Consider the following 111,228-nt stretch of genomic DNA (forward strand, 5'->3'; position numbering starts at 1 on the left):
GATACCAAGGCTACTAAGGAGATGGCAAAAACTTTGGCAGCTGAAGCTTATTCTTCTGCCGAGAAGATTAAAAAGTTAGAGTCTGAGCCCATCGCTTTGAAGGGGTCCAATAGCTTTGCAGCTTGAGATTGGCTGTTACATACCTCAGATTCCAGATCTTGAGTGTGCCATTTCTTAGCTTCGCTAAGCTGCTTACGCAAAGGATAAAGAGTTAATCGCTACTTATAATTAAGTGATCCATTTCAAGAAAATCGTCGATAGGCTTGAACCTTAAATGTTGGAACTCCAAGATGTAATGAAGATTAATGAAAGTCTGAAGAATGACGTGGATGAGTTGCAGTGTGTCCGTGTTGGTCTGCTTGAGGAGAACGAACAGCTTAAGAGCTCGAGGTTGGGCTTAAGGCTTCGCTTGTTCAGAGTTAGGTCGATTTCTACAAGATGGGTTATGTAGATCATCTCTTTGGGAGGCCATCTAACTTTGAGTTTGTTGGGAAATACTTTGAAACCTTCTCTATTTCTCTAGAAGACTTGCTTGCCTTTACTTTTGAGGCTTCCATTGGTGAAGTAGTCGAAGAAGTTGGTGCCCAAGCTAGGGCAGCTGGGGGTGAAACATTAGATTAGGCCTGGCAAACAGGTGTGTCTGTTGTGTTCGTGTAACACCCGTTATCTTAACGAGTCGTATCGTGTCACACCCGTTATCTTAACGGATCCTTAACATGTCAAGTCACTTCATTTAAGTACTACATCTACACTTGAAAATAAGAGCCTAATAAACAAACATTCATACACTACTAGTCTATTACAAAATATTAAATGTGCAAGGATATGCAAAATGAAAGAGTTTTTGTTTTCAAGGTTGTGAAGCCTTTCTCAAAAGTTTAAACCTTGTCAATGGAACTCAAAGCTTGCATGTTATTCCTTTTACAAAATCCTCAATTTTCATCAATCATCATGACATAAGATTTTGTAGTATCCACTAATGTAAATATTTTAAATTGAAGATCAAATTCATTCATTGTATTCATATAGGGTCAAGGAGTGTAGCTGTAAAAAAATCATCAAAATCGGAGTTAAAATAACCGTTAAATCGTAATTTTTTGTTGATAACCGTCGAAAAGTTTTGTCATGTTACTTGATCTCTAAATGTTTGTTTTTTGTGATTTTTGGCATATGCGAACTTGAAGCATATACAAACAAGTTTGACGGTTGGATCGTTGAAATTAGTTTCATAGAATGCATATCCCATCAAAACGATAGATTCACTAACACTTAGAGTTTATTTATACTTTCATTAAGTATAACATAAGATTTTATGGTATCTACTAGTGTAAATATTTTAAATTGAAGATCGAATTCGTTCATTGAATTCATATAGGGTCAAGGAGTGTATATGTAAAAAAAATCATCAAAATTGGAGTTAAAATAACCGTTAAATCATGATTTTTCATTGATAACCGTCGAAAAATTTTGTCCCGTTACTTGATCTCTGAATGTTTGTTTTTTGCAATTTTTGGCATATGCGATCTCGAAGTATATATAAACATGTTTGATGGTTTGATCGTTGAAACTAGTTTCGTAGAATGCATACCCCATCAAAACAATAGATTCACTATCACTTAAGAGTTTATTCATACTTTCATTAAGTATAACATAGCATTTTATGGTATCCACTAGTATAAATATTTTAAATTGAAGATCAAGTTCATTCATTGTATTCATATAGGGTCAAGGAGTGTAGCTGTAAAAAAATCATCAAAATCGGAGTTAAAATAATCGTTAAATCGTGATTTTTCGTTGATAACCGTCGAAAAGTTTTGTACCATTACTTGATCTTTGAATGTTTTTTTTTTGCGATTTATAGCGCATGCGATCTCGAAGCATATACAAACAAGTTTGACGGTTGGATCATTGAAATTAGTTTCGTGAAATACGTATCCCATCAAAACAATATATTCGCTAACATTTAAGAGTTTATTCATATTTTCATTAAGTATAACATAAGATTTTGTGGTATCCACTAGTGTAAATATTTTAAATTGAAGATCATGTTCATTCATTGTATTCATATAGGGTCAATGAGCGTAGCTGTAAAAAATCATCAAAATTGGAGTTAAAACAATCGTTAAATCATGATTTTTCATTGATAAACTTCGAAATTTTTTGTCCTGTTACTTGATCTCTGAATGTTTGTTTTTTGCAATTTTTGGTGTATGTGATCTCGAAGTATATACAAACATGTTTGATAGTTGGATCGTTGAAACTAGTTTCGTAGAATGCGTATCCCATCAAAACAATAAATTCACTAACACTTAAGTGTTTATTCATACTTTCATTAAGTATAACATATAATTTTGTGGTATCCACTAGTGTAAATATTTTAAATTGAAGATCGAGTTCATTCATTGTATTCGTATAAGGTCAAGGAGTGTGGTTGTAAAAAATCATCAAAATCGAAGTTAAAATAACCGTTAAATCGTGATTTTTCAGAGTTAAAATAACCGTTAACCTTTAACCAAACTAGCCCGTTATCTTAACAGGTGCTGATCGGGTTACCCGATAACAACCAGATTCGTTATCGTGTCGACCCGAACACCTGTTAATTTCGTGTCGTGTCATGTCGGGTTATCGGGTCGTGTCAGGAATTGTCAAGCCTACACTAGATGATGTTGTTGTTAATAGCATTGCGGTTGCTGAAGGTGTGTTGATCGAGTAGTCGTGGGATGTCCAAGCTGCTGAAGAGTAGTCTTCTAAGTAGCCTTTAGGATTTTCTTTGTTTTCCTTGTTGCTTTTTGCTTTGCTTGAACTCCTTCGGCCCTTGCTATTTGTTTATCAATTTTGCTAGAAAATTTAATAAACTTGCTTCCTTCGCTTTTCTTCATCTTCACTTCTTTTGTTTACACCCAACCTTTGATTTTTGGGTCAGCGACAAGCGTGCTGCTTTTCTATAAGCAGACAAGCTCGCATAGCCTATGCAGCCATAGGTGTTGGTGTAAAACTTTTGCAAAGTTATTAGCCATTGGGTCGGCAGTTGGACGCCTTACTTACAGAAGCAGACGAGTCCGCGTGACCACTTGGCTGTTAACCTTGGGTTTCTTCAATCCTTTGAGTTGTGTGGCTTGCATCACAACATATGAAAGATTTTTGGGTTATGAAATCCGCTAACCTTTCGTATCAAAAGTACGTGGTTGTATGGAATTTCGTAAACAAAGGTCCGAGAGAACTCCTTGCTTTTTATGTAACCAATTATGTGGGTTGCGTAACAAGTATCATAACATTTTAGGAATTAGTGTAGATCTAAATGATCATTCAGCGCTTGGCAGAGGTGAAGCTTATTGACTGCGTAGCATGCCGGTAGTGGATAAAGCTTCGTATATGCACACTAACTTGTTTAACCTTTCACAAAAATGTGCGGTTGTATAAGTTTAGCGCGGCTTACTGCTTGAAGGGTAAGATGTAGGCAGTCTTTTGAAAACCGTAGGCTACCTTAGTGCACTCGGTAGCAGTTTTAGGGTTCCAGGGTAGCCGTCCATAGGGTGTACTGCGTAATGTGCCTCATCCGTCTATGAGGCATGGTTTCCCACGAATTAGGCCAAGAGACCCAAAATCCTTCAGTTAGCTAATCCTTGAGAAAGTCCATTGTGGCTACTTCTAGGAATCTCGACGCAAACCATCGTGCACCTAGTTATACCAGGGCAGCCAAACTCATCCACATCTGGATATTTGGAGTGTAAAGTTTATCCTTCCGCATTGGAGAGCAAACTTATGTGGGTGTCGGAGAATTTTTTTACCCTCTCACACTAGATAACAATTAGTTTATCCTCTCACACTAGAGAGCAGACCCAGATGGGTGTCGAGGGATTGGTTTACCCTCTCATACTAAAGAGGATGGTTGGTCCCCAAGGGGGTGCAATTTTTGCGATAAGTCCCTAAAAAGGATACGGTCTTCTTTTGAAGTGCAGGAGTGATAAGTTGTTGTAAGCATGTAGCCGAGCCAAGTTGTAGATTACTTCTGAATTCCTCATTGAAAAATGAGTGAAATGAATGAAAACTTAGCTGTAAGGTAGAGATTGCATAACAACTGGATAGTCCTTGGCTTGCAAGGTGGTGCTCGTTGAGCTGCTTGAGTCTTCGGGCTTTGATGTAGTAGGAGGTCATGCATGGTACTTCCTTAGATTGTAGGCGTTCCATCATTTTGTGGCTTTCTCTACGGGCAGTGATGAAGGCTTTTCTTAGGACTAGATCTCCAGGCTGGAATTGCCGAATCTTTGCTTTTCTGTTGTAGCTAGAGATGAGCTGCTGCTGGTAGGCTGCGATGCGGGTGATGACCTTCTCGCGTTTCTCCTTTGCCAGATCTAGATATGTGGCAATCTCATTTCCATTCTACTCGATGCTTGACGGTAGAGTGCCAATATTTGGCACGATGACATTGGGATGAATGATTGCTTATTAACCAAATACTAAAGAGAAAAGAGTCTCACCGGTTACTCATCGTTTGGTTGTGTGATATGCCCATAAATATCTGGGAAGTTCGTCTGGTCATTTTCCCTTTTTGTCGGAGAAGGATTTCTTAAGGCAATCGCAAATGGTCTTGTTGGATGCTTCAGCCTGCCCATTACCTTGGAGATACCTTAACATGGATATGTTCTGCTTGATGCCATATTTATGGAAGAACTTCGCCAAATCTTTGTCTACGAATTGCGGGCCGTTGTCTATGATGATGGATTGATGGATGCCATATCGGCAATGATGTTCCTCCATATGAAACGTGCACCCAAAAATAAGAATCATCATTGAGACTAGAAGCCACATTCTTTGCTTTTGAGTTCGACTTGGTTTCGTTACCTTCTTTCTTTTCTCTCTTTGCCTTCTTCTTTTCCTCATCTTCATTGAACCATTGCTCCAACAAAATGAAATATCGAGGCCTTTCCCTTATGCAATCTTTTCCACCCCCTTGTAGTAGTCTACAATGTGAAGCAGTTCGATCATCCTTTTGTAATTCGTTCCAGCAAATAGAGTTAAAAATCAAATGGGTGTAAAAATAAATCCACATATTGAATTGGGTTTATAGGGTATATTAGGTAGTAAATGGGGGTTTAAAAAGATATTAATAGTTTAGTTAAAAATCAAATGAGTGCAAAGAGTAAATTAGGTGTAGAAATAGGTTATATGAGTTTAAATAAAATTTCCCTCTTGGAAATGATAAATTCTCGAGTCGCGTGTTCTCAATTCTCGTTGTGTGATGTATAACCCCCAACGTTATTGGGCCGCTTCAAAAATAAAGCCCACAGACAATTGGGCTAATTTCGCTTTGTTAGTCCGGTCCATCACACAACGTTACTTTTAAATCCCGGGGTTTTGCACAAAACAAAACCTCGTCAATTTTCCCTCACTTTCACGGCAACCAAGCAGCCACCGCAAAGATGGTGAAGAAGACGGAGAGGAAAGTGTACGTCTCCGGCAAGCCAAAGCACTCTCTTGACGCGAACCGTTCCGATGCCAAGGCCAAGAACAAGGATGCGCGTACCGGCGCCACCGTCCGCCGCCTCAAGATGTACAACACCAGGCCCAAGCGTAACAGCAAGTGAAAGGTCCTGAGGAACGAGTTCCGGTGAGCTTCCTAACACTCGTATCCACCCTGGTCTCCCCTGGTTCGATATATACATACACATGAATACACTGTATACGTATAATTACACCGTATACGTATGCGTATGTATTGGAATATGTCCATTTTGTAGTCTAGATAAGGACGTAGTGTAAAAGATTAAAACTTTGCAGCAATTCAATGAATTTTGTCCGTTTCGCTTGTAATTGATTATCGAAGAAGCTGGTGAATTTGTTTTGTTAATGAACAGATTTGATTGTTTATTGAATTTTTAGAGAATACTCGGATTTCAACTCAGCAGGAGCTTGACATTTTCCCCGAGGAGCACAGTAGGACGGTTTCGAGTAACTACAATGTTATTTTAAGGGGGAAGCATTTACCATTGTCCCTCGTGAATGACCATCAGAAGGTATGCTGCTTTTGTAAACTCTAGAATTTTATCTGTTTATCGCTTTCAGAAGGCATGCAGCATGCTGGTTTTATGGGTGTGAGTAGAATCACTTTTTACTTATATCTCGACTGATTGTCTTTTGTTTCATTTCTTTTTTGTGTGCACCTTCACACGGTTGCTTAAGGTCAAATATGATCTGTTAAGTCAGTTGTGTTTTAGATATTTCTTCCCTTTGACTTGTTTAAGTCGTAATCATTTTATAGGTGCAATGGTACCCATATGCTCATGATTTTGATTCAATCAATGGAGGATTTTTAGTTGCATTTTTCCTAAATTGGCATTCCGTACTTCATTAAAAAGAGACGAAGAAGATAGCATGTGTTTATTTTTTGGCTGATGGCATAGTTAGTTGTTGTATTCTGACCTATATTCATGATTTAATCTCTGAAGCAAACCAGAGTTCATCTTCTAGAGAGAGAGACATTTTCTGATGTATTTGGACGTAAGACAAAGAGGAAACGCCCAAAGCTCCTTGCAGCAGATTATGAGTCTTTAGCCAAGAAGGCTGATGGTTCTCAGGGTAATTATTTCTTTCTATAGATTTTATATGCTCTTGACCAGTTGCAATAACCATTTCGTTCTATTGCTTGATTATTTGGTTAGTATTTTTGTTTACGCTTTACTCTGGAGCATTTGCAAGCAAAAAATGCTAGTTAATGTTATGCATTTTCTTTGTGTCTGGTATGGTATGTGTTAGTATTAAAATTTTGGTCGTTTTTGTATTTCCACTTTTAAATTGTTCTGCATCTAATCTTGTTCACAACTCTGTAGATGTGTTTCAGGAGAAGCATGCTGATGACAGTGTTGTAGAAGGTAGTGAAGTGGATGGATTTAGGGACCTGGCTAGGCATACAATGTTTGAGAAGGCCAAAGTAAACGTATTTGGGGTGAGCTCTACAAAGTGATAGACTCTTCTGATGTGGTTGTCCAGGTTGGTATTTCTCTTTTTCATTGATTTGGAGAGTAAAACTATTTTCATACATGTATTTATGCTGACAAAGTTAATTTCAGTTCTTGGATATTAGTTGAATTCATATTATTCATTACATGTACCGTCTGCTAACCTTTATGCCTTTAGGAATTCATATTATTCATTACATGTACCGTCTGCTAACCATTTTAGACGTGTTATGTGAGTTTTGAAGATCATAAAGTGTGTTATTATCCCCTTAGGAATTTGTCTTTTGCCAATGTTGGTCCCTCGGCTTTGTGAAGCTGTGGTTTTGAGCATATGAACCAATGGAACAGACCAAATCCAGCAGGGAAATTGCGTTCTTTAGAGCACTTCCACCGGAAGCAAAAGAGGCCAGCACTCGGTGGAAAAAACAGGCTGGGACTCAGCCAATCCACTCTAGCCCATGGAATAGACTGGCACCCAGCCCAAGCTAGTCTCCAGGCCAGCCTAAAATGGACTGACTAAGGGACCGGCCTAAAATGGACTGACCAAGAGATCTGGTAACGTGTCTACTAAGTTTTTTGGCTGGTGTGCTTCTAGGGCGGTGAACCCGACTTGATGACTGCAGCAAAGATGGTCCTCCACGACTGGCAGAGGGGTAAATTAGTTTTTGTTTCTGAAAACCATGAGTATTATGTAATTTAGTTATGTAAATTAGTTTCAAATTGAGTACCAAACGACCTTTAATAATCTCGACATAATTTCAAGTTGAGTACCAAACGACCCTTAATAATCACCCGACATAGTTTCAAGTTTGAGTACCAAATGACCTTTAATAATCCCGACACAGCGAAGCGAAAGCGATTTTCAATCAATCTATTATTGGTCACTCTCCCATGTAGGGCTCGTGCAAGGCCATATATCTAAGGCTGAAACACATGGTGTGTTGCGACCAAAACCGCCATAACAGTTACTTGTCATTGTAATGGTAGGCTCCCTTTAGGGTTGCAATTGGGAAATTCCGGTTCTTATTTATTTTTGGTATCAATGGGGAATGATGGTTTCAATTTAGGACATGTTCTAAAACTTTAGGAAGAGCAGTACGAACTCAACTAATCGGTTGGCGTTGAGGATGCCGGCCATTGGCCGCGGCCGTCGTCTTTAAGTAATAGATAAATCTCTTGCCAAATCTCCATCCCTACCAATGCGGAGGCTGATGGGAAGAAAGAAACTTCATGGAAGCCACGAAATTTAAAGTCAAAACATGGTTTTATGTGGTGTACGTATGTATATATCAGTTTGGTAGGTGGTATGTCATGTGAGTGAGAGTGAACGTACTTTTCTTTTTCCTTGGTTTATTTCTGTTGACATACATATCCACAAGATTTGGATAATCATGCGTACGACTAATGTCTTGGTTCGGTATCGCACCACAGTGGATCACGTTATTCCTTTGGTACTGCGCGCACAAGCACAAAAGACTCCTCCATCAATTACGTGGTGTGTGAGAGCTTCCTAAATCAAACAGCTCAACGGAATATCTTTGACTGAAGCATTTATCAGTGCTAGTTTGGACCTAGGGCCAAGAACGAAGCCATCTATATGGCATATCAGCGTATTGGTCACTTCTCAAATTAATCTGGCATTCTTGTTTGAAAAATTAGAAGTACGTACTTGATTGAATTAGAATAATGCGACAATAACGTTCTAGTTGTAGTTGAATTCTTCTCCTAAGACGGAATCCTCATGGGACGGTTTTGAGCGTCATAGTATCAAGATGAATATTGATATAATACCTTCTTATTTTGTTAGTGTTACCAATTTAATCATGTTTAACTATGTTCTAGAACATATTACTAATTCAAGCTGCTAATTATTGGGTGCTATTATATCCTTGTATTTGATAGCAAATAGGTAAGTTAATACGTTGGGCCAAGTGGCAACAGCTGGTAACAATGCAAATCAAGTTCAAAGTGCATTTACTCTCTCTAGTCCACCCACCCTAACAAACAAACGCGTTTTTCAGAACGAACCAATTTGAAATTCATAATTTTCGTTAGTTGGAACTTGGAACTGTGAGAAAATTGACTTCATAAAAAAAATATCAGTAGAACGTGACCTAATAATCATTTAAACTTTATGAAACATAAAACACTCAAAACTTCAATGTGATAGTATCTCAAATCAATTACATATGTCACATATGATTTATGTTATGTAACAATGCAAATTAAGTTGGGATACTCACAAAGTATTATCTCATCCCGTTGCATAAAAGTTCTCTTTTATTGGTTTATATGTTGGGAAAGTTACTAAGTTAGAATTTGGTTTATTTTTTTTAGTATTTAACGTACTAGGTTTTATAGCATAATAAAGATTATGAAAGCTTTCCTGTTAGAGCATTTCCAAGAAAAGTTTTAAATTTTAAATTTTTGTTTTTTGTTTTTTTTTTTTTTTAACAAACGATATTATTTACACTAAAATGGTGATTTTAGTCTCACAATAAGCTAGCAATAATACTTTCAGAGTTTAATTTTAGCTACTCAATTTAACATTCATTTCCAATAATACTTTCTATTTTAACAAATTTTAAGTATTTTATTATTATAATTCAAACTCAACCCACTCATTTTTTGAAATCATCTTATCTCTCTCTTCCTTTTCTCCATAGTTTACCGGTCCACCATTGAGTTTTATTAATTTTTTAACATTTAACATATGAACAATGACTCTATAAAGTTAAAGAGCAACTATTCATTGGACTTCACATTACTACCATATAAAGTCCTTTATGGAGTCTCTTGGAGATGAATGTTTTAGATTTTTCTCTTTTAAATAGAATTTAGCAGTTTTACAACTTCTCTTTTTTTTTTTTTTTTTTTGAAAGACTACAACTTCTCTTGGACATGCTTCTTAGGATTTTTGGTTCCTTTTGTATTTGTTTAGAATTAGGTCTTTATAAATAGACATTATAAATTAATATAGGAATGAAGGTTTTGCAAGATACATTTTTTCGTGTGTATGTAGTCGTCTTGTCAATTTATAATCTTGTTTTTAAATTCTCATATATAGGATAAGAATCAAAATTTGTAATCAGCTTTTTCTTGTCTTCTTTTCGTTTGTTAAAATTATGATACATACCAGAACTTGCTGCATGCCAAAGAAGAGATTTTCCAAGATACGTACGTACTCTGTAGTGCCCATACTTTGAGAGCTTAATCGTTAGATTTTTGTTTAAAACACTCGTACTCTGGAGTTTCCTATAATCTATGGTCAAACAAAAGCAATATTCTCCTAGTTTTCTACTGTAGAGTAGGTCACTGCGTCTGCATGGCCCTCGGAGGCTCGTAGTTTCGTAGTGGTTTGGGTTCCTTTAAAAAGTGTCGCGCATATTCTATGTCAAAGCAAAAGTTTGATGACTCATGATTCATGCATCCGTGCATGCATGCATATATTAGGGAAGAAAAGACCATCGACAGATTGTTTTGGCGGAGTCAAATCCCAAACACGACTTTGACTCGATTGTTTGACTTGGGCGCCAATCCCTCCTTGATGGTGGGGACGTCGGAAAAATGAATGAAATTACACAATCAGTCGCCGTCATCATCTGCTTTCCACTTGATTTTGTCAAAAGGAGCAGTGCTATTTTATGCACTAGGGTGACAATATCAAAATCAGCTTTGTTAAATATCACCGACAACTATGAAATATTACAACCTTAGTCAGATGTAATAAGGAGGCTTTGTATATAGGACCTCCCTCGTTCCATAGTCAGCTTAGTTCCATTGAAAGTTCATAAATTGTCCATTTACGGTTAAATATAGAAAAATGTTAAGGAGATTAATTTTTATGTTATGTTGCTATACCATATGATGTGACAAATGATGTGTACATGTCACATTAATTTATCAATTTATTTCATTAGATGTTGCTACATGAAATGATATCTCAATGTGGTATAAAATAATAAAATAAAATAAAAACTAATGAAAATAACTTGAAAACTTTGAGTTTTAACGAAAATGACAAAATAAAGGGTAAAGTAAATAGTACCATAATTGATTTTTTAGTGTAAAAATGTGGTTTTTCGTTAAAGTGAACAGTACCAGGAGTTTTTCGTTAAAGTTCCCTAATAAAAAAAGTCTCTACATTAATCCTAAATGTATGATTTTAGCCAAAATGGTTCCTAAAGTTGTCATAAATCCTCACTTCGGTCTTTGAAATTTAAAATCAATAGAAGTGGTCTATAAGATTGTCCACCATTAATCATTCTAGTCCTCTATGAAAAATCTTCGTTAAATTAAAAAATCACCAATAACGAATTTAAAAAAAAATAATAGTGCACGAAAACCAAGAGTCTGAAATTTATTAAATAAACATAGATGGTGATTTTTAGGAAACTACTAGTAAATTTTACCCGCACGTTGTTGCGGAAGCGAAAATATAACTATAGACTATATTTTTAACATATAAATAACCAAAGACTAAGATAAATATTAAGTAGAAAATGGAGCAAATATTTTTATAAAGCTGTCTAAGTTTATGTAACTTACAGAAAAGACATTGTGAAATGCCTTGTCATTCATATACAAAAATGGCTAGTCTAGTATTCCTCATTGACAGTTACTTGAACATAGAATATCCCATAAGAGCACATTTTCCTTGAAGCAGTCACTGCATATAAAACAATTTGGATCATCAGGAAAAAAAAAAAAAAAAAAAAAAAAAAGGTTACAACTGAAACAAAATTTTAATACAGTTGTAATTAATTAGCAGTAATACTTTACATGAATGAATTGGACAGACGATGGCAAACTATGATATCAATAAATGAAAAAAAAAAATTCAAGAGCCATCATTTATATACAGGAATAATAAAAATCCATTTGCATTAGCTCTGGATCAAGATCAACTCAAGGCTACAAAAATTTAAACCCAAGATTCAGATCGCATTATTCAACCCCAAAAGCCAAATAGTACATTTAACCGACTTAACACAATGGATGGCATAAATCAAATCTAGGAAATCATACTCAACCTGCATTGCAGAAAGGAACATTGTAGCTTATATACATTCTCAATGTCCTCAGCAAGTCCTCTCTCCAATGGCTCAGCAATCTACAAAAGGTTTTTAGAAGATTATAATTTAAAAACTGAATCACATAAAATTTTTGAAATTAGGTTGCTTCTTACCATAGTTATTTTATTCTTCTTATTGGATGTTTCAGCAAAGCATTTTATTGACAAAGGCTACACTGCTTCACAAAATGAAACAACAGGATCAACCTACAAACAAAAGCATATCCATCAAGAAAAGAAGAAAATAAAATTTTACATGCTTAAGGGGTGGAAAATTACTTTAAAAAGAAACAACGTGAAGAGAGGATGAGGATTGGGAGCAAACAATTACCTTGACTTCTACTTCCAAATAAAGCTCTCTTAGGTCCTTCATTATTCTGACATAGCCTATAACACATTAATTTATGTTAAAAAAACCTAAAAATTAAGCACCAAATGTTTCACTTCAAATTCCATAAAAATCAAACCTCAGAAACAAAAAGTTATTGGGCTTTCTCTTGTGAGGAGTTCAAAACTCACAATTCTGCAAGATGGGCATCGGCCGTAGATTCGATTGGTCTAGGATTTCACATTCGTTTTCTGCCCTTTGCAAAAATCACAGAGCAGCCACCTTCTCCCATTGCAATCCTCGCAGAGAATCGCCATGTCAGCCTTGGAAAAAACTGGAATCAAAGCAAAAACATGTAAAAGGGCGGTGCCATACCTGTGGAGCTCGAGCACGGAAAGGCTCTGGTTCCATGCAAAACAACAGAAAAAACGTTTACAGATCTAGCTTTACAAAGATGCACAACCAGTTGAAAAACGGATACTGGAAACAAAATCTCCAAACAAACGAAAACCAAATTTACTCAGGAATCCTATAGTAGCAAGGTCTAGTTCTCTGGTCATCAGCAGAAATCGCCATGCAGGAAAATCGAGCATCTGAACACATAAACAAAACAGTCAAAATTAAAAATAAAAAAAAAACCAAAAACCAAAATTTAAACATAAGTTGTATTTGCGGAGCAAAAGCCACCCAAAAACAAATACCCGAGCACTCGAGCTGAGTTTTGAAAGAGAAGTCGAGCTAGAATCCTAGAAGCCGTCGCCGGCCAATTGAATCATCAGAGATAAGGCAACGATGAGTGGGTATTTTAGATAGAGAATCAAGCGACTTGATATTTCGATATGCCGTTGGAGATTGGAACGATCTGGATGAATTTTGGTTTCGGGATTCTAAGGTTGGATGAACGCAGGGTTTTTTTTTCATTTCAGGAGAGATGAAGCAAATGAAAGCAATTGGAAGCCACTGGAAGCAAATAGAAATCCTGACACTACGGGCCAAATGATCCCGATGACCAACACGTGGAACTAACACGCAGCAGCAGATAAAAGTGGAAGAAGCTGGAACCTTAGAAAACACAACACGCACGCACGGACGGAAAGAAAAATGAGAGATGGGCAAAATGGCCAATTCACCATTCAACCCCACTAAAGCTGAAAAAACATGAAGAGAAAGAGGGGCAAAACCGGTGGAGCACTGTTAATGAACAGTAATTTCCACCGGGTTTTAGTATATAGATAATACATATATATATATATATATATATTTCTACCACTCTGCATTTATTATCTCTGTTTTGAGGAATGGGCCTTCGTTACTACCACCAGGCAATGGCAACGGCATCCCCCTTTTCCTCTGCCTCTCTCTCAAATGGAAAGGAATGATCAACACGTGGTATAATGTAAACCAAAAGCACCCAGAAAAGGCTTTAAATACTGGACTCGAGAGTGATAGGAGGAAAAAGCACGGATAATGGACAGGTAGATATAAGAAACAGTGAGAGAGAAATAAAATAATAACATGCATAAAAAGGAAAACCCACTTTCAAAGAGAGCTGCAACAGCTAGTGAGGGAGTTTTTGAGAAAAACAATTATATATATAATAAACAAAACAATCATCAATTGTTTTACCCCATGGATAAACACATTGGTTTTTGGACAAAAAAATGATAAACAAATAGACTTGCAGGACAAAACAAATGATTATAGTTGTCAGTAGTTAAATCCAACCACATAGTTTGTGGCGCAAAAAAGGAAAAAAATTATAAAAATAATTGTTCTAGGGAAAAAATGATTAAAAAATGTGTTTGGGTTTTGAAAAGCAAAGAACCGCAGATGATGGAGAACGGCACCAGAAAGCGCAAAGGGCAAAATGGCCAACTCACTGCACAATTCCAGAAAAGGGCAAAAAATTGCTCAGCAAGTGAGGGACAAAACCGGATGGGCACTGTTAATGAACAGTGCCAATCTGCTGAGCTTTAGTATATATAGAATGTCCTCTTGGCATCTTGAGTTGTTTTCTTCTCAATTTTTTGAGTTGTTTCCTACAAAATTACATTACACTACCACGTCCTCTTGGCATCTTGTCACAACTCAAAAAATTGAGAAGAAAACAAATGAAATGATTCCTCTCCTACATTAACAGTCTACTAATTGTAATCTGTGGAACATATCCTTGCACATCTGTCATGATTCATGACACTCTCTTTGATAAACTATTTTATTTTAATTAATCTGTATTGTTTAACATAGATGGGGAAATAAATATTGCGTTCAGATTCATTGCTAATCTCGATTATGTCTATAATGCATGTGATTTACCTGTTGGAACCTTGGGAAATTAAATAAAATATATACGTAAATTCCTTTCATTTTCCTTCTTATATTCTTTATTTTTTTTATATTTTATATTCAACTTGCCAAATTCATTGGCTATGAGCTTAATTTTGGGAAATTAAATCTTTTTAATTAAAGTTGTCCCAATATGATATCAAGTTATGAACCACTCGCTATCTGTAAAGTGCAAAAGCTATCACACAGAACAAAAATAATTGTGGATGTTTAAGCATCACTATCTTAATTAACGAGCACCAGATGGTACACACTATACACGAAAAAAAGGGCAGATGGACTTTAATTAATCGGACCAATCTCAAATAATTATATGATTAGTTCTTAAATAATCGCTTGATCTCTATATATAAAGTCAACATTAAAGTGAAGAGTGTTCTTGGGATCACAAGCTTCACTAAAAGAAGTGGACAAAAATGTCTTCAAAACAAAAAAGTTCAAAAACAATCCAAAATAATGCAAGGGTATTTTCGTCATATAAACAATATTTTTTTTTTAATAATTAATTATTTTTGTACATTTTTTATTATATAAATACATTTAAAACGTGTAAGTCCATCATAACATACCGTGGTTCAAAAAATGCCTTCTGCACGCATAATTAATTCTTTTTGTATAGTTTTTCTTTAATATAAAAACATTTAAAATGTGTAAGTCTATCGTAGAACGTTGTGGTTCAAAAAATGTCTTTTGCACGCACATAAACGTGTGCATGAAGGCTAGTTACTTAGAACATCTTCGACAATACTAGTCAAATTTTTGTTATGTAGCTAGCCAAATGACCTTAATGTTAATTTGGCTACCCGCCACTTTCAACAATAGTAGCTATTTTAGCTTAAGTTAAAATATTTTAATATATATATATATATATGTTTTTTTTTAACTTAACAACCTAAGTTGCCACCTAGTACTACGATTTAGTATTATTTCTCTTCATTTGGAAGTGAGAGGTTTTAGGTTCAAATCTTGTGAATGGCAAATTCGATACTAAATTAGGTTACCCATTGTATAGCTTAACCAAATTTCCCTCTCTTTAATATAAGAATATCAATGTACTAAAAAAAAAAAAACAACCTCAAGTCCTTTTTCTTCTCTTAAAGCCGACAAACAATGCAATTTATAGTTTTTTAATGTCTACCGAAAATTTAACTTTCTCTCTCATTCTGACTAAATTTTGGTAATTACTGTACAAAATGTTAAGCTAGCTAGACATTTAGCCAGCCTGTTGGAGGTTTCTTTTTTGCTTTTTTTATTTATTAAAGTAGCCATAAAGCTTCCTTTAGCTAGGTTGTTGATGATACTCTCTGGTTACACCATTTTAGATCTTTCTCATGTAGTTTCCTTCCACATTATCACATCTCCAAACATTATTGTAAAGCGATTTTGACATTTAGAATACATATTTTCTGGCTTTTAAATTGAATAAATTAGAAAAATGAAGAGATCAAAATAAGGTGAGAAGTAAATTAGAAAAATTAAGAGATCAAAATAAGTTGAGGGGTGCAGAAAGAAAGAACGAAAGTGGTAAAATTAGTATATTACTACAAATATCATTTTGCCCTTGCTTATCAAAAGATCAAAAATTTCCTCCCCCATTCTAGAAGAAGTTGAGAGTTCAAAATAGCTAGGAAAAATGGAAAAAATCAAGAAAGCATTTATTTACAAAAATAAAGAAAGTGCACAATTTTCTTTCTCGCTACGTAACATTGAAGTGAAGTGGGTGGTCTGAAAAATTACCAATTAAATATTGCGGAAAATTAATACAATTAAATTTGACATAAAAGTCATGTTACTAAATAGTGCATAACATTGTAGGCGGACCCAACTCACCCCACTTAAATACAATCGGCGGGCGTGGCAAAAGAGCTTCTAGTAGTAGCAGCAGCTGTCAACAAAAGCAAAATCTGCCAACAGTGGTTAGAAAACTACATCGCAGTCAACCTAACCACATGAAATACCATTTCAGTCCTCCTCGATACTTAACATTACAAATAATATGGACATGTAACATCAGTTAATGACACAATTGCCAGGGACAAAGATGTCAATACACAAAACACTTTTTCCAACTTTAAATGTTTTTGGTCCACAAAAGGACAAGAGAAAGAAAGAAACACACAAGAGAGTGGGGAGTGAGATCTCTTCTGGTGAAGGTCCAGGCATTTTTTGTTTTTGATTCAGACTAGGTGTTGTTGCCCATCAAAAAGTACAAAAAAAAACCCAAAAAAGAAGAAAAAGCAGGAAGTTATTTCTTTTCGCCATTTTTGATCCCACGTTTTTGTATCTTTTTTTTTTAACCCAAGAACACTCATATTTCCACAAGGAAACCACCGAGAAAAAGGGATTACATTTTGGGTTTTGCAACTTTCAATCAGCAGTGAGTTTTGGGTTTTGTATGATCCCTTGAATCTGCCCTGTTTTGGGTGTTGAATGAGATCCAGGCTGAATGTGGTAAGAAAAAAGTTGTCTTCTTTTGGGCCCACTGATCCTGAATATTTACCAGGAAGGATAAAGGCCAGAAGGGTTGGAGGAAGTTGCGTTCTTGGTCACAACTCACAAGAGTTTACAGAGAGTTGGTAATTTGCAGGAAAAAGGAAGGAAAGATTGTTCCTTTTTTGGTGCATTTTCTGGGTTTTTCTCTTTTGGTGGGTGGAAAATGAGATTGCAAGTTGAAGAGTAAAACTAGCAACAAAGAGGTACTTGGAATGGACTGAGAAGCAACCAGTTGGCTATTCTCAGGTTTACTTAATCAGTTCATCTTGTATTGATTATTCAAGTTGGTATTTTCTCCATTTCTGGAAAATTGAAAGGTTTTTTTACCGATCCTTTTCGTAGTTTTTACAGTTTATGTTCACATTTGTGATTCTGGCAGTGAATTTTTGTGGTTAAATGTTAGAAATGCAGAGAACCCATGTTTTGTATTTTCCTTGTGAACGTCATTGGTGCGGTTAGAGATCAAAAGCATTGGGAATTTCTGTTCATAGTATGTACGATGATGTGGTTGGAGTAGTTTTTGGTGTGCTATTGTTTGTAATCTTGGTTCGAAATAGTTACATTTCTGGGTGCATTCGAAATAGTTTACATAGTGTTTGATTCGAAGAATAATTCAGAATGGCGGAAGACCAACAAGAAATGCGATCGTTGGCCTTGACTCCAACATGGTCTGTTGCTACTGTGTTGACAATATTTGTGGCTGTTTCTTTGCTTGTCGAGCGCGGAATCCATAGGTTAAGCTATGTAAGTGATACTCTACCAGTTTTCAAGAACTTCGTTTCTCTTTATTGTTTCTTAAGCTATTGGATATTTGAGTGGAATTAGGAAGCTTAGTTGACATAAAATTTTCTATTCTGTCTTGATTTACGAATCAAACTTAAAACGCATGAAATGTTGTACTTGAGAGTTCGTATTTTGAACAGCATTTACATATAATTGTTTTGTGTGTGTGTGTGTGTGTGTGTGTGTGTGTGTGTGTGTGTATGTTCTGTTGGTTTCAGTGGTTGCGGAAAACTAATCGTAAGCCCTTACTTGAAGCTGTGGAGAAAATGAAAGAAGGTATATGACCTAAACACAGTTTCAACCTCCTCAATGATCTGAGAAATTCTTTTTGATGTGTTTCTGGCTAGACATGTAACAAAATAACTTCATATCACACTTCTCACTTATAAACTTTCATGTCTTGTCCTGCTGCCTCCAGAGTTGATGTTACTTGGGTTTATCTCTCTCCTTTTGACGGCTACCTCAAGCATGATAGCCAATATTTGCATTCCATCAAAGTTCTACAATAGCAGTTTTTCTCCATGCTCTAGGTCTGAGATTACTGAAGAAACTGAAAATAAACGTAAGCTGTTGATGTTTAGTGTTCTGCCTCACTCATTCAGAAGAGTGTTAAATGAGCTGAATCGTAATTCCTGCAAAGAGGTGCGTTACTTATCCGTGTATAACAGTTAACTAAAGTTCTGTTCTAAATTTCTAATTACATTTTTTTTTCATCTACGAGTTCTTTTTTCTGGTGTACCATATTCACTTGGTTCTTGGAAATTGTTGAATATGATTGAAATGCTGAAGGAAATTAGTTTGGACTTCTTCCTGTCTTATTTTCCACAAACTAGAATTTATGCCTTACTGGACAATCTTGGTTAAAATGGAAATTCGTTTGTTTGAACAGGGTTATGAGCCATTTGTTTCATATCAAGGCCTTGAGCAGTTGCATCGCTTCATCTTTGTCATGGCAATAACACATATATCCTACAGCTGCTTAACGATGTTGCTGGCAATAGTGAAGGTTAGAATTTTCTTCGTTGTTCTAATACTTCTTCTTCTTTTCCACCCAGACCATATTAGGTACAGTAGTGAAACCTCAAACCTGCCATTACCGTTAAACTGTTTTTCTTCTGGATAGTGGATACTGTAGTTACTACCGATAAGCTATCTAAAGTAGACTGCATATTTTTTGGTGGCCAATCTATGAAATTAAGTAAACATAGAAGGTGAAAGTGTCTAGTTCCCCTTGGAACTTTTTTACTGATAAAATCAGCAATAAGAAGTTTGGTGTCAGTATTCTTTAAATTGATGTCTCTCTATCAGTTATGACTACTATTACCTTGAGAAAAGGCTCGCATTCTTTGTTCTTTGTGGTTAGCCTTTTATTTAACAGCAACGCTAAGCACAAACTGAGACGTGAATCTAGAGTGTCATATCTCAGGCATTGTGTTTATCTATATTATGTACTGATATGGACATCTACATCAACATTTTGCATACCTTCTCTTAAATATCTATCTGGTTTAAGGGGATTTTATCGGTCTTCAGTTGTTACTTCTCTCTGGTGCACTAATGTGTTATATGCATGATGACTTGATGATAGTGGGTATTTACTGAAACTCAAGATGAGAATATAACATTGAAATACTATTTTTGTCATGGATTACTGTTAATGTGACCAGATTCACAGCTGGAGAGCATGGGAGGAGGAGGCTCACATGGACCGACATGATTCATTGACTGGTAAGCTGTGACATTGCGTTAGTAGAATTATATACAGATCAGCTTATTGGTCCCCTTATTGAGAGAGAGAGAGAGAGAGAGAGTACGAGACTGAGTGTTTGGGTGCTTGAACTTTTATGAACCCTGTGGAGTAGATTTTCAAATTCCCTATGAGATGACTGGAGATATACTCTGTAGCAGAGATCACACGGCAGATGACAATGCGAAGGCAGTCTAGCTTTGTAAATCCATCAACTCCTGTTGTCAGGAATAACATTTTTATCTGGGTGGTAGGTGCAACTCTCTTTTCTTACTTAAATACATAGGTACCTCTATTTTTTTTTTTATGTTTTACATTCTTAATTTCTTATTGATGAATCCTTTTAATGTTTGAAAGCATAACAAGCCCACATTGAGTTTCCCTGAAATTGCTATATTTTTGTGCCCAAAACCAAGAGAAAAAAAATGAAATCCGATGGCTGCTTTCTTCCTTTTATATGATTATCATTTAGGTTTCTTTGTGTTCAAGGTATTTGAAAGCAGCTGCTTTAATTCAAGGTTTTTTAATAGTTGAATGTTTTGCTGTACAGAGATGTTTCTTTCGGCAATTTGGGAATTCAGTGGTTCGTGCTGACTATTTAACACTCCGCAAGGGCTTCATCACGGTATCTAGTATTCTCATTCACCAGAATTGTATAATGAGTCTTCGACATTTTTTTTTTCTTTTATTTGTATTTTGTTCAGTATAATATTTGCTGTTAGCCCTTAATGATATGGTTGGTTTTCACTATATGCCTTCAAACTTACTGCTAATATGAACTTGCATTGCTATGCCTAGTAACTGAGCTTCTGCATGTTTTATAACAATTAACAAATAATGATACGACGAACTCATAACGTTAACTGAATAAACAACTTTTAAAATGTTCTTTTTTGAGGGATTCAACTGTGTTTATTTTTATATCAAATGCATGACATGTGCCAGGACCCATGGTGTCTAGAAGATTCTAACATCGGCGATCTTTTATTTTTTCGGTAGAAATTGTTTGTATGTTGTATGTAGAATATTGTAAAATTGGTTACTCTTTGCTGTTTTTTCTTATTATATGTATGCTTAGGTAATCTAATACCATTAGTATCTTTCTGCTTGCCTGTTAATATGTTGGGGATGCCGATATTAACTACTGTTAACTGAATTTTTACTCTTCCTTTCTCTCACTCATGCCAGAATCACAACCTTTCACCAAAGTATGATTTTCACAGCTATATGATTCGGTCTATGGAAGAGGAATTCCAAAGGATCGTTGGTGTGAGGTAAGTTTTAAGTTTCTTCTGTAATGAATGATTGTTAGCATGACTGCAACTATTTATTGTTAGTATTGTTCAAATGCGGTGGTGTTGTTTCTCTCGTAACTTGTAAGTTAATACTATGGAATTTGTGAAATTATATTTTGTTGCGCAAATATTTGAGGAAATTCCTTATCCAGTGTTGACATATGTCATGGTGTTGTCTCTCTTGTAGCTTAATGGTATTTCCATACATGCTCCAAGGGCTGGTCTGGTGTTTGAACCAGACCACGTGCCTTCATTTTTGAACAGAAAGAAAACAAAAAAAGTTTCCGAGACTGTTAATTCAAATGGCAGTCGTTGATTTTTCATACCAACTGCTAATTTTAGAAGCCCAAAACTCCTAGAAAAAGGTTGTAGTGATATAGTTCAAGGCGCTTCTTTCCTTCTCATTTGTCACAGAGTGTTGAATAAATCAGTTAGAAGAATCTTTGACACCTGAGGTTGTGAGAATAAATGTTGTTGACAGCATATTTGCACGTGTTCTCCGTTCTGATTGCCACTTTGTTATGGAAAACTGTAGTTGTGTATGATCTCAATACTTCCAAACAATCCATCAGCCTTCATTGTACAGTTGCAATGCGTTATAAATCTTATTGGGTTTGGAGTTGGATAACTGTGTGCCTGGTCAGGTGCAACAAGAGGAGAATGGTAACAACAATAATAACAAGAAGTGTTCAAGTCAAACTTTTACCTAATTCAAATTCTGCTGATCACTAACATCTGTTATTGGATGTTATTACTGCTTACGGTTTGGATAGTTGAATTCCACAGAGAACATCTAAATGCTTTTTCTCAAATCTTTTGCAGTGCCACACTCTGGGGATTTGTTGTTGCCTTCATGCTGTTTAATGTAAAAGGTATGCGTGCAATGGAATATGAAATGCAGGGAATTAGTAGTTCTAAGCATGAATATGCTACAAAACAGTGTTTATTTAATTTTTTTAATTTGGATATTCGCTCTCTAGAGGACTTATCTGTATTCACCTTCAGTAATAATTGTAGCTTGCGTGTTTCGTTATTTTGTTACTTTGTTACTCTAACTGCCAGTTGGGGGATCATAAACTTATAGTGATGATCGGTCTTGAAAGCTAAAAAATGTGGCTGTTTTCTGTGACCTATGACAGGGTCTAATCTTTATTTCTGGATTGCAATCATTCCAATTACGGTAAGTACAAAGTTTACTCATCTCCTTTTCAGTTTTGGGTTGTCACCTATATGCTAAAATTGATGATCTCTAAGAAGCTACCAAAAATTTGAATCGGAAAACAGACGTTTGTAGAAGCACACATCACCTCTTCCTTTTAATCAGTTATGAACTATGGGGGAGGGAATTTGAACTTGGGACCTATCAACTGGCCATTGACCACGAAAGAACACATCACACCTTGAGATATTATATCCACATGGTGGGGCTATAACAGTAGTGAATTTCCTGACAATAAACCTGTTTCTCAAATATGTTAGTTGTGTGCTTCTCGTGTAATGTGATTTTTATTGTAAGTTCCTAACTTCCTATGCAGCTAGTTCTTCTTGTGGGAATGAAGCTGCAGCATATTATTGCAACCCTAGCATTGGAGAATGCTGGTATAACTGGATCCCATGGAGGAGCAAAGCTGAGGCCTCGGGATGATCTTTTCTGGTTCAAGAAGCCCGAACTTTTGTTGACCTTGATCCATTTTTGTTTATTCCAGGTTTACAATGGTTATCGCGATGCCTTGCGTTTCTTTTATTATTGTATCATTACGTTCTTTGGCGACTTGTACTCACAAATCACAATTATAAAACTAATGGACATGTGTTTTTTTTTTTTTTTCCTCTGTTCCGTCTGTTCTCATTTTGCAGAATGCATTTGAATTGGCTTCATTCTTTTGGTTTTGGGTAATTCCTTTTCCATGACTAAATTTGTACTCACCGTGGAGTGTTGCAAGTTGAAAACAACTTGTTCGGTTGTTTACGGCCACTAAATTTCTTGGTTATTTGATTACAGTGGCAATTTGGGTATAATTCTTGCTTTATCCGAAGGCATTGGCTCGTGTATATAAGGCTGATTTTAGGGTATGCAACCGATTTGATTGGTTATGTCAACCTACCATATAATGTATGTTGTCAATCACTGGTCGTTTATTAATGTAATTATTTTATAGGTTTGCCGGGCAGTTCCTGTGCAGCTACAGCACCTTGCCACTGTATGCCTTGGTTACTCAGGTACAGCCAGATATACATACATTATGCATATATGCCATCGACTGAAACTCTGACTTATGTATTTGTATTTTACGTTTATTTTCAGATGGGAACGAATTATAAGGCTGCAATAATCCCACAACGGATAAGAGAAACAATTCATGGATGGGGAAAGGCAGCTAGGAGGAAAAGAAGGCTAGGCATATACACCGATGATTCAACCATACGCACAGAAACAAGCACAGTAGCATCACTTGAGGAAGATGATCATCAAATGATCGATTACCCTGCGGATGATGCTAATACGCATAATGGAATTGAGTTGCAACCGGTTTTTTGTTCTGTGTCCAGTACTTGCCCAGTTGGTAACCAAACCTCAAGTAGGCCAGGTACACCCCTTCTTCGACCATCGGCTTCTGTTTCTTCTCAATCAGTTACATTGACTATTCAAACAGAAGGTATTCCAAGATCCGCTTCAATGCCAGCTAGAAGGGAATGAAGCGTTGATCAACAAAGATGGTAACGAAAAAATCGCATGACTAAGAATCTGGGATCCGATTGAATAAGAAAGTATTAGAAAAGGAAATTGTGCAGATTTTGCTTCCCTCCATATGCAGTACGAAAAATACTTGAGGTCATACAATACTCGCAGGATGTAACAATGCATGACACGATATTGCAGTAGTTAGAATGTAAACATTTGATGTGATAGCTACATATATGAAATCAGTATATATCACTGACTAATGATCAATGATGTGAGCTAGTTGTTTAATTAGGCAGTAATATTTTTACAAAAATTAGGGGTGTGTTCAAAGAATCAAATGTAACTTGACAATGAGGCTTCTTACTGGTGTTATCAAGGTGATGGATGTACCATCGGGGCTAGTTTTTGCCCGGTTTGATCAAATATCCTTGTCTTATACGCGTCGTCTGTGATTGTATGTTGTAAATTCAATCAAGCAAAACATGATAGAGTGAGCAGAGATTTCATTAGAATAGTATGTGTATGGTCCCTTTTGAGTATCTTATTTTCTTAAGCTTTTATTTTACGGACTTCATAAAGTTATCAAGTTATGAAGCTTTGCAGCATTTGCTGTGTAGGATGATGATTCTGGTGGCATTGGTCCTCCTTGTCCACCCTGGCCTGCTCCGTGGACGAGGCCATAACTGTGGCAGATATGGTACCAATCGAGTGAGCTATCCGGGCGGCCACAGCCCGGTGCACTCGGGAAACTAGATGCTTCGCAAACTTGGTTCCAATCAATTGAGCGATCCGGGTCTGGCTCACCTGCGTAACTACAACCGCAACCCGGGAGAGGAACTTAAAAGCCCCCACCGCAATTGCTTCCATAACCAGACCCTATGTCGATGCCAAAACTGGACCCTACCCCGCTATCAGCGCTGTGTCCGTACCCAGGTCTTCCTCTCCATGGACCGTGTTCAGTCTCATATCCACCATGCCCAGTTCCAATACCAACTCCTCTACCTTCTCCATATCCACCATCTGTGGAACTTCAGCCAATGCCAATACCATTGCCTCTTCCACTACCTTCACCAATGCCTTTTCCATACCCAACACCTTTGCCAGAGCCTCTGCCAACACCATAACCCTCTCCAATCCCTTCACCATCACTGCCATCACCAATGCCTTTGCCCGTAGCCCTCTCTGAATCCTTTCCCATCGCTGCCTTTGCCAATGCCTTTGCCGTAGCCCTCTCTGAATCCTTTCCTATCGCCGCCTTCACCAATGCCTTTGCCATAGCCCTCTCCAAACCCTTTGCTATCACTGCCTACACCGCTGCTAGAGCCTCTGCCAACACCCTAGCCCTCTCCAAATCCTTCGCCATCACTGCCTTCACCAATTCCAATGCCAATGCCTTGGCCCATGGGCTTTTCCATTCTCATTCTCATTTCATGCCCACTTGGGTTCTCAACTTTGAGGACCCTATGGGCATTGCTCAAGCAGAGCAAGCAGACAAGTGCCATCAACACAATGCTGCAGGAAGCCATCTTTTTCCTTTTGTTTGCTTTGCTTTGCATGGTTATATGGTTACATATATATAGCGAGCTTGGGCTCTGCATGAAAAAGTGCTTGTAAAAGATGGAAACTAGAAAAGCACCAAAAGCGCTTCTCCGAGGATCACCAGTTGTTTTAGAACTTTGTGGAGTCATGAAGCTTTTGTGAGCAGAGTGTTACCACAACGGAACTTGTTTTTAGCTTCCCTGCTGGGCCACTTCATTTCATTGATCACATCATCACACAATAGAACTAGAACTGACGAACATGCATCGGGTGTGTTTTTTCGATTTTGGTGAATTTTTTTGCACGACCGATGGTTGAGCGAGGATTTATACAATGATCGGTTCAGATCACGGGTTTGAAGTGGCTAAAACAAATGAATAACCCCATATTAATAGTTTGGACAAATAAACACTACCAAATAAGCATTTAAGGATGCTACTTCAGTTGCCTACAAAGAAGCGGGCTGATCTTGATTGTTGATGCATTTTGAGCCGGCATGCCAGGATCAGCCCTGCACACACGACTGACCATGCAAAGCAAAAATAGCAAAGAAAATTTGACATCAAAGTGGATTGTTTTGAACAAAGGACTAGTCGAGCAGTTTTGGGATGAAACTAATGAGAGGGAATGAAAACGTTGCTAACGTGTTTGAATGCATCGCAAAAGAAATGTCAGACTGGACACCAGTCACCAAAACATCGTCATTCTCGAACATAGATTCCTGTGCAGAGAACAGTCTCTGCAACCACTTATACATTATCATCCTCCAAAAGCCAGAATCGGGAAATTCTGGTCAGCGGACAACATTTTACTTAAATCCTCACAATGGCCAAAATGACAAAGATGCGAACTCGGGAAATCTGGAAAGCTCTAAGCTAGTCATTGCCTATAATTTATCAACAGTCAAACAACCTCACCACTGCCTGATTCTGCCTCCATGGCTTTTAACTCTTCAGCCAGCGCTCGTTCCCTGTTCTTTAGTTGTCTGTCCACAGCAACCATATATAGGCCTAAAAAGAAGTAACAATCCTCGTCAGAAAAATAAGGAGGTTCCAAGAAATTGGAACAAAGACAAATGTACAGAACAGACAATTACATGAAACGCGGTGTTATCCAGAGTACTAGTTGGGGGTTTTACCAGTTTGAAACCCTGATCAGTTTAGACGATACTTTACCTAATTTATTTCTCATCCAATCCAATTGAGGAAAGAAAACAATTAAATTGGTTAACTGGTTGGTTTGGCTTGAATTTTGAATTTTTGAACACCCCTATAATTGAGTTATGCGCGGCATAAATACTATTCGTGTGGCAGATTGTAAACCAAAAGTATTGTCAAACTAAAAGTAGAACAGACATTTTCGTTATGAAGACTTGGAAATCAAGTATGCTATTTGAATCAAGAATCAAAATATGGAAGAGTCGAGAGCTCATACTGACAGCACTGCCGATTGCACACGCCCAGAGAATCCTCATGGACCATCGATCCCCGATAACTCCTCTGCCTGCCATACCTTGCTGCCAAACCCAATTACATTGCTTTAGCATTAACAAATACTGGATACCCAAAAACCTCATTGCTGATCAGATAATCTAGTACAAGAACTGGAAATGCAAAATTTCGGCGTTGGCATCGAATTTCAACATTATCAAACGATTTGAAGCTCAGTAACTGAAGAGGCAACAAGCTTAGCAACTATTGCTTACAAAAAACTAATATGCTTGATCCATCGCGATAGACTACGAAAGCTGTTATGGACCAGACAGCAGCTGATCCAAGCCTATAACAAGTGGTTACAATTCAGGTAATCCCAACCCAATCAGTAAAACCACATAATTCAGCTTATATTTCGATCAAAAAAAAAAAATTCTCTAAGTTATCTCAGAAGTATGTTGCTCTCTATGTGTTTGTAGAAATGCATAGCAGAGATGTATAATTCACCAAAAACAAAGCAAATATCAATAAATTGTAATTGGGAAAGAAACCCATTACGCGTTAGGCATAGCATGGCAGAAGCAAATAAAAAATTAGCATCAAAATTTCAACCATAAAATTATAAGCATCGAAATGCCGACCAAATAAAAAAAGAAACAGAGAAATGGAATCTTACTAGTTTGACAGAGAGAGAGCGAGGGAGTAAGCGAGCGTTTAGTGACGGAGATGGAGGAGGGAGCGGCGGAGGGAAGGAGAGAAATGAGAGAATCTTCACTGGTAAGAACAAAATGCCTGCCTCTTCAGAAACGTTGCCGCATGCTCTTTCTGCCTTCTCCAATTTTCATTATTTTTCTTCCATAAGCAAGTGGCAAGTAGGGCTTTTACTTTGATAACAACCAAGGTGGAGTTTTGTTTTTACAGGAAGCCCATCTGAACTTGCAGCCCAAGAACTAAGAATCTAAAACAAACCCAAGTGTGTATTTTTAATATATTTATTTCTTTGTTCATAAGGACGATTTTCAAATAACAAGTGAGAAATTTAACGGTTTAATTATGAACTTTGTATGGTAAAAATACATAAATACGTACATATATACGTACAAAGTTCTATATAATTTAATAAGGAACCCTCTTTATGTCCTCCATTCAAATTATTGATTTGAAAATACGATTATGCTTAGGACTATGGTTGAGAATGAGTTCCACAATGATAGGAGAATAGACTTTGTATGAGCTTAAAATTAAATTGAGCTATTGTTCATATTATCAATTAGGTTTAAGGAAAACTAATGAAAAGAACTTGAAAATTTTGAGTTTTAATGATAAAGACAAAATAAAGGGTAAAGTGAATAGTACTAGGTTTGACTTTTTAGTGTAATAATGTGATTTTTCGTTAGAGTGAAGAGTATCGTGAACTTTTCGTTAAAATTCCCTTGGTTTTATAATGAAACTGTAACTTTTTTATTTTTTATTTTTTATAATATTAGAGATTCAGAGCAGAGAATGTTGTCTTCATACACACTCAATTTGTGAACAAGTCGTGAGCTTTATGAATTAGGAGTTCCTTTGCGTGAATGAAATAAACGGCATGCAATGACTGCGGGAGGTCAAAGACAGATCGAGTTCTCAACGTCAAGGCTATCTTGCCATTTGCATCTGAAACGTTTTTGCTTGCATTTGGTGTAGAGATTCCAACCATGGGATACAAGTACTCCGGTCAGAATTTCACTTTGATTTTGGCAGCTTTGAAGTTTGAACGTTTCCTCTTTGATTGAATGGTGCTGGTTTTCATCATGTGTATCCTTAAACTGCTCATATTAAGTTTGAATTTCTTTAATTGGAGGTCACTGATCAGAGCGAATAATTATAATGCCTATTACAACATAAGTAGATTGGTTGTGTTAAATTAAATGATGTGCAATGTCAAATGATCGAATTGTGGATGCAAATTTCCGCCTTTTTCTTTTTGGACAAAATTGCACCTACAAAACAATCAACACCTTAGGTCAAGGCCAAGAGCCTCGCGCCCACAATGAATTGGAAGGGGGGGCTTTAGCCGAAGAACCTCCAATGCCACATTTAGAATTTAGAGAGAAAAATGTTTGGAGAGTTTTTGGGAGTTTTGCAAGAGTGTGGAACTAGTCTTTCAAAGAAAATGGAGTCCTATTTATAGAGCATGGTTGACCCTTGGATGTTTTTTGGGGTGTAATGGTGATTAATGGATTAATTTAATTAGCCTAATTAATTTAAGTTATATGGAAGGTTTTAAAGGTTATGAAATGATTTCCTTGTAGACGATATGGAGTAAAGATGGATGAGATAAATTTGAACTTGTTACCTATTTTGGGCACTCTTGACTCGGTTGATGTATAATTCTCTACTGCTTCCGTGTAGGAAACCCAATGTGTCTCGAGGGTAATTTTGTCCTTTTTACCTAAAAATCCACGTGTCGCCTTTTGATTATTTTTGGCTCCACAAATGCCCCCACACCTGCTGGCCTGCTTGTAGGAAAGAGCAGCAGGTGTAGAGATCTTCTTGCTGTAGGACTGCTTCCTATTTTGATGTAGATTCCCTTTTTAATATGAAATTAGATCCTTCTAGGAAAGAGAAATAAATTTCTCTCAAAGCATATTTAAGTCCACCTTAAGTGGATTGTTAAATTAACTTTGGAGAGCGATTTATTCTACCCTACAAGAGAAAGAAAGCTTAGAGGATATTTGTTCCCCTTCCTCTAGCAATCTTCTACATCTTGCCCGTGCAAAAGATTGTCTTTTGTTGTTTGCTTCGTCTTTGTACCGCACCGATGTAAAAAATTTAATTTTCCTTGTCTTCTTCTTGGATAGTGCTGTCGCGGTGCAGCCGTCGGGGTGGTGCTGCACGTCGACTGGCAGGGGTCAAGAGTCGGCTTGGCATGGGCCAAGGAGGTGGTGTGGCAAGGGCCATTGCTTGTGCTGCTCGGCTTGATTGAAGCCAAAGATTGGCTCAGTATGGGCTGAGGAAATGGCGTGGTATAGGCTACAGTTTAGGCTGCCTGTCGGAAATGAGGAAACTGCGATTTCTCAGCTGCCACAAATAGAGCAGTCAAGGATGGAACTGCCAAGATCGAAGCTCCTGAAGATGAAGTGTTGGATGAGCGAATTGTTGAGTGCAAAAAGTGGCTGCTACCCCCTGACCATTTTGCTTCCTGCTCGATCTTCAAGCATTCGATCCTTTGAGCCATGTGACTTTCTCGCACTGGAGAGCTTACCCAGACGGGTGTCGGAGAATTAGTTTACCCTATCGCACTGGAGAGCAATTTGTTTACCCTCTCGCACTGGAGAGCAATTAGTTTATCCTCTTGCACTAGAGAGCAGACTCATATGGGTGTCGGGGAATTAGTTTACCCTCTCTCACTAGAGAACAATTAGTTTATCCTCTCGCACTGGAGAGCAGACCCATGTGGGTGTCAGGGAATTGGTTTACCCTTTCGCACTGGAGATCAATTAGTTTATCCTCTCGCGCTGGAGAGCAAACCCATATGGGTGTCGGGAAATTGGTTTACCCTTTCACATTGGAGAGCAATTAGTTTATCCTCTCGCGCTGGAGAGTAGACCCTTTTGGGTGTCGGGGAATTGGTTTACCCTCTCGCATTTGAGAGCTATTAGTTTATCCTCTCGTGTTGGAGAGCAGACTCATATGGGTGTTGGGGAATTGGTTTACCCTCTTGCACTGAAGAGCAATTAGTTTATCTTTTCGCACTGAAGAACAATTAGTTTATCTTTTCGCGCTGGAGAGCATGTAAATCATTGTCGTGAGTGCAACTGAGGAAATATGGACTGATGGGACAACCGAAATAATCCTTAGCCTGCCTCTGGTTCTTGGTAGTTGGGCTAGTGTGTCCTTCTGGTACTCGTCTGCCCCCGGCGTGCCATTAGGCTGAGCTGCTACATTTGTCGGAACAGAAGTAGTCTTTACATCCATCAATTTATATGGGGTAGCCCTGTCTGCTCGATCTTGTCATTGAAAGATGACTTTCTAATGTTGGTTATGTCTTATCGGAATGCCTTGTCAATAGCTTCATTGCTGGGGAAATTGCGCAATCGCTTAGTCAGGAGCATTTCTACTTCTTCTTGAATTTGCCTTTGTTGGGAGTGGTAAAGCTCTCGGCTGCCCCAGTCTTGACCTGCTGGTCCAGGCTGCTCTTCTATGTGCTCGGCTCGTCTATGCCGCGGCAGCAATGCATGAGGTGGATTCCTAGCAGGCGAGAGATTTTGTAGGCTGCTGGTTGAACTTAGGCCGGATTGAGTGACTGCTTCTCTCCGCCCATCATGCTGCCTACTCCGATGTGATATGGAGGATGCTCCTTGCGGGCCTAGCTGCGAATGAACATTTCACTTAGAAGGCTGCTCATGTTGATTATCGAAGTGTGGCCCTAACCGTGAATGTATGCTCGTCTGTGGGCCTAGTCGAGAGTGCGCGCTCCTCCACGCACTAAGACAGGAGTATACGCTATCTTGGGGGCCCAATTGGGAGTGTACTCTGCCCAAACGCTCGATTTGTGGCAGGTCGAGTGGCTGCTTGTCGAGATGCTGCTGGAGAGGTTCTTTGTTTGCCCTTGTCCTTCTTTGGGGCACCTCGTTTGGAACACATTGCATCTTCGTGCGTTGCAAGAGCTGGTTCACCAAGGTCGTCTGCTGTGCTAGGGCGCTTATTAACTCTATGACTTGTCGAGACAAGTGTTGTTCACCATTTGGATTGGAAGAGTTTAGAAGGAATGTTTCTCCTTGAGCGGCGGAAGTGTGGTAGACTCTGGGCGCGAGATTTGAGCTGGGAAATGTCAAATCCGCAGAAAAATATAGTGAAAATGCTCTTGGTTTGATCATCAGTCCGGAAATTTGGAGCCGAGATGATTGAACTAGTCTTGGACCGATTTGGGATGCTTGGAAGCCCACGGGAGCAGACTGGGCTACGGGAGCAGGTTGGGCCACAGGAGTAGGCTGCTCGGTGGGAGCAAGTTGGACCACTGGAGTAGGCTGGGCTACGAGAGCAGACTGCTCAGCGGGAGCAGGCTGGGCCACGAGAGTAGGCTGCTCGGTAGGAGCAGGTTGGGCCACGGGAGTGGGCTGCTCGGCGTGTGGCACACGTGGGTGCGAGGCTAGAGTTTGGAGTGACATGGCTTGGGTCATGACCTTAGTGCCATAAGCCTTGGATGGCACATCTTGGGCTTGCTTTGGTGGCACGGCTCGGGCTGTGGTAGTGGTGCCATGGACCTTGCAGCGGTTGACCACCGCGGTGGTTCCCATGGTGGAACCTTATAGTGGTGTTGCCGCTCCCCCTATGATCACATTTAGTCTCGTGGATCACCGCGGCGCCATTTCTTTTATATTAGAATTTTCACTCATAGAGTTTTCTAAATTTCTAGCCATTGTATTTCTCGTTTTCGTTTTATCAAGGAATCTTTGCAAATAAAAAATTCTAATAATAAGAATGTACGAAAAATACAAGTGGACTAGAAAATAGAGAAAAAACCTTTTAATGTGAGAGTCTTCTACGAGTGTGAATTTCAACTCTCAATGAAAGCACCAAGTTGTGGATGCAAATTTCTGCCTTCTTCTTCTTGGACAAAATTGCACTTACAAAACAATTAACACCTTAGGTCAAGCCCAAGAGCCTCATGCGCCTACGATGAAAGGGGGGGTTTTGGCCGAAGAACCTCCGATGCCAAAGTTAGAATTTAGAGAGAAAAGTGTTTGAAGAGTTTTTGGGAGTTTTGCAAGAGTGTGGAACTAGTCTTTCAAAGAAAATGGAGTCCTATTTATAGAGCATGGTTGGCCCTTGGATGTTTTTTGGGGTGTAATGATGATTAATTTGGTGATTAATGGATTAATTTAATTAGCCTAATTAATTTAATTTATATGGAAGGTTTTAAAGGTTATGGAATGATTTCTTTGTAGAGGATATGAAGTAAAGATGGATGAGATAAATTTGAACTTGTTACTTATTTTGGGCACTCTTGACTCGGTTGATGGATGATTCTCCACTGCTCGTATGTAGGAAATCCGGTGTGTCTCGAGGGTAATTTTGTCCTCTTTACCTAAAATCCACGTGTTGCCTCTTGATTATTCTTGACTCCACACGAATCATTCTTGACTTATGCATCAATCGACTATCTAGAACATGCACCGCATCGATCGACTATCTTCAACGTCGTGTAATTATGCCATGGTTTACATCAACGTCGTGATCACTTGATTTTCTCAAATGCTTTCATAAAAACGTCACCTCGTATGTATTGTGTCGTCACAATTTTCTTTAGTCATGCTTTAAGTCTTCAATTGGAACACAAACACAAACATCCGGCGGCCGGCAACATGTTTGATTTGTCAAAAGCTCACAGGCCAAATTTATATATATATATATATATATATATATATATATATATATATATGACATGGATCCTCTCCGGATCCATACATCCTAATTTTAGGGATCCACCAATCTGGACTATTGAAATTTGATCCAACGGCTCACTTTAAAAGTTATAATAACTTTAGCCGTTGAATCAAATTTTAATGACCCGGATTAGTAGATCCTTAGGATTAGGATGCATGGATCCGGAGAGGATCCATGTCCATATATACACACCCATTAATTTTCCCTCTCAGTTGCAACCGGAAAGCCCTCCTTCCTCTCTGTCTCTCTCTCTCTCTAACACAAATTAATGGAAGTATCAGTGGCTGTTGGTGTCGTTTTGGTTGGTATAATAGTAATTACATGGGCATGGAGGGTGGTGAACTGGTTGTGGCTGAGGCCAAAGAAGCTAATACGATATCTGAGGCAGCAAGGCCTTGCCGGAAACTTATACAGGTTTATGTCCGGAGACATGAAAGAAATCTCCATGACGACAGAACAAGCTTATTCTAAACCCATGAGCCTCTCCCATGACATAGCCCCACGAGTCATCCCTTTCCATCACCGATTAGTAAACACTTACGGTATGTTAAGTATATTATTTTTTCACGTTTACTTGGATACAAGAAATAAGAATTGAATCATTCTGATTTTTCACTTTCTTGCGTCAATTAACACATAGAATCCGAAAAAGTGTTATCACTTTGAAATCTTTAACAATACTAGTTCTCATTTTCATTCTTTTTTTTTTTTTCCTCTCATTTCAAGTTAGTATATATGTCAGTAATTCATACTTTCTTATGTGTTCTACTAAATTATAAATGTTATCTAGATTTGCAATTCAGATTCTTTGACAACATAAATGTGATAAGACACTTTCAACGACTTATAAATAAGAGTGACACTCAAGTCTTTAGAGTCGTTGAGAAAGTCTCAAGTTAAAACTCATGAGCCGATGAATAGATACAATTTATAAAAATATATATATGGTTAAAAATTTGATATGAAATTTACAATGATAGTTCATCTATATATATAAAGTGAGCACCCTAAAATGGTGAAACATTCAAAATACCATAAATTCCCCTTTAAGAATTTTGTAAATTACAATTGAACCAAAAGAAGCTAAAGTATTTAACCATATTTTTATTTTGAATGCATTTAATATTTAAAATTATAGAAAGAAAAAAAAAACAAAAACTAAACCTGCCACGTTAGTGGGTGGTTTCATGTCTTTAATTTATTTTTTTTTATAAATAATTTTTTGAAAATATGTAAATTAATTATTTAAATATAAAAATATAAAAAAGCCAATTGCTAAACACGTATGCGTGTGACAAGAGGTTAGTAAAATTTGAATTAACAATCTATTCCAACAAAATAAAAACCGGCGCTGCTAAATCAAACTAATCAAACCTCTATGAGTAGTAAGTGCACTGTTACTAAACAAGCTGTGCACTTAGACATATATGTCTGGTTATGGTATGATACGTAAAAATAATTTGACTATAACTATGTTGAGCCTTTATTTTCTTTGAAAACCAAAAATGCAGGTAACAATTCTTTTGTTTGGATGGGCACCATCCCAAGGGTGATCATCACTAATCCAGAAGATTTGAAATACATCTTAACAAAAATGGAGGAGTTTCCGCGGCCAGAACCAAACCCACTTGTCAAGTTACTAGCAACAGGCAGTGGCGGATTCAGGATTTTAAACTCGGGGGGTCCCATTTATAAAGGTCAAAAAAATTATAGACAAAAATAACATTGAAAATTTAAATATAATACATTTCATTCAAAAATCATATGCAAAACAATATTACAAATTATAAAATCATAATTCAAGTGTCCATTACGAGGTTTTATAAATTACTAGGGAGTACCTAAGTTATTGATTATCTAATATGAAGCACTAAATTTAAAGGGGTGTGCTATTCATACACCCTTTTTTGCTTCTCACACACCCTTTGTTTATTTCTGTCATTTGATCTTCTTTAATTTAGTCGATCCGACGGCCGCAAATTAAGAGGGTGTGTGGATAGCACACCCCAATTTAAAATACCGGTCAAATAAAACTCTCCCCAAACTCCCACTATTTTTCTAACCAAACACACCATTTTTCTCTTTTACTAGCATCCAAACATCCACCTTCTCTCTCACTAAGAACAAAGCTGCCATACCTCCACCAACCGCCTCCCTCCCCATTCTCCCGAAGCCATGGTAGCTCCACCACCAAATTTCACCAACCCATGACAGATCATATCCATCTTACTAACCTTATGAAGGAAATTTCACCCATAAGAAAAATTACTACACTACTACAATATATGCTATCACCGGCGGAGGACAAACCGACGAGAAATCAAATTTCTGTCGAAAATTTGGCACAAATTCGACATTAAACAATGTAATGTTGCTTTTCAATAGCGACACTATTGCTAGCGTCGCGAAAGGGCTTCAGTGTCGCTTTTTGAGCTTAATCCGCCACTACATAGTGTCGCTTTAAAGCGACACTAACCTTAACGTCGGTTTAAAGCGACGCATACTTACACGTGCATCAGCTATTTAATTATAAAGTATGCAGTCTACTGTCGCTTTAAAGCGACATTATATTAAAATTAAATAAATAAAATATTTCTTAAACCGACGTTAGATAACAATTAAATAAATAAAATATAAAATCTAGTAACGGTCTTAACCGACACTATATTTGTTAATAATAATAAAAATAGATGGACAACTGCATGCAATTTCAATTAATCAATTAATTCCAACTAAAGTAAATTATATAATCAAAATTATAAATTTTAAGATCTAAATAAATAACAAAAACAATAATGCCAAACTGTACATCTAACATTTCACATAAAATCCAAAAAGTCGTCCGTCGTAACAAACATTAAATCCGACATTACAAACATAACATAAAAAAACAAAAAGATAGACCAATTATACTGTCGTATTTAACCGACAAGAAAAAGAACCAATTAAACTACCCAACCGAATCTGCGCCTGAACGTCGTCCAGATCCTTCTGCTTGAGATCCTCCTCCTTGAGATCCTCCATCTGATCCAAAAATCCTCGACAAGTCCACATCAAATCCAACACCTGCAAGCATTCCAGAAAACCCCCCAACTGGAACTTCAGGAAAAGATCCACTAGGAGCAGCCATCTCAGGTCGATATACTGGCACTTGACAAAGTGGCTGCTGCATGTATGGCATGGGCGGCTGCTGCATGTATGGCATGGGCGGCTGCCGCATGTATGACATGGGCGGCGCAGGCATCGGATACACAGGATATGGAGGTTGCTGATTATGGCCAGCATACGGATATGCAGGGGGAGGCTGACTTTGGCCCGACTGTTGAGGAGGTTGACTGTGGCCTGATTGTTGGGTTCCCGGGCTATACGGTGGTTGTGGCTGAAATCTTTGAAAAAACCATGCAAACAACTGATTTTGCTTGTTCTCTAGGTCCGAAATCCGTTTATTATTATTTTCGTCCCTCAATTTCAACTCATTATTTTGAGTCATCAGCAACGCCATTGAACTCTTAGATGATCTCCTGGAGGAAATTGATGTAGAAGATGAAGAAGATGCATAAGACACCATATCAGGAGTCACACCATGATCGTATCCTCTGACTCTATTATACCTCTCAGGACCCATAGTATCAACATAAACTTGGGTCCTAAGATCTTCATTATCGTCTTGGCCCGACTCAATCAATGTTTGCAGGTTGCTCTCCATTGTTGACTTGCATTACAATTTTTAAAAACAAAAATTCAATCGTAAAACAGAAATATAAGCTATAGATAATAAATACTAATAAAATCAAATACTAACACGAAAAAATCAATTACCCCTGTATGCTCCGATGTTTCATCAATCCATGTTTTATCTTTTCGTGTATGACATTCACGAAAAAAGGTTACAGGATCTGCTTCTTTCCCATGGTTCTTCCGCTTTATCAAAAATAAAATTTCACACAAACAAATTAAGCAAACCTCATACTAAAAATAAATATAATTATTTAAAATTAATCATCTCTTCAAAATGTACAATCCATACATATTCTTCCCGCACTCTTGCAAAGGATTTTGTACCAGTAGTATGGTTCATTGATTTTAATCCCCGATTAATCTTATTTTTTTACAGCAACCTCCTGAAAAAAAACAAACGAAAAAAAAAAAGATTATATTAGGCAACTTTAAAGTTATAACGAAATAAATCGTGTAAGGTTTACCTTTGTTTTGTCTCTATTCCAATATGCCAACAAATCATCCCACTGGGCAGGAATCACATCAGGAGGAGGCTCGCTGCGCACCTCTTCTGGTCTTTTAGTATAATACTTTTTTTTTAACTTATTTCTAAACTCTTTGTGCGCATGCTCTGCAATCTTAAGCGTCATATGACGGATCAAAGGCATTTTTACTATATCTGCATCTTCAAAAAAAATATTTCCCTACATACATAAAAACAAAAAACAAAAAAAATCACGCTAGTCAAATATTAATACAATCATTGACCTATTATTCTATTTTCAACTAAAAATAAAAACATCTATATATACCTTTATTCTATTCCAGAAAGCTTCCTTATCTTCTTCCGTTAATGGTTGGACAAATACATCATTAAGAAAATCATGCATGCCAATCACCTCATCTCCTGTTTCTTCTTCTCCAATTCCCACATTTTGCTCTCCAATGTTTTGCTCGCCATGATGTCCCCAACAAGCGTTTTTATAATCTTTATCCATATCATACAATATGAGATGTTCAACAATGGTGTTCCTAACAAAAGTATATCGATTACAACATCTTTTGCAAGGACATCTAAACTTATTAGGACCAATACCATTTGCAACTGCTTGATCCAAAAACAAATTAATTCGAGTTGTATACGCTTCAAAATTGCGGGGTATTGTCAACCAACTCTTGTCCATATTTTACCACTTTACGAAGGTAAAATATTACGTTGACACTAAGATGCCTACAATCTTTCAATCCCTATCATGTAGGCATAACTATCAAAATTTTCAATTTCTATCTTTCACCCCTCGAATTCTATCACGATTGCAATCTTTTAATTTTCAACACCTATTATAGTAAAAACAAATTAAAATAACAACAAAAAGTTATCAAAATTATGCTCATCTAATCCATTCTAATAAATAACAACCAAAAGTTATCAAACTTATCAAAATAACAACAAATTCAAATAACAATTAGAGTGCAAAAAAAATTAATTAATATATTCTTATATTCCTAAATATTATAAGTTTAGGTTATATTCTTATATGAAGGGTTATATTCTTATATGAAAGGATATTCTTATATTATAAGTTTAGGTTATATTCTTATGAAGGGTTATATTCTTATATTCTTATATTCCTAAATATTATAAGTTTAGGTTATATTCTTATGAAGGGTTATATTCTTATATTCCTAAATATTATAAGTATAGGTTATATTCTTATTAGAGTGCAAAAAAAAAAAAAAAAAATTAACATAATATATTCTTATATTACTCAATATTATAAGTTTATGTTATATTTAATATTGTTAATTTAACATAAATGCTTATAAATATTATTCATTCCATTTTCTCATAACAATTCAAATTATGTTCATCTAATCCATTCTAGTAAATAACAGCAAAAAATTATCAAAATAACAACAAATTAAAATAACAATTAGAGTGACAAAATTAATTAATTCGACTAAATTTTTATTAATTTAACAAAAATAGTAGAATTTTATCTAAGTGCTTAAATTATAATTTTTAAATTAATAAACTTGTGTATTATACAATTTAAAAATTAAAGAAGTTAGTGATACATACCTGATTTGTTGAAGAATTTCGACGTCAACAATTCTTTATGTACTCAACCAACTCAAATAAATTTCCTACAAAAATAAATTGTAACTAAAAATTAAACATAAGAGGAGAAAATAAAATTATTATAAGCAAGAAAAACTTACTGTTGTGAAGAGGAACAAATGAAGTTTGAAAACCAAAGGAGAAAGCTGAAAGAGAGAGAACACGAGAGACTTTGTAAAAATTGGAAGAACGAACAAGAGTGCAAGAGAAGAAAAAGAAACACGGGGGAGAGGATATAAAGACCATCAATGTGTCGCTTACAAGCGACACTGGTTTTCAAAATATATGTCGCTCAAAACCGACGCAGGATTTAAAATATTAAAAACAATAATTAGTGTCGCCTAGAAGCGACACCCATAGTTTATGTCACTTAAAAGCGACACTGTTTTATTTAAAGCGACGCCAGTACTTAAAAATATTAAAATATATGTCGGTTATAAGCGACACTAAATTTTTACGTCGGTTTAAAAGCGACAGAGAAATTTTATGGCGCTTATAAGCGACAGTAAATACGACGTCATCTTCAATGAGTGTCGCAAATCTCTTTTTCGCCACTATATAATATTAAACCGACGCAACAACTGACACTATTAGGTCCTTTTGTAGTAGTGCTAAGATGGTTGAAATAATTTGGGAAAGTTTGGGCTTATGTACTGCCCCTGCCAGACGACAGAGAAAGGTTGGAGGAGAAGTGCGTGGCACCGACGGATGAGACCATGGCAGAAGCAAGGAGGAGAGAGGCAGGAAGGGTCCCTATTTCTTTCTTCTCCATGCGTGGTCATCTTCTCCGAGAAGAAGACAGCCACTGCAACCTACACAGACCTCATGCTCGAGTACGAGGGATCCCCGGAAAATTTATAGCAACGATTTAGAATTGCCAACGGGTCCTGGGACCTCTCTGGTCCCTATGTGGATCCGTCCTTGGCAACAGGTATTGCACTCTATGAAGGTGAGAAATGGGCAAAACACCGAAGAATTATCAACCCAGTATTCCATTTAGAGAAGCTGAAGGTATTATATGCACACTCTTGCCAATATTCATTAAAAAATTCTTGTAAAACCTAATTTAATTAGCATTGCGTATTATGTTGCCTATATAATTAATGTTGATATAATTTCTGTTTTCTTTCTTATTTTTCATTGTTTTCAATAGCGTATGTTACCGGCATTTTACGAAAGTTGTAGTGAGATGATTGTGGAATGGGAGAGCTTGGTGTTGAAACAGAGTTCATGTGAGTTGGATGTTTGGCCTTATTTTCAAAATTTGACAGCCGATGTGATTTCTCGAACAGCATTCGGAAGTAGCTATAAAGAAGGAAGAAAAATATTTAAACTTTTGAAAGAGCAAGTACAACTTGTAACAAAAGTTGTGCAGAGTGTTTACATTCCAAGATGGAGGTAGATTATTTTCTCTTTCACTCTTCAGGTTGTAAATATATATCATCCTGCCAAATAATAGGCTAGCAACTAGTTAGTCCAGTTATTTATAATTAAATTATGTTCATTAACCACAGTAAAGATCGCACTCATTCAACAAACGAAAGCATATTATGAAAAACATTTTTGTGACAATTTTACAAAGTTTTGAAGGAAAACCTGAAGAAGAAAACCAAGTGCTTCAAGGCAACCAAAACCATTCTATCAGTGCATGCTAAAATTATAATTTTTCGTGTTTAAAGGAAGCTCATCTTTCAATACAACAACAGTGGGGTTGGGGACGGGTATCAAACTCGTTATTCATGTAAACATATATAAGACTTCCTACTTGAAAGTACATAATAATACCACTAAATCATAGTGCTAATAGACGGGAAGCTCAACTTGATTTTGAAGAAAATGGAGGGCTCGTAAAAGCACGTAATCTTCATATTACAAACATGCACGGACAAAAAAACACATTAATGAATGAAAACAAGCGTACATTGTCTTCTTCATATATCTTCACAGAACGATTGGAATAATTAAGGTTTTGTGCATGCAGGTTTCTACCAACCAAGACGAACAAGAAGATGAAAGGAATTGACAGAGAGATAAGAGCGTTACTTATGGGTATTATAAACAAAAGAGAAGAGGCGATTAAGGCAGGTAAAGCCACAAAAGATGACCTGTTGGGTGTGCTTATGGAATCCAACTTGAAGGAAATCAGGGAACATGGCAACAACAAAAAAGTTGGAATGAGTATGCATGATGTGATCGAGAAGTGCAAGCTGTTTTACTTTGCAGGGCAGGAGACCACTTCAGGGTTGCTAGTTTGGACAATGGTTTTGCTAGGTCAATATCAAGACTAGCAAGATCATGCAAGAGAAGAGGTTTTAGAGGTCTTTGGAAGCAACAAGCCAGATTTTGATGGGCTAATACACCTAAAAGTTGTAAGTGTTTTCCATTGAGAAAAACATTTGAGGGATTACTTGTACTAAGTTATTGTGAAGAGTGCAAAACAGTTGAGTTAAAAGATGACATGGGTTTAAGAAACGAACTGATGATCACACATCTTCTTTTAGCTGAATTGTCCTTGACTCACAATCTACATGACAAAAAATAGTCCCCATACAAGTTCGGATTTCTATATATCAATCTATTGTTTGGGTTTTTCTACAGTAACACAGTGTATAGAAATGCACCGGTGTTTAAATGGCTAAAATTGGATTGTCAAAACCCAGCCATGCAAATCCAACCGTCCAATGCACAAAATTATCCCGTACACTGGTGTAATCTATCGTTTACCCTATGCTATAAATTTAAAACTTAACTTGGTTGTATATCTAATGCATGCTTTCCCAGGTGACCATGATTCTGCATGATGTTCTTCGATTATACCCAGCACTTTCTCTGATGACTCGAATCACTAGCAAGAAAACACAACTTGCAAACTATTCTTTACCAGCTGGAGTGGAAGTTGCCTTACCCACACTCCTAGTTCACCTTGACAAACAATTGTGGGGTGATGATGCACAGGAGTTTAAGCCGGAGAGGTTTTCAGAAGGCGTTTTGAAGGCAACAAAGAACAAATTTACGTACTTCCCTTTTGGAGGCTGTCCACGGATTTGTATCAGGCAAAACTTTGCAATGGTGGAAGCAAAAGTGGCCTTATCGTTGATTCTACAACACTTTACATTTGAGCTTTCTCCCTTCTATGCTCATGCTCCTTCTTCACATCTAACCATTCAGCCACAGTTTGGTGCTCATATCATTTTACACAAACGTTGATTACTTCTGTGTCAGAAGTTCTCTCTAATTGTTGAATATATAGTGTGTAGTAGCTAGGAGAAGGATGAAATATAATTTGATGCAACGTACGTATGATATGTTATCTTTGAGAAAAAATTTGAGCAAAGGGGAACCGCATATATATATGCCTTGTGGATATAGTGAAGTCCGCACTTAAAGAGGTAGACAAGGATCCTCAGGGTTTTCTACAATCTGTACTGCAGAAATTAGTTTTCAGAGTTTGTAATGCTTTTAGAAATAAATGGAGGAAGAAGAAAATGATATGAATTGGTTATTTGGAGTACAAATCTTCCCCATATATAGAGGGAAAGATGACTTTCCGAATTGGTTAGTCATTCAAATATGCATGTATCTCTTAATTCAAACCTCTACTTCACTCAAATCAACATTGGGAAACAAGTGAAGATGAATATTCCAATCTTCCATGGAGGCTGTATTTTCCCTCTCGGATTCCTCTAACACTTGAATATATACAGGACGTAGAACAGAAAAATTCAGGGACTAGGTGCACGTACTCGGAGGCTGGATTAGAAATAGCACCTCATAAAGGATTGAAAGAATGATGTTATCAATTGAAATGTTCACCACTGTAAAGAAAATAGTGGCCACCAACCGAGACCCCAGCAAACCTGCACGAACATATGAGCAGGTTAACGACGGAATGTATTTGACTATTGTGCTATGGTTCTTGTATGTCAGTCTGGGAATATATAAAAGGAACATATACATAGCATTTGTGTTTTGCAACAGCAAAATTGAAAACTCGTTTAGTAATTACTTTTTTATTTTTAATTTTCAGTTTTTGTTTTTAAATTATTTGAACAATTGAAAAATCATTTAATAATTACTTTCAAAATTTTTTTTTTTTACCTTAATTTTCTAACTTTTGGTTTTCTTCCGTTTTTAATTATTTAGCTACCAAACAAATTTTCAAATTTTTAGATTTCAAAAAACTGAAAACAAATGATTATCAAATATTCTTTTAAACCAAGTATAAAGGCTTTATAGGTTAGCCCAGCCGAAATATGTTTTACACCTCATAATATTGAATCTTATTCATGGGAGATACGTGAAGAAGAAAAGGACGTAGACCTTTTTCTATCTTTCTGTAACCTTATGAAGAGGACGAAGACCTTTATTTATCTTTCTGGAACCTTAAGTAAAGTAGTACTGTTTTGTTCTTATGTGACTTCTTTTACATAGGAAACTTGGTGGATGGGCTTTAAATGTCATCCTAGAGTTTAGCTATTCTTTCTTGAAAAAACAAAAAAGTTCAGCCATTTCATTTTGGATGAAGAAGCTGGTAGAGGAGTGGATGGCATCTAGTAGAAGAGATCAAAGTTTTACGGAATAGTTTTCGAGGTTTTGGTTGTCAATGGCAGCCGAGAGCGGCGAACAAGGCGGCACACTCACCTGCTCAATTCGCGCTTAGTTGTAACGAGCTCAGGACTTGGATTGAAGATGCTCCTCCATGGCTATTGGCTAGAGCCAAATTTGGAAGATGATTTGGAAGACAGAAGTGCATAATTTTCAAGAATAGCAGGCGGCAAGCTTTTCGTGGTGGTGGTTCATTTCTAATGAAGAATGGCCATCCAAATGAGAGGTGCATGATTGTTTGTTTACCATTGTTGTTTCTTTCCTTGTCTCTCTCATTCAAGTTGTATAATTGGCTCTGTTATGAAATGAAATCATTCGTTATTGATAAAAAAAAAGTTCAACTATTCTATCAAACTAGACTTAATAAATCTGATTAGTGAGAAATGTGATAAAATTGAAAGAAATTCCTCTGAAACTTTAGGACAAAAATCCAACAAAATTTGGTTTTCAAATTTTGTTTGTACTCTGTCCCTACCTTACATAATACAATCATTAAACTTAAACATGTTATAATATAAGTAAATTAGTTAAACAACGTGACAGTGATGTGATATTTCACTGAACATTGATTACTCATATACATTGCAAATCTAATGGCACGTTTACGTAAAGATAATCGGAATCAAAACGCAGAATTGAAATCTGATTACGAGAGACTCTAGTGTGTATCAAATATTGAGAAATAAAAAAGTTGGTGAGACCTATGCGAATTTTGAAATCCAACTCCAAAATGTGGAGAAATTGAATTCCCTACATTTAGGTGGGAATTGAATTTCAAGTTGTTGGGGAAATTGGAATGAATTTTTCCTTCCTATCATACCCTCACTTATTTCTAAAATTTCAAGATTGCCCTTCGCATGAACCCGACACGACCAACTGTTGCCCAGTTTAATATAAAATTAAACAATAACAACAACCAGTGTTCTAAAACGCGGTCTAGGAGGTGCCTAGGAGCTAGGCGGATGTGCTCCGCCGCTATTAACTCGAAATCGTTCACTAAATTGGCAAGGACATTAAGCGGTGTAAGGCGGCTGCCTGGGTGGGCTAGGAGGGCTCGGTGGACGCTAGGCGGTCTGGGTGGCTTGGAAAAGAAACTTCTGTCGCGAGACTCACAACCTTCTTGTCTCCCCGAGTCTCGCCATCTGCCTCTTTATTTGCTAGAAAAGAAGTCGAATATGGTGAGAGAGAGAGAGAGAGAGAGAGGTAGATGAGATTTGTGCAATTGCAGGGATGGGTGATGGCGACGGGTTGTAGAAGGTTTGCAGAGATGGGTGCGGCGGCAAGTTGTAGAAGATGAGTGTAATTGCAAAGAGCTACGAGTTAGGATTTTAAGCAATTTGCAACTTTTTGCTTTAGCTAGCACCTTTAAACAGTCAGTGAAGGATTAATTAAAAAATGAATGTAGGGCCAACGTTTTATTTTATTGAGAGGCCCAAGAATATGGGCTTACAAAATCATACAATTTTTGAACTTTACATGTATCCTCATATTTAACATATATACCTATATATATTCTTTATTTTTTGAAAATAACATAGTATCAATGTTTATTTATATATATTATGTCGTAAATTTGATTAATTTATATGTGATTTGAATTGTGAACTTATTGTACATGTGTCATCCTATGATACTCCTCATTATTATTATATGGCATATATGCTTAATGTGTGTTAAATTTTGAACTTGATGGATACTCCTTTTGCATTTTATCATTCTTTTATTATATTTTCTATGAATTTGATACAAATATAAATTTTTGTAATTGTCAATATGCATTTATTTACAAGATATACAAGAAATTTATCTAAATCCGCCTAGGCGCCCGCCTAGACCTTGCCTATGCGCCCGCCTAGACCTTGCCTATCCGCCTAGGCGCTATGCACTAACCCTCCGCCCGACTAGCGCCTAGAGTTTTTTAGAACCTTGACAATAACAATAATTAACAGAAAATACAATAATTAAATTTCAGTGTGTTTTATATTTGGTTAATAGAGGTATTTAACAAGTTTTCTATTAAGTAGTATATAAATTTAACCAAAAAATTAGAATATAGAATCATTTAATCAAATAAGGGCAGTTTAGTAATTATATTAATTCACATTCCCAAGTGCATTACTAAATCATTTATGTAGAATCTATACTAATTCTATTCCGATTTCATAAGATTTTAATAAACAACTTCATCAAAAATTTAATTTTGACGCCTCTTTTTTTGATTTCATATGGTCTTATTTCAACTCCTTATCAATTTAACTTTTTTTCATTTGATTACAAGTTAATAACAAGTCTAACGAGTCATAATACATCTACCGTGGTTCTCAACTGTTTGCTAATGCGTGAATCATGATGCATCTAGAATTGGCACGGCTTCGACGTCGTAATCTGAGTTGTGTTTGCCATGTGGCCTTGCTTTCATAAAAAACCATCACCTACTTTAGCTTTAAGTCCCTAAGTCCTAACTTACCCCTATGAGAAAGGCTTTCTTAAAAAGTAGAACTTTTTCTAAATTTTCTGTCGCATTATATTTTAACATAATATTTTATAATATTGACAAAAAAATAAAATGAGATGGCAGTGGAGAATGTATGAAGAATTCATTATGAGAAAATCTCTTTAGCATTTCTCTACCTAAAATACGTGTAGTTTAATTCGTGTGTTGAATGTGATTTAGATAAGGTCCTGATTTAAGGATGAAGATTCTCTCCGGATCTTTTTTGTGAAAATTATAGGAATCTTAACATCCTATTTATTCATAGTACATTATGCACTTCGTTATGTATTGTTTGTGTTTAATTTTAAATAAAAAATTTCAATATAATTTCTGACCGTATGATATACAATGAACGGATGAAATATAAAGATCTCTAGAATCCTTACAAAAAGAATCCGGTTAAGATCTAAATCCATAATTTAATTGAAGTCCTCATTACCTGCCCCCCACAAATACAGATATCTGGCAGCAGCTGGTTTGATTGATAAGGACAAACAAAATTGAGGACTCCACACATATGAGAAAATTTTCATTGTAACGAGAACACGGATGGTATACCATGTGTTTTTATGTAAGTGATAGGAAATTTTATTTTTTAAGTTATTAACCTTTTAACACACATATCCTACCATTTGTATAATGATACATGGTGTACCACCTCATGTGCCAATCACACTAAAAAATTTGTTCACACATATATTATTAAAATTATAGAGACCGTAATTAATTAATATTATCTCAATTTAGTCACTTGTTGAATTAAATAAGGGTTATCAAAGGTTTGATCCCCACCCCCCCCCCACACCCAATTCTATCAGGTGACAATATATATATATATATATAATGAAAAAACGAAACAAAAGAATCTTCCATTCAATTATTGAAAAGATTTAACTTTATGAGGTGTACTATCATATATATATATATATATATAATTAAAAAAAAGAAAGAAAAGAATCTACCATTCAATTATTGCAAAGATTTAATTTTATGAGATGTACTATCATATATATATAAAATTAAAAAAAGAAAGAAAAGAATCTACCATTCAATTATTGCAAAGATTTAATTTTATGAGATGTACTATCATATATATATAAAATTAAAAAAAGAAAGAAAAGAATCTTCCATTCAATTATTGCAAATATTTAACTTTATGAGGTGTGCTATCATATATATATATATATATATATATATATATAAATAATTAAAAAAAGAAAGAAAAGAATCTTCCATTCAATTATTGCAAATATTTAACTTTATGAGGTGTACTATCATATATATATATATATATATATATATATAATGGATGTACATGATGCAAGTTATCAAAAGCAGATATAATGGATGTACATGATGCAAGTTATCAAAAGCAGATATCCTTCTTTCTGTCGAAACCCATCCTCGCATCTTTTTCTCTCCGTAAACACACAAATTAATGGAAGTATCAGTGTCTAACATTGGTGTTGTTTTGGTGGGCATAATTGTAACTGCATGGGCATGGAGGGTGGTCAACTGGTTATGGCTGAGGCCAAAGAAGCTAGAAAGATATCTGAGGCAGCAAGGCCTTGCCGGAAACTCATACAGGTTTTTGGTAGGAGACTTGAAAGAAAGAACCATGATGCTAAAACAAGTATATTCTAAACCGATGAACCTCTCTCATGACATAGCCCCACGAGTCCTCCCTTTTGAGTACCGCTCGGTGAACACTTACGGTACGATTACTATATTTTTATTTTTATTCTTCGTATATAGTTCGGAAATAAGTGTTATCTGAAAATTTGTCGTCCAGATTCACAATTTACCAATATAAGGGTGATAAGACAGTGTCAGTGATGTAGTGGTACACAGTTTGGTAATGAAGGTCTCGTGGTAAAAACTTATCGACCCTCGTATAGTTGCAATTTATCAAACTGGTGATTTACAACATGCCAACAAGAGATCACTAATAAATTAACCTCCATGAGTAGTACCTAGTTTGAGAAGTGGAAATAATTTGATTTTAATTTGAAGTTTTAGTTTTTAAAAACCTTAAAAAAAATGCAGGTAAGAATTCTTTTATTTGGGCGGGACCAGTACCAAGGGTGAACATTGCTAATCCAGAAGATTTGAAAGACATCCTAACAAAAATTGAGGATTTTCCAAAGTTGAAATCAAATCCATATATCAAGTTGCTAGTATCAGGTACTGCACACCATCAAGGTGAGAAATGGAGAAGACACCGAAGAATTATCAATCCAGCATTCCATTTAGACAAGTTAAAGGTATTTACAATATTCATACAAAGTTTGTGGAAATTTTACGCTATCTAATAAGCTTAGAATTTATGTGCGTACGTAAATATATATTTATCAGATTATAAAGAGATGATTAGCTACGCAATTAGTAAATATGATTTAAATTGCAGCATGCATTCGCAAATGTTTAGTTGTGTTTAAGAATAAACCATATCCATGTCCAAAATACGCATATGCAAAATATATTTGCTAAGGAAATATATTTTTATTAGGAAAACCTCGACGGTACGATGAAAATTTTATTGAGCCAGAAAAAAAAAAAAGTTACACATAATCAGGGAAAGGGAAGACGTAAACCTTACCTCTTATAATATAAGAAGAAAGTGAAAAATACAAAAAAAAAAAAAAAAAAAAAAAAAAAAAAAAAGAAAAGAAAAAAAAAAGGGACATAAAAAAGGAAACAAAAATAAGTGATTAGTTTTTTGGATGTGTATTACGTGCGTTGTCTATATAACTAATTAATGTTGACAATTTTTGGTTTTTCTTCTTTTTTTTTGGTTGTTTTCTACAGGGCATGCTACCAGCATTTTACCTAAGTTCTAGTGAGATGATTAAAGAATGGGAGAGCTTGGTGTTGAAAGAAGGTTCATGTGAGTTGGATGTCCGGCCTTGTCTTGAAAATTTGACAGCCGATATGATTTCTCGATCAGCATTTGGAAGTAGCTATAAAGAAGGAAGAAAAATATTTCAACTTTTGAGAGAGCAAGCACAACTTGTAACAAAAGTTATACAAAATGTTTACATTCCGGGATGGAGGTAAAATTATAATTCTTTTAGTCTTCAACTGGTAAATAGCAAGATCATTCAGCCAAATAGGTTAGAAACTAGCTAAATCAATTTTATACAATTAAATTTGGTTCATTAACCGTATGAAAGATCATACTCATTTAAGTAGTAGTATTTAAAGCTTGTTATACAAAGCTTTTTTTGTGTGACATTCATAAGTAGACACCAATACTAATATTTCAGCTGTAAAATCCCATGAGGAACTCTGTTTTTTATATTATAGCTTTTGTTGCAACCATTCAACACATCACAACTGAAACACTGTAGAGTTATCCGGAAGTGATCCACCGATTAATACGAAGAAAATTTCAGTAGTGAATTAGTACTGAACATAAAAAAAGACGCTCGGTACACTTCTATAGACACTCTTCACAACTAGCTCTTCTTATCCAAACTTGAAAGCTTCACATTTTCCAACTAGCTCCAAACGTTTACATCGTCAATCCCATACAATCCAATCTCAAAACTTATGAATATGGATTAGCTACAAATATTTAAATAGTTAGTTCTTGCATAAAACTTGTATCATTGAATGAGACATCGCTTTGTAGTCAGACCCCTTGTTTTCTTCATATCACCATTGGAACTAATAATGATATTTTTTTTTTGCAGGTTTGTACCGACCAAGATGAACAAGAAGATGAAAGGAATTGATAAAGAGATAAGAGGGCTACTCATGGGTATTATAAACAAAAGAGAAGAGGGGATTAGGGCAGGTGAAGCCACAAAAGATGACTTGTTGGGTAACCTCATGGAGTCCAACTTGAAGGAAATCCAGGAACATGGGAATGACAAAACAGTTGGAATGAGCATGGATGACGTGATCGAGGAGTGCAAGTTGTTTTACTTTGCAGGGCAGGAGACGACCTCATTGTTGCTTGTTTGGACAATGGTTTTACTAGGTCAAAACCAGATTTGGCAAGATCGTGCAAGAGAAGAGGTTTTGCAGGTCTTTGGAAGCAACAAGCCAGACTTTGATGGGATAATTCATCTAAAAGTTGTAAGTGTTTGCTATCGATAAATTGAGAATACGTACCTTATAGGAGTTCATTTTTATCTGCATTGCATCAAGAAAAACTTGAGATATCACTCCTGCTACGTGACAATGTTAAATGTTGAGTGTAAAATAGTTTAGTTAAAAGATGACATATGTTTAAGAAGTGAAATTAAGGATCAAATTAATTTAATCACATGTCATCCTTAACTAGATTGCTTCAATTCCACTGAACAATGCTATAGGTAAAAAAAAAATAGTGACCATAGAAGTTCAAAATTTGAATATATCACTGTTGTTTGCTTAACCCTAGATATTAATTAACCTTTTTAGACCTAACTAATGCTATATGTACTACATTTATTAACTATAGTTGTTTAGGTAGCTCTGTAATAGACGTGAACCCATCTGTGTATGTGGAATCCACCTATAAAATTGCGTAGAGAAGTAGTCGTGAGTCGTGACTCTCAGAAGATTGCTTAGTGTATTTGCTTCCTTACACTTTTGGACTTGTTTTCATCTCTTTTTTTGGCATAAATGCAGAATTTAAATTGGTTGTATATGTACTGCATGCTCCCCAGGTGACCATGATTTTGCATGAAGTCCTGCGATTATACCCATCACCTCTTCTTGTTCGAACCACTAGCAAGACAACAGAATTCCGAAACTTTTCATTACCAGCTGGAGTCGAAGTTGCCTTACCAATGCTACTAATTCACCATGACAGAGAACTTTGGGGTGATGATGCACAGGAGTTTAAACCGGAGAGGTTTTCAGAAGGCGTTGCGAAGACAACAAAGAACAAATTTATGTACTTCCCCTTCTCAGGTGGTCCGCGGGTTTGCATCGGACAAAACTTTGCTACGGTGGAAGCAAAACTGGCCATATCGTTGATTTTACAGCACTTTACATTTGAGCTTTCGCCATCCTATGCTCATGCTCCTTCTGCAAAAATAAACCTTCACCCACAGTTTGGTGCACATATCATTTTACACAAACGCTGATTACTTATGAGCTAGAAGTTGTCACTGAATTGTTGGATATATAACGTTTAGTGGCTAGGAGAAGGGTGAAATATTATTTACTTCAAGTACGAATGATATGTGTCATCTTGCAGACAATTTTTTCTCCGCTATTGGTATGCAAAGAGGAACTGCAAATATGCCTTATGGATTCAACAAAGTTCAAACTTACCCTGTGATTCAACAATGTCATACACAACGAAGATGTGTAGAAATGAGTTGTACAGTTTGTAATGTTTTTAAATGGAGGAAGAAGAGAATGTTATCAAGTGGTTATTTCAAACCGAAATCTTCCCAATGTATGGAGGGAAAGGTGACTTTCTGAATTGGTTAAGTAATCACTCAAATGTGGATGTATATCATGCTTCAGACCTCTTCTTCGCTCTAATTTCGATAATTTCTTTCAAATGTATCGCAAAGCATCCACGAATATTCTACAGAGGCACCCTTTTTACCCTCTCGGATTCGCCTAACACTAGGAACGCATACAGGCAGAACAAAAATTCAAGGATACTGGGAGGCTGGAGTATAACACCCCTTAAAAGGATTCTCAAATTCCATCATCAAGCAAAGATTTAGGATATAAAATTATACATCTAAGCTATTTGATTGGGCTCCTTGGGTGACTCTGCATCTCGTTTTGGTCATATATAGAGTTTCGATCAGAAGTGGCGGAACATACTGTGCTGTCACTTGGTGTTCTTCGGAATCCTAGCAGAATGAAGGAATGATGGTATCGATTGACATCTCCACCGCTGCAAAGAAAAGAGTGGCAACCACATGACCGAGAATTTCCCACCTTGTCCGAAATCCCCTAGTGAGAAAAAATTGTCACATTAGCCTAAAGCCCACCAATAGTTAGAAGAATTGAAAGATAGAAGCCTCTTAAAAACTTAACTCAGAGAAATAAATTTGAATGAAGCATGCAGAGGTAACCTAAACATGACTGACTAAGAGAACAAATTTTGGTTAATAGTTCCAAAAGAGGCAGTTGTAAGGCCGAAATAGGACCCTACCCCGCTATCAGCGCTGTGTCCGTACCCAGGTCTTCCTCTCCATGGACCGTGTTCAGTCTCATATCCACCATGCCCAGTTCCAATACCAACTCCTCTACCTTCTCCATATCCACCATCTGTGGAACTTCGGCCAATGCCAATACCAGTGCCTCTTCCACTACCTTCACCAATGCCTTTTCCATACCCAACACCTTTGCCAGAGCCTCTGCCAACACCATAACCCTCTCCAATCCCTTCACCATCACTGCCATCACCAATGCCTTTGCCCGTAGCCCTCTCTGAATCCTTTCCCATCGCTGCCTTCACCAATACCTTCGCCATAGCCCTCTCCAATCCATTTGCCATCACCAATGCCCTTGCCGTAGCCCTCTCTGAATCCTTTCCTATCGCCGCCTTCACCAATGCCTTTGCCATAGCCCTCTCCAAACCCTTTGCTATCACTGCCTACACCGCTGCTAGAGCCTCTGCCAACACCCTAGCCCTCTCCAAATCCTTCGCCATCACTGCCTTCACCAATTCCAATGCCAATGCCTTGGCCCATGGGCTTTTCCATTCTCATTCTCATTTCATGCCCACTTGGGTTCTCAACTTTGAGGACCCTACGGGCATTGCTCAAGTAGAGCAAGCAGACAAGTGCCATCAACGCAATGCTGCAGGAAGCCATCTTTTTCCTTTTGTTTGTTTTGCTTTGCATGGTTATATGGCTACATATATATAGCGAGCGTGGGCTCTGCAGGAAAAAGTGCTTGTAAAAGATGGAAACTAGAAAAGCACCAAAAGCGCTTTTCCGAGGATTGCCAGTTGTTTTAGAACTCTGTGGAGTCATGAAGCTTTTGTGAGCAGAGTATTACCACAACGGAACTTGTTTTCAGCTTCCCTGCCGGGCCACCTCATTTCATTGATCACATCATCACACAATAGAACTAGAACTAACGAACATGCATCGGGTGTGTTTTTTCGATTTTGGTGAATTTTTTTGCACGACCGATGGTTGAGTGAGGATTTAAACAATGATCGGTTCAGATCACGGGTTTGAAGTGGCTAAAACAAATTAATAACCCCATATTAATAGTCTGGACAAATAAACACTACCAAATAGGCATTTAAGGATGCTACTTCAGTTGCCTACAAAGAAGCGGACTGATCTTGATTGTTGATGCATTTTGAGCCGGCATGCCAGGATCAGCTCTGCGCACATGACTGACAATGCAAAGCAAAAATAGAAAAGAAAATTTGACATCAAAGTGGATTGTTTTGAATAAAGGACTATTCGAGCAGTTTTGGGATGAAACTAACGAGAGGGAATCAAAACGTTGCTAACGTGTTTGAATGCATCGCAAAAGAAATGTCAGAGACTGGACACCAGTCACCAAAACATCGTCATTCTCGAACATAGATTCCTGTGCAGAGAACAGTCTCTGCAACCACTTATACATTATCATCCTCCAAAAACCAGAATCGGGAAATTCTGGTCAGCGGACAACATTTTACTTAAATCCTCACAATAGTCATTGCCTATAATTTATCAACAGTCAAACAACCTCACCACTGCCTGATTCTGCCTCCATGGCTTTTAACTCTTCAGCCAGCGCTCGTTCCCTGTTCTTTAGTTGTCTGTCCACAGCAACCATATATAGGCCTAAAAAGAAGTAACAATCCTCGTCAGAAAAATAAGGAGGTTCCAAGAAATTGGAACAAAGACAAATGTACAGAACAGACAATTACATGAAACGCGGTGTTATCCAGAGTACTAGTTGGGGGTTTTACAAGTTTGAAACCCTGATCAGTTTAGACGATACTTTACCTAATATATTTCTCATCCAATCCAATTGAGGAAAGAAAACAATTAAATTGGTTAACCGGTTGGTTTGGCTTGAATTTTGAATTTTTGAACACCCCTATAATTGTGTTATGCGGGGCATAAATACTATTCGTGTGGCAGATTGTAAACCAAAAGTATTGTCAAACTAAAAGTAGAACAGACATTTTCGTTATGAAGACTTGGAAATCAAGAACAGACATTTTCGTTATGAAGACTTGGAAATCAAGTATGCTATTTGAATCAAGAATCAAAATATGGAAATCAAGTATGCTATTTGAATCAAGAATCCTCATGGACCATCGATCCCCGATAACTCCTCTGCCTGCCATACCTTGCTGCCAAACCCAATTACATTGCTTTAGCATTAACAAATACTGGATACCCAAAAACCTCATTGCTGATCAGATAATCTAGTACAAGAACTGGAAATGCAAAATTTCGGCGTTGGCATCGAATTTCAACATTATCAAAAGATTTGAAGCTCAGTAACTGAAGAGGCAACAAGCTTAGCAACTATTCCTCACAAAAACTAATATGCTTGATCCATCGCGATAGACTACGAAAGCTGTTATGGACCAGACAGCAGCTGATCCAAGCCTATAACAAGTGGTCACAATTCAGCTGATCCCAACCCAATCAGTAAAAACACATAATTCAGCTTATATTTCGATCAAAAAACAAAAAAATTCTCTAAGTTATCTCAGAAGTATGTTGCTCTCTGTGTTTGTAGAAATGCGTAGCAGAGATGTATAATTCACCAAACACATAGCAGATATCAATAAATTGCAATTGGGAAAGAAACCCATTACGCGTTAGGCATAGCATGTCAGAAACAAGTAAAAAATTAGCATAAAAATTTCAAACATAAAATTATAAGCATCGAAATGCAGACCAAATAAAAAAAGAAACGTAGAAATGGAATCTTACTAGTTTGACAGAGAGAGAGAGAGAGCGAGGGAGAAAGCAAGCGTTTGTGACGGAGATGGAGGAGGGAGCGGCGGAGGGAAGGAGAGAAATGAGAGAATCTTCACTGGTAAGAACAAAATGCCTGCCTCTTCAGAAACGTTGCCGCATGCTCTTTCTGCTTTCTCCAATTTTCATTGTTTTTCTTCAGTAAGCAAGCGCAAAGCAGGGCCTTTGCCTTGATAACAACCCAAAGTTCTGTTTTTACAGGAAGCCCATCTGAACTTGCAGCCCAATAACTAAGAATCTAAAACAACCCAAGTGTGTATTTCTAATATATTTATTTCTTTGTTTTTAAGAACGATCTTCAAATAAAAAGTAAGAAATTTTAACGGTTTAATTATGAAATTTGTATGATGGAAATACATATATACATGCATATGTATGTATGTATGTATGTACGTAGTTCTATATAATTAAGGAATCCCTTTATGTCCTCCATGCAAATTATTGATCGGAAGATACGATGATGTTCATGACTACGAATATAATTGAGCTACTCTTCATATTATCATTTAGTTTTATAGTGAAACCTTAACTTTTTTTATCGTATTAGAGATTCAGAGCAGCGAATGTTATCTTCACTCGCCCTCAATTTGTGAACAAGTCGTGAACTTTATGAATTAGGAGTTCCTTTGCGTGAATGAAATAGACGGCATGCACTGACCGTGGGAGGTCAAAGACAGAGTTCTCAACATCAAGTCTATCTTGTCATTTGCATCTGAAACGTTTTTGCTTGCATTTGGTGTAGAGATTCCAACCATGGGATACAAGGACTCGGGTCAGAATTTCACTTTGATTTTGGCTGCTTTGAAGTTTGAACGTTTCATCTTTTGATTGAATGGTGCTGGTTTTCATCATGTGGATCCTTAAACTGCTGATATTAAGTTTGAATTTCTTTAATTGAGGTCATTGAACAGAGTGAATAATTACAACATAAGTAGATTGGATGCGTTAAATTAAATGATGTGCAATGTCAAATGATTGAATCATTCTTGACTAATGCATCAATCGACTATCTAGAACATACACTGCATCGATCGACTATCTTCAACGTCGTGTAATTATGCTATGATTTACATCAACGTCGTGATCACTTGATTTTCTCAAATGCTTTCATAAAAACGTCACCTCTTATGTCTTGTGTCGTCACAATTTTCTTTAGTCATGCTTTAAGTCTTCAATTGGAACACAAACACAAACATCCGGCGGCCGGCAACATGTTTGATTTGTCAAAAGATCACAGGCCAATTTTTCTTTTTTGTATATATATATATATATACAAGACATGGATCATCTCCGGATCCATGCATCCTAATCCTAGGGATCCACCAATCCAGACCATTGAAATTTGATCCAATGACTCACTTTAAAAGTTATAATAACTTTAGCCGTTGAATCAAATTTTAATCGTCCGGATTGGTGGATCCCTAAAATTAGGATGCATGAATCCGGAGAGGATCCATGTCCATATATACACACCCATTAATTTTCCCTCTCAGTTGCAACCTGAAAGCCCTCCTTCCTCTCTGTCTCTGTCTCTAACACAAATTAATGGAAGTATCAGTGGCTGTTGGTGTCGTTTTGGTTGGCATAATAGTAATTACATGGGCATGGAGGGTGGTGAACTGGTTGTGGCTGAGGCCAAAGAAGCTAGAACGATATCTGAGGCAGCAAGGCCTTGCCGGAAACTTATACAGGTTTATGTCCGGAGACATGAAAGAAATCTCCATGACGACAGAACAAGCTTATTCTAAAGCCATGAGCCTCTCCCATGACATAGCCCCACGAGTCATCCCTTTCCATCACCGATTAGTGAACACTTACGGTATGTTAAGTATATTATTTTTTCACGTTTACTTGGATATAAGAAATAAGAATTGAATCATTCTGATTTTTCACTTTCTTGCATCAATTAACACTTAGAATCCAAAAAAGCGTTATCATTTTGAAATCTTTAACAATACTAGTTCTCATTTTCTTTTTCTTTTTTTTCCTCTCATTTCAAGTCAGTAAATATGTCAGTAATTCTTACTTTCTTATGTGTTCTACCAAATTACAAATGTTATCTAGATTTGCAATTCAGATTCTCTAACAACATAAATGTGATAAGATACTGACTCATAAATAAGAGTGACACTCAAGTCTTCAGAGTCGTTGAGAAAGTCTCAAGTTAAAACTCATGAGCCGATGAATAGATGAAATTTATAAAAATATATATATGTGGTTAAAAATTTGATATGAAATTTACAATGATAGTTCATCTATATCTATATCTATATATATATAATCTATACCTATATATATATATATATATATATATATATATAAAGTGAGCACCCTAAAATGATGAAACGTTCAAAATACCATAAATTGCCCTTTAAGAATTTCATAAATTACAATTGAACCAAAATAAGCTAAAGTATTTAAACATATTTTTATTTTGAATGCATTTAATATTTAAAATTATAGAAAGAAAAAAAAAAACAAAAACAAAACCTCCCACGTTAGCTGGTGGTTTCATGTCTTGAATTCATTTTTTTTTTTTTTAAAAAAAAATAATTTTTAAAAAATATGTAAAGTAATTATTATAAAAAAAAAAAAATATAAAAAGGCCAATACACGCGTAAGAGGCTAGTAAAATTTGAATTAACAATCTATTCCAACAAAATAAAAACCGGCGCTGCTAAATCAAACTAATCAAACCTCTATAGTAGTAAGTGCACTGTTACTAAACAAGCTGTGCACTTACACATATATGTCTGGTTATGGTATGATACGTAAAAATAATTTGACTATAACTATGTTGAACCTTTATTTTCTTTGAAAACCAAAAATGTAGGTAAGAATTCTTTTGTTTGGATGGGCACCATCCCAAGGGTGATCATCACTAATCCAGAAGATTTGAAATACATCTTAAACAAAAATGGAGGAGTTTCCGCAGCCAGAACCAAACCCACTTGTCAAGTTACTAGCAACAGGTATTGCATTCTATGAAGGTGAGAAATGGGCAAAACACCGAAGAATTATCAACCCGGTATTCCATTTAGAGAAGCTGAAGGTATCATGCACACTCTTGCCAATATTCATTCAAAATTTCTTGTAAAACCTAATTTAATTAGCATTGCGTATTATGTTGCCTATATAATTAATGTTGATATAATTTCTGTTTTCTTTCTTATTTTTCCTTGTTTTCTATAGCGTATGTTACCGGCATTTTACGAAAGTTGTAGTGAGATGATTATGGAATGGGAGAGCTTGGTGTTGAAACAGAGTTCATGTGAGTTGGATGTTTGGCCTTATTTTCAAAATTTGACAGCCGATGTGATTTCTCGAACAGCATTCGGAAGTAGCTATAAGGAAGGAAGAAAAATATTTCAACTTTTGAAAGAGCAATTACAACTTGTAACAAAAGTTATGCAGAGTGTTTACATTCCAGGATGGAGGTAGATTATATTCTCTTTCACTCTTCAAGTTGTAAATATATATCATCCTGCCAAATAATAGGCTAGCAACTAGTTAGTCCAGTTATTTATAATTAAATTATGTTCATTAACCACAATAAAGATCGCACCCATTCAACAAACGAATGCATATTACGAAAAACATTTTTGTGACAATTTTACAAAGTTTTAAAGGAAAACCTGAAGAAGAAAACCAAGTGCTTCAAGGCAACCAAAACCATTCTATCAATGCATGCTAAAATTATAACTTTTCGTGTTTAAGGGAAGCTCATCTTTCAATACAACAACAGTGGGGTTGGGGATGGGTATCAAACTCGTCATTTATGTGAACATATATAAGACTTCCTACTTGAAAGTACATAATAATACCACTAAATCATAGTGCTAATAGACGGGAACCTCAACTTGATTTCGAAGAAAATGGAAGGTTCGTAAAAGCACGTAATCTTCATATTACAAACATGCAAGGACAAAAAAAACACATTAATGCATGAAAACAAGCGCACAAATTGTCTTCTTAATATATCTTCACAGAACGATTTGAATAATTAAGGTTTTGTGCATGCAGGTTTCTACCAACCAAGACGAACAAGAAGATGAAAGGAATTGACAGAGAGATAAGAGCGTTACTTATGGGTATTATAAACAAAAGAGAAGAGGCGATTAAGGCAGATAAAGCCACAAAAGATGACTTGTTGGGTGTGCTTATGGAATCCAACGTGAAGGAAACCAGGGAACATGGCAACAACAAAAAAGTTGGAATGAGTATGCATGATGTGATCGAGGAGTGCAAGCTGTTTTACTTTGCAGGGCAGGAAACCACTTCAGGGTTGCTAGTTTGGACAATGGTTTTGCTAGGTCAATATCAGGACTGGCAAGATCATGCAAGAGAAGAGGTTATAGAGGTCTTTGGAAGCAACAAGCCAGACTTTGATGGGCTAATACACCTAAAAGTTGTAAGTGTTTTCCATTGAGAAAAACATTTGAGAGATTGCTTTTACTAAGTGATTGTGACGAGTGCAAAACAGTTGAGTTAAAAGATGACGTGGGTTTAAGAAATGAACTGATGATCACACATCTTCTTTTAGCTGAATTGTCTTTGACTCACAAGCTACATAACAAAAAATAGTCTCCATACAAGTTCGGTTTTCTATATATCAATCTATTGTTTGGGTTTTTCTACAGTAACACAGTGTACAGAAATGCACCGGTGTTTAAATGGCTAAAATTGGATTGACAAAACCCAGCCATGCAAATCCAACCGTCCAATGCACAAAATTATCCCGTACACTGGTGTAATCTATTGTTTACCCTATGCTATAAATTTAAAACTTAACTTGGTTGTATATCTAATGCATGCTTTCCCAGGTGACCATGATTCTGCATGAAGTTCTTCGATTATACCCAGCACTTTCCCTGATGACTCGAATCACTAGCAAGAAAACACAACTTGCAAACTATTCTTTACCAGCTGGAGTGGAAGTTGCCTTACCCACACTCCTAGTTCACCATGACAAACAATTGTGGGGTGATGATGCACAGGAGTTTAAGCCGGAGAGGTTTTCGGAAGGCGTTTTGAAGGCAACAAAGAACAAATTTACGTACTTCCCCTTTGGAGGCGGTCCGCGGATTTGTATCGGGCAAAATTTTGCAATGGTGGAAGCAAAAGTGGCCTTATCGTTGATTCTACAACAGTTTACATTTGAGCTTTCTCCCTCCTATGCTCATGCTCCTTCTTCACATCTAACCATTCGGCCACAGTTTGGTGCTCATATCATTTTACACAAACGTTGATTACTTCTGTGTCAGAAGTTCTCTCTAAATTGTTTATCAAATATTGAGAAATAAAAAAATTGGTGAGACCTACGTGAATTTTGAAATCCAACTCCAAAATGTGGAGAAATTGAATTCCCTACATTTAGGTGGGAATTGAATTTCGAGTTGTTGGGGAAATTGGAATGAATTTTTCCTTCCTATCACACCCTCACTTATTTCTAAAATTTCAAGATTGCCCTTCGCATGAACCCGACACGACCAATTGTTGCCCATTTTAATATAAAATTAAACAATAACAATAACCAGTGTTCTCAAACGCGGTCTAGGAGGCGCCTAGGCGCTAGGCGGCGGTGCTCTGCCGCGATTAACTCAAAATCATTCACTAAATCAGCAAGGACATTAAGCGGTGTAAGGTGGTCGCCTAGGCAGGCTTGGCAGGCGCTGGGCGGCCTGGAAAAGAAACTACTATCGCGAGACTCATAACCTTCTTGTCTCCTTGAGTCTCGCCGTCTGCCTCTCTATTTGCTAGAAAAGAAGTTGAATATGGTGAGAGAGAGAGAGAGAGAGAGATGGAGAGAGGGAGAGAGGGAGAGGTAGATGAGATTTGTGCAATTGCAAGGATGGGTGATGGCGACGGGTTGTAAAAGGTTTGCAGAGATGGGTGCGGCGGCAAGTTGTAGAAGATGAGTGTAATTGCAAAGAGCTGCGAGTTAGGGTTTTAATAAATTTGTAACTTTTTGCTTTAGCTAGCACCTTTAAACAGTCGTGAAGGATTAATTAAAAAATGAATGCAGGGCCAACGTTTTATTTTATTGAGAGGCCCAAGAATATGGGCTTACAAAAGTATCCTCATATTTAACATATATACATATATATTCTTTATTTTTTAAAATAACATAGTATCAATGTTTATTTATATATATTATGTCATAAATTTGATTAATTTATGTGTGGCTTGAATTGTGAACTTGTTGTACATGTGTCATCCTATAATACTCCTCACTATTGTTATATGGCATATATGCTTAATGTGTTTTAAATTTTGGACTTGTTGGATACTCTTTTTACATTTTATCATTCTTTTATTATCTTATCTATAGATTTGATACAAATATAATTTTTTGTAAGTGACAATATGCATTTATTTATAAGATATACAAAAAATTTACCTAAATCAGCCTCGCCTGCCTAGACCCCGCCTATCCGCCTAGGCACTAGGCGCCAGCCCTCCACCCAACTAACGTCTAGTGTTTTTTAGAACCTTGACAATAACAATGATTAACAGAAAATACAATAATTAAATTTCAGTGTGTTTTATATTTGGTTAATAGATGTATTTAACAAGCTTTCTATTAAGTAGTATATAAATTTAACCAAAAAAAATTAGCATATATAATCATTTAATCAAATAAGGACAGTTTAGTAATTATATTAATTCACATTCCCAAATGCATTACTAAACCATTTACGTGGAATCTATACTAATTATATTCCAATTTCATAAGGTCTTAATAAACAACTTCGTCAAAAATTTAATTTTGACGCCCCTTTATTTGATTTCATAAGGTCTTATTTCAACTCCTTATCGATTTAACATTTTTTCATTTGATTACCAAATAATAACGAGGCCAACGAGTCATAATACATCTATTGTGGTTCTCGACTGTTTGCCAATGCATGAATCATGATGCATCTAGAACTTGCACGACGTCAGCGTCGTAATCTGAGTTGTGTCTGCCATGTGGCCATGCCTTCATAAAAAACCATCACCTACTCTAGCTTTAAGTCCCTAAGTCCTAACTTTACCCCTAAGAGAAAGACTTTTTTTAAAAGTAGAACTTTTTCTAAATTTTCTGCCGCATTATATTTTAACATAGTATTTTATAATATTAACAAAAAAAAATAAAGTAAGATGGCAGTAGAGAATATATGAACGTTCATTACGAGAAAATCTTTTTAACATTTCTCTACCTAAAATACATGTAGTTTAATTTGTGTGTTGAATGTGATTTAGATAATGTCATGATTTAAGGATGAAGATTCTTTCCGGATCTTTTTTGTGAAAATTATAGGAATCTTAACATCCTATTTATTCATAGTACATTATGCGTTTCGTTATGTGCTGTTTGTACTTAATTTTAATTAAAAAAATTTAAAATAATTTATAACCGTACGATGTACAATGAACGAATAAAATATGAAGATCTCTAAAATTCTTACAAAAATGATCCAGTTAAGATACAAATCCATAATTTAATTGAAGTCATCATTACGTGCACCCACACAAATATAGATATCTGGCAGCAGCTGGTTTGATTGATAAGGACAAGCAAAATTGAGGACTCCACACATATACTATTAAAAGTTACAGAGAGTGTAATTAACTGATATTATCTCAAGTTATGAAAAGCAGATATCCTTCTTTCTGTCGAGAAACCCATCCTCGCATCTTTTTCTCTCCGTAAATACACAAATTAATGGAAGTATCAGTGTCTAACATTGGTGTTGTTTTGGTGGGCATAATTGTAACTGCATGGGCATGGAGGGTGGTCAACTGGTTATGGCTGAGGCCAAAGAAGCTAGAAAGATATCTGAGGCAGCAAGGCCTTGCCGGAAACTCATACAGGTTTTTGGTAGGAGACTTGACAGAAAGAACCATGATGCTAAAACAAGCATATTCTGAACCGATGAACCTCTCTCATGATATAGCCCCACGAGTCCTCCCTTTTGAGTACCACTCGGTGAACACTTACGGTACGTTTACTATATTTTTATTTTTATTCTTCGTATATAGTTCGGGAATGAGTGTTATCTGAAAATTTGTCGTCCAGATTCACAATTTACCAATATAAGGGGTAAGACAGTGTCAGTGATGTAGTGGTACAAAGTTTGGTAATGAAGGTCTCGTGGTAAAAACTCATCGACCCTCGTATAGTTGCAATTTGTCAAACTGGTGATTTACAACATGCCAACAAGAGATCACTAATAAACTAACCTCCACGAGTAGTGCCTAGTTTGAGAAGTGGAAATAATTTGATTTTAATTTGAAGTTTTAGTTTTAAAAAAACCTAAAACAAATGCAGGTAAGAATTCTTTTATTTGGGCGGGACCAGTACCAAGGGTGAACATTGCTAATCCAGAAGATTTGAAAGACATCCTAACAAAAATTGAGGATTTTCCAAAGTTGAAATCAAATCCGTATGTCAAGTTGCTAGTAACAGGTACTGCACACTATCAAGGTGAGAAATGGAGAAGACACCGAAGAATTATCAATCCAGCATTCCATTTAGACAAGTTAAAGGTATTTACAATATTCATACAAAGTTTGTGGAAATTTTACGCTATCTAATTAGTTTAGTATTTATGTGCGTACGTAATATATATTTATCAGATTATAAAGAGGTCATTAGCTACGCAATTAGTAAATATGATTTAAATTGCAGCATGGATTCGCAAATGTTTAGTTGTGTTTAAGAATAAACCATATCCATGTCCAAAATACGCATATGCAAAATATATTTGCTAAGGAAATATGTTTTTATTAGGAAAACGTCAACGGTATGATGAAAATTTTATTGAGCCAGAAAAAAAGAAGTTAAACATAATTAGGGGAGACGTAAACCTTACCTCTTATAATATAAGAAGAAAGTGAAATATACAAAAAGAAAAAAGGGACATAAAAAGGAAACAAAAATAAGTGATTAGTTTTTTAGATGTGTATTACGTGCGTTGGCTATATAACTAATTAATGTTGACAATTTTTGGTTTTTCTTCTTATTTTTTGGTTGTTTTCTATAGGGCATGCTACCAGCATTTTACCTAAGTTCTAATGAGATGATTAAGGAATGGGAGAGCTTGGTGTTGAAAGCAGGTTCATGTGAGTTGGATGTCCAGCCTTGTCTTGAAAATTTGACAGCCGATATGATTTCTCGATCAGCATTTGGAAGTAGCTATAAAGAAGGAAGAAAAATATTTCAACTTTTGAGAGAGCAAGTACAACTTGTATCAAAAGTTATACAAAATGTTTACATTCCGGGATGGAGGTAAAATTATAATTTCTTTTAGTCTTCAACTGGTAAATAGCAAGATCATTCAACCAAATAGGTTAGAAACTAGCTAAATCAATTTTACACAATTAAATTTGGTTCATTAACCATATGAAAGATCATACTCATTTAAGTAGTAGTATTAAAAGCTTGTTATACAAAGCTTTTTTTGTGTGATATTCCTAAGTAGACACCAATATTAATATTTCAGCTATAAAATCCCATGAGGAACTCTGTTTTTTATATTATAGCTTTTGTTGCAACTATTCAACACATCACAATTGAAACACTGTAGAGTTATCCGGTAGTGATCCACCTATTAATATGAAGAAAATTTCGGTAGTGAATTAATACTGAACATAAAAAAAGACGCTCGGTACACTTCTACCTGACACTCTTTACGACTAGCTCTTCTTATCCAAAGTTGAAAGCTTCACATTTTCCAACCAACTCCAAACGTTACATCGTCAATCCCATACAATCCAATCTCAAAACTTATGAATATGGATTAGCTACAAATATTTAAATAGTTAGATCTTGCATAAAACTTGTATCACTGAATGAGACATAGCTTTGTAGTCAGACCCCTTGTTTTCTTCATATCATCATTGGAACTAATAATGATATTTTTTTTTTTTTTTTTTTTTGCAGGTTTGTACCAACCAAGATGAACAAGAAGATGAAAGGAATTGACAAAGAGATAGGAGGGCTACTCATGGGTATTATAAACAAAAGAGAAGAGGGGATTAGGGCAGGTGAAGCCACAAAAGATGACTTGTTGGGTATCCTCATGGAGTCCAACTTGAAGGAAATCAAGGAACATGGGAATAACAAAAGAGTTGGAATGAGCACGGATGATGTGATCGAGGAGTGCAAGTTGTTTTACTTTGCAGGGCAGGAGACCACCTCATTGTTGCTAGTTTGGACAATGGTTTTACTAGGTCAAAACCAGATTTGGCAAGATCGTGCAAGAGAAGAGGTTTTGCAGGTCTTTGGAAGCAACAAGCCAGACTTTGATGGGATAATTCATCTAAAAGTTGTAAGTGTTTGCTATCGATAAATTGAGAATACGTGCCTTATAGGAGTTCATTTTTATCTGCAATGCATCGAGCAAAACTTGAGATATTGTTCCTGCTTCGTAACAAAGTTGAATGTTGAGTGTAAAATAGTTTAGTTAAAAATGACATATGTTTAAGAAGTGAAATTAAGGATCAAATTAATTTAATCAGATGTCATCCTTAACTAGATTGCTTCCACTGAACAATGCTATAGGTAACAAAAATAGTGCCCATAAAAGTTCAAAATTTGAATATATCACTGTTGTTTGCTTAACCCTAGATATTAATTAGCCTTTTTAGACCTAACTAATGCTATATGTAGTACATTTATTAACTATAGTTGTTTACATAGCTCTGTAATAGACGTGGACCCATTTGTGTATGTGGAATCCACCTATAAAATTGCTTAGAGAAGTAGTCAGCAATGCGAGACGTGACTCCTAGAAGTTTGCTTAGTGTATATGCTTCTTTACACTTTTGGACGTGTTTTCATCTCTTTTTTTGGCATAAATGCAGAAGTTAAATTGGTTGTATATGTACTACATGCTCCCCAGGTGACCATGATTTTGCATGAAGTCCTGCGATTATACCCAGCACCTCTTCTTGTTCGAACCACTAACAAGAAAACAGAATTCCGAAACTTCTCATTACCAGCTGGAGTCGAAGTTGCCTTACCAATGCTACTAATTCACCATGACAGAGAACTTTGGGGTGATGATGCACAGGAGTTTAAACCGGAGAGGTTTTCAGAAGGCGTTGCGAAGACAACAAAGAACAAACTTACGTACTTCCCCTTCTCAGGTGGTCCGCGGGTTTGCATCGGACAAAACTTTGCTATGGTGGAAGCAAAACTTGCCATATCGTTGATTTTACAGCACTTTACATTTGAGCTTTCGCCATCCTATGCTCATGCTCCTTCTGCAAAATTAATGCTTCACCCACAGTTTGGTGCACATATCATTTTACACAAACGCTGATTACTTCTGAGCTAGAAGTTGTCACTGAATTGTTGGATATATAACGTTTAGTGGCTAGGAGAAGTGTGAAATATTATTTACTTCAAGTTCGAATGATATGTGTCATCTTGCCGACAATTTTTACTCCGCTATTGGTATGCAAAGAGGAACTGTAAATATGCCTTGTGGATTCAACAAAGTTCAAACTTACCCTGTGATTCAACACTGTCATACACAATGAAGATGTGTAGAAATGAGTTGTACAGGTTGTAATGTTTTTAAATGGAGGAAGAAGAGAATGTTATCAAGTGGTTATTTCAAGCCAAAATCTTCCCAATGTATGGAGGGAAAGGTGACTTTCTGAATTGGTTAAGTAATCACTCAAATGTGGATGTATATCTTGGTTCAGACCTCTTCATCGCTCTAATTTCGATAATTTCTTCCAAATGTATCGCAAAGGATCCACAAATATTCTACAGAGGCACCCTTTTTGCCCTCTCGGATTCGCCTAACACTAGGAACGCATACAGGTAGAACAAAAATTCAAGGATACTGGGAGGCTGGAGCATAGCACCTGTTAAAAGCATTCTCAAATTCCATCATCAAGCAAAGATTTAGGAAATAAAATTATACATCTAAGCTATTTGATTGGGGTCCTTGGGTGACTCTCTGCATCTTGTTTTAGTCATATATAGAGTTTTGATCAGAAGTGGCAGAGCATACCGTGCTGTCACTTGGTGTTCTTCGGAATCCTGGCAGAATGAAGGAATGATGGTATCGATTGACATCTCCAACGCTGCAAAGAAAAGAGCGGCAACCACATGACCGAGAATTTCCCACCTTGTCCGAAATCCCCTAGTGAGAAAAAATTGTCACATTAGCCTAAAACCCACCAATAGTTAGAAGAAGTGAAAGATGGAAGCCTCTTAAAAACTTAACTCAGAGAAATAAATTTGAATGAAGCATGCAGACGTAACCTAAATATGACTGACTAAGAGAACAAATTTTGGTGAACAGTTCCAAAGGAGGCAGTTGTAAGGCCGAAATAGGATACTGATCGAAACAGTTCCAAACATATTTATTTTACCTGCTACATTCCAAGTGTCTAAGTCAATAATGGGACTTGAGTACACATGCATATGTTCTATTTACAAGCAGTACCTTGTTCGTTTTCTGCTTCTGTCACTCCTCGCTGCAGCTTTCTCGACGATAATGCATAAAGGTTCAAATAAGAAGAGAGCATGTGCACTGAATGTCTAGGAGGTAAAAGGTACCCCATTCACTGAAATTCTTACCGGTAACACATCAGAGTAGGTCGCGTGAAGAAATCCATCTTCTTCCTTATTTTCCTCGTCAATTGCAGACATCAGGGCATCTGTAACAGCAGTGGATGAGTTAGGCTTATTGTTCCTGAAGTAGACGAGAGAGATAAAAAGTCGAATTGTAGCTCTGCCAACAAGTTGGAGGAGGGAGGGGTAGGCTTGTTAAAATAGACGTAGAATTCGTCATTGTGCCCGATCTTGGTTATAACAAATTTGTATTCCCTCTCCTTTTGGAACAAATAATTCCTCTCCTTTTGACATGTCATGCTTTTGACCTTAATTTCCTCCGATTAAGCATGCGTCTCTTGGGTTCAAACCTCTTAATCATGAACGATAGTGTTTGAATGAACTCATCCTTATATGCATTTGGACTGTCGACTGGTTACTGCGGTAGCCAACCCGGTCATCAGCAGAGTCTGCAATCCGTTGCTCTATAAGCAAATCGACGGTCACCTATTAGGGTCCGACCTGTCAGTCTGTGTACTTCACTCAACATGAATTATAGCAGTCGTCTGAAGATAAGACACTGCACATACTCTACTTGTTCTCACGGCAACAAAAGCATTCATGTCCGTGAGAATGCAGGCTAGTAATTTACCAGATACAAAAGTTGGCATGCTGAGCGATTTCTTAGAGAACTTCATAGCATTGCACATACTCTAATTTCAATCATTTCTTTCAAATGTGTCGCATTCGCATACACGAATATTTTCCAATCTTTTATAGAGGCACCCTTTTTTTCCTTTCGGTTTTGCCTAACACTCGAATATATACAGCTAGAACTCAAAAATTCAAGGACTAGGATAAATACTGGGGGGCTGGATTATAGCACCTTACAAAAGGATTCTCAAATTTCATCATCAAGCAAAGATTGAGAAAGTAAAATTATACATCTAAGCTGTTTGATTGGGGTCCTTGGGTGAGTCTCTGCATCTCGTTTTGGTCGTTTAGAGTTTCGATCAGAAGTGGCGGAGCATATTGGGCAGTCCCTTGGTGCTCTTCAGAATCCTGGCAGAATGAAAGAATGATGGTATCGATTGACATCTCCACCACTGCAAAGAAAAGAGTGGCAACCACATAACCAAGACCCCAGCAAACCTGCACAAACATATAAGAGAAGATTAATGACAGAACATATTCTACCCGACCATTGTGCTCTGGTTCGTCAATGGAAAATATACTATGGGCAACATAAGGAAAACTTCATTGATGAAAGAGGTTTGTTCATCCACTTTCCTGCCCTAGCTGTATTTCTTTTCATCAGATAATGGAAAATCGTCACAAAAACACGCCATCTTAGATCATAAACATACCAAGACAGGAAACAGTGGAGAAGTGATCTTGTTGTGGGCAGATTTGTATTTGTGGGTATCCAACATCAGGAAAGCAAAGAGGGCTGTTGAGAGGCTGACACATAATTTTCCAAGGAATAGGATAACATCTCCAATTACATTCACCCTCCCTATCCGAAGAATGTTACTAAGGATCAAATCTGTTGCGATTGCAGAAGCGTTGCAGAAGCTTTTACCTGTTATCGCAATCTGCAAAGTACAAGCACATTTTTAATAAATCAGTCAGGTATAAAAAAATTCAGCAACCGGGTCTGAGACCCAGAATAAATAATGCAATAAGCACATAAAAAGAGGAAGAACACGACTATATTGTCATGTTTGGCACTCATGTAGTACTGTGGCCTGTGGGTCACAAAAAAGTGAGCATACTCCGTAGTTTCATGTGCCTTTTCTCACTTTAATCTTTCAAGCTTCTCATAGTTTTTATTTCATACTTTTACCCACTCTGACTACGTGTAGCCAGGTCCCATAGTCATGTTACACAACGCACGAGTTTCAAAAGAGGCATATAACTCACACTACAATCCTGACATTGCATACAGGAAACATGTTTAAGACATGAGAATACTATTGGAGATGCATTATTTAATCTTGAAAAATATTATTTTCAAAATTACTGGTTGAGACATTCGCAATCTCGTCAAGCCAACAAATAAGCTCCTCTTATGCATTTTCCATACAAGGATGAATGAATATGAACAAACACATGAGCAATTGTGCTGGATACTAGTTATGTCAAATTACCATAATGTAGGCATTGCGATTGACTGATCTGATTGTCCACTCAATACACATCAGGCAAAATCTAGAAGTATGGTACACCGCCTTTCTGAACCAGTTATTGGGTGTGGTTCCACCAACTTTTATTCTGCGACGAATTGACTCAAGCATAAAGCGGATTGATTCCACAAATGACACAATCAGGGAGCCGAGAGCAACCGACCCAAGGTTATAGCGCGCAAGCCTTCTCATGGAGGCAAAGACTGGAAGAAATGGAATTTCCGGCTGCATTGAAGAAAATGATGAGAAATTGAAGAAAAAAACTGACACACAATGAAATAAAATTGAACTGGTCCTCATAAAGAAAATCTCAGGCAACTCGATTTGGAGTTACTAAAGACAAGGTCCACAATATTCAGACTCCAGTAGCTATTACGTATGTTTGGGGTGACAGTTCCCGAAGATAAATTCAAATGTATAGACACATGCAGAATATTACTAAGGAACCTTATGTTTTAAGAAGTATGAATATTACTAAACTATTTGATGCTATAATATCAACCTAGCATTCAACTCCAAGTATCATGTTTATATACCTATATTGTTCATTCTTTCAATCCAAATAACAAAGATGAAATCCAGACTTATAAAAGAGGCCTACAAGCAAACTTTGAGGTAAACATCTATGCATACAGCTTAGTCACTTACTGAAGTTTCACCACGAGCCCAATAATAAGAGGCAACAGAACCCGCAATAACTGTGGAAGAGCATGCTATAAAAAACTGGGTAGCCCAATATCCCCCAAATAGGTGGAAAAGGATGGAAACTCCAATATGAGGAGTGTAATGAATGCTATAGCCACAACAATGATCACAGTTGACTCGTTTTGATACAAGATCATAAGCACAGCAGTTCAAATTGCAGTCATTCTGGACTACCTGCCCGGAACTTAACAGATGGAAAGCAGCTGAAAACCAGAACATGTAGAAAATTGCAAGGATGATATATGGAATGACTGGAAATATAATGAGCGCCTGAGCTTCTCCTATGACCTTTGCAGCAACCTGCATACAGTTTAACGTATAGAGCCATTAAAGTTAAAAGTAAAAACTTCTGATGAAGAAGACTATTCGGTATTACGTTAAATCAAGCTATGAGTGCTGGTATTCCCAGATGTGGAAGGTGCACATGTTGGATGTGCTCCTGGAAACAACAACAAAGCCTTGTCCCACTAAGTGGGATCGGCTGTATCAATCCTAGAACATGGCTCAACAGAACCTCTGATGCATAAATAATACATAATTACTTCACAGTCTTAAACTAATCAGCATTCTTCCACAAATTAAAAAAGTCTATTTTTGTAATAGTGGGTAACATGGCTCAACAGAACCTCTAATGCATATTAGCTACACTCAGTCCTGCTCTATACAAGTTCCTGACCATCGTAAATTTTCTTTACTTGACAACTTGAATCAGTAAGACATCAAAGGATAAATATGGATTTGTGGAACAATCCATAAGATCTTTCTTTGTACTTCCAGTTTTAGTATATTTCATGCAACTCCAAATGTGGACTTGTAGCACAATCCAAAAGAAAAATCTTATGCCTAAACAATCTCTAAATACATAGAGGTCGCTTGTCCATTATTCATTGTATACTCTCTCTCATTCTGTACGTTTTTTCTTAACCAAAAATTCAGAGGGAAACAATATCCTAGCCTAAATCAAAGGCTAATACCTAAAACCTACATCAACATTTTACTTTGCATATATTACCTACAACTTCTTGGAGAGTATTTATTTCTCAAAGCAGAGAAACTGTAACAATTTGAAATCAAACGGTCCCGACAACTTAAAGTATCATCAACTTTTACCATTTATTGTTCTTACAATTTCAAATGATTAAATTGGACATGACTTGCCTTAAGAACAGATGTTGCCATAAGGATGCGGCGAACTATGGCAATTGATGTAAGAACAGCAACAACCATAATAAAGGTCATAATAATAGCAACAACACGGAGATGATGTAACTCCTGAAATATTGAAACCATTGAGTTAGTTGAAGATACATACAGACAGCTTCCAAGTTTAGGAGTGCTCGGTTAAAGAAGGTACACACCCTTCCAGTTATGCGGATGTATGGATCGTGCTCACCAATGATTGGGGAGATGCCATCATTTCCTATCCATCCAGCTAAAACCAAACAAGAAAAATAAATTCAGCACTGCATTCTGTTGCATATTATCCACTCTACAAGCATAAAACTCAAGTAAAGCAATAGAAAACTAGAATATGTGAAACAATATGCTTGAGTCTAAAATAAGTATCGGTGTTCACAATGAAACAAAAGTATCCAACAAGAATGCTGAAACAAAAAGATGCATTTGTATTAGATCTTGGGAAATCTCGGAAATGACTTTTTAGATACTACATTTGGAGAACAGAGTTATTAACATTGACAAAACACAGTCCTAGACATTCTTTCCCATGTTCACTTCAAAATCTGCTTGCTGACCATAGCTATACTAATTTTTCCTTTCCCTCTTCTCCTCTTCCACTCTCCCTTTCTCGTATATAAGAACCGTCAAAATTTGTAACAAACTAACAACAGGAATATTGATAGCTAATGATGAATAAGATCCAACTGGAAGAAGGGATGAGGAATGCAGGACTAAAGGTCATTGCAACTTTAAAACCTAAAGCATGGTTTACCAAACAAGAGGATAACGCACAGTAAGAGATAGCTCTCAACCTTTCAAGTAATAGAACATTGTGACTGCTATCATGAGAATATTAAGGAGGCCGACTGTAATCCAAGGCATTGCAGCAACAAAGTGACGAATAAGAAGCAGCCAAATCACAGACAGAAAAAGTGGCAATATTCCTCCACAAACAATCAGCACTGGCCATGCCTTTCCAATATCAGCCATGTATCTCTGTAAACAATGAACTTTTAGAGCTGTTGAATATGAAAACAGTATATGTACTACTAACAAAAGGATGCACCTAGGTACTGTCAATGAGGATAGCTCTTTCGAGATAAATATCAACAATAGCACTAATAGCCAAATTTACTAAATTAACTATGTAAATGAAAACGCAACATGGTGAATCAAAAACTAGTTTTAGCCACTAATTATGTTCTTTGTTAAATTATTATGCCAATTGCAAACAAAGTCAAATGCAGAAAACTTTATACATTTTCACAGAATTTAGGAACTATCCTCATTATAAAAAAGTAAAAGTAGAAAACAAACGCTGCTCGACCTTAAAGACAGATGCCCGAGAATTGATGGCCTTGTGAATAGATTTGTCTATAATAATGTCCTCATTGATATTCACTCCACCCATTTGCTGCCAATGCCTCAAAGATACGTTGGACGGACGAGCAATAAATTGGCAGGTCCAATAAACTGTGAAAGAAACAGTTTGCAGTAATGTTACACTGAAAGAACAAAAGATACATGCAATGAAAGCATAAAGGGACTACAGTTCTTCACCATATGTCAAAAGTTTTCTCCCACTGATAAACACATGTACACAACAAACATGACATATGCAACAGAAAATATTTGTGCAGGAACACAATAAATAAATATAATATATGATACAGTTTACTGGTCCCTAACAAAAGTGAGTTCATTTACCATTTACACTGGGAAATATGACTGGGTAGCAAGGACCCTGAAGTTGAAGAGAGGTGTTTCTCATTTCTGGTGTAAGAAACTCATAATAATCATAATTCCTGTCGATCCAATCACCCATTTTGAGACGGATATCTCCATCAGGATAATCACACACCCAACTTAATGAATCTTCAGATGGGGTAGGGCAATCCATTAAGCATATACTCCGAGCATTGGCCAACTTGAATTGATTGTCTTTTAAACCACTTAGGTAAACCTGGTTAGGATTTAACCAATATTTGAGTTCCAGTTCACGAAGATCAGGTTTTGCATGCTTGTCACCACAAACATTTCCTTTGTAGTCCAGTCCATAAGTGAGCCTGATCAACCACAACACTATTAATGAAAATGACAAAACAAAGTAAAGATAATTCAACTATGTGGAAGAAATGTAACCGCAGAGTAGCAAAATGGAGCAAGCATACAGAATTGATAAAATGTAGCGAAATGTACACAAAACTAGTGCACAAAACTGAACGAAATCCAAAAGGACTGCAGACCAACCCAAGTAAAATGCAGTAATGGTTATCTAAACATAAAGAAGGAAACCTGCCAGAAGAAAATGTACCAAAACTAAAATAGCATTTCGACTTTCGAAAAAAGGAATGGCATCTAGTTTCTGTACTAACAAATCACATATACACAAAATCATTGTTTCATTTCAGCTTCTTACCTTAATTTCTCCAGCAGCAAAACTTCAATTGAAAAGAGAAAACAGAGGGAAATTGAAAACCCAACAAAGATACTATTACTAAAAACACACCCAATTGAGAAGAATACCAATGTTGCTAAAAACTCACAACCACCAAACCGCGTCATATGTTTTAAGGTAGCTCCTTGGTGCTTAAAAAAAAAAAAGACAATTGGGGACCAAATCCAAATAAATAAAGCAATTTCTGGTCTCATTTATTCCAACAGAGAAGTAACAGTGTGTAAATGGAGAAAACCCCAACAAAATAAACACCCATTTTGCAGTATCCCGTATTTCTGAGCTAAAAAGGAACCAATTTGAGAGCCAATGATTCTTACCTTAAAAATCACAAAAAGAAGAAAAATTTTGCCAAAAAATGAAAAGGGCATGGCTAAGTTTCTTACCTTAAAGGGTTTCCTTGGTTGAATCCAAAGCTGGAGTTAACAATCATGGCAACCCAGAAGGCTATAAAGATTACGAGGAAGACAAGGTCCCTGCATTTCCTGTTGTGCCTAATGATTGAACCCATTTGGGCACTCCCATCACTTGGTGGGTACCTCCCTATCACTGCCCCCATAGGACCCCTCATTTCTCTCAGTGAATACCACACTCGCAGACACAGAGATTGTTTCTCTCTCTGTCAATCTTCTTCAACAACGAGAGAGAGAGAGAAAGATGAAAAGACAGCAGGAGGAGGGGGAGTGTAGGTTGGACTAGGAGTGTGTGAAAGGACCTGAGGGTTTTCTAGATGTGGAATCCTTGTTTAAAGAAGTCCTCTCTCTTTCAGACTTCAAGACAAAGATATCACTAAACCGGGTTGATCATTCGTTACCTATGTTCCTGTCAAGTGGCTCGGCTTGCACCCTTATACTATGGCTCATTGGCTACTAAATTACTATTGTCTTTTTCTTTTCTTCTATTTAGACATATCAAATGAGAGGTAATGAAATTTAGAATTTCGATGCAGAAGTGAATGCTGTAAATAAATAAGTTTGTAGTGTGATAATAATAAGTTTTTATTTTATTATATATGGTTTTATTGTAGTAAAATATAATTTGGAAAAATAATTTTCACACATTTTTTTTCTCTTGCACACCTATATTTATTTATTTTTGCTGATTCTCTTTTGATTAATTTAATCTAATGGTTAGAAATAAATTAGGGTGTGTACATGAAAATAAAAAAGTGTGTGGAAATTACTTCTTTAATTTTCTTATATTTTGTGTATATTACAGAAAGAATTTAATGAAGACAATATTCTCTGACTGTTCATATGTGAAATTAGACTCATCAGGTTAGGTTATTGTTTTTTTTTTTTTGTAATATGTCAATTGTCTTCTATATAAGGAAAACTTCATTGATCCAGAAAACAAAAAAGCAAAACAAGAAAAGAAATTGTTATTAGCATTCCAAAAATCTCATTATACACTCCTCACAAGTGTATTTTTTTTCTTCTAATTATATAAAATTTAGAATGTTAAATGAGATTTTTAAAGTACTAATAACAATTATCATAAAAAAAATTGCATAATAAATTAGTGTGTGAAAGGACCAAATGAGCCATTAAAAGTAAAGCAGCTCAGAGTCCTAGCCGCTGCACAAAACAAGCCAGCATGGGTGGCTACATTAATATATTATTAATTAAGTACTAACATTTGCTTACACACTTGGTGCATATGAACACATTTTTTTAGAAAATAAAAAGAAGAAAGAGAGATAGAGAGGTTTTTGTTTTTGATTTTTTTTTTTTTAACTTTTAAATATTAAAGATATTTTAACATCACTTGTAGATGAGATTTTAATAAAAAACAATAAAATTTAGACCTATGAAATTACATTATTGCCCATCATTTTTTGTGTGTGATAGAAGACTAAGTTATCATTTCACCATCTTTTAATTGACAAAGAATGTTTCATTAATTAATAGAGATTAATAAAGAATCTAATTAGAATTTTGATTATATTTAAATGCAGTAATTCTGCCGCTTAGCGGATAATAAAGACACATTCTGTGACACAGACACTGACAAGGACATGTTAGTGTGCGATGGCAGTGCCCAGCTATGTTCTTGTGCTCACTCTGCCAGCCGTTGGATTTGGTCCCTCTCTCATATCCATATCCAAATGAGCATGGAGCCTTTACTTTAACCCTATCTTCTCTTTCCAGCATTCAACATTCCCCAATTTACGAATTAATTTTTTTTCTTTTTTTTTTAACAAATAATATTATCTACACTAAGGACGATGAAGTGGACTTACCCTCATAATGGACTTACTAAGTGGTAATTAAATTATTTTATTTGAAATGAAATACTTTTATGTTTGTGAGTCACTATTTATCAATAATGAGCCATTATTTATCAATAAGATAGCGATTGTAACGAGCTTGTAATTTAAATGCTTAAGAGAATTTAATTTTGGCATCAACAAATTCGTTTACCTTTCTCAATATCGTTTAGATAAAAAGAAAATAAAATTTTGAAGAGGTGAAACTTTTTCTCACAATGGACTTACTAAGTGGTAATTAAATTATTTTACTTGAAATGAAATACTTTTATGTTTGTGAGTCACTATTTATCAATAATGAATCATTATTTATCAATAAGATAGCGATTGTAACGAGCTTGTAATTTAAATGCTTAAGAGAATTTAATTTTGGCATCAGTAAATTCGTTTACCTTTCTCAATATCGTTCAGATAAAAAGAAAATAAAATTTTGAAAAGGTGAAACTTTTTCTGTTCTTCAATAAACGACATCAATTTCTTTCAATTGATAAATTATTCATTCGCACGATAACATGCGAATGTTATGTATACAAGTCTCACATTACAATGTATAACCTATGCCATAATATTGTCAGCCCTCCAACACCCTTTTCCTATTAAGTAAGACGCCATAATATTAACTTGGATGGAGAGAAGTCACGAAACTGGATATTTGTGAATATGAGAGAGATAATAAGTACGAGATCAGCTACCCTTGACTTAATCAAATCTTAATTTTTATTTTTAATGTAATGGGTTACAGATTGTAATGTAAGTCTCTTAAAAATAATGTGGAATATTCTGAGTTCCTTGATACGCAAGAAACGAATTGCACCTGAAAGTGTCTTAAAAGGTGATTACTTGCTCTTCAAGTTTCAACTCCACGGTTCCTATTGGGAAAGGAACTCTCCCCTCCACTATAAATAGGCCGGAATTTAGTTTCCATAGGCACGCCGCCCGCAAGCCTCCGGTTTTCTTTTCTCCATCTGTTTTGTAGGGTTTCGGCGTGGCGGCGGCGCTGTAAAGAGCACTGATCAGTTTCAAGCCTAGGGGGATTCTCCAGAAATTCTGGCATCAAAAAACGTCGAAGATAAGTTATCAGCTTGCTTCGAATTTCTGTTGATTTTCGAGTTTTAGTTGGATTTGTTCCCCAATATCCTCAAACATCCAATTCTCGACCAAACCCTATAACTATTTTCCATGATTCGTCGGAGAACAACCCCAAGAACTCAAATTTCTGAGCCACTGAAAAAGAAAGCGGGACAAGAAGAAAAAGGAGGAGAAGAAGACATGATCACCAGATTACCGGAGGATATTTGCTGCCATATTCTCACATTCTTGCCAATTACACATGCCGTGGCCACTAGCGTGCTCTGCAAGAAGTGGAAAAACCTATGGACTTCTGCTTCCTTCACAAACCTAGAGCTTGATGACCGGTTACTGCTTCGCCGCGAAAGCTCCAAAACCATGTCCGACTACGCTTCCCTATTCGCCACCTTCGTTATCAACGTGCTCCGCCTCATCAATTTGCCATGCATACGAAAACTCGCATTCTTTTGCTCCGACCATAAGAATTTGAATTGTATAAATTCTTGGTTGCTTCGTGCATGCACATCCAATACAGTTGAGGTCGAGATCAGGATTTCTTACACGGAAAACCCGATTGAACTGCCTCAAATTTTGTATGTCAGCACTTCACTTCTCGTACTAAAACTAAATGGGAACATACGGCCGGATTTTCCTCCCGATTGCGTGTGTTTTCCGAGCCTCAAGGTTCTCTGGATAAAGGTTTATAGCGAAGATGGTATTAGTTTTACGGAGAAGCTTCTCCACATCTGCCGTGTGCTTGAAGATTTCTTCATAAAGGGTGACATACTGAACAAGAAAAGGGAATTGGTTTTAAAGGTGAAATCGAATACCCTCAAGAGGTTGAAGATTGAATGTCTGGTGCATAATTTCAATGCTGATATCGACTATAGCTTTGCGGTTGATTGCCCGAACCTCAAGAACCTTGAGCTCTGCGATTACTTCTTGGCCAAGTATAGAATCACAGCGGGTTTGAAGGTTCTCGATTATGAGAAGATTTGTGTCGGAGACCCTTCAGCAGATTACGGTAAACTTGAGCTTTATTTCGAGGTCAACCACTCAAATCGTGCATTCGAGCTTCTTGAAGCACTCTCAAACGTCAAGTCCTTATCGTTGTCCGGAGGTACTACAGGGGTAAGTTTCTATGCTTTCCGTTAACTTTATATTATTCACATTCAATTAGATTGATTCTTGCCTGAATATGAGGTCCAAATTACCAGAACTAAGTCATAACTACGTTTCATTCACCATTTGAGTTAAGTACTACATATGCAGCGTATAGAAACTAACCATGTTTTTTGCTTGTGAATGTTTTGCATGTCAAGGCCGTCGGCTATTCCTACGAGACTCGGGTCAACGTAGAAGAAATTGCACTGCAGATCCGGTTGAGAAATTTCGTGGTAAGGTTTACTTTCCTTGCGTGTTTGGAACTCGTTTTCTGTACTTGTGAGAGCTGGAACTTATTGGCGTTGCTTCTACATAGCTCTCCTAAACTGCAGTACCTTATCTTGAGAATCGACTGGAGATTAAAGAGAGACTTTGCCTTCAGAAGATTGTTGTACAAAACGCCGGAATGCTTGGCGCTCTGCCTTCAAGAAATCAAGATTTTGGGGTTCGAAGGGGCGTTGTACGAGTTGACAGTGGTAGAGTTCCTTTTAGCTCATGCCGAAGTTTTGCAAAACATGAGAATCCAAGTCCAAGAAGTAACACCAGATGCCGAGATGAGGTTCAGAGATCAAATGTTGGAAAATCCGAGAGCTTCAGAAGCATGTCAAGTGGAGATGATCTCAACCACAAAAATGGAAAATTGAAAGATTAAATTATCTTTCAAATTCATGCTCATCTGTCGACTCTGCAATTTCCGAGTATGTTTCCTCTCATTTTAGTCTTACATATAGGGTGTAAATCGGTCCGAAACAGCTCGAGCTTGCACCGAGTTTGGCTCTAAGTCTTTTACAGCCTAATATTTTGAGGCATCTGAAATTTAACATTTGTTCCTTTCTGAGAGAGTCGTTATTATTCATTCAGTAATGCTACCTAGACACACGAAACCACCTCTCAAATACACATGGATCCCGCATACAAGGTCTCTTAATAATATCTGTGTTCTCAAAAGCACAAAGGAGATGGGTGACTTTCATGATGATCAATGTGCTAAGAAAAAACAGTAAACAACATACATCCTTTACTATGCATCTTCAAAAATGGCTAAACCGCTGAGGAGAACGACGGTCACCAAATATTACATCCTAGAATGTATGACAACCAGGCTAAAGTGGGCACCAGATACAGAGGGTACCTTAACAGTTCAGTCTAGCTATGAATCTATGCATGTAAGTTTCTTTTTTATAGTAGAAACCTGACGGAATTAAACTCTTGAAATTACAGTGAACCTTTTTCACACAGCAGCATCAGGGTCCAACCTTCTCTGAATAGCAGCGGCAGCCTGAAAATAAGAGGTAATACCATAAACAAAAAGCGAGAAATGACTTTAAGAATTACACCAAGACCGCTCAGTTACTTATCCTCACCTCCATGTTTCCAATCTTGTACTGGTAAGCCATCTCTTCCCTTAGTTGAGCTTGCTCTTTCATTGCTTGTGCCTGAAAATTGAAATACTTGAAGAGTGACAAAGTGTCCTTCGACTTGGGATGGATTTTAGGTACAATAAACAAGTTGAACGTTATAAGAGTGATGAAACAGAAACACACCAGTCCACTCTGCATTGAGCGCTTCAGAGCCTCTACTTCTTCTTCCTTTTGCTTTTCACGCACTCGCATCATTTCTTGCCTGAATGGCAATGAATAATATAATATTATTAACCAAACCCAAGAATGTAAATTTGGTCCAACAGATCCAAAACGGTATATTATGTTTCTCCCATCCTGTATAGATAAACAGTTGCCTGAACATTTTTTTCTTTGCATGCAAATCCCAAAATAAACTTTCTAACACAAATTTACTTACAAGTACCTTTTGCTATCCCTTTACATTGTCTATAATAAAGGTTGTAAAAGTTCCTTTTGTTTTTGCTTTTTTTGCCAAAATATTATTATGGTGGTGCTATTCACACACCCACTGTTATCATCTTTAATTCATTCAATCTAACGGCCAGAAATTAAGAGAGTGTGTGGATAGCACCACCCTATTATTAAGTAAGTACAGCTACGTGAATTATTAATTGTCCTATAGTACAAAATAAAGTTACTAGACAAAATGTGAAAGCCACAGTACAAGTGAGTGATTGAAACATTTGCTATTCCAACGAAAACTATATGAATGTATTGAAATTGAAAGTTGCTAAAACCAGTCTTACAATGAAATAGCAATAAAACATACCGTTTTTGTTCTTCGTCATTGAATACAATACGTTCAGTTGGCGTAGCCTTCTTAAAACCTCTTTTAATTTCCTTCTCCATTTTATGCCTGTAGTAATTATCAAGGCTGTAGTACCTGCAACCACAAAGGTTAAAGTAATTACTTTTCATTCTGTGGTATTATATTGTACATAATTTTGTATACGGTCATGCACTTTCACAGGATTTCTAGCGAAGATGATTAACAAGTAAAGGAAAAGGAAAGGTGAGAACATAAATCCAATCTCCTCCTTACAAAACCATTCCCACCACCACCACCACCACCAAAAACAATGCCTTATCCCACTAACTTAGACATGTAAAATTAAAAGCACACAACCCTTTTTAATTCAAATCTTATCTCCCCATTTTTTCATCTTGATTTAACTGAAGTCTGGCACGTTCTGTTGTCAAATTGTGAACCAAAATCATACATTGAGACACGAGGTCAACTAATCACCGATTCCAATCTGGCAACACAACATGTTAGGTTGTTTGGTTAGGTTATCGACAATGAGGGGTCACACATAGTTATGAATACAACACTTGAAAGAATTAAGCAAATCAAGAAGCATATTTCACTAAATAGACCAAACACAGATTTCATTCACCTCTAAATCCTCAATACCTAAATGAAAAGTGTGAACACCACAACTACAGGTTCAAAAATAAATCACGACCGATCGACGTAAAGTAGCATCTCATTTTATTAGGCCCAGCCTAATTTAGGTGCTTATGCATGTTAAGATACAAAATCTACAAAAAGAAAAATGCAAATCTAACTTTCCCCCTAAAAGGTGAGCATCGCAACCTCTTACATTACAATGACAAGGACAAAAGGTTTATAACTTTTTCTTTTCGGACAAGTAAATTGAAATGCACCAAGATAATAGAGTAGAAGCTTACTTTTTCGAAGGGAAGGTAGCTGTATTGTGATCTTCCATGAACCTATTACAGGAAAACAAATTTCTACTGAGATTGTACAATTCGAAAATTAAAAGAAAAAGGCTAATAAGTTCTTGTGTGATCTTCATCATATAGATGGTGTCAGTGAAAATAAACCAAACGAGATGCCAAAATAAGATAGAAAATAAATGCAAACTCACAAACACACACACACACACACACTTACTGTTTGAACATCTGCTTCTCTTCCCAATTTGCCAGATGTTCCAGGTTCACCTAATGAAAGATAAAACAATGACCATTAAAACTATACTATCAACGAAGGCAAGTCGGAAATGGATCAACACATGGCTTCGAAACACATACAAATCAAAAGGAAAACTCTACAATCTTTGAAACTTTACGAATGAAATAAAACATCCTGCAAACGAATGGTTTTATGGGGTGGTAAAATAGTTGGAAACAATGAATTACCTGTTTTACTTCCTGTAACCATGCTGTGAACTCTGGTCGTTTGTTCCTACACACAACAGTAATCATCAAATTCGAATGGGAAAAGTAAATTTCTTTTTCCTACATTTTCTCAGCACCCAAACAGAAAGTTAAGACCCAATAACCGTAGAATATTCACCAAACATACCACATATCAGTTTCCCTGATGATCCCATACTTTCCCCACGAATTCGTCACCGCTCCTACCTTTCCTTTCTCCTTCTTCTCCTTCCTCTTCTTCTTTCTCTTCTCCTTCTTCTTCCTCTCTTCCTCCCTCTCTCTCCTCCTCCTCTTCCCTTCCTTCTCTCTCTTCCTCCTCTTCCTTTCTCTGTCCTCGTTCTCTCTCCTCTTCCTCCTTTTCCTCCTCCCATCACTCTCGCTCTCACTCTCCGACTCCGAATCCGACCCGCTCTCCTCCGATTCCGACTCGGACTCCGAATCCGTATCCTCCTCGCTACTGTACCGCCTTCGGGATCTCCTCCGTCGTCTATCCCTTTTCACGTGCTTTTCATCGCCGGAATCGGAGATTTCCCGCTCTTTTCTTCTAGATTTACTGCATTTCCTGTCTTCTTCTTCGGACTCAGAATCCAAAATTTCGCTCGTTTTCTCAGATTTTCTCTTGTTTTCTTCCTCTTTCTCGGAACTTCTGCTTCGTCTATCCTCTTTCTCCGCGCTTCTGCTTCGTCTATCTGAAACGTTGCCGTTTCGATCTTTACCCATTTTTCTGTTCGGAGAGGGAGGGAGGGAGGGAAAGAGAGTCGAATTTACAGACGACGGAGGTGGTGAGCTAATAGAGTACTTTTTGTTTCTGTGTTTTCTTCTGATGAAGCGATGAGGTTAATATGGGCTTACAGGCCCAATATTGACACTGATCTGCAGCCCACTAAGTGAAAATCCAATGGGTAAGGTGAAATGGGCTAAAACGGAGGCCCTATATCGCATAAAAGAAAATAGAAATTACTAACAAACAAAAGTTGCCGCTGATCAAACTGAATTCTTATTATAAAAGAATGGGGATTTGATGCAAGGGTGTGATTGAATCCGAATTGGATTGCTTACATATCTCAAGAAAATGAGACAACACGTTTTTATATTGGGGTTCATCTTTGACGAAGATGCCACTTAGGCAGGTTTTTGAGATATTTCTCCTAGTCTACGCGTAGCAAACAACGTTGACATTAATTGTGGTTGGATCCGTGATGGACGACCTATATATCTTCTCATTGTCGAGGAAGAATCAAACCACTAGTAGTTCGTTAGAGGGCCTTCAGTGATATTGGTTATGCTTGAGGATGTTCCACCTCGTAGTGATTGGAGTTTCCTTCCTATCCTTTTTGTGTTCACGCGCCTCATGTCCTCCTTAGATGCAATTTATGCTAAGGATGGGCTTCTTTGCCGTCGATTTTCCTCATCATCGGTGAGCTCGTATTGATCAAACTTACCTTGATTCTTCTTCTCAACGGGCTCCTCTTTCTTGGATTTGCTCCTGACAAACTCCCAGTAATGCCTCTGATCGAATAGATCCTCGATATGATCCCTGAGCGTATGACAGTTCCAAGTGGTGTGACTAATGCACTAGTGGAAGTAGCAGTACTCGTTTGGCTTTTTCTTGGCTAGATGGTCAGGAAGAGGGTTAGGCCTTTTAAGGAGAGGTTTGTCCTTGATGCTATGAAGGACATTGTTGATTGTATTGTTCAAGGTCGTGTTCCGAGTTCTATAATCCCAATCAGTGATTTCATCAGCGATATCAAAAAACTCCACCAAAGTGGCATAGTCGTACTTATTTTTATTCAATTTATGGACGAAAGGTAAATAAACATAGAGTCCTTGTTTGAATGCCATTGTGGCGAGCTTAGTATTTGGCTTTTCGATCTTTGCCAATTCTACATGGAATCTCTACAAGTAAGCTCTAAGACTCTCGTTCTTAGTTTGAGCAGTCATGCAAAAAATAGCTTCGCGACGTTTGCGAACATCACGAAACACATAGTGGGCGCTGTAAAAATGTCAGCAAGGTATTCAAAATTGTTAAATGGAATGGGCTGGCAATTCAGAGGACCATCTCATAGCAAGTCCTTCGAAGGTAGGGGAGAATATCTTGCACATCCACACGTCGTTTCTGCTATATAAGGCCATTACATTTTGATAATGCAAGATGTGATATTATGGATCAGAATCTCTGTGGAAGTACTTAAATCTGGGTTGAGAGAACTTCTTTGGAGGTGGTGCAAATTGGATTATTGAGGAAAGATGATCCCTAACTTTAGCAACAACCTTGCTGGAGAGGCAATTTCCAAGTGTCTCTCAGAGTGTCCCTCTAGTCATTGTAGTTCAGTGGTCTGTGTCATTCTTGTTCTTCATACTATTTTGGAACATTAAAGTCCAGGTGTTGGGGTTCCATGCAGAGCGCTAGTGCAGTGTCCAAGGGATAAGAGTCTGACTCGGAGTCTGCAAGGGCATGGTTGACAATATGGCCTTCGTGTTTCCGTGTGCATGCATTCAGATTAGCAACCTCATCTGAAGTCGAAAAGTATGTAGACACGATTGGTTGTCCTACTGGAATTATTATACTTAAGTTCCTATAACCAAAGACAAGAACTTGGGTTTACGGGGTAGCCTTGTTGGAGTTTTCCAAGGCCTTTATTTGACTTTTGATATCCACAAATTTTATGTGGTGGAAAGCCGTGTAGGTTTTCTACAATTCGCCGACATAAGTGTTGATATTTTGTAAGGTCTTCCATATGTGATCCATGGTAGGAGGGGTTCTAGTCCTAGGTACATCATTGTTCCATAGGAAGGTTGAAGCATCAACGACCTGATTGCTTGCGCCTGGGATGTTTAGGCATTAGGAAGTGGATTGTTTCTCATTGAGGCGTTAACGTTGGCATTAACTGAACTTTCTTTGACAGACATGACTGAGGTAGAGTGATTTTTAATGGGGGGAATATGAATTGTCTTTTAATAAAAGCAACAATTGTTGAAACCAAATTCATGCACCATTGTGTGTGAATGAGATGCACATACTCGAGTACCTGTAAAATACCAAATAATTGTAAGATCACCTTGGCACCGGTGGGATATCGATCCAAGACTCTCCAATGGTCAAGCTAGTAAGCAATTTTATACTTAAGCAATAGGCAAGAGATTAAGTATGCGATAATTGCATTACTCGAGATGAACCTAGAAGGGTGTATTTATACTAGTCGAGAGAGAGTCTTTTCGGGATATAGAATCTGTATTAAACCGGAAGAATCCAAGAAGATATCTAGGAGTAGATATTGCATCTTCTTAGAAGTGTGATTACTTGCGACACACGACAATCACTAGATTGTAGAAATCTCTAAGAATATAGGAAACTTATTTGATTCCTAATCGAATTAGGTTTCCATATCTTGCGGAATAAGAATGGTCAATCAAGGCATATATCATTTGATTTGGTGATGAATCCTGCTAAAATATGGAGGACCTTTTTCTTCTCTTCTCCATCAGTTGGATATGGATCCGGCGACAAAAAACTACTTTCCTTGCTTTTGATTACTGTTTATGGCATTTTCGTGTTGCTTATCTTTTTTCCTAGGTGAGATAAGTTTCCTGGTATAGGCTTGCTTCTTCTCTTGCAACCAAAAAAAAATATTCATGCATCATGTGTTTATTAATAGAAGACTAATCAAAGTTTAACTTTGGACTTCAATTGCTAACAGGCTTACCACAAGAGTTTAATTAATAACCTTTTCACCATGAGGGTCACATAGAGAGTACAGGATCACAACAGGGACTACAAAAAGGTTTAGCCTATTTTTAATTCCCAATCACATACCTTGGGTTAGTTTTTATTTTTATTTTTTTAATTTATTTTGTTGAACTAATGATATTATCTATACTAAGAGGGAGAGAGTGTCCTTACCCTCACAATGAGCTAGCAATAATGTGGTTCAAATTCACCTTTGATAAGAATTGAACTTAAGACCTCTCACGTACAAGTGAAAAGGAATACCATTAGACCATAGTACTAAGTGGTTACCTAGGTTAGTTTTAGTTGCAATGCCAACACTTCCGCTTTTCTTGGGGTGTCATTCAAGCGCATGACGTGGCCCAACGTGGGCCCAAACGGATGAGTTTCTCACCATAACTTGAGAGAAATGATCCTTGCCAGATCCTCTTTGTGAGTATTCCGGGGATCCTCCAATCACATTCATTCATTGTACATCGTGTGACTAGTTTTCGTCAGGTACTGTTTATATTCAATTTTAAATAAAAAAATTCACAATGATTTGTGACTGCATGATTTACGATGAACATATGTGATTTGAGAATCCCCGGGATCCTCACAAAGATGATCTGGTGAGGATTCTCTCGCATAACTTGACACATTAATTTGGATTTCTACCAAAATTTGATACTTCGACACCATATGTATTATAAAATAATTAGAAAAAAATAATAATAATAAGGGGGTTGTCTTGGCTAACCCTACTTAAACAGAGGGGTAATGATAAGGAGACCAAGTGATGTGGTGGTTGATGATTGGATTATTACTTAAGTGCTAATTGACATGCTTATTTCCTACTGGTGATATATCATTTGATTTGCAAATTTGGTTTAAAATTTAGCCTTCCTAGCATTATCCTAAATGAAAACTAGCTATAATGTGGAATTCCAAAATATAACATAACAAATATTTGATCCCCAAATATTTTTTTAACAAACGATATTATCTGCACTAAAGAGATGACGAATTGAGGGCCAAGCTTCATAATGGGCTAGCAATAATGTGGTTCAAATTCACCTTTGGTGAGAATCGAACTTAAGACTGTTCACTTACAAATGAAGAGGAATACCACTAAACTGTAGTACCAAAATGCCAAATCAAAGACACCCATTTAGCGAACATATAGATCCATAATCCACAAAAACCTTAACTAGAAGTCAAGTGAGTAGCATGTTGGATTGAACTTTTAAGTGTGGAGTCGTCAAGGCTGGAATTATGCGACGACCAATGAATTGTATGCAATTTCTACAATAATTTGATGGTGGTGAACTAATTTGGTACTTCTTTTCCAAGCCTTAATTGCAGACAACTCCACTGCGTTATCCCTTCAACAATACATTGTACATGTAAAAGAAATTTGATATTCAATAATTTAGGGTTTTTCTCTTACCTTATATACTTAAGAGAGTTTTAAAACGTGCGTGCCCTAATCAGCATATTTGGCAATATATACCAAAAATGAATTTATTTCTTCTTTCCATAAAAAAGAATGTGAAATTCTCGTACATGCATTTGGGCTGTGCCACCCAAAGCTATTTCCTTTGGGATAAAAATTACCTTAAGCCATTAAGATGTATCATAGTTTCCTTTCATGCATTTTTGTTCTTAGACTATATAAGTCTTACAAAAAGCATATGGAATTTCCCACAACACTCTCATACTCACATAGAGCTAGTGGCTAGTACTCTTCACCTTGTTTTCTATACTTTCTATTATACTTTCCAAATCCTATTCCTCGGAGACTCATGGCTTTCCCTAGGAACAACAATGGTAGCAGCAACGTCACTACTAGTTCCCAAAACCCTAATCTCATCCCCACTCTTCAGAGGTCAAACGTTTATACCAATCTCCAATTGCCTATTTCCAACCGATACTCATATGTCAATAGCCCTCTCGTTCATACTCAGAGGGCTCAATACCAACAACCACTAGCTGGTGTGGCTAACTGGCCTGGAGTGAGACCATTTCAGCAAAATATGCATGTATTGCAAACCTCATCATCAATCAATGCAAATGCATATCGGGGTGTATCGGTGCTCTCCACGGTAACATTTCAACCACATCAATTGACTCACTTTCCAAACAATATTATAGTGAATAACACTTTCATTTTTCCTGGAATATTCAATGCTCGGGGGCTGCCTCAACAGTTGGCAAGGGGAACTCAAGTTCCATTTAATCCATTTCATCAAGTACCATCAACCCGTCCATCCCTAATAACCAATCTTCTGAATATTAGTCCTAACCCCATCATGTCTAGGGCTAGTACTGGACCTAGACTTCCATCATTCTCTTCCAATATTAATATTGGAAGACCAACCTTTATGAGCATCCAAGCTCAAGTCCAACCCACTACTACTCGGGCTACTAGCCCTACAACACCTAATTTTGTCCCAACCCCAGTCTTTCCAAGGATTCCCCCGAATCCACAGGCGCCGTCTGTCTCAAGCAATAATTCTGGCCCTAGTCATGTTGTTAGGGAGGAGAATACTATTACTGTTGCTACTGCTGCTGTACCTACAACAACGACAACGACGATAGCATCTCAGCCTCAGCCTCGACCCCAGACCCAAGCCCAACCTCAGAGGGAGCATAAGTGCTCTCAGTGTGACAAATGTTTTTTGACTGGAAGTGCCTTGGGAGGGTATATGAGTTTCCACTCAAGAAAAAGGGAACTGGAAGAAGAAACAAGAAGTCGTGGGAAAAGATTCCAGCCTTTAGGCTACAGTTCTTTCTTTCATTTGGTTAATGACCTAGCCTTTGAAAGCGGCTCATCTTCTTGCTTTAGAGCCAATCCCACCACCGTGAGTGCTAGTGGTCCAAGTGATCCAAGTACCTCAATTCGGAGTGAGAATGCTGGTGCCGAAGGAACTGAAGCACCTTCAATAAAACGAGAAGAGGATGAAGATGAAAAGGGGCCTAGCTAGTGGAGATCATTGTTGTAGAAGCCTAGAAGGCATTCTTTCTGAAGGGTTTTGATATTTGTATCACCTTTGTTTCTTATCTCTCTCATTATGTATTTTTCCCGTTTAATTAATAATTAAGTCTGAAATTTCAAGTTCTCAATATACATGTTTCATAAGATTTTTTTGATGATTGAGAGTGAAAAGTAAATCTGATAGGCCAGTGTGTGTGTATAACATGAATTCTGAAGGAAACTGTTTAATATTCTTCATAACATCATATTACAATTTTATTTGTAGAAATGTTAATTTTAGTCAGTTTTTTTTTTTTTTGGAGGATCGGGTAAAACATAGAAGTGTAATATGGGTAAATATGGAAGACTAATTTATTGTCACCTTTCAAGAATTCGTCGAGACGTGATGTATATAATAAATGCGATTCAGTGCACTTTCTCTTGAAGGGCTATGCAATTTATATATCCAGCGTAGATCATTAATAATTTTTTTGTATAGATTATTTGAAACAAATGATGGTCAATTTGCTAATACATATTTATTAGTCTAATATAGTTTTAAGATGGACTATAAATCCAAAGCACATAAGTAGCCCTTAATCCCCTAAATGACGTTGCATGTTTTCATATAATCACAAGACCAACACCAAAAAGGTTATATTGTCACCTGCTTGTTGGAATGATAAAACAAATCTCTTCCCTTGTTTCTTTAATGTTTTTCTGACAATTTGACAAAGAAAATGGTTTTAAAAAAAATTAATTAGCAACATCTGCATGCGCAAACTATACGTATACTATATATTCATAATCCATGCAGTATGATGCTAATCAAATAGACGGTTAATTGGTATTACTTCGTTGAGTAGCACTATTTTTAAAACTTTTTGTTGCGCCCCTATCTCTAGAGGGCGAGGGTGACGGCCTTGATTTGGTGCCCCTCCAAGATCCTCCCGGTAAACTCGGGCTTTAACTAGAGTAGCCCTAGCCTTAATCCGTCTTTAGGGAGTGAAGTGAATCGGGCGTGATATAATAAATTGTGAAGAATCAGTTTAGAACGTATATGCTATTTTAGCCATATTCATAGCGCTCGTTCTTTCTGCTTTGAATATCTATGTACCGATGATTGCCTTTATTACCCATGGTCATATCATCAATAGATAAAAATAGGAGATTTCCCCTATATGGAGTGCGTGTGGGCCTCGAGAGGGATGAGATGTTGAGGCGGAAAAACATTTAAAGTGCTTTCTGGAAGAACATATTTAATTCAATTTTTGTTAATAACAATTTTGCATATGCATCTGGGCTTTTTAGTAAAAATGGTTCCTGAGTCGGCATTACTCCTCACTTTGACCATTGAGATTGAAAATCGATAGAAGTGGTCCCTATGTTTGTTTACCGTCAATCATTTGGTTATTCCATAAAAAATCTCTGTGAAATTGAGGGTACTTTTTTCCAATCAACCCGTACCCTTGCTTTTCCATTTAACGGAGATTTTTCAAGAAATGACCAAAGTGAGGAGTTATGCGAATTTCAGGGACCATTTCTATCGATTTTCAATGTTAGGGACCAAAGTGAGGAGTTATGTCAATCTCAATGACCATTTTGGCTAAAAAGCCTATATGGTGAGTTTTTTTTTTTTTTTTTTTTTTTTTTTTTTTAATTTTTAATTTAGAAAAACATGGCCAAAGTGAGGAGTTATCACTGTTCTAAAAATTCTAGTATGCTGGTCACTGTTTCAATTAATCCTTAAGCGTTTGAAGATTAAGAAATTGTGTCTAAAGGAAATTGTTTAATCTTCTTCATAACATCATATTACATTTTTATTTGTAGAAATGTTAATTTTAGTCATTAGTGTGTTTTTTTTTTTTTTTTTTTTTTTTTGGAGGATGGGGCAAAACATAGAAGTGTAATATTGGTAAGGGGCGTTTTGATATAGACCCCTCACTTTTAGGCTTCTTAGATTAAACATATGTTCAATTTAACAATTTGATTAAACATTCTCCTACAATCTTGGTGCGATGTGTACTTTAATTAACCCATTGTAATGTACCTAAATTACATATTTTTCCATAGCCTTTAACATATCTCTTTGTCGTATCCAGTTTCTTCACCCCAAAATGCACGCAAGTTTCCTAGATTCTTGCTAACTAATGTCTCAGAGTTTTAATCCGAGAAGAATACTTGTTGAATATTAGAAGGATTTGAATTTAAGGATATTAATAATGTTATTTTTCTAGTGAATTTTATTTTCCAGCGGCACTTCCTTCCTATGAATGTACCATAAGTTTCAGAAGCCTTCTTTTTGTACCGAGGTCAACGTTGGTATTCAGGTTCCAGTTACTGATTTTTATTCAATTATCAGTTGGGTGTGTTGATTTTGATTGTCTTTCGAAGTCGAAGGTTTTGATTAAACGAAAAAAAATAAAAGATGAAAACTTGATTAATCTAGGTATAGCTGAAGCTGTTATCGAGTTAAAAAAATAATTCACGCGTTAGGGTCGATGCATGTTGTGTATTGGCCAAATTCTTAACTAGGGTTTTAGTATTAATCGAATTAAGAATCCCATATGGAGCTTCGGTTGGATCTCAGATCCATCCAACTTGCTAGGAGTCACACCGCAACGTACGTAGCTAGTATAAGAAGTTGAGGGTCCTGAGCAAGGCTATGATTGGTACATTCGTTAGCGTACTGCTACATCTCTTCTTGTAGTGTGCTTGAACATGAATATTATATGCTATTTGGTTTTGATAGTCTTTTGGCTTCTAAGATTTTGATCGCAATTTTTAATTGGTAAACATGTTCGTAGTTTGACACCTAGCTTTTGGTACATTTGTAGCCTAGAATTTATGATTCGTGTAGTGTGCTATATATATGATTCGTGTGGACATTTTGCAGCCTAGAATTTATATATATATATATATGTGTGTGTGTGTGTGTGTGTGTGTGTGTGTGTGTGTGTGTGTGTGTGTGTATTGGTACAAATTATTTGACTAAAAATGTTTCAGGTACATTATGACGCTACCAATGGCTAAGAATAGTAAACATCATGGAGATCATGGCTTCTGGCATACCCGTTTTTGAACATTTTGAAGACGATGACGTGAAGGAAATGAGAGCTACAATAGTAAGCAGTCTTTTAAATGATGAATTTAATTGGAGCCAACAGTAGGCAAAATGCTACTATATTAGTACTAGTCGAATAAGGCATCATTGCGGTGATTGCTATCTTTTCAATTGCGTTCTAAGATTGCACTTTGCTGGACCTTCATTAGGATAATATTTTGTATTTATTTTGGTTTAGTAGAAACGTACTTGCAAGTAATTTTCATTGCTCTGTTGAGAATATAACTTGACTTTGTGCCATATTATTTATGTTTGTGCGTTGGCTTAAATGTACCAGTTAACATTTTTAATTTGGTACATTATTGGACTGCAACTTTGTAATGTACCAAGAGTTTGGTATGTCATTTAATGTTATGCTGACTCATATTGATCGTTTGGTACGTAAAGTTTTTATCTTTGAAACATATCCGTCTGGAAAAACGTTATACAATGTGTGTTTGTAATGTACCAGGAGTTTGGTACGTTACTTAATGTTACACTGACTCATATTGATTATTTGGTTCATGAAATAATATTAAATTAGATCATTCATGGCGTTTGGTACGTAAATTTTTTTTATTTTTGAAACGTATTTGTCTAGAAAAACGTTATACAATGTGTTTGTAATGTAATAGGAGTTTGGTACATTACTTAATGTTACACTGACTCATAATGATCATTTGGTTCATGATATAATATTAAATTAGATCATTCCAGACGTTTGGTACGTAAAGTTTTATTATTTTTTAAATGTATTTCTCTGGAAAAACGTTATACAATGTGTTTGTAATGTACTAGGAGTTTGGAACGTTACTTAATGTTGCATTGACTCATAATGGTCGTTTGGTTCATGATATAATATTAAATTAGATCATTCAAGGCGTTTGGTATGTAAAGTTTTTTTATTTTTGAAACATAAGGGTTTGGCAAAGTGTTGGTGTGTTAATCCAAATGTATCAATTGTTTGGTTTGTCTTTTGTCATTAGTTTGACGATTAATGATTAATTGGTATTAAACTATCAGCTAATAGGTACGTTAATTAGCGTTATAGCTGCAACTATCAACTAATAGTTGATTGGTATTAAACTATCAACTAATAGGTACGTTAATTAGCGATACATTGACACATTAATGCGATAAGTTTGAACTATCGTAAATTACCGTGTAAATTACTGTACGCTATTTATACTATTTGATTATCAAATGGTTCTCCAATAGGTGGGTTTTTGATGTATTGAGAATATTTTGAAGATGAGCTATGTCTTTCAAAAAGTATATGATAACTTAGCGTATACAACATTGAGCGTGAAAAAGAAGCGTTTATAATGATAAGATAAAAAAACATAATGATTTATTACCAAAAACATAATATTGAGCAAAATCAAAAGGGTGCTGAGCAAATTAAAAAAAAAAAAAAAAAAAAGATAGATATGACTAATAATCAAAAGGGTGCTGAGCAAGTGTTCTTATTGTGGTGTCCAAGCTTCCTGCACCTCCCACTTCATTGGTCTTGATTCTTCCCCATTAGACTTAATCCTCTTAACCTTTGGTCTGCCATCTTTTTTCCCTACCATGCATTGTAATAGGAAATATCCAAACCATAATTCTTTTTTAAATCATCAACTATCTGAATTATTTTAATGTGAAGATTGGACCGAATTTGCTCAACCATTATGGAACACACAATGTTTGAGGTCATCATCCCACTTTTACGTTCTCGAATGCGACCGGTGCATGTGTGCTAATTATTTGATGTCCGGATACCAAAATGGCCATTAGCACTGCATATAGACGCATGAACACGCCACAAACAACCTTGGATATACTTCTTAATGCAAGAAGCTGTTATCCTTTTATGCTCATTTGCGACATACTCAAATTCAAAACCCATCTCAACAGCATGCTTGCATAGTTTAAGCCTGAACTCGTCCACTCCACCCTCATAATCCTGACCAACATGACTAATATAGCTTTTCCAAGGATGCGATAAATACATCTTAGCATTAGGTGTTTTAAATTTCCCTAAAAACTCATTCCCATCAGTGTGCATTATACCTTCAGCCAAAAATGGTTCTGTAATACGAATATCTTGACTAGCATTGCCAATTTCATTTGATTCTTTTAAGCTCACCAATATAACAAAAAAATATGTGTTCTCCTTCGTTACAGATGTGCAATACACGCACATCCATGTCACATTCCAAAAGACAACACGCACATCCATTCATAGCATATGTAAGGTTAAATGAATCAACTACCAAACCATTGAACCTTGAGCTAACCTGGTTGCACAATTCGGAAAATGAAGTGTGCTAAAAAATGGGAATAGAAGCAGTAATATCATTATGGATACATCTCCAACAATAGCTCCTTCCATGAAGTCCTACATAAAAACATAAATTGGAAAACTGAGCTATACATGAGATTACCAATGCAAAATGTAAAATTATATTGATCAATACTGAAAAACTAAATGGACCAGGGAATTCTTATTTAGCAAAGTAGCAGAGAAGAAAGCAAAAAACAACATATTCTACAACAACTTATTTATACCAAAGAAGATATATTAGTTTATTAATTGCTTAATTTTTCTCTCGTTTATTTTTTAAAAAATTGGTGTAAAACATGACTTTCATGAGCTTTACACACCCAAGCAAAATGCACGCAGCACCAATGCTTATTGGGGCATTTCATCGAATATGTGTAGGGCAACTTTCAAATCTTCAAAAACTCAACCCAACTTTTTCAGTGTGCATCTTCCAGTGTTATATCTTATCCATATAAATGAGCATTAATAAGAGAAGGAATAAAAATGAGGAAAATGAATTAGTGGTAGGACGGCAAGTCTTAAACCAACTCATGTACACAAGCACCGCTCCATTAAAACTCAACATAACAATTGTACATGGCACCTAAAAAGAATGCATCTGAATAGTTATCTGAAACCCACAACAAAATAACCAATTCTAATCCCTTTTCGAACCCAGATTAAAATCGACAAAACTACAAAAAGCATTAACTTTATGATAATGATCTGAAACCCCATTAAGCACATTTATGTCTAAACAACAATATATCACAATCACTATAAATGAGGTATAAGTATTTATCCAAACGTACCACAGATAGCAAGGTAGATGTTGTAGAGAATCTCGATAAAACCTTCTGAACGTACCAGCCTCAAGCCTTCGAAAATAGGGAATACGTCTAATTATCTCACATGATATCAATATAAAATAGTGAAAATAACCACTAATTGAAATGGATAAGTCCATTCAAAATTCAAAATTGAGGATCACAGAATTCAAACGTGGGAGAAGAACCATACGGCTCAAACATGGAGAAGAAACCATACGACTTCCTACAAAATAGGCCACGTACAAAAATATATCAACCTAAAAGGATATATACGCATCCCAGGCTCGATTCTGCCGTAGCACGATATTGTCCGCTTTGGGCCCCGACCACACCCTCACGGTTTTGTTTCTGGGAACTCATGAGCAACTTTCCAGTGGTCACCCATCCTAGGATTGCTCAAGCCCAATCTCGCTTAACTTCGGAGTTCCTATGGAATCCGAAGCCAGTGAGCTCCCAAAATGTCTCGTGTTATATGGTAGCTAAGGTTATGCTTTCCAATCCAGTTATCTCATACTCTAGATTTGATGGATTTGATTTGATCCTCAAATTCTTGAGTATTTTTCTAGCCTTCTCGGCGTAGTTACTTTTCACTAAGTTCAAGAGAACTTCACCATAATTTGCTTGCTAAGGGGTTGCGGACTACGTTAACTCGATTACATGGCAAGTGTGCCACTATTGTATCTCTTCGTGATGCGAGTGTTACTACTAAGTTTTGGAGAAGTCTTCTTGAGGACCACACATAGTAAGTTTTATCACTGGCTACATTTCACCCTCAGACTAACGGCTAGCTTGAACGATTTACCCGGACCTAGATAGCTAATTTCTTCGTGGCACTCAAGGAACCTTTGGCAGTTATGACATTATCTTCAGTTTAGATGTATTAACTTATCACTGTTGTTTAATAAGTGTACTTTAGCTGCTTTGACTACTCTTTGGTGGTCGTACTGTCTTTTATGCTCTGAATAATTGTAGTGGGTTACTCCCATGATTGCGCACTCTTTCACTGTTTAGTATAATTAGTTTTGATTAGTTTTAAATTTATTCACATTTTCACATCACTTACTCCTATGGTTACGTCACCTCACGGTGATGGCTAGCACGCTTTGACCTTCCTAGGTCTAGGTGTGTCAATATATCCAGCGCATTTGTTAATAATTTTTTGATAGATTATTTGAAACAAATAATGGTCAACTTGCTATACATATTTAACAGTCTAATACAGTTTAAGATAGGCTATAACTCCAAAGCACTTAAGTAGCCCTTAATCCCCTAAATGACGTTGCATGTTGTTGGGGTCCAAAAATGTGACATGTCAATCCAACCATGTCTCAATGCCCAATTTTCATGCAAAGCCTACATTCAAGCCCAAACACATGCTAATGCGCGAGATTTATGAGGAATATATTTACAAACCTGTCATGCCACGGTGATTAAGCCAAATATTCACGCCATGCTTCCTTGGTCATTATTCATGCTAAGTCCAAGGCACATATTTGAGGCTTATCAAGTGGGTTGTGGTGTGGATTGTTACGGAAGGTTATTGGGCTTACGTGGAATTGGGGTCATGGAAGACTTTAGGCTGCTTGGGGACTCAAAAATCCAAGCACATAACTTTTGTATTTCACCCAGGCAATATTGAAAGAGAACTAGCCTAGTTTACCCCTTTCCCTAGCAAGTCAACCCTCTTAGTTAGAACTAAACTAGATTCATGCATTAAATGCATGCTAAGTCGAGCAAGTCAGGCATTTAATACTGACTTTCCCTTCCCAATTTGCACAGACAACCAACGCGTGAAAGCCGTGAGGCACGCTACCAAAAGTAGTGCTTGCGGAAAACAGCCATGGGAAAGCTGCATCTCGGGAAAAAGAAAACTGCAGGTCTTAACAGTGCATCTATCTTACACCAAAACATGAATAATAGGCGGCCTGTGAAGAAATGAGGGGAAGACTAAGCCACAAATGGAGATTCTCTTGAAACCTCAAAAAGAACCATTCACTTACATAAGGAGGGAGAAACCATTACAGAAGGGGGAGAAGAACACGCAGAGTAATAGATAGAGAGATATGAGAAACACAAGAAGAGAGAACCACCTAGGAAATAAGCCTAGAAAGTTCCAGTTAACCCATAAGTATACTCCAAGCCTTAAACATCATCATCTATGCAACCTTAGTAATTCCCACAGCCTTCCATCAAACATCTCAACCATTAGAAGCCTTGCTATCACCCTAGGAAAGCCTAAATTATGCAGCTAAGAATGCCATGCAACCATGCAAACTCTTTCTCTCTCATATTAAACCGAATATTCTAGCTTCCACACGACGCTTCACTTGAGCAAGTCATTATCTTGATCAATCATGCTATCTTTGAGTTGTTGATGTTACCAGGGTATTTCTTAAGACAATCTAACTCTTTCGAGATATCCTGAGACTTGTTACGAATCCGGACCAAATGAGACAAGATGATGTTCTTAAAGCCCAAGTTCATCTCGACCTAAAAGTCCCCTAACATAAATTGGCGACTCTACTGGGGACAGGTTGCAATCTTCATTCAATGGCTCTAAGATCTGAGAGAAACACTACCAGAAGTGGCAACGCCTCAGACACAGGCAAGGCTGCTTCTCAACTTGACGAGTCTCAATGCGAAAGCCAGCATCAAGAAAGCCAGGAAAACCTAGACAAATATGACATGCCGGACATCATCGCAGTCATCCATGCCTTGGGTGAGGCCCAAAAAGAAATTGCTGTGTTTGTGAAAGAGTTGAAGAACTCAATCCTAAAACGAAGCGAGAAAGCCAGTGACAAGGACTACACGCCTAAGGAAAAGGCTTCTCAGGAGGAATCAACTGGTGCTGCTGGTAAGGGTCCTAAGAAAGCATCATTCTTTGTCACTCATAAAGACATTATAGCCATGCTCGAAAAGGAAATAAGTTCGGATGACTGGAAATATGTTCCTGAGCCACCATATCCAACCAGCGTTCTCCACATGCCATATCCCAAGGAATACAAGACTCACAATCTTGTTATCTTTGACATAAAATATGGTAGCCTTAAGGAACATATAAGTTGTTTCATTGACGCTTTGGTCCTCATGCCAACGATTGCAACCTTCGTCTCAAGGAGTTCTCATAAAGACTAACGGATCGTGCCTATACTTGGTACACCACCCTCGCACCAGGTTCTATCTGGACCTGGGAAGAGCTAGCAGGCAAGTTATGTAAAAATTACTTCTAGCATGAGGAAAGGGTCACGACAACTCAGCTCAACAATACGCGTCAAAAGCATGGGGAAGATCCGATGACTTTTGTCAAACGTTTCCGAGACCTCGCCTTTGACTGCTATGACAAAAAGAATGAGAAAACCCTTGTAGAGATCTATATTAGTAACATTATCGCTGATTATAAGGTGTACTTGGAGAACATTGGTATCAGCTAATTCTTGAGGCTCCTAGAAGCAGTGAGGAATACTAGCTTGTCAGTTAAGCCTTCCACAAGGAAACCCTGGAAAACTGACAAGAAGAAAACTCATCATGCCCTAGCCGTGGATGATAGATCTGACTCCAACCCACGGAAAATGAAGGAAAGAGATAGCGATAGGGAAATTTATTCTCCACTAGCGTGCAACGACGAGGAATTCCAAGTCATCCTCGACACCATGCTCGCATATGAGGCCATCAAGTTGCCCCAGTCGTACGAAACCCATTCCAGTGAAGATAGAAATGATCCCAGGTACTGTTGCTACCATCAGTATGTGGGGCATCCTTCTATTGTATGCTAAACTTTGCGAAAAATTCTCCATGCAAAAATCTGCAAATGGACGCTAGAGCTACCATGCAAGACGCAAGCCATAAACACTGACCCTCGGCTAAAACGCCGAGAGAAAGAGGTAGCATCTGTCATCACATGCTCCAGAGACGACGATGTCTATCACCCGTGGATCATCGACCCTAAGCCACCGGAAACCATCTGGGAACCTTCTGGAAGCATGGAGAAGACTTTTTGGTGCAAATACTCAAAGCCACAAAGATGTGACACACCATGGTCCCAAGCTGAAGGATGGGGAGAGAAGAGTGAAGACAACATGGATTTTTCCCCAAGCTATGATGACGAGGTCTTCACCTTCGAGATGTCGGAAGAATACAGCTCGGGAACACCAGAAAGACAACAAAACAACCAGGAAATGACGGTTGTGACTTCGCACAACCTTTCTAACATGGAAACTAATGTGGTAGAGCGCTACCTTTCCTAAGGGCAATGACCTATTGCAACACAGACCCTCCAGGGAAATACAAAATTCAAATCTCCCCTCGATCAACTTGGATGTAGGTTTCAAAACCCCATCTTAGGCCTTGGTTAAGCCTTGTACCTTTGAGAGGAAATGATCTCTCTTCGAAGTAGGCCTTACTATAAGAAAAAAAATTCCATTGTGCAAAAAGGTATTTAGAAAACTTTTTAATTAATTATTAAACCCACTTCTGCACATAACAAAAAATTTTACAAAATTGTGGCGAAATGATTATATTGATTTGCGACACTTATTTTCAAGGTCTACATTCATCAACTTTCAATTTTAAGGACTATCTTGATGGTGTGGGTCAATTTTAGGGACCATCTTGATGGTGTGTGTCAATTTTAGGAACCATTTGTGATTAAAAAAAAAACCTGTAAATCTTGTGGGGCCTATTTATGTGCCACATCAGCACTTAATGGAATTTTTTAACATAATTGTGACGGAAGGACTACATTGATTTGCGACACCTATTTTTAGAGACTATATTGATTGATTTTCAATTTTATGGATTATCTTGATGATAAGGGTCAACTTCAAGAACTATTTGTGATAAAAACCCTTCTTTTTATCTCTGAACAATGAACTACTGCCGTTGCCTTCAATAAATAAAAAAATATAAAAAATAATAAAAAAAAGAAAGAAATTGACTCTGAAGAAACTTTGACCATTATATTTCATACTAAAGATTAATGGATAATCTAAATAAGTAACTGGATCTTACGTTCTATAGTTTATGTGTTGAATGATTTTGGAGTAATGTCTTAGCTGGGGAATAATGCTTACAAATTATTGGCAGATAATAATTATACATGCAGATGTTAAATTGTTCATTTCCTTGTTCCCTTTATAAATTTAGATGGGCAAGGAGCAGGACTATGAAAATAAGTATAAACATTGCTGCTGCAACTTTATACATAAACTAAGAAATAAAAATTCAAAAGATGAAATGTCGTAATTGTATAATATATTTATTAATTTCTATATATAGTTGAATAAACATACAAATACAATAATGATTCCCAACTTGTTTTGATGAATTAGTTAAGAATGAATGGTACGTAAGATCAGAACTGGTTGCGGGATGAAAATGTTTGCCCAAACCCCCAAGTGGAAGGAACAACATTAGAAAATACAAGCGCTCTTCCATCAATCAATGTGAGCTTAAACGAGAGTCTCTGGTTTCGAAGGTCGATGCTGCTTTGCCAATTTGCACCCCAGTTCCTGTGCATGGGCAGCCACGTTCCACTTCTCATCCTCGACCCTCTAATCCATGCAGTCTTCACGTCACCGCTTCCGCCGACGTTGGAGATCATCACCATGTTGAAACTTGACTGTCCCTTCAAGGTGAATCGGACTCCGCCTCTTCTTTTATACGACACCCTAGCCTTTAGTTCATACACACATTGCAAAGTGGATGCTCGAGGTTATTAATTACAATATTCGACAATTAAAAGTGTTGTTAGTTATAATATGGAGTTGCTATTGACCGTCTAAATATGTAATCATGTATTAATTCATTCTTTTTTTTATAAATAAGAAGTACTGGATGACATTTTTGAAGTGCTAATTAACATTTCTCATAATATATCAAACCAACACAACGATCAATTAATAATGTATATTTGAATTATAATGCAACAATCAATATAAGGTCCAGACTATACTCAAGTTCGAATCTCCTCTAAGGGGGTGGGTTTAGCCTCACAATGGGCTAGTAATAATGTGGTTCAAATTCGCCTTTGGTGAGAATTGAATCTAAAACCTCTCATTTACAAGTGAAGAGGAATACCACTAGACTGTAGTACTAAGTGGCCTTGTGAATTATTGTGTAATAAATATATATTGACCACATTGTTGCTGCTAGAGTTTGAATAGAAAATGTGGGGTATTGTTGGAAACCTGTGTTACCTGTGTTATGTGGGACTGCCAGTCCCACATCGCCCATACACCATTTACAACAACTCTTTATAAGTGAGTTCACTCACTTATAGTTTGAATTGAATTGGGCCAAAGCCATGGACCTTGGGCCTTAGACTTGGAGAGTTTGGGTGTATATATTAAATGTCAAAGATGGGCCTTGGGCCTTGGGCTCGGATGGACGAAAAACACAAGTTACGTTTTTGATTTTTTGGATTCAGTTTTTTCCGAAAGGATAAAACTGATTGAACAGTTTCATTCAGTTTTTAAATTGATTGAACAGTTGCATTCGGTTTTCTTTTTAACAAAAACTGATAAGCATGAACGGTTGGGGAAGTTCAAATTATGCCATTATATATATGGCAATAAAATCAGAAACTGAAATCAATTTATATAATCATTCCTCCATATTTCGCTGAGAACAACACAACCAATTCGCCAAGAATCCAAGTTCGAGTGCAAGAACTTGGATTAGATAGTTGTATCCTGCAAGATAGACGTCCATCGAACTGCTGCACTGGTGTAGGGATGAATTTCTGTCTTAGGAGATTGCTTCTGCAAGCCTCTATCTTCAAGAAACAAGTCAGTGATTTGTGATTTTATATATAATCTCATTAAGTGTTTATGTTCTAATATATTGTGTTTGTCGTTGAATTTTCCATTCGAAATAAAACTGTGCAAATTGTTGTATAATATATACTTAACATTTGATTGGTTCTAACAATCTAAGACAGAAATTATGGATCAATCAAATGTTGGTGTCGTCAAGCAACACATTGAGAAACCTGAGAAGTTCAAGGGAGTTGATTTCAAACGTTGGCAACAGAAGATGTTGTTTTACTTAACAACTCTGAACTTGAGTCATGTGATTACTTCTGAGTCCCCCAAAGCACCAGAAGAGGGAGATATTCAAACGTTTGCAAATTGAATGATGCGTTCGCCAATAACAAATAAACATGTTAATCAACACTTAAGTAATAATCCAATCATCAATAACTATGTTATATAGTTTACAAATTAAATTTGGTCTAAATAGTTGGTCTCTCTAACAATAAGAATTTTTTTTATCAACCTAGCATTAAGAATTCAAGTGACTTACCAAGGGTAGCTGGGTCCTGGTTGGTCCCATAGAAAGTTGCATGACCACTAAGCCATCCATTGGCTTCAACATTGGTGATAGCAAACAAGAAAATATTCCAGAAAAGAGCACAAGAAACTGCAATACTACACCCCATTTTAATTCTCTCTCTAAACACACACAAATGTAATTTGCCAAATTTGTTCTCAGACAAACTCTCAAGTACTTCAAAATATATCTTGAAGAAGCAGCTTCCCTTTAGTATTTATAGACTGATGAAAAAAGGATTGTCGGTGACTAAAATAAAATAAAATGCAAATTATCATTAATGCATGCATGATGTCGTATTTTACAAAAATCAGTATTTGCAAAGGATACGCGTTTTCCTACGTCTTATGAAGTACGGAAAAACATGTACGGTAGAGGGACTGACATTTTTCAAACATGAGACAGCAAGTGCATGTGATGGCAGCTAAGTAGTGTGCGATCTGCTGTTTCTTCAGTGTAACATGTCGGTGATTTTGTTGGGCATTGGAAAATCAATGAACTGATACGATGATGACCAAATTCAAGTGCTATGAACATGCACGAAGCTACCAATCTGAGTTTCCAGTTACTTAGTACAAACTCAAATATGGACACGATCGATTTACTGCTAAACAGAACAATGAACATATTTTGGTGGTGACTTCAAATGAGTTGGATTAATTTAAACTGGTCTTTATGCACGAGCGATTTAGAGTTTGGATTAATTTAAACGAGCCTTCATACACGTGCGTGAGCACGTGCAGAAGGCATTTTCTGAATTACGATGTGTTATGCGCAACTTACATGTTGTAAATGTATTTATAAGCGTGAATTGCTTCAATAATTTTTTTTTTATGACAAAAAGAAAGTCAAATATTTGAAGTAAATTAATAATATTAGACGATGCTATAAGAAACCCCTCATAAACCAATTAAAGCAGCTAAATCCACCCCTTAGTGTAGATAACATCATTTGTTTAAAAAAATGACCATTTGAGAACTAATTGAATCACATTATTGTGCGTGTGCGAAATGCTTTCTTTTATCACCGGCAGTACGCGTCTCTTAAAATGTTTTGAATGTATTTAAAAATAGAGAAAATAATATTTAATAAACAACTAATTGAGTCACATTATTGCTAACTTATTGTGAGGCTAAGCCCAGCCCCCTTCCCCCTTAGTGTAGATAATATTGATTGTTAGGGAGAAAAAAAAAAAAGAAACAATCCTTTGACAACTAATTGAATCACATTATGCGCGTGCAAAAGACTTTTTTATAACCGGCACTATGTACCTCTTAAGATGTTTTGAACATATTTAAAAATAGAGAACATAATATTTAATAAACAACTTGTTGAATCTCATTATTGTTAGCCCACTGTAAGGCTAATCTCACCCCTTCCCCCTTAGAGCACTTCCAAAGTACTTTTTAGCCTCGTGGACAGGCTCCATTTGCAATCCAATCCCCTCCCAAAGTGGCACCAGCCCATGCGGGCAATTGGGCTGAGGGGGTGCTCGTGGGAAAGCTCAGGCGCAAGTCCAAGGCCAGAGCGCCTGAGGGGGAGTGATGCAAAGCTGACATCAGCATGAAGTCAGCCATGTTATAAAAACTTTTGCGCTTGGTGCGTGCATAACATGCGCTCGTGGGGGCGCATTACAGACAAGATTTTAGGCAGTGGGACCCACTCTCGCCCGTTGGATTTCAATGGCCCTTTTTTTTTTTTTTTTTTTTTACCCTTCGATTTCCAACGGAAAAAAAAAAAAAAAAACATTCAAAACTCCCCCAACGGCTAGATGACATGGCACAATCTAAGCCGTTCGATTCCAAACCAATAGTTCACATTTTTTGGCTTCAAAATTTAAAAAAAAAGACAATTCTAATATGTTATCGTTATGCCACATGTCACAATTTGGAGGGTTGGATTTCAAATTTTCTGTAATCCAACAGTAGAAATTAATTAAGTTAATAAAAATTAAAAAAAATGTTAAAAATTAATAAAAAAATCCTTTTTTTTTTAAATTAAAAAAAATTATTTTTCTATAAATACCTTATCATTATCTTCCACCTTACACTACACTTTCATATTTTCTCAAATACTTTCAACCACATTCCAATCTTTCTCTCAAAGTTTCTTTGTTTCAAAAAAAAAAAAAAAGGCTAATGATGCAGGTACGAATTGGACGCATATTGAAGATGTTACGTTGTGTTCTAGCTAGGTTGAAGTTACTCATGATCCGATTTATGGGTAATGAGATGCAGTTGCGAGAAATGTGGAGCAATATTCATTCCCTTTTTCTTGAGAAAATTGGTGGTAAAAAAACAAAACAATCGCTCTCAAGTCGTTGGAGAATACTCAGCCAATCGTTTATTCATTGGAGAAACGTCTTGGCACAAGCTAGTACTAATATTCGAAGTGTGGAAAATTACGCAGATCAAATAACAATATATTATTTATTTGTTTGTACTATACCCAAATTTACATTAGCTACTTTGATTATAATTTTTTCTTCTCCTGCATTTTGTAAACACTTCAAGCACAAGCTTCGTATAATGCCAAAAACAAAAACAAATCATTCAACCAGTGGGAATGTTGGAATATTGTCAAAGATTGTCCCAAATTCAAAGTTGTGCATGTCGGTCCAGAAGTTGTCATGAACATCACTCTTCTACACTCTACGCCAGATCACAACTCGCATGTTCATGAAAGTGACACATAACAAGTGCCAGAAACAACCCTTGAAAAAGTGTCGGGGTCAACCCGTTATCCACTTAGGCCTTAAGGTAAGAAGGCTTCAAAGAGAAAAGGGAGTTCTTCCAAGAATGATTATGAAAAATATATGGAAGAACTTGCTCACCAAGATGAATTGATTTTGGCGCGGGAAATGGCTAAATTTGAGGCTGAAAGGCTAGAGATGAGGCAAAAGCTGCAGCTGTTGAGAGATTATTTCAAGCTAATAAGAGAGAAAGAGAGCTACTTAGGCAAGAAAGGGAAATGCATAAAAAAGAAAGAATGACTCAACAAGATCATGACATTATGAACATGCTTATAGATGGGATGTCTCTGAATTCTAAATATTATTGGAATTCGTAGAAAGCAGACATGATGCGAAGGAAGCGTGAAAGAGACGAGAGAGAAAGTGGAGATGGTCCTAGCACCACAAATTAGTTAGATGATGATTTTCCATTCATGAGGGACTAGGGAATTTTTTGTATAATCAAAGCCCATAATTTCCAATCATTTTGGGTTGTAATTTCATATTTATTTAATTTGATACTCTATGTAATTTCGTATTTATTGAATTTAGTACTTTACGTAAGTTCGTATTTATTTAATTTAGTACTTTATTTAAACTAAGAGTATGTTTATTTAATTTGAAACTTTATTTAAACTAAGAATATCTTTATTTAATTTGGTACTTTATTTAAACTAAGAGAATCTTTATTCAAATAACATAAACACATCAAATAAAATTGCATAAACACACCAAATAAAAAAAAACCACACTAAATGAACTTAAAAAACACACCAAATAAAAAAAGCCACACTAAATTAAAAAACACACCAAACAAACTAAGAGCATTCTTCTTCCACCACAAGCTTGTTTTTAAGTTTCTTGAGCTTGTTTCAATCCCCACAAGTGCTCTATCAAGTCACTTTGCCGGGCTTTATGATAGTATGAGGATTGGAGTGAAGTATATCGTTGAATGAGCCTTTCTTTGTAACGTTCATCCCTTTGTAATGGCTCGTGTTATACGGGTTCTTTGGTGGCGTCATAAACACAATATATTTGTGTTTTGGAATTGTTCATCGTGTCTGGCTTAAATTCATCAATGACATCATAATCATACTCATCTTCCACAATCATGTTGTGAAGAATGATACACGTCATCATGATGGATTGAAGCGAGTTTAAATCAAACAATATGGCAGCACCCTTGACAATTGCCTAACAAGCTTGCAGGATACCAAAACAACGCTCCACATCCTTCCTACACCACTCTTAACAACTTGCGAAGTGTTTTTCCTTTTCACTTTGTGGACGTGGCACTGTTTTGACAAATGATGTCCACCTTGGGTAAATGTCATCTGCTAGGTAGTGTGCTCCGTCGTACTTATGTTCATTGACCCAATATGTGACTTTTGTTTTTCCTTATAGCACCTCGTTGAACAATGGAGATTGGGCAAGGACATTGAGGTCATTTTGAGCTCCTGGAACACCAAAAAAAACATGTCAAATCCATGTATCAAATGATGCCACCGCCTCCAAAATGATATTTTTTGCTCTTTTTTTGTCCCTATAAGCCCCGTGCCATGCACTAGGATAGTTTTGCCAAGTTCAGTGCATATAGTCGATGGTTCCAATCATGCCAAGAAAACCTCAAATCTCACCCTTCTTCAAAAGCCTTTGTAAGTCCATTGTTGTAGGTCTCTGGAGGTATTCTTTGGTATAGATAGATGATGCGAGAATTATACGCACACAAATTAAACCCTCTTTTCGTCAAATTGTAGTATATGTATAAGTAGGGATCGTTCTGGACCGGGGATTAGGAGGGATTGTTAATCACTTGGATTTGACTCAAAAACGTAAAAACAAAGTTAAAAACGTTCACAAAGACTTAAAGGACTCAAAACAAGTTCAAACGACTCAAAACTGCCTAAAAACACTAACTAGGCAGTTTCTGACCTTAAATCCAAAGTTGGACGAATTTAAGATTATGGCTTGATTCAAATGTAAAAAAAACACAATATAAAACACTTAACTAGACTCAAAGAATGCAAAACTAAACACTTAAAACACTAAAACAAACCAAAAGACTCAAACATCACCCAAAACACTCAAAACTGCCTTAAAATCACTTTCTGGGCAGTTTTGAGCACTTTGGTGAATTTGGACAAAATTGGGAAATGAAATGAATCAAAACACTTAAAAGCACAAACTAAAATGATTTCTAACTAAATTGGGCATTAAAGTAAGGGGGATTTATGTTTTGATTAAACTAAATGACAGATTGTAAATTAAAGCATAAGGAAAAGAAGTAAACACAAAATGAATGAATCAACAACTAATGAAATGAGATAACACAAATAGAGATGTAGCTAGAGATTCGATTTCACCATTGCTAAGCCAAGTCCATGCTTGTTAAGTCAGATTATACTCATCCCTCTACTTATTTCTTGAGTTTGTTTCACTTAGATATGATCAGTCATATGATGTGTGGATTTGATCAAATGTCCCTAATCATGAACCTAATTGTGATGTGCAACTTTGGTTCCTAATCAAGAATATGTAATGCATAAGAAACTTTCACAAAACCAAAGGGAACACTCGACAGGATGTTTGCAAAACATTCCCTTCATTCATTCACATATCCACCAAGATTATGCATGATGTGTGCTTTAATCTTGGCTAAACAACCTGTGGTTAATTCAAATGATGATCAAGCACTAAAATCAACACACTAAGTCACAATTAAATTGGAGAATGAAACAAGAAATAGATAGATTAAATGAGAATTCTGAATTAACTACATGGCACTCTTGCAAGGTTACATCGAAAGAGAAAGTTCCTCATGGTACAAAACAAAGAGAATCAAAGAAACACCTAAACATTCCAACAACTCAAACTTGAATTGTATGAACGTTTAGGCCCTCTTATCTTCCATTCCTCATTCGTACAAAACAAAGAGTATTGAAACAAAACTTTGAAATCAAAGAAACACCTAAACATTCCAACAACTCAAACTTGAATTGTATGAACGTTTAGGCACTCTTCTCTTCCTCTTCGTTGTAGCACAAGGTCTAGGGATAGTTTGATGGTGTGAATGGTTTGGGAAGTGGTGGAGGAATGGAAAGATGGTGTTTGGATTGCAAGGGAGAGTCACGGCAAGGGTGGTTTATGATCTACATTTCTGCAAATGGATGAGTGATGAATGGAATGGATGGACTTGTGAAGGGCACGGCCCCAAGGGACCGATTTCTGTTGTGAATGAGTTGTGTCCTGAAATAAGATGAATGAATGAGTATTTATAGGTGAAATGGGGGAGGATGGTGTTTGTAAATGAACTGAAAAACAGAAGAAAACTTGCGGATGGGAAAGTAATATGTCCCCAACATTCAGATTGGATCTACTATTTGTTTAACTCAGATGGCAGTGCATAAGTGATGGAAATGATTGTGTTTCTGAGATGGTAGACTCATGGCCTGGACATGATCTGCAAGGGAATGTTAATGTATTCAAAGAAACACATGCTCTTGCTGCCACAAGTGAGTGGAACCTGCAAAGGTGACTTGGACCACCAGAAAATGCTTTGTAAAAATCTGGAGAGGAGAAGGGACACACGGCATGGACTTAGAATGATTGATTTTCTGGAATAATGGGTGAATAACAAAAGGGAAAGGTGCAAGCATGGGTTTTATTTAATTGAAATGCATGTGTATTTCTGCAAAGATGAAGTGCAGAAATGTAATGGAATGCACGGAATGGATGTGGATCATGCATGTGAAGATGTGGCTGAATGGATTAAGTAATGGAAATGGATGTTTTTGGCTTAAAAGGAAGTTGGAATGGAATGGGACGCACGGACTGGATGGTTTTGATGCATGTGACTGTATGTTTGGTGTTTAGAAGTGCATAAAATGATGGGATTGCATGAGAACACACGGTATTGGGTGTTTGGGTTTGGAAATGCATGTGTTTGCATGTGATTGTTGTTTGTGTGAATTGTGTGAAGTGATAAGTGATATGATATGTGGGTTAACTAATGAAGGAAATGCATGTGCAAAAACAATGTGTTAGAATGGATGTGTGTTATGCATGGCATGATTGGGATTAGGAAAGGTTTAAATGTCCTAAAACTAAAGAGAACAAGGTTCCAACACTTTGGCTCCAATTAGGTCTTCAATTTCGTCCAACACTTTGGCTCTAAGCATAAGCTATCCATCCTTAGCCCAAAAGTGCTCCAAAAGTCTCCAAAATGCATCTTTTTGCTCCTTTAGCCCTTTGGACCTACAAACACACGAAAATAGCTTAAAGTACTAAAATAACTATAGAAACATGACGTAAATGCACGAGAACAAGCTATTTAAGTCGCATGAATATGCTCCTATCAATAGATTCGATTGCGAATCAAAACCTCATCAGGGACTCAAGAATGATTGATTTCCTCATTCTCGCTATCTCATCCACTTAGTTTGTAGATGCTCCATATGCAAGCATTCGCAAGGTAGCAGTAATTTTTTGCTTAGGAATGAGATCCATGACACCAAAAGCATCCTTCTTTTGCACAAAGTAAGAATCATGGTTGCAAACAACAATCATGATTTTGTTGAACAAATGTCGTTGCATTCTCAAAACGACGTCTAAAGTACGTATCAGGGAATGCATTGTTACTGACAAAATAATCGTCCAAGAGATCCTTACCTCGTCGTTGCCTACTTCTATCAATGTTTGCGGAACACCTAGGCCTAGAGGTCTCAACCACAACTTGGATGACTCGACGAGGATGTAATGCTCTTTGGCTTCTTGTTTTGTCATCTCTCCTTCTGCTCTCCTCATCCTCTTCCTCTTCCATCTCATTTTCTCCTTCCTGGAGATTGAACATTTCTTCCCCTTGCTTAAACAATTCTTTCTTTTGCTCATCGATTTCCTACAACATCCTTGAAGAAGACATTGTAAGAAGGAATGAGAAACTATGAATAAGGATAGAGATTTTGAGAGATTTTGAGAGATTTTGATTTTGGTGTGTGAATTCTTAGGATGGATGGTGGGATATATGGAGAAAAAAGAAAGGATTAGGTTGTAGATAATGTCACGTGGCACGCCGTGATTTGTTAAAAATCTTATTGAAATCTATCATCAAAGATTCTAAACAGATTGTGACACGTGGTGCGACGGGATTGGTTAAAAATTGTATTAGAAATCTATACTTAATGATTCTAAAAAGGTAACGACATGTGGCGCGACGGAATTGGATTAAACTCTTATCGAAATATATCATAAAAAATTGTACTTTCGGATAATGACACGTGGCGCCACGAAACCGGTTAAAAATCATATCTGAAATTACAAATAAAATTATTTTTTATTATTTTATAAGATAAAAAAATATTAATATTTTATTGTCTATTGCCATAGCCATTCAGTTTAGGGGTAAAGATGCAAAAGGTAATTACTGTTCATTAAAGGCAGTTACTATTCAATAGAGGGGATTCAATTGCCAATTGCCATGGGGGCCTTCCTACACTAGAAGTGCTTTTAGTGTAAATAATACCATTTGTTAAAAAAAAAAAAACAATAATTTGATAATTAATTGAATCACATTATTATGCACGTGCGAAAGACCTTTTTTATAACTGACGCTACACGCCTCATAAGATGTTTTGAACATGTTTAAAAAGAAAAAAAATATTTAATAAGCAACTAATTAAATCACATTATTGCTAGCCTATTGTGATGTACTAATTATAAAAAAAATAAAAATAAAAAAACTGTACAAAAAGAATTAATTATTAAAAAAATCGTTTATACGATGAAAATACCCCTGCATTATTTTAGGTTGTTTTTGAATTTTTTTTGTTTGGGGGGGGGGGTGCATTTTTGTTCAAAAATGTTTTGTGAAACCCGTCACCCCTAAAAGGACTATTGGCTTTACATATAGAGATGTGTTTAATATTTTGCATACTTTTTCTTTGTCATATGTGTTTATACTTTGATATGTAATTGCCGGAACTCTCTTTCTAATAACCGTGTGGTGGAATTATGAATTATTTCAAAGAGGGTGAATCTTAAATAACTATAAGAATGAAAGCATAATTAATAAGAAAAACTCATAAAATTACAAATAAATAATATCTCATAAAATAATA

The 111,228-nt window shown here is 36.6% G+C and overlaps 9 protein-coding genes, 2 long non-coding RNA genes and 2 pseudogenes across 14 annotated transcripts; 7 read left to right on the forward strand and 6 right to left on the reverse strand.

The window, feature by feature from the left end:
* Positions 1–5,391: 5,391 nt before the first annotated feature.
* Positions 5,392–7,047, forward strand: LOC137714216 (uncharacterized). The gene is made up of 4 exons (XR_011065414.1): positions 5,392–5,608; positions 5,881–6,014; positions 6,447–6,576; positions 6,828–7,047. It is a non-coding gene; the product is annotated as an uncharacterized lncRNA (long non-coding RNA).
* A 4,421-nt stretch (positions 7,048–11,468) lies between these two features.
* On the reverse strand, positions 11,469–13,520 carry LOC137714230 (uncharacterized). Its single transcript, XR_011065421.1, has 6 exons — positions 13,060–13,520; positions 12,550–12,951; positions 12,362–12,417; positions 12,145–12,237; positions 11,990–12,069; positions 11,469–11,625 (listed from the first exon to the last, which is right to left on the reverse strand). It is a non-coding gene; the product is annotated as an uncharacterized lncRNA (long non-coding RNA).
* Positions 13,521–16,836: 3,316 nt separating this feature from the next.
* LOC137715301 (MLO-like protein 11) lies at positions 16,837–24,214 on the forward strand. 3 transcript variants are annotated; one of them, XM_068454578.1, is made up of 16 exons: positions 16,837–17,443; positions 17,601–17,941; positions 18,199–18,256; positions 18,399–18,622; positions 18,870–18,986; positions 19,648–19,708; positions 19,889–19,977; positions 20,278–20,352; positions 20,916–21,001; positions 21,845–21,894; positions 22,162–22,202; positions 22,558–22,728; positions 22,880–22,915; positions 23,025–23,092; positions 23,182–23,242; positions 23,328–24,214. In XM_068454578.1, the coding sequence occupies exons 2-16, from the start codon at positions 17,816–17,818 to the stop codon at positions 23,718–23,720; spliced, it is 1,656 nt and encodes a 551-aa protein (XP_068310679.1). In that variant the 5' UTR covers positions 16,837–17,443; positions 17,601–17,815; the 3' UTR covers positions 23,721–24,214. The 3 variants fall into 3 exon arrangements, with proteins under 3 accessions (XP_068310679.1, XP_068310681.1, XP_068310680.1); XM_068454580.1 differs by having other exon boundaries at positions 17,815–17,941; XM_068454579.1 differs by having other exon boundaries at positions 16,837–17,400; positions 17,815–17,941.
* A 1,658-nt stretch (positions 24,215–25,872) lies between these two features.
* Positions 25,873–55,106, reverse strand: LOC137715181 (uncharacterized). 2 transcript variants are annotated; one of them, XM_068454419.1, is made up of 3 exons: positions 54,915–55,106; positions 26,682–26,763; positions 25,873–26,257 (listed from the first exon to the last, which is right to left on the reverse strand). In XM_068454419.1, the coding sequence occupies exons 2-3, from the start codon at positions 26,755–26,757 to the stop codon at positions 26,151–26,153; spliced, it is 183 nt and encodes a 60-aa protein (XP_068310520.1). In that variant the 5' UTR covers positions 26,758–26,763; positions 54,915–55,106; the 3' UTR covers positions 25,873–26,150. The 2 variants fall into 2 exon arrangements, with proteins under 2 accessions (XP_068310520.1, XP_068310519.1); XM_068454418.1 differs by lacking the exon at positions 54,915–55,106 and adding an exon at positions 27,357–27,540.
* On the reverse strand, positions 30,712–31,962 carry LOC137714538 (alpha/beta-gliadin clone PW8142-like). The gene is made up of 2 exons (XM_068453732.1): positions 31,198–31,962; positions 30,712–31,035 (listed from the first exon to the last, which is right to left on the reverse strand). Exons 1-2 carry the CDS (start codon positions 31,960–31,962, stop codon positions 30,712–30,714), a joined length of 1,089 nt encoding a protein of 362 aa, XP_068309833.1.
* LOC137716549 (cytochrome P450 CYP72A219-like) lies at positions 33,167–42,158 on the forward strand (annotated as a pseudogene).
* On the forward strand, positions 47,399–51,518 carry LOC137715180 (cytochrome P450 CYP72A219-like). The gene is made up of 5 exons (XM_068454417.1): positions 47,399–47,765; positions 48,097–48,314; positions 48,859–49,103; positions 49,746–50,133; positions 50,709–51,518. Exons 1-5 carry the CDS (start codon positions 47,489–47,491, stop codon positions 51,129–51,131), a joined length of 1,551 nt encoding a protein of 516 aa, XP_068310518.1. The 5' UTR covers positions 47,399–47,488; the 3' UTR covers positions 51,132–51,518.
* LOC137714539 (putative glycine-rich cell wall structural protein 1) lies at positions 52,100–52,579 on the reverse strand. The gene has a single exon (XM_068453733.1). It carries the CDS (start codon positions 52,577–52,579, stop codon positions 52,100–52,102), a length of 480 nt encoding a protein of 159 aa, XP_068309834.1.
* Positions 55,107–56,266: 1,160 nt separating the features above from the next.
* On the forward strand, positions 56,267–60,670 carry LOC137715182 (cytochrome P450 CYP72A219-like; annotated as a pseudogene).
* Positions 60,671–62,585: 1,915 nt separating this feature from the next.
* On the forward strand, positions 62,586–66,578 carry LOC137715625 (cytochrome P450 CYP72A219-like). The gene is made up of 5 exons (XM_068454970.1): positions 62,586–62,944; positions 63,274–63,491; positions 63,989–64,233; positions 64,888–65,275; positions 65,849–66,578. Exons 1-5 carry the CDS (start codon positions 62,668–62,670, stop codon positions 66,269–66,271), a joined length of 1,551 nt encoding a protein of 516 aa, XP_068311071.1. The 5' UTR covers positions 62,586–62,667; the 3' UTR covers positions 66,272–66,578.
* A 1,295-nt stretch (positions 66,579–67,873) lies between these two features.
* Positions 67,874–74,772, reverse strand: LOC137715712 (choline transporter protein 1-like). The gene is made up of 10 exons (XM_068455053.1): positions 74,430–74,772; positions 73,296–73,654; positions 72,916–73,061; positions 72,401–72,584; positions 71,768–71,841; positions 71,568–71,681; positions 70,353–70,709; positions 69,669–69,929; positions 68,886–69,113; positions 67,874–68,670 (listed from the first exon to the last, which is right to left on the reverse strand). The coding sequence occupies exons 1-10, from the start codon at positions 74,612–74,614 to the stop codon at positions 68,458–68,460; spliced, it is 2,121 nt and encodes a 706-aa protein (XP_068311154.1). The 5' UTR covers positions 74,615–74,772; the 3' UTR covers positions 67,874–68,457.
* Positions 74,773–77,491: 2,719 nt separating this feature from the next.
* On the forward strand, positions 77,492–79,188 carry LOC137714541 (F-box/LRR-repeat protein At4g14103-like). The gene is made up of 2 exons (XM_068453734.1): positions 77,492–78,511; positions 78,703–79,188. The coding sequence occupies exons 1-2, from the start codon at positions 77,492–77,494 to the stop codon at positions 79,186–79,188; spliced, it is 1,506 nt and encodes a 501-aa protein (XP_068309835.1).
* A 295-nt stretch (positions 79,189–79,483) lies between these two features.
* Positions 79,484–82,904, reverse strand: LOC137715808 (uncharacterized). The gene is made up of 8 exons (XM_068455157.1): positions 82,280–82,904; positions 82,114–82,159; positions 81,866–81,915; positions 81,640–81,681; positions 80,717–80,830; positions 80,089–80,167; positions 79,909–79,980; positions 79,484–79,823 (listed from the first exon to the last, which is right to left on the reverse strand). Exons 1-8 carry the CDS (start codon positions 82,849–82,851, stop codon positions 79,776–79,778), a joined length of 1,023 nt encoding a protein of 340 aa, XP_068311258.1. The 5' UTR covers positions 82,852–82,904; the 3' UTR covers positions 79,484–79,775.
* Positions 82,905–111,228: the final 28,324 nt, after the last annotated feature.

Source organism: Pyrus communis, chromosome 14 (assembly GCF_963583255.1).
Source record: "Pyrus communis chromosome 14, drPyrComm1.1, whole genome shotgun sequence".
Classification (NCBI taxonomy): domain Eukaryota; kingdom Viridiplantae; phylum Streptophyta; class Magnoliopsida; order Rosales; family Rosaceae; genus Pyrus; species Pyrus communis.

Bases quoted from the DNA above. Each gene is read 5' to 3' on its own strand.
- LOC137715712 (XM_068455053.1), bottom strand. From the start codon at position 74,614: ATGAGGGGTCCTATGGGGGCAGTGATAGGGAGGTACCCACCAAGTGAT. The intron at 71,682-71,767 runs GTGTGTACCTTC...TCAATATTTCAG, and splicing joins ACATCCGCATAACTGGAAGG to GAGTTACATCATCTCCGTGT. The intron at 68,671-68,885 runs GTATGTTTATGA...ATGTTTGTGCAG, and splicing joins CTCCACTGTTTCCTGTCTTG to GTTTGCTGGGGTCTTGGTTA.
- LOC137715808 (XM_068455157.1), bottom strand. From the start codon at position 82,851: ATGGGTAAAGATCGAAACGGCAACGTTTCAGATAGACGAAGCAGAAGC. The intron at 80,168-80,716 runs GTATGTTTTATT...ATTGCCATTCAG, and splicing joins AATGACGAAGAACAAAAACG to GCAAGAAATGATGCGAGTGC. The intron at 79,824-79,908 runs GTGAGGATAAGT...TCTTATTTTCAG, and splicing joins ACAAGATTGGAAACATGGAG to GCTGCCGCTGCTATTCAGAG.
- LOC137714539 (XM_068453733.1), bottom strand. From the start codon at position 52,579: ATGGCAAAGGCATTGGTGAAGGCGGCGATAGGAAAGGATTCAGAGAGG.
- LOC137714538 (XM_068453732.1), bottom strand. From the start codon at position 31,962: ATGGGAACCACCGCGGTGGTCAACCGCTGCAAGGTCCATGGCACCACT. The intron at 31,036-31,197 runs GTACACTCCCAA...GTTCATTCGCAG, and splicing joins AAATCGAGCGTTTGGGCAGA to CTAGGCCCGCAAGGAGCATC.
- LOC137715625 (XM_068454970.1), top strand. From the start codon at position 62,668: ATGGAAGTATCAGTGTCTAACATTGGTGTTGTTTTGGTGGGCATAATT. The intron at 64,234-64,887 runs GTAAAATTATAA...TTTTTTTTGCAG, and splicing joins GTTTACATTCCGGGATGGAG to GTTTGTACCAACCAAGATGA. The intron at 65,276-65,848 runs GTAAGTGTTTGC...CATGCTCCCCAG, and splicing joins GGATAATTCATCTAAAAGTT to GTGACCATGATTTTGCATGA.
- LOC137715181 (XM_068454419.1), bottom strand. From the start codon at position 26,757: ATGGCAGGCAGAGGAGTTATCGGGGATCGATGGTCCATGAGGATTCTC. The intron at 26,258-26,681 runs GTATGAGCTCTC...ACTTCTTTTTAG, and splicing joins TGCAATCGGCAGTGCTGTCA to GCCTATATATGGTTGCTGTG.
- LOC137715180 (XM_068454417.1), top strand. From the start codon at position 47,489: ATGGAAGTATCAGTGTCTAACATTGGTGTTGTTTTGGTGGGCATAATT. The intron at 47,766-48,096 runs GTACGATTACTA...AAAAAAATGCAG, and splicing joins CCGCTCGGTGAACACTTACG to GTAAGAATTCTTTTATTTGG. The intron at 50,134-50,708 runs GTAAGTGTTTGC...CATGCTCCCCAG, and splicing joins GGATAATTCATCTAAAAGTT to GTGACCATGATTTTGCATGA.
- LOC137715301 (XM_068454578.1), top strand. From the start codon at position 17,816: ATGGCGGAAGACCAACAAGAAATGCGATCGTTGGCCTTGACTCCAACA. The intron at 18,987-19,647 runs GTTAGAATTTTC...TAATGTGACCAG, and splicing joins TGTTGCTGGCAATAGTGAAG to ATTCACAGCTGGAGAGCATG. The intron at 23,243-23,327 runs GTACAGCCAGAT...GTTTATTTTCAG, and splicing joins TGTATGCCTTGGTTACTCAG to ATGGGAACGAATTATAAGGC.
- LOC137714541 (XM_068453734.1), top strand. From the start codon at position 77,492: ATGATTCGTCGGAGAACAACCCCAAGAACTCAAATTTCTGAGCCACTG. The intron at 78,512-78,702 runs GTAAGTTTCTAT...TTGCATGTCAAG, and splicing joins TGTCCGGAGGTACTACAGGG to GCCGTCGGCTATTCCTACGA.